Source organism: Nesoenas mayeri (assembly GCF_963082525.1).
Source record: "Nesoenas mayeri genome assembly, chromosome: 1".
Taxonomy (NCBI): domain Eukaryota; kingdom Metazoa; phylum Chordata; class Aves; order Columbiformes; family Columbidae; genus Nesoenas; species Nesoenas mayeri.
The window spans coordinates 46,468,304-46,580,024 of NC_137541.1; the positions used below are offsets into that span (position 1 = coordinate 46,468,304).

Sequence of the window (111,721 nt, forward strand, 5' to 3'; positions counted from 1 at the left end):
CATCAGAGAGGAGGTAAGGCTGTGTGGTCGGGAAGGAAGAGGGAGAAGGAAAGTGCAGGAGCAGAACCATTCCATCCTAAGGCAACCAGCTGTTAAATCTTCTCCGCTACACATCTAGCTATAGTCATAGCATCTCAGCACCTCTTTCTCTCTCTCTCCAGGCTTCCGTATGCCATATCCATGGACTAACAGTGGTATGCTAATGTCATTTTATGGGAGAAGGCACAGAGACAATCAGTGGATCTCCTGGTGCTATGCAGATCAGCTGAGGCATGGCAAGGAATTGGAGTCAGGTGTCACAAACCAGAGGTGAGGGTCTGAACTGCTGGCTGTTCCTCCTCACCAGAAGGTGCAACTCATCTTTCTTCCTCCCTCTCTGTTCTTGCTCTTATATGGTAACTGTACTTCTGCTGATGAGCATACAGGGGTATTTTAATACTGCATGGCAAAGGCAGAGGTTTGGTATCCTTCTTCTGTCCTTTTATCCATCAACTATTGCAAATAATCTGCTAGCTAGGGAGTAAAATGGAAGTTACCTTCCATCTGTTGCTGCCCTGCTGTAGCCTGACTAGTTAGCTGCCAGAATCTTCTAATTTCTAAGCTAAATGTGGTAGCACTTGGATTTCAAAGTGTTCAGCGTATTCATATGCAGGAGTGCTTCTAATTGGAGTTTTTATTACATTTTTCTTTGTAGTCAGGATTGGTAACATGAAAATGTATTATGCCTTTTGAAAGCCTCAAGCTAACATGCACCAAAGATCAGCTTGTTTCTACATAATAATCATGTGACACTTAAAAGTCACTGTGCAGACTGTACGTGACACTCAGGGACATGTTTAAAAGTGGTATAATCAGCTTTCAGTCTAGTCTTTCACTTTGCAAGCATTTAGAGTAAGTCAGAAATATTCTACTTGCAGATCTTGTTGAGACCTCTTTAACTACCCACTTGTAAAATCTTTCAGTAGCATGGTACAAAGGCAGAAACCAGCTCATATAACGTCTTGCAAGTAAAGTAGCACAGTGGAGCTGAAAGCTTCTGAATAATGACCTATTAATGGCATTTCATATTAGTCTCAAATAATTTTTTTTTGTTGGCTGCGTTTTGCTCAGTGAACATAAACCTCTTCTGTTTGTGGAGTTTGTGCAGACAGGCTGTGCCTTCCTTGTTCATATTCCATGAGTGTGTTTGCAGTATGGAATACTTGGTATCCACAATACAAGCAGCACTATTTAGCTGTGATTAGTTACTTAAGTCATTTGTTATTATTTCCATTACCTAATTGGGAGAGAAGAATTTATAATTAGCAAGGCGAGTTTGGCTTTCTGAATAAGGCAGTAATTTGCGGGATGGGATTTAGCAGGGAAGTAGAATTAGGACTTTTTCCCTTTTCTTAATTATACAGGTCATGTCCATAGAATCAATCCTAGAAAACTAAGTTACTCTTAATACTTTAGGAAGGGAACATATTAATTTTAAATACTGTATTCTCTTTAAGAAGGAACACAACTGTGCTTTTTTTATTAACTGTGAGAAATATTGTCAGTTCAGAGTTTGGTTTATGTCAGTCTGTATGCAACATGTGTATTGTGTCTGTTATGTACTTAGATGTCTTTGATCTGTGGGCTGTGGCTCTCTTTGTCACCTTTCAGCTTGAACCTGTAATCAGTGACAGAGCTGCAGGCAGAGGCTAAAGGTTTGCTACAGGGTTCCAGTTAAAGCCACTCCTTGCTGTTAAGGCAGCTTTTGTGTTCTACCGATGTGCTACATGTGCTGAAATGATTTAGGAATTTTGACAGTTACGAGCCAGGAGCTTATTCCTGCTTCCACATTTGGTAGGACTGGAAATGTTTATGGGGATACATTTAATGTTAAATTCAGGGTAACAAGGAGAGTCAGGACTATTTGGAGACCTCAGCTTCTACTCAGTCTGCATGGGAATATTATACTCTGGTTAGGCGTATTATCCTTAAATCTAGGCAAATCAGTGTCTATCAAGTAGTTTTAAAAATAAGCTCGAGCTTCAGTAGTGGGTTGATCTTAGTAAGCATAGTCTCTGGCAACTCAAGTTTTAGCTCAATCTGTATTTGGCTTTCAAATTGCATCTTGAACTCTGGCCAGAAGAAATGAGAGACTGAGATTGGACTCAAAAGTGACAGGGTAGCGCATCTATCCTCTCACTTGTCGATGATGAGCATGAGGGTTTGAGTAGTGCTTGCAGGGCAGTCTTGACCTCTGAAGGGCTTGTACAGAAATGGCAAGTTAGATGTCGGGATGAGTTATATTCAGGGAAAGCTTGCTACTCTTCATGGACTACAGAGAGAGCCTTGTGTGACCTGGCTTCTAACTAAGATGTTTGCATTAAGTACCTACTGCTAGATGGGATGAATCAGGTCTTTTTTGCATGTTGGCAGTAGCACTAATGAGGATCAATTGCCTGAATTTTCAGCACATCACTAGCAATTTAGTACTATTCTGGAATTTACTCATTATTTTGATCAGTGGTTACTGTCCTTGTCAGTTATTTTGAATAATGTTTTTAATCTGTTTGACAAATATGAAAATACTGTGAAAATGGGAAAGCTGGAGCCAAGGTAGGTGACTTCATTCCAGCTTTGTTCAGGCTTGATCTAATTTTGAAGAAAGTGCCTTTCCACAAGATGTTGGGTGGAGACACCACAGGTTCTGTAGCTCAGCCAGTCTGGCTATTTCAGTTGGAAAACTTTATTTCTTTTATACTTCTATTCAGGCCAACTTTATGCTTGCTTTTCATTTCTAACAAATGTACAGATTCACCTGGTTCTTATATATTTGGGTAGTTTTCCCAATAAGTTCAGTGGGTGTGAAAATAGTGAGTAAGCAATACCTATCATGCCTTTCATTTTTCATCTGCAAGTCTCTGAGACCAGCCACCTCCCCCTTGTACAGAAGAAGAAATTGTAGTTGTGAAGGGTCTTGAATAAGAATTGAATCTTGCTTCTCTGAGGGTTGGGCTTGGCAAAGAATTCATTAATCTGCAGCACTGGCTCAGACAGGCATTTTCCTCACTTCTTCCTCCTTCATTCCCTTCCTCCTTTTGGCTGCTTGTCCTTGTCTGGCTCTTCCTCCACCATGCTAGCACAGTTGTGAGTAGGACTGCAGAATCGGTTGGACTGGGGAACTGTTCCAGCTAAAAAAAACTACTATATTGGAGGTACAGATTACATTTCAGCTGAATCACTTCCCTCGGAGACTACATAAATGTTTGTGCTGGGAGAGCACTGCAAGAACTAGGATTGGAAGTGAAGTAGGAATAATTTCAGCTGCCAAAAGCATCATGACTGCCAAAGCCTCAGTCCCAGGAAACTCCTTTGACAGCAAGGGCAAACCTGATCAAGTGGCATGGTGGAGTGTTGGCAAGGGACCTGCTTTGAGCAGGGGATCAGACTAGGTGAGCTCCAGAAGTGCTTTTCAACCTCAATTATTCTGCAGTTCAGTGATTCAAACTTAAAATGAATTTCAGGCATCCTTTGACTCTGTCATGCTGCTCAACTCATCTCTTCAAGAGCATGAATACAAAGCTAAAATCAATACTGTCCAACAGAGATAAAGGCCCTCTGACCAACTGGTATAGTCAACATAGTAAACTATATTCCTTTCCAGCTGCCCGGCCTTATGTGCAAAATGCAGAGGGGGTGGAAGACCAGGTAGTGCCCACTCTGCCTGCAGGGATGCAGATGTTGAATAAAGTGCTATGGTCTGCAGTTCCCACCCATCTGAGGTCTGTCACCAGGTAATCCAGCTCTGTCAATCACTGCTACTTTCCAGTGAGGTAATATTTCAAAAGAATACAGCATATTGCATGAAGAGATCCAAAGCCAAAGAAGAACACTGTGTCTGGTGTAAGCCTGCACAATTTCAGTTTAAAAAAAAAAATTAAAAATTGTTTTCAGTATTCATGAAAGTATAGGTGGGAGATGCAATTCTAATTTTTTGCTATGTTTAAGTAAGAATCAACTCCAACTATGCAAATATAACTGGAATATATTAGTTCCAAGCTGATGTAAATGTATCCAAGTGGGTATTTGTAAGAAATGGTGCAAGCAAATATGGCTCCACTTGTTTGACATCTAGAATGGGATTCATTGATGGATTCAGTGGAGAGGAATAAATACTTCACAATACATGAGTCATCCCATTCTAAGGTAGATATATAAATTAATTCAGATGAGTTGTACTCCAGAAGTGCTTCTCCACTAGAGTAAAAAGGTTGTCTAGACAACTAGCTCGGTTTTGCATGCTGACATTAAAGACCTCAAAAGTTTTAATGAGGAGCTTGTGCTGAAGATGGAAACATGTATACCGACCTGTAGAACCATGGTCAGAGCCAGGCCATGGGGGACATCAGCCACACAGGGGCTTCACAAAGGGTGTCACAACTTGGAGAGCATACAGCCAGGCTGTACAGAGGGATCTGGACCAGCTGGATTGATGGGCTGAGGTCAGTTGTATGAGGTTCAACAAGGCCAAGTGTGGGGTCCTGCACTTGGGTCACAACAACCCCAGGCAGCGCTACAGGCTCGGGGAAGAGTGGCTGGAAAGCTGTTTGGCAGAAAGGAATCTGGAGGTGTTGATTGACAGCTGTCTAAAGATGAGCCAGCAGTGTGCCCAGGTCACCAAGAAAGCCAACAGCAGCCTGGCTTCTATCAGGAATAGTGTGGGCAGCAGAACTAGGGAAGTGATTGTCCCACTGTACTCAGCACTAGTGAGGCCCCACCTCAAATACTGTCTTCAGTTTTGGGCCCCTCACTACAAGAAAGACATTGAGGTACTGGAGCAAGTTCAGAGAAAGACAACAAAACTGATGAGGGGTCTGGAGCACAAGTCTTATGAGGAGCATCTGAGGGAAGTGGGGCTGTTTAGCCTGGAGAAAAGGAGGCTGAGGGGAGACCATATCGCTGTCTACAACTACCTGAAAGAAGGTTGTAGCATGGAGGGTGTTGGTCTCTTCTCCTGAGAAGCAACTGCTAGGACGAGAGAAAATGGCCTCAAGTTGTGCCAGGGGAGGTTTAGACTGGATATAAGGACAAATTTGTTCATGGAAAGGGTTGTCAGGCACTGGAACAGGCTGCCCAGGGAAGTGGTGGAGTCACCTTCCCTGGAGGTGTTTAAAAGATGCATAGATGAGGTTCTTAGGGACATGGGTTAGTACCAGAGTTAGGTTAGGTTATGGTTGGACTCAGTGATCTCAAGGGTTTCTTCCAACCAAAAATGCATGCCAGTAGCTGTTGCTGCCCAGACACAGGGCCTGCAGGTCTCTGGTGGCAACTATTAGGAGTGTGAAAAGCAAGATGAAGCACCACAGTGAATGGTCTACGAGAGGGATGCTCCCAAATCTTCTGGTGACAGCTCTGACTGCATTTGTTGCGTGACAGCAAGTATTGTGTAGGACACAGCGGGAGGCACACAAGTTGCATTCATGTTTGCCAACAGCAAATTATTATCTGCAGCGTGTAAGGGATATTTTAGAGAAACTTGACTTCAGAGAAGTATAGTGGAGGGTCAAGACTTCTTGGGCAGCTCAGGGATGTATTCTCGAGGAGAATTCCCTGGCGTCAGACCTGATCCCAACTCAAGACATGCCAACACAGCTGTTCCTATCACCATGTGAGAGACTGGACTGAGAAACGGATACCACTGAAATATAATGTGTTCTTTATTATTTTGTTGTGTGGCTTGCTGCCTTATGTGGCCCTGCTGCCAGATGTCCATGGAGAGGTTCACACAGCAAACCTTGCTCTGAGCTGCTTTTTGAAGCCTCAGTGTAGCCTATTGCATTGTCTCTTAGATTTCTGTTTACGTCCTGTCAAGCAGCTCTTGCTAGTGACATAAGTCCTTACACATGTCCCTGGCTACCCTTTGGCCAGTCCTCAGAGATGATGCTACGTAATGACCAGCCCCTGTCTCCTGTGAGTGTGGTGAGCCCAGCTGTAGTCATAGCACCTCTACTTGTTGTCAGTGACCTCACTGGTGAGACAAATCAATCCTGAAGGAGGACTTACTCTTGTAGGGCAAGTCAGTGAGCCTTTGCAAATGACAGATTGGTGTGATATGTATTGGCTATTTGAACTAGAGAGGGAAGAATCTCTTGGGCCTGTTGCTCAGGCTTTATGAGTTTATTTGGGGATAGCTGACAGCTTGCTATCCCCAGCTCTGTGCCTCACTCTGGACGTACAAGGTGCCTCTGAGTCAGCTGCTGCATCACCTCAGTTTACATCATGGTTACTGTCTGTGGTATAATAGGGCTGATTCACATTGATTCATCTGCAGCTCAAATGTCCATAGGGTCTGTGCTGGCCAGAAGGTTGGGTCACTACTTTTCTTCCGTTGTCCTATCTATCTAAAGCATTGCTACTCTTCACCACAGTCCTTGGCCAAACTTGAATATGGGGAGATTCGCTGTTGTGCAGAGCATTGCTAGAAGTTCTTCTTTCTCTCTCCAGCACCCTTCTTTCAAGAGGTTTTATTTAGTTTTCACTTCAGTTGCAGAAACATGGTGTCCGCGGGGTCCTTGCTGTGCCACCAACCTGTGCACGTTTGCAGGGTGCTGCCCCTTCAGTTCTTGATGGCCCCTTGAGGCAAATACTTGAGACTTTTCCTTCGCTTGCCTTTCTTTTCCCTTTGCTCAGTGGTGTTCTAACCTGTTCTTGTGGCTTTTTATCTACTCACACAGAACTGGAGAACGCTATGACACAACAACACTAAAAATATTGCAAAATGTTCCTGCATTTTCTACACTGCAGCTGCAGATAAAGCTCACAAAATTCCGTGTTATTATGTACCCCGGGGAAAAATACTGCCTATTGTAGGCGGTCTGCTTCCTTCCTACCAAGAAAGCTCCTTTCTGACACACTGGCCTTCTCCACTAGGTGCAGATACCTTAAGGGGTTTTCACCCTAAACCCACTGCTTTCCTTCTTCACCTTGTGCTCAGACTTTCATTCTCATCCCTGCTTCACCCCCCAGCTCTGTCTGCGTGCCAGGTAGCGGCTTGAACCCTATCACTGAAATGATCAAAGCTGAAAGGAACTTAATTTCTGAGGGTTGTTTTTACTCCTGATGGTTGCAGTGATATAGTCAGCAGCACAGCCCCATTGTGCAGTTAGCTTGGCAGAGAAAGTGGCTCTGGCTGGACAGCAATCTCTCTGGTGGCTTGGTCTCATGGAAGACAAAGTTTTGTGGAACTGCTCCTTCCTGACAGAGGTCTGTCAAAGGGGCTTCAGTGTAATGAGTGTGGGAGTCCAGGAGATCTGCTCAGTGAGGCCTTCAGGTGCTGGTGGGGCAGGGTGAGAAGAATGGGAAGAAAGGTGGAAATGAAGGGATGAAACTCAGTGGGTCCAGACGGAACTGTGAGTGCTGTCAGAATGGATATGGGGTTAGAGGAGGCTTTACTGGGGAGAAAGACATAGCTGAGCTTCAAGCGGAAGAGTATTGAAGAGTAGTTGTCCTATCTTTTACTGGACAAATATAGCTAGAAAAAGCTCAGACACACTTCGGAGCACGCTGGCTTTTCAGTGACAGGAAGATGGGCTTGTGTGCCTGACAATATGTCTGTTTTTATGCCCAAATACACAATTTAATAAAAATTAGGGCCTGTCTTTGAAAATATTGCGTTCGTTATGTCCTGAGACCATCACAACTCCAACAGCCACCCTGTTGCAATCAAAAGTAGAGACAGAATGAAATTTGGGCAACTGGCAGTTGAACTGGAGGAAAAATTCAAAGGCAGTTCTTCTTGCTGGCTTTCCCAAGGTCATGTTAAAAACGGGCCTCCGACTTCCTTACATAGTCTCTGCCCAGCAGTAGATTTTACATTCTCTAGGGTCCCTAGAGTTCAAACCCATTTAATGTCTAAGAATGCTCGCCTCTGTTACATGGCCAAGTTCTGCTTGGCTTGCTCCAAAATGAGCAGAACTACCCAAATAGTAGAGATGACCAGGATCAGTCTCTTCCTGAATATCTTTGTGCTCAATTTCTCCTGATCTTTACCAGATAAACTGCCTCAAGCTAAATATGTCCATCAACATACATCTCAGAGCTCTGTCCCTAAGCTTGCCGCGGTGCGGACACTGTGTGAAAGAGGTCCCCTAGCATGTGATAACATACTGCCTTCATGTTTCTAGTTTGGTGAAGGGTAAGTGACGGTATACGGTTTCAGGGAAGACTGCTGATCTGCAATTTCTTCAGGAAATTGTAATGTTCACTTAGACACTATGCTTAGTCTGCATACAATAAGCCCACTGGCGAAAAGATAGCCACAATTTAAGTTAATTGTACAGTTGCTGGAAACAATAAAAGAAGAGTTCTCTTTGTAGTTAGTCCTCCCACTCGTGGGATCAGCTAGTTTCATGTCCTTACTATCTCACACCACAAAACTGCGGGGAGAAAACAGTAATTCTTGGCTCTCTTTTTTTTTTTTTTCTTTTGAAGTAGAGGAAGCAAGGAAAGGACATTTTTCTATTCTGTACAGCTTTATTCAGCAGCAAGCTTACATTTAATGGCAACTTTCAAGTGTCTCACAAAAGATTACCACACCTATTCTGAGGAGTATTGACAGTGGAACTGACACTTTATTGTGAAGAAAGAAAACAAGACAAAAGGAAGTAAAATAGAGGGAAATAGTGTCAGGACTTTCTGGATCTAGATTTAGGTTTAGTTTATTAGAGTCTGTTCAAAGGGGAGGTGGGCTGTTTTCAAAAGATTTTTTGATAAAATGTGATCAAGTAGTAATGCTTCCGGACATTTTTTTTTCCAATTTACAGCATAAGGCTGTGGAACAGGTAAGCAGGCAGTGTTCTGTCTCATCAGTCTCCAAATCTGGAGAAAGCGAGAGAAGGGGAAATACGCTGTTTGCCTCTGAAGTACTTGCTGTTGACTCCAAAGGATCCCTGAGCTTCTCGTTGATAGGAGAAAGCTTTTCTTCAGGTGTAAGGACACTGTCTTGGATATTATGGACTTGGTCTCAAACCCAGGCAAGAGTTAGATATCACTGTGCAAAGAACTTTTCCCTGGGCATTCAGGAGGAACCTTCAGTAGCTCTGTGCCTGTTTATTCCCCAAAAGAACAGTTTCTAGGTGCTTTCTGAGGACAAATGCTAGTGGAAGCAAATGCCAAACCATGGCACCACATTAAGGCCAGCATAGCTGCTGAAAAAAGTAGACTGCTCCCCCTTCCTTCTCCCAGTCAGTCATTCTTGTTCTTATAGAAACCTCTTTACAATTGCAGTGTAAGCATTTGTATGACCTTGTGGGGAAGTATATTGGAAAAATTGCATATTTTTTTCTCCAGGGGCTCTTTTTCAGCTGGATCAGTTCCCCAGTCTGGTTCACCATGTAGCCACACAAATATTTATGATGGCACAGTACAACAGATGATCTGGGAGAAGATGTGGGAGTGGGAGAAAGCATGGATTGCTTTATTGGCAATCATGTTCACTTAAAAGAATACCAGACTGTAGCTTAAAGAAGAAAGGAATAGTAGTGGGATGACTTGTCTGAGAAGTGAGTTGAGGCTTTTGCATAAATGAAAACATAGCTTCGAATGTCAAATGGTGCAATTACAGGGGGTGAAGATCAGGTAACACAGCCATTTCCAAATGATGCAGTCGGCAGGCAAGGAGATTTTCAGTATTTCAGCCACTCTGAAACTTCACTTTGAGGGAGATGGGAAGCGAAAGATGCAAATGATGAATCAAAACAGCTCCAAAAAGCAGTGGATCTGCATGTGGGTGACCTTCTACTCCCATGGGATCTGCAGGCTCTGAAGTGAGATCCTATGTGAGATTGTTTTGGATGAATATGTTGCTCTCTGTTTGTGTGTGTGTGCATGTATACAGGTTGGGATTCTGTGGGATGTTTTTATGCGGTTTTCTTCTCTTGCAGGTGCTCATTGTGGGTTCCTTTTGCAAAGGGTTGTCACCAGAAGGAGAATATAACCCACAGATTTATTTACCACTATTTTCTTACTAAGCTGTGCTACTTCCAGCAGCATTCTGGGCCCTGCACACTGCAGTGGCACAACAGCCTGGCCAAGTCCTGACAGAAAGATGACGTGGGGTTCCACGTCCCGTGTTGCCAGTGCATTTGCTTTAATATGTCTGGGTTTTATGCCAAAACATCCTAGTTCCAATACATCCAGGTGGACAGGAGAGAAACTGAATAACTGTTGTTCCCTGCTTTATGAGGCTCTATTGCATTTTATAAAACCCTTCAGAGATAACTCCCAGTCCAGAAGGGAGCTCAGGACATGCTTCACCATTATTAAATTAATGAAGTTGCCAAGTCAATTCAGAGTCTTACAGCTACATGTGTGCTGAAACACTTTGCTGGACAGTGGTCCAAAAATGCTGGTCTATGTCTCTGCTGCAGACTCGAGCAACAGCTCATATCTTGTCTTTTTCTTCAGGCTTTAAGATATAACTTAGGCACATCAAGCTAATTTTGAACTTGTTAGCTCAGCTGCCTACAGCAGTCTAGCTAGAAGAGCAAGTTGTTCACCAAAAAAATTCCTGCCAGAAAATCAAGGTAAATTAGGCAGCACTCAGCTCTGTGGTTCTGCAGGTTGATGGCTGTCTCTGCCCCAAAACACCAAAGTTTGGGTCTTTTCACACTGGGCCTTGTTTTTGGGGTTGTCATACAGTTACGTTGTAATGGGCTGTGCTTCTTGCATTCTACTGAGATAAGGTTTCCTTGTTTACACCTGTATTTTAAAAGATTTTGTACCCTACTATTGTGTATAGTCTCATAGTTATACGTGAGGTGAGATAAGGGCATTTGTGCTCTGCAGTCAGTGTTGCGGGAGGATAGACTATGTGCAAGTACTTTGATTTTAGACTAAATGCCAAGTCTGATTGAGCGTGGCAGTTCTTGTATTAATGTTCCTGAGGACATATGAACCAGTTCCTTTGAGAAATGTTTTTTAATGAATGAAGGTCTGAATATCCAAGTGACTCTTCATTATTCACTGGTACTTTATTTCAGTAGATGCAATTTCAGTCAGTATCTCCCTAGCTTTTAAGTGAATGATGTTATTATACCTCCACTTCTTCAGAGGCTCTTAGGATCTGTGGTGAGATCAAAGATGTCAACCACTCTGTGATCTTCATTAAAAGCAAAATACAACAGGGAGCGGGCTGGCTCAGGCAGTGAAAAGATCTTTTAAAAATCTTTGTCTCTTCAGACTGTAATAACGAAGCAATGATTCTCACGTGGTTAAAGGATGCAGGGTAAGAAGCAGAACAGTGCCGGCATCAGACAGTTTGGTAGTTTCCCTCTTTTGCCTGTGGGGAAGGTCCTTTCCAGAGCATTACAAATTCTTTGTTGCCCCTGCATTTAACAATATTGTAGGAAACCTGAAGGGTAGGAATGACCTTGGGAATGAGTTTGCAGTTCCAGCTCCTGCAAATTTAAGGACAGGGCTTATAAAGCTATGAGTGAAAAGGAAGCAAAAACATTCTCTTCATCAATTCCAGGAGCAGAAAGAACAGCAACATTTTTCTTAGTAATTCTGCACCTCTGCATGTCAGTGTTGGTGCCATGTGGACACCCACAGCCCTGAGCCCCTGCCCAGCAGCCTCCCAGGACTCCCCCCACCCTGCCCACAGCCCAGAACCCCATTTCAGCCCCCCGGGGCTGTTGGTTGCTTCTCTGGTGATGCTGCAGCAGGGATGGTCTCCAGCTCTCCAAAACCCTGCCCAGCCATGGAACCGCAAGCTGGGCCTACCCAGGGGTCCCTGTCCCATCTCCAGAGAGGGGCTCAATGCCCAGGGCTGGGGCTGCCTCAGGTACCCTGGTGCCCCCCCTGGCAGCCCTGTTCTGGGCTCTGCCCTGCCACCCTGCATGGGGACCCCCCCACAGCCCAACCCCAGGAAGCCCCCAGCCCTCGCGGGGTGCCGACGTTTGGGTTGTTTTTGCTGGAATGCAGCCAGAACTTTTCTGAGGGCTCTTTCGTGGTGCTTTCACAGATGCATGAATACATCTGAGCTGACTAAAAATATTCTTATCTATTATTCAATAATCTCTTCATCTTTCACCTTGCTGCTGGGTTGCTTTGTAAAACTTTAACAACAAGCTCTTTTGATTGAAGTGGAGATAAGGAGTCAGCTCATGTGTGCAGATTTTTTTGCTGGAGAACAGTTGGGAACCCCATGCATATTTGGTCTGTCTGCTCGTTACAAGACCTATAGGCACTACTGTAAGAAGGTGCTTGTTTGTCTCCACAGACATTTTGAATATGTAACATAAGACAAACATGTTCTTTAACCTTTATTTAAAAATATCTATTGCAAAAGCACTGAGCTTGACTCTAATATCCAGAATAGCAAATGAGCTGGTCACTAATGTAAAGCAAGGTTCAAAATAGTGTTTTCACTACTGTATTTTTTTTCATTTCAATGATTCTTTTTAATCAGTGACAGAATGTTTGGTGAAAGTGTTTGACAATATTCCCTTAAAGAGTTTATGATGTGAGGCTGAAAGAGGAGGAGGAAGAGGGGAGGAGTTACCTAATGTGAGAAGAGTGAGCAGACCACAACAACCCCCCACCCCTCTTACCTTGTTCTGGGTATTATAACACAGTTCTGGTTTTAGAAATCTGTGATTTCTTTTTTTCCTCCCCCCAAAAAAAACCAAGGGAATGCGTTTTTCAACTAGATTGTGAAGAGGAATTGGCATCCTTCAGCCTGCTCAACCTGAGCATGCATTGTGCACAGGCAGTGTGAGAACGTCTGTCTCATGAAGATACCTGCTCAGGAGTGATAAGGGAAGCCTAAGTCTAATCCAGGGCATGGTATATGCATGCTCTGAAATGTGAGCCCTACCTATGTCAGGAAATTCACTATGAAGTATCTATCTGAGTGGTTGCCCTAGTATAGATAGGTGGATACCTGTCAGCTGCTGTGGCTTTTGCCACAGAGGTGGTAGGTGCAGTAGCAGTGACTTCTCCACACTACCCAAAGAATCTCTTTCTCTTGAGACATCCCTCCAGGTTTCCTATGTAAGCAGGACTGAAAAGTAGACCATCTGTTTTTTCAGTACTTCCCTGCATCACAATCCTGAAGGAAAGGAGGGTTAAAAGCATGAAAAAAAAAATCTTGTTAATTAACTATACTGAGAAAATATACTGATTTAGCACATAACTTGCACAAAACACAGTTGTGTTTAATAATGTGGTAGCTTGTCACAAATTTCTGCCCTTGCTCATTCCAAGGACAAATGAAGTTTAACATTTGGATAGTTAGGAGACATTTCACCTCATACATTTTAACACGGCATTTCCCCTGTATAGTGTCGAGCGTAGTTATTCTAATTTTATCTTCTGTAATGGTTTCCTAATTTTATTGTTGTGGCTGTTGTTCCCTCAGGGCATTTGGAAATGAGATTCAGCATTTAAAAAAACTTTAGCTGTAACAGACTTTCAATAATTAAATCAATGAAAAGAATATTTCTGACTATAAATACTTTAACATGGATATGTAAAGAGTTGCTACCATTTGTTCAGTGCTGAGTTTTCCAGCTGTGTTTCATCTGACTGTTTCTTTGTCCTGATGATATTCCTCACAGATCTGGAAACCTCCATTCAGAAGAACCAGCAGATGACATGTTTTCCACTAAAGCATTTGTCAGATGTGGTGGAGTCCACAGGAAGCCTTTCAAAACACAAGAGGACTGTGTAGCCAGTGCGGTGTTATGGCATTATGACCAAGAAGCTATTTTCACTTTGAAGCAACAGCAGACATTTCCTCTGAGATATAAATAGGTGCAATTTTTCTTTGACTTATATGAAAAAGTTGGCTACTCTACATCTGGAAGGAGATATGTATATGGTTAGGTAGGACTCTGGGGGTTTCCAGCAGAGATTCTTCTTCACCTGTGTAAAAAGGTGACCAGTGTCTTGCTATTTGTGCATTCCCAGGAGATGGGATTTTCTCTTGAGGAAACCCTTCTCTGGGTCTCGTCACGGGCTGCAGCTTGTCTGCTCTGCCTTGCACCCCTCCAGCATTTTTATCTGAATCATTCAGGGCATCTGCAGGTAAAAGGAAAGCCCCTGAGCAAGTGCTTTGTGATGATCAGGTGCTCACTTCCCCTGGTGGCCATAGCATCAGCAGAGAAGAATCAGCAAAGGTGTCAGTGAGGCCCACATTTGCAGACTTCCCGATTTACACGTCTGTAGATTACTCAAACAGGATAATGCGTTTAAAGAAAAGATTATCTTGCTGGGTCTTGTTTGACAAATATCAGCCTGGAGCAAGTTTTTATAGCCAAAATACAATGGCCTGATAGCAATGTTTGTGATAGAAATTCTGCCAGCTATTTGATGCCAGCAACAAACACACTGGCCACTTAGTCACTGGAAGACTTTTTGTTGTCAAAACGACTTGTTTCTTTTGCAGGTGGAAATATGTTTGGGAAATATTGTTTGGTCCTTCTAAGAGTAAAGGCTCCATGCTGGTTCGTGGTTAGCCAAGCCCACAGGCACTGCCTGCAAACCTCCCCAAGTGGTGCTGCCAGGAACAATAAGGGGTGGTGGGTCAGCAGAAGTTTCCATTGTCAGGCTGGTTGGCAGAGGAGGTGGGATCCGCTCCTCACACCCCGCTGTGGCCGCAGAGCTGCTGTGGCAGCTCTCCTGTGGCATGGAGAGGGAAGGGTCGTGCCCGTATGGGGGACATGTGCTGCATGTCAGTCACATGTGGCTTGGAGAAAAAGCAGCGTGTGCCCTAAGCCAGGACATGCAGCACATCCCAGCTTGGACACTCATCACTTACCAGGGCTACCACATCATGGCTGCCTGCAGATAGGACTCTTCTATCAGGTTAAATAGACAAAGATCTCTTTATTAGGGTATTTTTGATGGGAAACATTCCCATGAGGCACCAGGGCACTGTGGCTTCCTAAACTATTTCGACTACCCTGTGTGTCACTAGGGGGTGGATTTTGTTCAGCTCAAGGCAAATGCTTTTTGATCTGCATGTGATTTCCCAGACTTGGAGCACTCTTGAGTAAAGAACACCAAATACAGAATAATTTTGGTTGGAAGAGACCCTCAGGATCATCGAGTCCAACCATAACCTAACTCTAGCACTAAACCATGTCCCTAAGAACCTTGTCTAAATGGCTTTTAAACACCTTCAGGGATGGTGACTCCACCACTTCCCTGGGCAGCCTGTTCCAATGCCCTTTCCATGAAGAATTTTTTCCTACTATCCAATCTAAACCTCCCCTGACACAACTTGAGGCCATTTCCTCTTGTCCTATCACTTGCTACTTGGGAGAATAGACCAACACCAAAATCATATAGTATTTCTACAGTAGTGTTACTGAATAGCATTCAGTGCCCTTGTGCCAAAAAAGTTATTACTCAGCAAGCTTGTGACAGGGGACTTTGCCCTCGTGGAACTGCAGGATAACCTTTCTGCAGATACGCCCTTGGGAGATACTCAGAAACGATGGTCTCACGTGTTGGTATGGGCAAAAACTAACTAGAATTTGGATAAAAAGGAGAATGTATTTGCCGAGCCATTCTCGGTAGCACAATAGCTCATACAGTAATGCATTTGTTGTCATTGGCCTGGTTTCAGTAGCAGAGTATGTTCAGCTCATACTCAATCATATTAAAAAAAACATGAAAATGACCCTGTCATCCAAGACCACTGAGCTTCAGCTCACATGGTACATCACCTGCTTTCAGTTGGGATCAATTTGAAGAAAATTATTGCCAGTTGCATTTCGTTATTTCACCAAAAAGAGGGCTGCATTTTTGTTTTCCAGAAAGTTGCTGAATCACATCACTGTGCAGAATACATTCCTCAAATGGCCTCTCTCTAATGATGCAAGACAAAAAAATAAAAAGAAAAAGGCAAACTTGTATCAAAAGATGAAACACATTATATGGGTTAGCTGAGGAAAAGTAATATTATCTTTTTTTAATGCCTCATGCCGCAGTGCCTGGGAATTGAAGGGCATAGAGTGTTCCTTTCCTCTTTTACTGCTGCATGATCTGTACGTAACTATTTATGTTGCAATCCTAAGACCTGCTCTCGCTCCCCAGGAGACAAACACTGAAGTATTATTAGACCTTAGTGCGTGGGGGGAAGAGCTCTTAGTATAATTTTAATGTATAAATATTGTATGCTTTATGCCAGTCCTTAGATTTTCACAGGAATCTAAGTTAGCTGGTGCACACTCTGGTGGCCAGTCTTTCTACAAAGATAATTTGCAGGTACAACATGGTAAATAACGCTTGTGTATTTACCATGTATTGCACACCACTTTATCATTTGTAATTGTTATTTTTACGTTGAGAACACATATACTATTCAGTCAAGCATCTTACAAAGGTCATTGCTCCTAAACAGGTATTTTTCAGTTGCTAGTCTTTTGATCTCAATGGCTGAATCTGACTTTGTTTGATAAGATCCAGTTTTTGCTAAACATTTTTTGGTCACACCTGCCTATTTGTTTCAAAAAGTAAAAGAATAAGAAAAAAAAAATATTCTCTGTTTTGTTGGACTATAATAAACATGGTAAGGCAAAGTAGGGTCTTGGTACAGATTTGTGTCACGCTCAGCAAATGCAGTTCTGACTAGGCCGGGCTTCTGGGCTTTACAGTCATACAGATAACTGCCAGCTTTCTGGACCTACAATACAGGTATACATGAGTTACAGATTTTTAGAAATTTTTGTGTATGCATATGTAAATTACAGTAAACACAATGTTCAATTCAGGTATATAGCCTCTACTGACAATAACTAACTCTTTGATATTTCTGTATATTCTGTTTTTTGAAGGCAGTTTTAGTATTGGTTATGCTTAATACTGCTTCTCTTAATGTTGTCTGTGACATACAGTTATGCATTTTCTAGTTATTCTTTTTGTTCAACAGGAAACACCAGGCTTTTCTTGTTGCATTCTTCCCTTACTCATAGGCAGCACTCTATTCGCCTGTGGGTGTTGGAAGATGAAATTCAATTTCTAATCCAGCAAATCTCCATCCCGCAATGTGCTGCAGTGCCAGGACACCACAGTGACCGCAGGAGAGGGAAAACACTGAAAGATTCTTGACCGCTTGCGAGGCTCAGGTGTGAACCTGAAGAAGACAGAAAGAGGAGAAGATGGTGGATGTGGATCTGCAGCCCTCCTACCCATGCCCAGGCTGCTGCTGCTCCCCCTGCTTGCAGGGTAACTTGCTCTGGCCCTCGGGATGCTCCCTAAGACATTTTCATCCTCTGACTGTGTTTCTCCTTTCTCTCAGGGTCCTCACTTAAGGTTGGAAGTGCCTGTCACTCAGGAAAAGAAGGTGACCTGCTCCCTCTATAGGCTTTCGTGGTTGTTGCTTTTATGAACCAGCCATCCAGGGGATCAGAGCTGCAGTCAGGCTTTGAAGGCTGGTAAAAACTCCAAACTGAGACATATTTTGTATTTCTTTTAAATTTACAGATTTTTTTTTGTGTGTATCTGTGTGACTATGTATATGTGTGTGTATGCATGTATGTGTATATATGTACACATTCTCTAACACCTATGGATAGTTTTTTTTCCTGCCAAACCCACGTTGGAGCAATTTTTATTCTTTAGTCTTTTTTAAACCAACGCATGATCCTTTTGTGTGTGAGCTTCCTGTTTGTTAACAGTTTATGATAGTGCCTTTCTGACTGTTCTACCCTTATAAAGCAGAAGAGGCACCCTCTGAACAGACAGTTCCACGAACCCAAGCACAATTCCTCCCTAGTGCCTGCTGTCCCAATGTTTTTTCCCTACACGCTGTTCCATGACCCAGCCTCTCCCTTGCACCAGCACTGTGGTTTCTGGCATCATTGTTATGACAGGACAAGGGGTGATGGTTTTAAACTAAAAGAGGGGAGATTCAGGCTGGACATGAGGAAGAATTTTTTTACAATGAGGGTGGTGAAACACTGGCACAGGTTGCCCAGAGAGGTGGTAGATGCCCCATCCCTGGAAACATTCAGGGCCAGGCTGGATGGGGCTCTAAGCAATCTGGTCCAGTTGAAGATGTCCCTGCTTATTGCAGGGGAGTTGGACCAGATGACATTTAAAGGTCCCTTCCAACCCAAACCATTCTAAGATTCTAATGATTATGGTAAGAAAAGCAACCTGTATTAAGAACAACCCTGTGAATAAAAAAGGTGATTTGTAACTTGGATCAGCTCAGTGATTTGCTTTCCAGCACAGCCCCAACAACAGTTGCAGAGCAGCACCAGTGTGAAAAAGCAGCCGGAGGCGAGGTGTGGATGGGAGGCAGACGCTCCCAAGCTGCCTCACAGCTGAAGTCCCCTGTGGTGAAACTGCAGCTGCTAGCATACCTTTGCTCTGGCACAGGTATCAGAGGGAATTCCCCTGCAGTGCCTGAAATATCACTTAAAGGAAGAACTGTCACATCTGTGAGTTATATATTAACTGCTATACATGACCTTTCAGAGAGTGGCAGAGTAACAATCTCACTGATAAAGAAAAACGGCAGGTTTTCCATTATGCAGGGCCCGGTTATTAACTCCTAGGAAAAGACTTCCCAGCTCTTTACATTAAATTATACCATTTTCAGTTCTTCCATACTTTCTTAAATGTGAAAAAATTGTTAAGATGTCTTCAATACTAAATAAATGCCTCTGGCTGTTTCTTGTGGGGAGTGAGGGGGAGAAGGCAGGAAAAGTTTTAGCTAAAATGTTGAAGCCATTTCCAAGGAAGTATCAGAAGAACAAAACACAAGCTTGCTTGAGTTACAGAAAAAAATAATCTTAGCAGTCATTCAGCACTGTGCTCACTTTTCCTTCCCAAGGTCTGACCTTGCTTTGTGCTCAGCATTATCAGAGATCTGCTGCAATGAAGCTTGTGTCCATATGCCACTTAGGACACAAATGAAATGCTTTAACTTAAGCTTAAAAGCAAAACCTTGCCAGAGATGACAAAAATGAGTGCTAGATATGTCCAGTTAAATGACTAATGATTTATTTGTCTTTGAAGCCTCTGGTGAAAGTTGAGAAGCATAATGATGAAAGAAAAAAATAATGTAAGTTACATAACACTTCACATGTGGAATGGATAATGCTCTGTTTTTATGCAGAAAAAAAGATGTTCTTAAATGGTTATATACATAGAAATAATTAGGATGATTTCATTTGGTGTCCAATGTCTGCTGTGCATATATTCAGAAGATTGAAACTTTTTGACTGAAGATGAGATTTTCAGAAAAGATCCTTCTTTTAGTCAGTATATTCCACTATTTAATGAAAAGAAACCTTGGCCATGTTTCAATCCAGTTGTTTGTATTTAAAGAGAATTTAAAAACCACAAGAATTATCCTTGTTTTAGACCTAATTATAATATTTTTGAATTGCAAAAAAATACCCCTTTTTTTCTTTTTTCAAAGAACTTCTTACTTCAGTAGTAATATATTTGTTTCACATAGTATGTTTGGATTTTATTGTATGGATTTTATGTAGTCAGTGCTTTAAGCATCCTAACATAATTACTAATATAAACCAAAATCCCTATGGTCTTTCTATCAGGAGCCCAGCTAGACAAGCACCTACAGAGACTCTTTTCCACTCCCTTATTATGGGAAACATACTCTGCAAGGTGAAATAAGCAGGGGTTCAGGTACCAAAAGGCCAGTAATAATTACCAAACACCACAGGAGATTTGAGGGCAGGCTACGTTGAGGGTATGACATTACTCAAATACATTTTTTGGGGAGAGAAGGAGTGACCAGGGTTGCTTATCCAGCCCTTAGAGCTGCTACTGCTTCACGTGGGTCAGGGCTGTCCTGGGATGTGAAAGCCACGTCTCCTTTCATCCTACGCAGCCCTCTTCATGAAAAGAGAGGCATGAGCAAGGGAGAATATTAATCATTTTGATTAAATAGCTGGTGCTGTGGCAGTGAAGGAGACAACCTGTGACAGAGGAGAGGTAAAAGGCAAAAAGAAGTAGCCAGGATTAGGTCAAAAGAAAGACTAAGCAAAAGCAGAGAGAGAAATGCTGAGTCAAAGGCTTAGCCCAGAGATGAGTGATACAGAGTTTCTATGGAATTGGTAGAATCCAGGATTTAAGTGTGCTTAGGAATAGTGTGGTAGTTATGTTTGGATATAAGGGCATACTATGAACACTTGCATTGCAGATATTCAATGTCTTTAGGCTGATGCCAGAAGTCTGTCACATACGTCAATCCTGGAGCTGCTGCCAGTTTTCCAAGTACAGCGTGTCCAAATGATTATTACGTCAGACTGCAGTTAAAAGCATGGAAAATCAGTTGCACATAAGTAACACTTGTGTTTGATATTTGGACTCTGAGATACGGGAAGAGATATGTCTTATATGTAACAGTTTTGATCAGTCTTCAGAAAAAAAATATTTCTTTGTACTTTCCCAAAGTTAAACTTGTGTTGTGATGAAGAGGCAGCAACATAATTTTCACTTGTTGGAAATGTTTTGCATGCTGGCTTTCCATCATTTCTCCTCACAGGAAGGGGACTGTAAGAAATCCCAGCATTACCTTTCGGATGGTTATGCCATTGCACTGCTATATTGCAACACCACGGCATTGCAAAGAATGCCTTACAATGTGGAGCTACCCAAACCTAAAAAGGCTTGGGAGTGGCATATTCTCTACTGTATGCATAACCTCATCATAAAAAGGAAGATTATCCTTAAGCAAACTTAAGATGATGAAAACTTGGGAGAAGTTGTTAGAAATATAATTTCAGCAATAATATGGTTCAAATAAGAAAAAATACATTATTGTCATTGTCCTCTTTGCCAGTTCTACCTATTTTTTTTTTTTTTTAATTATTATTATTTATTTCAGAGAGGGCAATTGCCACAAAAATCAGGATGAACAAATTTCCTCCATGTGTGCCAGGGCAACACCAGAAAGTGGTGTGCAGAGCAGCTGGTGTTGCTACTTGGGCTGCCCAGCAGGGTCGTGAAGATCACGGTCTAGGCTGGATGCCAGCAGCCAGCTCTGGTGTCAGGGTTATGCAAAGTATGACTAAAACAATGTCACTGCTGCATACAAAATTCCCCCATTTCTTTCCGGCTGTACTGAAAAAAGCGCTGCAGATGTGGGGAGAGGGACAAAAGTAGCCAGTATATCCTCCTCTCCTCTCCTTCTCCTCTCCCTCTCCTCTCCCTCTCCTCTCCCTCTCCTCTCCTCTCCTCTCCTCTCCTCTCCTCTCCTCTCCTCTCCTCTCCTGCCCTCTCGAGAAAAAGAGATGCTCCTCTTCCAAGTGACTAATGAATCATCCCTTTTAGTACATAGTATGCATGACTGCATTGTTAAAAGCAGTCTTAATCACTCACTGAGAAAAATGGTATCGATCATTTCTCCCATTTAGTTGTTAACTGGAAGCCTCGGGAGTTGTGACTCACAGCCCGTGTGCTGCGGCAAGCCCAGAAAGACTACAGAAGATTTTTAGCTAGTTGAACAACTCCCCTGTGTCTTATTCCTTGCGTCTTTCTAGTATGGCTGTAATTTGGAAAAATGACAGATTTCTTGGTTTTGTACCTTTCTAGGAATCACTGTTCTACAGATAGATTTGGCCTGAACTTTACACCAAAGTTCAAAGAGAAGCATTTTTGATAGGCAACTGATTCCTGGCAAAGGACAGGGCAAAACCACTCCTGGGCTGGAGGAAACCCACCCTCTGTTTTGCCTTTAGCTCTGTAGCGGTGTTGAACAAGGCACCAATACAGCAGTTCACCCGGGTTTATGAGCATAGGACTGTGTGCTTACAGGACAGTGGAGTAAGGAAAAAGAAGTAATAAGAGTAAATCTGAAGGTTTTTGACAGCTTCCTGGAAAGAGGATGAATGGGTCTGAAGTGAGAAATGAATTCCGTTGTCGACTAGGAATTGCCAAAGGCAGAGCAAAGTGAATAGATAAGAAGTTTTCAATGTGACATAGGAAAAAATGTATCTGTAGTTGTTTCAAATGTAGACAGATTTACTGATAGACATACTTGTGTATTCATTGCATAAAACAACTAGACTGAAAGATTGTTACCAATACCGAATGGTCAAATATTCAACTAGTGGAGAATGCCAAAGACAGCCCATACCTAATTACATTGGTCCTTCTGTGTATGTATGTGTAATATAAGAGCATAACATGGCTGAATTTTGTTATTACATCCAACTTATTTAATTGGATCAGGCTCTCAACTTGTTAATTGCTCCACGAATGCAAAAGAAGCTATGGGGCCTCCATGGAGGAGGATGTGTGAGGAGGTCACTCATTGTTAGTGAGTGATTGAAGCATGTTTGTTGTTATCAATGCTTTCTGTTATTTGCTCTAAATAGCCCTTGTTCACTGTGTGGAGACCTTCCCTACGTGCTTTTCCAGTTCTGATACTACATGACAGGTCCTACCACAGCCTTGCTTAGCTGCTGGAAAATAGAGTTAGCTGCTGCTGTGAGCTTAGGAGACAGGGGAAAGAGGGGAAAAAAGGCACCCCATGAACTAGTGATTGCTTATGGAATGATTGTCTAATGATGTCGAAAACACACAAGACTTCATCTTGTTCAAATGTATCTGGGATCAAAGGTGATATGAAACAACACCGACATGCTGAGTGTTCAGGGTGGAGAGACTAAAACTGTTTGCCAGGAGATGCCTGGATGGTGAATGTGATGTGTCCTTGCCAACGCTAAATTGAGGTTGGTGACATGACATCTCAGTGATTTGTTGGGTGCTGCTCAACCATCACAGCTTTTTGTAACAGAAGGCATAATATCCTGAGTCACCTGAAGTCCGCAGCAAACAGGTCTGTTCAAATAGACCAAGTTCATCCACAGTGGATAATGACCTTTTCTTTCCTCAGCAGGCCCTTCTGGCAGCTCTGGCTCCATTCTCAGAGGGAAAGGACAGAGAACATTCCTTCCAAGACTGGTTCAACATAGGATTAGGATCCACTTGCATGCTGCTCAGATGCAGTTAAGTATTTTCTATTTGCTGCTGCGAAGCATCAGCCATAAACATATATGTAGTCTACTCATTAATAGAAAATTGGTAAAGACAATGGGAAAAAGACAAAAAAAGCATCTCCAGTTAAGTAGTATGCTAAAGTGTGCTTCAAAAAGGGACTAGTAATCATTATGTGATCTGCCCTTTGGGCTGTGCTGATAGAGGTGGAAAGGTGGGGTAGCTCAGAGATTCTCTGCTTTATCAGGGACTCCTGGGACACGTTTGCTCCATCTGTAGGCCAGATATCATAGTTTTCTTTCGGTATCTTTACTTGGCATTGGATGACTGGCTTTTTGTTTCTTGGGCTGCCATTGCTGTAAAAAGTATTGCCATCAGCTATAGGTCTTAGAAATATCCTTTGTTACACAGAAGGGAAATGGGATTCCATTTGTGTCAGAAACTTGCTTCCCTGGCGTGTCACCTGATGGAGGTAGTCACTTGATGGAGGCACACTGCCAGTGGGGGACAGCCCCTGGGATCTGCCCCTGTGCCAGCTCACCTCTCAGAGAAACACATCAACTGCTGTGGGGGAAGCAGATATGCCCAGTGGTATCACAAAGGACAGGAACACATTTGGGAAGAAGGGCATGCTAAAGGTCCTAGCAAATATGCTTTTGTTGGGTTCAAGGGGGGAATCGGTGAGAGCAGAGATGAAGAGGGAGCTTTGCTGGTGGATAGCTCTGGAGCAAAGCAGAGAAGCCCCAGAGGACCTTCCCAGCCACCTCAGGCTGCCAGGGTGGTTCAGGTTTTCTCTGAATGACCCTGTGGATGCACAGGAGTGTAACTCATAGACCCACAAATCCCAGCTGTGCTCTGCACTAAAGGGTCAGTGAGAAATACTGAATAGTAACTGTACAAAGTTCTAGCCTTTACATAGTTTTGTCTTGGTAGGAAATAACCTGGCCCTTGGCAACTAAAAATGGACAGACCTATTATAATAATCTGTAAATGTTTTTGTGATGCAGAGTTAGTTAGACTAGCCAGCACTTGTTCTCTGTAAGGAGGGTAGCAGACATCAGGAAACCAACATCTTTAATAACAAGCTGCAATTTGAATTCCTGACTGCAAATTGAGTTTAATATCTCTTTAATAATCTTAAAATATATTTCAGGTTAGTAACTTCATTCAGCATCAATTTCTGCTCTGATTTGAGAGTACTTAAACATGAGCAGTGGGTCCTTTATAGACACACTTGGATCACTTCAGTAAATTACTTATTACAGCTAATTGCTTGCCACTTCACAAAACCCCTTTCTGTTTCAGGGCCCTTCCTTGCAAACCCCCAGTGAGACTGAGGTAGCTCCATATCTACTATCCCAATATTTAAGATATAAACTTGTGATGCTCAATGGATCTTTTTTCTCCTAGATCCCATGTGTGTCTATAGGCAGGCATGGGCATCCATGTGAGACCTCAGAGTGGAGCCCTTGCATGTGCAGCCAGAGGATTCACCCTGGTTCTCACACTCAGCAGGACCCACTGCTGTGGCCTCACACACCTGTGTAACAGGTACGTGTACACATCATCTGCCTTTCCATGTCAGCTGAGTCCCAAGCTGTGCTTCTACCTAACAGTGGTCCCCAGTCCTTAATGGGAATCAAGTCAGGATGACCAGAAAAGCCTTGCGTAGTCATGAACCATGTGTAGCAGTTCTTCTCTTTCCTTAGGGTAGACTGGAATATTGATTTCAATGCCTCACTGAGGTCAGCAGTAAAATTCCCACTGTCTGCAAGGGAGCCAAGAGTCCAGCCTTCAGTCTTCAATATCTGACACCTATTGGGAGATTTCTTTGAATGCCTTGAAATGAAACACTGAATGCGTGCTCATTTCTTTTTCTGCCTTGGGCCAGGCTATAAAATGGGTGTCGTACACAAATTGGCTGTGGACATCATGTTGCTGGGCAGCTGAAAGATGATGTAGCAGCAGATGACTCTCATCTCCTTTGTAAAGACAAATGACATTTTTAACCTTTTATTTTTGCAATTATGATGTCAGGGTCTGTGATTACATTAACACAGGCTTAAAAAGGAAAGATTTCTATACAAATCAGAATTGTTCAATTGCCTATCAAAAAAGGCTATATTATTCACTATGGGAAATCTTCTATTGGATCAGGAATGTCTAATATGAATAAAACATGCCAACTTCAAACACTAAACCTGATTTTCCATTTCTTGCTCATCCAAATCACCTTGTAAACTCATCAAGTGATTTTGGTGCACTAAAGACATATTGTAGCCAAGCAGTTAAATCACTACTGAGACATTTTGCAGATTGCATGGTTTTAATTGGTTTTGTAACCTTTAATCTTAAAAAGCTTTTATTTATTTATTTTTATTATTATTATTATTTTTTAGAAGATGCTTTTTCTTGCTTATTTGGTTCAAAAAAAATTGACACAGAGATGGCCCATGCTATACACTTCTACAATATATGATATTCAGATTTGGAGGAGCCATTTCAGTATAATTATAATGTCAAGCTAGAAATAAGGAGTGAGCACTTATTTTCTGAGCATATGCATCACCAGCATTGCTCTTACCATCATAGCTAACAACTGTTTAAGAAAAGACAGATAGAGAGGCCAAGCTATGGTTACATGCCTTGGTAAATCTGGCTTCAGAGAACTTAATGGTTCAGAAAAGTTATCAGTACAAACAGCAAAATTGCAGGTCTGGTACAAACTTACCCTATCTAATAAAATCTGTTAGCATTGTTTTAAAGCAATAACTTTTTTTTGGTCAGCTTTATAATTGATTTTTTTTTTTGGCCTGGAATCAACTTACAGACAACAGAAAGTATAAAACTGCTTTAACACTATATCCAGCACTCCTGTTAGTTCAGAAGAAAGAGAAATACAGTGGTGCACATGTATTTGATCCAGATTAAAATTGTATTGTCAGTTGACCCAGTAATGCATGTCGCTGGCATTAATGAAAGGGAAGCCTTACCTGTTGAAGAGTTGATTCTTGAGAACCATGTAATCCTGTAGCATTTCATCATCCCACAGGAAATGCATTTGTTACTTTTGCCATCACTGATTCCCAGTGCCTGTTTGCCCTAGGCTTTTGTAAAAACACGTTATTTTTCATTTATAAATTGGCTTTTTTTTTTTGTTTGCAAATTTTATACAGTGTTTTATGAAATTACAAGTCTTACCTGCTCTATACCAGGAAAGGAACATAATGAATTAAAGGTCCCATTCATTCTTTTAGTGTGAACATTTTAACTTAAAAAAAAAAAAAAACAAACCTTAACCAAGAGAGATTTCTAATCCTTCTTTGATAATTCCCAAGATTCTTCCTCATGTCTAAGTCATTACTACAATTGCTACACAGACAGGTTTGGCTAGTACTGCAAGAAAATCAAGGGCTGGCCAGCAGGGCATTTAGCAGTGTAATACTCTACAGCTTAAAAATAGCATTTTGGATCCTAGATTCAGCAGATTTCTAACACAGAAATACAAGTCTGGAAGACTTCAAGAGGTTAAGTTTATACCATTAAGCATTGTGTGATTACTGTAAAGCTACAGGACTACTTTTTACTGTTTCAAGAAACCTTGTCAACCTCATTTTATAGTTAAAATTTGTCCTTTTTATTTAGAAGCCTCTATTTTGACCATTTAAATATATTTAAGTCAATTGCTGATGCAATGCAAGTATATGACTCCCAACAAAGCCAATATTTATTGCAGCTGCTTACATACAAAGCCATGAACTAAGAGGGCATTAGTTTTCAGAGAGAGAGGGCAGTGTTTGAATCAGTGCTGTACAGACATTCATTTATATATATATATATGTATGTATTTTTTTTAAGCTCGTTTTTACATTTGCTTAGATTTGTGTTTGAAAAAACTTACAGACCTCCAGTTTTCTTTTAATTTTTCAGAAGGCTGGTCAAAACAATGCTCATAACTTTATTATCACTAAATCTTCATGATATTGAAAATCCATCTTATGTTTCAGCTGTAACTGAGAGAGTCCTAATAAGATTAATTTAAATGATCAGTACTACTGGCATCCCCTACAACCTGCATAATTAGGAGCTCCCCTGCTTATTTCATTTGGCATTGTAATAGTTTTGCTGAAAAATCTTTGAAATAGCCTCACACGTGCTTAGACTGATGGAAGTGAAGACGTTTCTGTCTAAGACCCAAAGAAAGAGAAGCTACAGATGTGTATTAGCACATACCAAAGGGAGCAGATAAGTAACCCCAAAGAATGTGTTTTTTGAAATATTTGAATTTTACTCTGCAGTGGAATTCCACAAATACCCTGTCATCTTCCTATTTACCCATTTTCTGTGCCATTTACTGGAAAGTGTCCAGGCAGCTTGCCAGCAAGAGCTCATGTCTGTGAAGTTACGGGATCAGAATGGCCATGGTATCACCACAGCTTTTCGGGTGGAATTTGAAAATCTTTGTTTTGTGGCAGGCTTTCAACTTTGTGCCGAATAATTTCTTAGCTGAGGCATTTGGCAAAGAATGCTCTTTGCATGACTCAGTGGCAGATCTTCTCCATCTCAGATTTTGGTTATATTAATATCAGGTTTATTTTTTACATGAACTCATACATATTTATGACTTAAGCTCTCTTGCATGCTGCTGGGCTTTCTCTAGTTCCAGTGCCTGTCTCTCCAGCTACTCCAGCAAACCTACGTGGCATATTCCACACAGTGATTCAGTCTTGGGGTAGGTGAAAAAAAAAATCAGTCACTGGAGCAACTTTTTGTTGTTAATAGAGATAACGCTATTATTTCTGTCTTTAATTTGGGTTACCTGTGCAAATCCTGTAACGTTCAGGTTCTGTAACACTAGACAGAAGTCATGACTTCGCACTCTTATATTTGGTATTAATGCCAGCCATGCAACCTTGATTAGTACACAGGCTCATTACTCATGCAGCTAATTGCACTGACCTGAAAGAGGCTTTCTGTAGCACAGGAGCTGGCCTGCAGCTGTCAGCTCTTTGTTACAGACGTCATCACGGGGTGAGCCTGGTTCTAAAGGAGCTGAGCAAACACACTCACCCCAAAACATGCACTGGTAGCCTGGCCAACCTCTTCAGTACCACGAGCGAAGAGTTGAAGAGCTGTTATTTTTCTCTGTATTGAGAAGGCAATGGGTCAGGAAAGGTAGGTGAATAGTTCAAACAGAGACTAAACCACCCTACAAGTTGTGCCGAGCTCCTTAGGGAAGCAGAGGTGACCTCTTGTGTCTTTCAACATTCTTTCCTTCTGCCACACACCACCCCTGGGGCAGTTTAAGTCTAAACAGAAAGAGGCGTAGATGTCTCAAAGGTAGTTAAACTTCTTGTCTGTCTGACAAAATTGGTGACTGGGTAGAGGTAAAAGTTCCACATTTATGCTACTGGAAAGATCAGTGAGGCAAGCTGATGTACAGGAGCTTCTGTGCAGCTCTGGAGTGACCACAGCACACACTGTCTCCCACGCGGTGGGGCCCTGAGGGGCCTTGGAGAGACAGAAGATGAAGTTTCTGTAGAGGTGAAGAGGTGGGATATGTTCTTCACAGGGAACTAGACTTCATTTCTTTCACTGCTCATAAATCATGTAGTTATCACCACCTAACTGATTGCTAATATCTTTACATTAATAGTTGGATATTCTAGAAGGCTTTTCATCACTGGATTCTGATTTCTTTAACATATTTATTCTCACAGTACCCTGTAAGATAAAGAGGCATCAGTACTTCCCTTTTAGTAGATGGGGAGTGTCACTCAGAGAATTTGCTTTAGGCTGAATACAAAATTATATCCAGTCTTCCAAGTCTCAGACTAGTGCCCAAGCCACTGGATAATCTTGATTTCCTAACACCAGTTTAAAAACACCGTGAATATTTTTTCCAGGCTAAACACATTTGTTTCCCCTAATAGAGCTGAGAAGGACCAAATAGTAAATAATAATGAAATACTGAGTTCAGTCTGACTGAAGGCAATGCTGTCATTTTAATACTCAGCCATTGTCCAGTTTAAAATATATTCCTATACAAACAATAAGATCGGTAACAAATGAAAATTTTTGTATTTTGAGAACTCTGAGAAGCCTTTTAGCTGTTCTTAATTGGATATCTTAGTTCTCCCATGGTTATTATGGTGCAGATGTGCCCTGTACATACAGGTAGCAGGCAGGGAGGGACTGGGAGCTGCCTTCCTTGACCCTGTCTGACAGGGACCTCCAGGGTGCACATACATCCAATGTGGAATTTCTGTGGTTTCCAATCTTTTCCAACTTTTTGACTTTCCACCTTTATGTGTCACTTTGAAAATGATTTTTTCTTGATGTACTGTATCACTGATGTCTTATCCCAACCATCTTACACTTATTTCTCTGTATCACTAGTTTCACCAAGAACATAGAATAATAGAATCATAGAATCGTTTAAGTTGGAAAAGATCTTTAAGATGACCAAGTCAAACCATTCTCTTTTCTCAAGTGTTTTCTGCTGGTAAGCCTCTTCACACTCATTGGGGCTTCCGGCAATAGTGATGAGTTCCAATTGTAGTTTCTCAGCAAAATGAAGAAACATGAATTCAAACTGCACTCTGCTTATTTTAATTGGAAATATTTTTGAGATATAGTAGTATCTATAACCAAAACATTCTTATTCAGGGTAGTTTTTCCTTCCTACATTTTAATCTATCCAACCGTGTCCTTAAATGACAAAAGCAGGCATTTTGATGAAATGCTGCTTTGACTTAGGAATACTCAAATCCCTAATTTTAGATGGAATACATGCTCACAAGACACTTGGAGGAATTTGAAAATCCCAGATGCCTGTTTTCTCTTGGTTTCAGCAATGTTGTAACTTCTGCTGTACCACTTACTTATGAATTACAGTTTTGCACTTAGAATAGCTTGCTTATTTTTCTAGTCACAAATTTACTAACTTAATCTGTTTACGAAATGTTATATACTTTACCTTTATTTTGGCAAGCGACCTGTTAAGCATGGCAAACCACTCCATTATGATGATCCATCATGCTATAATCCAAACTCCCAGTGGCAGATTTTCTAAATCATGAAAGACTGAATGGGAGATGATGGCCATTATGTTTATCTCTGTATTGACTCATTGGCTGACATTTCATAAATATGCACAGTAGTTTTTGTGGGAATGTTTGAAAGAACTTCCAAGAGCTAACATATTTGCTATGTTTATCATGTGTGAAGTATTTTAAGATAAAAGACATTTTTTAATCAATACTTTCCATATGGTAAGTAGCATCATCTATCTATCTATCTATCTATCTATCTATCTATCTATCTATCTATCTATTTATTCATTTATTTATTTTAAAGTTCTCTTCATATTTAAATTGTGTATAGAAGTCAATTGTCTCCAATACCTCGAACATGGGTTTGTTGGAGGAGCTTAGCTGGGGAGATAAAGGGGAGTTTATGGAAAGTTTTAATCTGTGAAAACAGATGGCTGGCAAGTTTTTAATGCTCTTTAAGTATTGATCTGTAAGTTTTTAATAGTCTTTAATCTTATTATTTCTCTTTATCTGTTCATGGTTTGTGATGTGGATTTTTAACATATTACTTTTACCTGCTAGTTAATATAGTTTTTAACAGACAAATCCCTTAAACAAGCTGTTCAACTGAGATTCACAGAGTTTAACTTGAAAGCAGAGAGCCTCAGAAAGATGTGAGTAAATTTGAAAGCTACTTGCTGAAAATATATGAGCAGCATATAGTGATAGACAAAAATGTACAGTTAGAGAGCTAGGGAAAAAAACAAACCCAACCAAACAACCAGAGGCTTTCTGATGCCTTTCATAAATAGGATACTTAAAAGCAATATCTTGAAAAAATGGGATACTTTTCCAGTAGAGCACATCATGAACCCAAGGAGCTTGTGACTAAGAGATTTTGAAATCAGGAACAGCATGATTGAAAACAATAATCTGTATAAATGCTGATAAAATGTAGGAGATTAGCCCAGAATCTTTGGAAATTTATAGGCCACAAGTCCAAGCGAGTACGTGCTGTGCGACATTATTTTCCCTGCCATTTTGTACCAAGTGATGGTGGTTCCTGATGACCCCCAGTGATGGCAGAAGTCATGGCACTGATTCCTGTGAGCCATGGGCCAGGAATTACTGCTTTTATTTGGCTACAGGCATAACCAATTTTTTTTTTAAAAAAAAGGGGCATTTATCTGTTGGAAGGTCTGAGAGGTGCAGATGCATGTTGGCCCATCCTGAATACAGCTTGCAGTGTCAAAAGCTTGATTTCAGTTGTCTGCTGAAATAAAGGCATCCTGGTTTCCCCAGGTATGCAAGAGGTTGACGTAGTTCAGACTTTGAGCCTTTGGCTTCTGTTTAGAGGATGAAATACGCGCTTCCAGGTGAACATCTGGGTCTTTGCTGTCACTCTGGTCTGAGACTCTTTCTGCCACCAATGGACTCCACAGAAAGGCACCTTTTAACCCTCTTGTCACCGAACCCCTCACAGAGTTTGTGAGGTTGGATGAGATAAAAATTTACAACTCCCATGCCTGAGGACATAACCTACATGCTAATAGTATGAGATTTCAATATTAGTGTAGCACATGATATGAATCTATAAGCATTACCATACACACAATAATTAAAAAAAAGGGAATTCCATTGGAAGTGGGAGCAATAACTTTTTTTTTTTTTCCCCCTAAATCTCTGTCCCATGAGTGAATTTTTATGTGCATACTTCAGTTTTTAGTAAAAGCAGTCACACTGCTTTCTTTCCTTTACAGGCAGCAATCAATAGGGTCTCTCCTCCCTGGCTGCCTATTTAAATTTATAGGAACTTAGTATATTTGAGCCTTATCTGGCTCTGTCATTTTCGATTGAAATTGGCCAAGGAATTCATAAATTACTGAGGGAATGACAAGTGGACAGGGAGAGAGATGCATATGTTCACACAAACATCCACACTAATAAAGGATCATGCATTTCCTTGCAAGACTTTTCTAAGAAAATCCTGATCTGACGTAAGACTTTTAAGTAGTTTCCTCAACTGTGTATCATTTTCCTCTGAGCACTCAGGAATTGCTAACCTGGGAGAGTAAAAGATGTGTTGCAAAGATGGGCTGTTTAATTTACCTGGCTATAGCAAATTGAGCACTCCCGTAATTCATCATCAGCTGTCAATTGCTCTTGTTGAAATATCTGGTAAAGGGAGTGAGATATTAAAATCTGCAGTAATTTTCATTAGATTTAGAGTAAATGTCTGCAGTGTGGCTAGATATTTAAGAAACTGTACAGCCATATTAGAACAATTCTATTCCCATTGTTAATCTCATGTACAAAATTCAGAAACAAATGTAATTACTGCCATACAGTGTGCCAAATTTCAAAGCCATTTCATACAATGGGCACGTAAATGAAAATGATATAACGGATGTGACGAAAGATGTCACTGCTCATCAGCTGAAGCCATGACCAACTGCATGGCTGTTCTTAACCCACCCCAGTTGTGGACTAAATCACAGTACCATATACACACTGGTGCCTGTAGCTGGACTAAACTGAGTTCAAACATAGCATGCTGCTCTGCCTCAAGCTTTAAGCTACAGCAGCTGAATCCTTCTGCTCATGTGCTCGTAACTCAAGCTAAGTCAGAGGATTTTAGAGTGCTTAGAAATGTCAGCCTTTGAGTGGAAAAATGTTTTCAATCCTTGCAGCACAACTGGTGCTCTGCTACAATTTTTGCTTTACTCTCCACAATTAATCATTGAACAGGTTTATTATTTACTCATGACCCCTTGTCGTGCATCCAATATGTAAAAGTTGCAGCTTTAGAACAGAGAAGCGGAATATAGTGTGTTGAATTACATATTGTAGAGGCTACATGGATTTTTGCCTCAGCACCTACAGATACTTGCTGAGTGCACCTTCAGCAAGTTTGCCAACACCACCAAGCTGAGTGGTGTGGCTGACATGCTGGAGGGACAGGATGCCATCCAGATCGACCTTGACAGGCTTGAAAGGTGGGCCCATGTGAACCTCATGAAGTTCAACAAGACCAAGTGCAAGCTCCTGCACATGGGTCTGGGCAATCCCGAAGCACAAATACAGGTTGGGCAGAGAGTGGGTTGAGCGCACCCCTGATGAGAAGGACTTGGGGATATTGGTTGATGAGAAGCTCAACATGACCCAGCAATGTCCTTTTGTAGCCCAGAAAGCCAACCATATCTTGAGCTGCATCGAAAGAAGAGTGACCAGCAGGCTGAGGAAGGTGATTCTCTTGTCGATTCCGCTCTCTTGAGACCCCACCTGGAGTACTGCGTTCAGCTCTGGGACCCCCAACATAAGGACATGGACCTTTTGGAGGCCACAAAGATGGTCAGAGGGATGAACACCTCTCCTGTGAAGATAGGCTGAGAGCTGGGGTTGTTCAGCCTGGAGAAGGCTCCGATGAGACCTTATAACAGCCTAGCAGTACCTAAAATGGACCTACAAGAAAGCTGGAGAGGGACATTTTACAAGAGCATGTAGTGATAGGACAAGGGGCAATGGCTTTTAGCTGAAATAGGGTAGATTTAGATTAGGTATGATCAAAAATTCTTCACTATGAGGCTGGTGAGAGACAGTACAGGCTGCCCAGAGAAGCTGTGGATGCCCCATCCCTGGGACTGTTCAAGGCCAGGCTGGATGCACCTTTGAGCAGCCTGGTCAAATGGAAGGTGTCCCTGTCCATGGCAGATGGTTGGACTAGATGACCTTTAAGACCCTTTCCAACCCAAACCATTCTTTGATTCTATGATTCTATGATACAGATTCTTTCTCAGCTGAACTGATGTTTTTGGTTTGTACTTTTTTTTAAAGATAGGTGTGCACTTGTGTGAGCAAAATGTTATTTTTTGATATTTCAAAACCACCTCATGGGTCGTGCCACATGGTCACCTGTTCGCTTTAGAGCCTGAAGAAAGCAACTGCTCCTTCAGAATTAAGTTTCCAGTTAATTATGCAAAACAGAATGCCTTAACAACACCCCTTTAACGTGCATTCCTCAGTACTTTCAATACCGCACGACTAACAGAATAAATACGGAGCTGCGTTTGTGCATTGCCTCGCACAGCGAGCCCCCACCTGCGAGGTGAGACCACGCTTTCCTTCGCATGCCCAGCGCCCGATTCCAGAGGAGCGACAGTAGCAAAGGGGCCCTACAGCTGCCCGGCCTCTGTGGAGAAAACGGCCGGGGACACCCGGGCAGAGGACGAGGGGACATCCTGCGGCCCCCCTCCGCCCCTGCCCCAGCAGCCGGCACGTCTCCCGGGCGGCAGAGACACCAACGCGCAGGCGGCGCATCGAGAGCTGCGCTGCTGGGCCCCGCGCGCCGGGAAGGAGCGCGGCCCGGAGCCCGCGGAGGAGATCGGGGCGCAGACCCCGCGCAGCCACAACCGCCTCGACCCGCGGCAGCACCGCCGGCCTGCCGTCCTCCGCCCGGGGAACCCCCGCCCTCTCTCCCGCGGCCGGGCGCTGGTAGCCCCGTCCCCGCCGGGCCCGGCCCTCCCCGGGGCGGTGCGGTCCCGCCCCGGCGCGGCGGCTGCTCCGCCTCCCGGGCCGCGGCGGCTGTCACGGGGCGAGCGGGCCGCGCCGGGCTCCTGCGGGGCGGGGGCGGCGCTGCGCGGGGCCCCGCGGCTTCCCCCTCGGCCTGGCGGCGGCCGCCCGGCGGCATCCGGGCTCCGCCACCATGTTCAGGCGGATTCTGCAGCGGGTAAGGCAGCGAGACCTGCCCCGGCGGCGGCGAGGGCGGCGTGCGGTGCCATGCCTTGCCTTGCCTTGCCTTGCCGTGGCATGGCGGGAGGTGCCGCTTCCTGGTGCCGGCCGGGCTCGGGGCCGGGCTCGCCGCGGTGGGGCCGGAGCCGCCGGCTCGCCCCGGCCCGTTCTGCGGCGCAGGGGAGGGCTGAGGCCCGTGGCGGCCGCGGAGGCCGTGAGCTTGTTCGCCGGCACGACACACGGCCCGAGTCCCGGCGGGACAGGACGGGCCCGCGATCCCGCGTCCCGGCTGGGGGCGGTGGCTTCCCCCGGGCTGGGCGGGGGTGCCGGCGGCGGGCGGGCCCCCCGGCCCGGCCAGGGGCCTGTCAGCGGGGCGAGGGGCGGCCCTGCCCCGGCGTGGCTCTTTCCCGCAACGCCGCGGCGTCTCCGCCCGCCGCCTTCGCCCCTGGCGGGGCTGCCGGCTGCCCTCGCTTGGGGCAGGTTGAGGGGAGGCCCGGGCTGGGGTGAGCGGGGAGCTGGGGCCGTTTCCCGGCGGGCCAGCTGGCAAAGAGGCTCCTATCGCCACAAGCCCGCCTGGCGGCCACCAGCCACCTGTCTGCCTTATTTTAGGAACCGGCTTTTCCGGCAGCTCTGGCTGGTTTGAGAAGCCAAGTTGTGACACTGGTTTGTGAAACCCTTCTGGCTTTCCAAAATCCTCCGCGGCGGTGCTGGCTGCCTTGCAGTTCGCCTGTGGCTCGGGTGGAGGCTGTCAGGGAGCTGCTGGCGAAGGGCAGGTGTTGGCATGGCTCAGGGCTCTAGTCCTTCATCCCTGGCGCTTGGCTGGAGGATGCACCAAAAAGGGTTGAGTCACGGTGGTAGTGGGAAGGCAGCGCTCCAGATCCCGCACCGCAACACAGCGGGTCGGTGTCGTGCCAAAGGCGCTCATGAGTAGAGCAGAACCAGCTGCCCTTGGTGTTTTATCTGGTGTTTCTTCCGATGCATGCTGCGAGCCGTAACACCTCTGTGGAAGGGTGTTTTGTTGGAAACGCTGGCGTGCTTTTCTTAGCTGCCGTGCAAGGAGGTGTTGCTACAAGAATGAGAGTTAACAGAGGGGAAAAAGGTACATCGGTATGCGTACCGCCAGCTTTTTCAGTGTGAAGCACGTCTCACATTGTTTTTCGGTTATATACCTTGAGCAGGTGAGGATTGCTCTTGATCTGTTTGGAGCTTTGTGTTTACAGGGAAGAACTTCCTTCCTGAAGTTTGATGGGAAGCCCTGCTAACAAGCAGGGAAACTGAGTACGGCTCTAATTAAATATTGGCAGCATGTAACTGGGTGTTTGTTGATTCTGAGAAATAACAGACCATCAAGAAAAGCTTCTGTGATGGAGCAAAAAGCTTGATACAGTGCCAAAGGAAAACTGCCCCCACGTATGAGTTCAGCTAAACACTTCCTATAAAAATCTGAAGTCAGTGCAAAAGTTTTTGTATGTTAGAAACAGCATCTCCTCTGAAGAGTTTAAACAACTGTTCCCTAGTGGCTCTCAAAAATTACAGGATTACAGCAGAATTAATTGCAAACAAAGTTGAAACAGACTTCTTCCTGCCCCAAAAGTAGAGAAATGCCAAGATTTTTAAAGGTGTAAATCTTGTAACTGGTGCACATAACTATGCTTTTAAAAATCTACCTCTTACTAAAAGGGCTTTAGGCCTTTTATAAAAGTGGTGATTGCTTGCACAACCTCATACATACCTTTTTGACTTACAACCTCTGGCTGGAAAAGTATGAAAAAGACTTCTGACGTACTTTGGTGTTAAAAGTGAGCCTTAACTTGCTGTCAAACCTTGTCCATAAAGAGCTTAAGTATATCTTTCATGTTTCAGGCAGTAATTTGAAGGCCAAGGGATCTTCTCTTGACCTGTTCTTGTGCATCAGTAAAGTAGGTGGCAAAAACACGCTGCCTTCCAGTCACTGAAATGTAATATCTTGTCTATCTGTTGGGTTTGAATGAATTACAGATGATGCCATCCTTTCTATCCGGATGGCTGTTCGTTACTGGTGATATAACTTGAGTTATGAAAGTATGCTTAACAAAAAAGGAATCCTTTGTTACTTTTTTTAACTTTTTTGGTGACTCAGCTGGCCATCAAACTGCAAAGGAGGAAGACAAAAGCTACAAAGATACTGTTTTAGTCACTTAGTAGAAATTCTGATTACTGAAGTTTTAAAACATAAAATCTTTTTTCATACTTCCTCTGTTCTGTGGTCACCTTTTATTTCATCCACGGTTGTAATTTCTGTTTTTAAAAGCACATTTATAGTAACTTTGAATGGTATATTTTCAAAATAGAAAGCATTGTATACTCTTAGTAACGTGTATATAATGAACAACCAGTGTACACTGAACGTTGCTCATCTGCTTTTTGAAGTTAGTATCTCCATGCTGTCTTCACCTAGGTCCTCGTTTTAGGTCCTTTCCATGCAAGGTGTTTCTAAATTTTGTGTATGTTTTCAATGTGGCTTTTCAGGGATCTATCTGTTCTCTACCGTTGCACCGTAAAACCTCACAGTATCACAGTATCACAGTATGTTTGGGATTGGAAGGGACCTCAAAAGATCATCTAGTCCAATCCCCCTGCTGGAGCAGGAACGCCTAGGTGAGGTCGCACAGGAACATGTCCAGGTGGGTCTTGAATGTCTCCAGAGAAGGAGACTCCACAACCCCCCTGGGCAGCCTGTTCCAGTGCTCTGGCACCCTTACTGAGAAGAAGTTTTTTCTCAAATTTAAGTGGAACCTCTTGTGTTCCAGCTTGATCCCATTACCCCTTGTCCTATCATTGTTTGCCAACGAGAAGACCCTGGTTCCATCCTCGTGGCACTCACCCTTTATATATTTATAAACATTAATAAGGTCACCCCTCAGTCTCCTCTTCTCCAAACTAAAGAGCCCCAGCTCCCTCAGCCTTTCCTCATAAGGGAGGTGCTCCACTCCCTTAATCATCTTTGTTGTCCTACGCTGGACCCTCTCCAGCAGTTCCCTGTCCTTCTTGAACTGAGGGGCCCAGAACTGGACACCTCCTTTCATTCATTCTTGTCACTTTTTAGTTTAATGCATTGTTTGTCATGCCAGTCGCTATGCTGATCTAGAAAAAGGTTCTCTTTCCCAAAAGACATCTGTGTGGAACATCTGAGACACAACTTTCCTGGCCAGATATTTTGATTTTTGTAAGCTCTCTATATATGTGTTCTTCGGAGATCTCTATTTTCTTTACTGCATTCAACTCTGAACATCCTTTGTGGCCACTGTGTCCCCTCTCAGTTGTTTCTCTACTAGTGGGACAGTGGCTGTTGCCTCTGGTCTGTTAAAGCTTTTTATATTTACAAGATAGCAAAACTTGAAGGAAGAAGAAAAAAAACACTTATTGTAGGGAGGAGGCATTTATTTTCAGCTGGTGGAAAACTGGTTACTTTGACTTTCTTCTGAGCCTTCTTCCCATCTCTCATACTTCACAGTGAAGGACTCGTCTGCCTCACCAGTGTGACTACTGTTTACATTTGTTTTTGCCTTTTTCTTTGTGTTTAACTGGTTGTCTGTTAGCGGTTGTGTGTATTTGGGTGGTAAGATCTTATTGCTCTGTTTCTAGCAATGCTTGAGTTCTTGGTGCTGAGGTCTTGGGGTCTAGGTGGAGAACAGAGATTTGCAGGCATTTCTGTAGCTCAGGTAGCACCTTTTCTCATACTCCACGTTCAGGAGCAGAAATATTTACTTGCCTGGGATGTGTTGCATCCCGTGCTTTGCCTATAATTTTCTTTTTTACATGTATAATTGCAGGGTTTGCCAAATAGCGCATTTGCTCCGATGGGTGCTGCACTGCAGCTGTGCTCGCGCTGTCCCTGTGGGGCTCAAGGGAGCTCATGTGCCTCTGCCTGGGCACAGGGTCTGCTTGTGTGGAACTGAAGGTGTGATGGAAAAGAAGGGCTTTGTGCCCTGTGGAGTCAGGAGTAGTTTTACGAACTCATAAAGAAGCTGTGACACTTCTTTAGAAGTAAACAGTGTTACTGTTCCGTATGGTACTATACTCTGTTACTACCACTAAGAGTTGTTTGACTACAAGGGCTCTGGCCTTCTTCTCATTCTTGCATCTTATTTGTTGCTTCAGGACATTAGTATGTTTGGACAATAGTACCCTTCTGTAGTTTTTGAATCTGTGCTGGGAAAACTGTATAAATCCATATTTGTTCAGACTTTCTCAGTGCTTAACATATTTTTTCAAAGGTTTAATTGATTCTGAATTTAAAACTGCTGAAAAGAGTAACTTATCTGTCTATAGCTACACTCCATTCAGTTAAATGACTGTGCAAAAATGACATGGTAGTGATCCATATTTATACTCTGTCATTTTAATGCATTAGCTCAACTCATTCATTATATAATTTTCTATTCCTTTTCAGAAAACAAGCTGCAATCGTTGTCGTCCTTTTGTTGTTAATGATGTTTCTTTTTATTAGCTTGCAATTTTGAGAAAACACGGAGAACATTATGAAGTTTAGCATATTACTTCTGCAACTCTAGTGCTGGTTGTAGAAACAAGCGCTTCTCTGCAAAGTAAACAAATGTAACTGTGACAACTAGGAAAGAAATATGCTGGGTGAGAGACTAACTTTGCATCAGTCTTTCAACTCCAGATGTGCCTTTAAGGGTCACATATTTTATGCAAAAATATGTATACAGAAGTCTCTGTGAAAAATTACTATTCCTATGGGATTCATAGGTCATTCTTTGGTTCCCTGTGTACTCCAGCTGAAAACAATGAGCATCATTCTGAATCTTTCCTTAGTTCACAAAGTCTGAGTTGTTCAAGGTGGTGTGTTTTGTTTTGTTTTTTTTTTTAATGGAACATGATAATAATAGTGGTCTGGGAGCCTATCTTACATATGTGTGTGAACCTATTTCATTATGCATTGGTCAATTAAAAAAATACTATAAATTCCCCATTCTTTATTTGGCTGGACGTTTAAATTATATTACAGCTTCGAAAGAGAAGTTAATTGCATTTATGGTCTCAGTTTCCATAACATCCTTCCAAATTTGTGTTTATTTTTTCTTGTTAACCTGTGTTACTTTGCAAGTGGATGCTATGGAGTGTTTCTCCCCATCTTGAAAGTTACTTTATGACCTCTTTTCTTGCCGCTTTTCTTCCCTGTGCATGCCACTCACCAGCAAATGCCACCTATTTGTACCGAGCTTTCTAAATCTAGCTTGGAATTATGCTTTCTCTTTCAAAGATGGCACGTTGTTTTTTGGAAAGTTAAAAGGATTTTACCAGGTACTGTTTAATAATTTCTGTTTTATGTATTGCACATAATAAGGCGTGTCATGCAGCGTGTTTCAGTGTGATTATAGCATGTCTGAAGTGTTTCATAAAGCAAATACTTTAATCAACCATGTAGTAATAACATGATACTTTTAATAGAAGAGCTTTCATCCTGGAGGTTGTAATAATCTCCAATTTGTAGTGCTGGAACTTGCAGAACTTAATATGCAAATTTAACTGTGAAATGCAGCCAACTTTGGGGTGAAATGTGATGAACGATTAAGAATGCACAGTAGCATTGTATAAGAAGTTATGATACCAGGTGAAGAAAATATTTTGTTAATTGTCACAGAAAGCTATTGGTTTTGTGACAAAACGATTCAGGTGTGGTAGAACTGGAGGTATATGCTGCCTGTCTAAAGAGATGGTGAGACCATCTCTTACTGTCATTGCTCAGGCCATGTTGTGTTCAGGTTCTCCTTCCGCTCTCATGTCTTTCTGTCCAAGGCTACATGAAGGCACATTCTTCAGTTTTTGGAGCCAAACAGTAGAACAAAAGGCTTCCATTTCTTGTAAAGGCTCAGTAAAGAAGTGCATATCCCTTAATAATGACACTTTTTTCATTTCAAAACATCCTATTTCTACTTGTGGATGTAGATGTTGGGACAGATAGGGGTCCAAATTCTCAGGCTTTTTAGAACAGAACAGCTGCCATAGCTAACTGCCATACAAAAGCCTTTTTATCATGTTTGAATTTCTAAAGCCTTTTCAAAAATTTCTTTCAGTAAGAAATTTATCATTATTGCTTCATGAAAGTTCAACTCCTTTATGGAAGAAAGCTTTGACACATGACCTCATCATGTTTCCTTATGTAGACGTATGTGTGTATACATCTTCTTTGGGTTGTTTTCACACAAAAAGGATTCACAAGTGAGCCTTACCTCTGGATTCCATGATTGTGGTCTGTGGATTGCATGGAGAGGAACTTCTGAACTATATAAAGCAAAGAAAACTGTTTATAACATTAGATGCAATATTACAATTTATCTGTCATACTGAGAAACTTGGCCACACCTTACCAATTGCTTTAGATATTATTCCTCAGACCGTCAATGCACACAATCTACTTCTCTATTAGTGGAATTACTAAGCTTGTGTTTTGGAGCTTTCCTGCCAGATGAGTGTTTCCACAGGACAGCGCTCTAGAGGTCACAGAACAATTTGGGTGGGAAGGGAGCTCAGGAGCTCTCTAGTCCGAGTTCCTGCCATGAGCGGGACCAGCTCAGAGATGACGAGCAGGCTGCTCCTTGGCCTCACGCTGGAGGAGCTTTTCCGTACGTCGAGTGAGAACCTCTCGTGTCAGTTTTTGTGTCTGTGTGCTGCTGGGAGCAGCCTGGCTTCCTTTTCTGATGACCTCCTCATAGGTGGTGGTGGGGCTGCTCCCAAAGCTGTCCCTGCTTCAGGCTGAGTCAGCCCTGTTCCCTCAGCCTCTCCCCACAGGTGGCCTTTTGCTGAACTCACTCGCATTTATCAATGTTCTCCTGGGACTGGGAGAGCCAAAACTAGATGCAGTATCTCGATGTGGTCCAAGGGGTGCTGGCCAGTGAGGGGGTGATCGCTTCCCTTGGTCATTGGCTGGGCTCTTGCTAATGCATCCCAGGATGCTGGTGGCCCTCTCTGCTGCCAGGGCATGCTTCTGGCTCCTGTTTGGCTTGCTGTCTGATACAAGCCCCAGGTACTTCTCAGCAGAGCAGCCAGGGGTTTGCCTTCCTAGGTGCAGGACTCCACATTTGTCCCTGTTGAATTGCACAAGGTTCATGTTGGCCTGTTCCTCCAGCCCATTTAGGTCCTTTTCAATGGCCACCCTGCCCTTGAGTGTGTCAGCTGGTCTTCCCAGTTTGATGTTATATGAAAACTTGATGAGTGTGCACCCGTGGTCCCTGCTGGTGCCTTGTTTACTGTCTGTATCAGTGACCTGGAGAAGCGTTAGTGCCTTCACTTTGATGTGCTTTGCATGTTCATCATGTTCTTTGCTTACACCCTTTTTTGCCTCTCCTATTATTAACTTGAAGAGTTTGCATCACTCTGCCTATTGCTTTTGTACGCTGTGCTAGAAAGAAACTGTATTGTGTTTCTATGTTCTTTAGAAACATAAAAAAGCAAAACTTACACAGCTAAAATGAAAAAGAAATGGGAGTAGGAAAACCAGCGTATGTTGGTCACTTAACTGATGACCTCAGAGAAGGCTGGAATGAAGACAGATTGTCTTCTCCTACACTTATTCTTACCATCCCCAATAACTCGCTGCCTCAGCCCTCCTCACTCCCCTTTGGCCAGACTTCAGAGCCTTTCTGAAATTGAACTCTGTCACTGGGAATTAAGTTTTTAATCAGTAAACTTGACCTTTTTATTACATTTTTTAATTTGATTAGTAATAAAAGGCTGTAATCTCTATGAAGGTTGGAAATAGAACAGTCTTTATGAAGCAAAGTAGGGAAATATACTTAATTTTCAAAGTATGGAAAAGCCTATGTGCTGCAAATACCTTATAAAAACTAATTTGTCTGAAAAAAAGGATATATTTGAGCAAAAAAAAATTCTAAAACAAAATTTTGGAGACACCAAGATCTAGAAAGTAAAACTATTTATCTACTTCTGTCCGTCCCTCTGTAGATTTCAATCTATATATTTACAATTCTGTATTTTTAATCTCCCCATATTAAATTAGAATATATTACAAGTATTTCCAAATAAGGTAAAATATTAGAGTAGCATCAATTCATCCCATTTGCAATTGTCATAATGGAATTGGATAATGAACTTCTATTCTTTGTTGAAACTAGGGTTGCGTATCAGTATGAAGGTAACTTCTTCACTGATGTTTGCTTTGAGAATGTTAACTCTTCTGCCATCTGCCAAGCAGTGGCATTCTGGAGAACAGTAAGAGAAGTTAAATCAAATCTAAATCAAAGTTAAAGAAGGATCTGAAGTTGTGATCCATCCATTCAGATTTTGAATCAAGTAGTATTTCAAATTTATTTGCATATTTTCTTTAAATCTGTACTTTCAAATCTGTACTGTTATTTTGATTTCTAACATATTCATAGAAGTTTATTTTTATAGGTTGTCTGTCTTACTGATTAACATAGTTTAACCTTACCACATCCTTGACACTTGCTTTTATTTTTCCCAACTCGAGCCAGTGTATCTGCTTGTGTGCTTATTCTGTCAACAGGGTTCTCGCTCTGTAGTTTTCCATCTTTAAAATATTTAAAGGCTTGTTCGGATTGAAGACAGGTTATCAAGAAAGTGGTATAATACTAGTTCACTACTTCTGAAGGTGTTTAGATTGTAGTTTTTAGAGTTTTCTGATTTGATATAGAGACCTAATTTACCATCGGGGTGAGTGATATAAGGGCAGAGTCTGAGTTTAGCCTAATGCTTTGTTTTGTGTTGGGTGCTCATGAGGGGAAGTGGTTTAAAATCCTGGCCTTTTCTTCTGGTGTCTGCTTGTTCTTTGATGCATGGTGAGTCTTGAATAAAAGCTTTTGTTGAAGTGTTGCACTGAAAATTATATAATTACTTGTCAGCTTGTTCACTTCATTACTCTTGTGGAAGGAAAGTGCTTCTGTATTCCAGCAAGTAGAAGAGAGGCCGTTGCATAGGATACGTGCCATGCAGTCTGTAGACACTCATTTTTCTCTCCCTCCTCGCTTTCAGACTCCAGGTAGAGGTGGGTCTCAGAGCTCGGATTCAGATTCATCTGCCACACCAGGAAATGCCGTGGACGTGAACAACGAGGGCTCCTCAGAGGTACTGTAAACCCTATGTGGGACAGGAGTCTTAAACCTTGGGTGCTGTTTCTCTGATCTGTGAAGCTGTTGAGAGTAACTTTTGATTCCCTAGCTAAAAACCAGTTGTACTAAACAAATACTCAGAAGCAGCATCTTCTAAGAATTGGTTGTTATTTAAATCAGAAAGGAAGGCGAGGCCATATTTATATGTAACTGTTAATTAGGCTTATCTGTCTAAATGATCACAAGCAATCCTTCCTGTAATCCTAGAAAGGAATTATTAAAATTAAAAGCAATGAGAAATAAGCTTACGACTCCTCGTTAATAAATCTTCTATGAGAGTTATGAAAAATGAGGCATAACGTTTTATCACACTTGCACTTCCTTTTCACCTTACTTCTGCTAAGTTATAATGTATACTGGAAACCACTTCTTCCTTGTGACATATCAAACATGTCTGATGTTGGTGCATAAACCTACTACTTGTAAACGCTATCTGTTTTTTATGTGCTGTATGCCATACTTAACCAGCAGAATAAGTTGTTATTCTTGCTTTGGTCCCGTATTACAATGTCTTTCGATTTACAGTGTTGTCAAATATTAACTCTGAAAAATGCAAACTGACTTCACTGGCTGTTGAAGCTAGTTTGTGCTAATGTAGCCTGATTACCTAGCTTGAAAATGTTTCAAGCTTAGCATACAAATGCAGTTCAAGGTTAATTACTCCTATTACAGAATTAAAGGGAGCAAAGTGCCCTTTCTTACACTGAATAAAGTATGATGATTCAAATACTCTCATGTCTGCTATGATAAGAGAAATTTTCACTGTGCTGTTTAAAATCGTAATTGTCTTCCATCTGTGCATCTTTTTCTTTCTTATTTTTCGAAGCCTTATTTCAGCCAGGATAATTAGACATTCCTTAATATTTTGCTGCATGTGATACATGTCACGCATTTGTGAGTCCAAATCTGGTTTGCATGCATATTTACACCGTCCCTGAAACAAACAAATATTCTTAATTGCAGACTAAAATCTCATTACTTTTGTAGTAATTAAGGCATAAAAATATGCCATGAGATTGTTGCTTCCTTCCAAAGTTTGGCTAAAATTGCACAATTCTGTTAATATGGGTGCAGTATCACTGACTGTACAGCTGGTGGGTGTCACAAGGTACCTCAATACTATTATATTAGTAATTTCTTGACATAGGATGAGCTTTCAAAGTGGTGTTGTGCCTGCACTATTGCACCGTTGACTTTTCTTGCTACTGAGTCAAAACTAGGTCAGTCCAAAGGTCACTTTTGTTTAATACAGTATAACATGAAAAAGTTTATTTTACTAGTCAATATTCCACCATCTGTTGCATAAGTTACAAGTGGGCTGTTCTCCTTAGCATATAACTTCAAAATCTGTTTGACACTGTGCTCTGAAGCTGGTGATGGGTTCTCACTCTCCAGAGATTCATGCTGATCTTTCTGTTGGTCTTCCTGTGCAGCCGGCCTAAGGTGGTATCTCTCTGAGAACTTCTCTTCAGGAGTACCATAGCCAGACATTGCAGAATGTTTGCTCTCCATTTGTTACGTTCCCACCTGGTTCTCCAGTATTACATCAAGTCAGAAATCCAGTTGACTTGTTTCACTCCAGTGTCTTGGCTAGATCTTCTAATTTGTATTGCTGCAAGATTCAAATGGAGAATAATTGTTAAATCTGTGCAGATTCTCATGTTTCCTACCTCCTCAATCCTGGTTGAAGTCAATCCTGATTTTTGAGAATTGTATGAAACAAAAGGAGTGGAGACATCTGAATTCAAACTGCTCCTTGCTCAAGGGGCGGTGACAGTCTGTTTTAGTCCCCTCTGTGGTCACGTCAGTGCTTCAGATCACACATGGACGTGTAATCAAGTCTATATACGTATTTTATTCACTGTGCAATCTGCCCAAGGAGGAAACGTTTGAGTCTGCCCTATCTTTGTAGCTGAGGTCCCAGCGCAATCTCTGCAGTACAGGTTTGCTAAATATTCCATGCTTGCAGTGAATCCACTAGGTGCTTTAATGAGTGCAACACGGCTGGGTTAGCTAGACGGATGTGCCTCAAACATCCTTTTTTGACAGGGCCGTAGCCTTTCCACGTGTGCATGGAGGGCTGTGCTCAGCCTGTCCTTTCTGCCGCTGTCGTGCTCTGCCCTGCGGCTCAGGCATCCTCCATCCCCCAGCACAGGCAGATGCCTGAGCATTTCACTCCTCCTTGCATTTTCTGGGTGTTCAAGCATGTAGCGTGTGTCTGGAAGATGTAAAGCTGTTCTTCAGAAATCAGTTTAACTTTTGGCTTTGGTAGATCTCTGGTGAACATGATTGAGGTCTTTTTTTAATTCTTCCGAGGAAGGTGCATGTTTTCTCCTGAACGAGCATGCCTGCCCGGCAAGCGGCTGTGCTGGCACCGGGGCTTCTCCTGCTGCTGCAAACTTGCTTATTGATTTACAGGGATATTTCTGCCATCTCACTGCATCACCCTTGTCTCTCTCGGTGAAACATCTGAACACCCTTATGGGAAACTGCATGATGGGTCTGACGTGATGCCTCGTAATGGTCCATTCACAATTTGTTATGCAGCTTATTGCTCTGTCACATGAAGGGAGTACCATGGGTGTCTGGAGAACACTTAGTAGTATGAAGCATGGTGCTAGCTTTTAAAGTATGTTTCATGTCCTTAATAACCCTTCCCTTCTTGCCTTCTCCATGGTATTGATATGTGGTTTGCAAAAACTATCTTTCTAAAAGGAAAACAGACTTTGCTTTTGGTAATTGTAGAGAACTTTCAATGTAAGGATTTGAACAGTGTTTGATTCCAGATCTGCTTTTTTGTTGTTATTACTTTCTTAAAAACAAATATACATTTCACAGGGCTTCATCTGTCCGCTGTGTATGAAAGTGTGTGTAACTCCCACTGATCTGTCTGAACATTACCAGCATGAGCACACTGGGACAGAAGGAAGACAGGAGCTTCGTGACCTCCCAGCTGTTACTGTGGGTCTTGTTTATTTTGTTTCAATAGCCTTGGTAATGGGCTGCTTTAAATGAACATACATCTTTTCTCATGGCTTGAGTGTCAACCTTTTAAATTGTTTCTTTTGATTCCTTAATGAAACGTGATTTGATCTCTTATGCATGATTCCAAAGTATACATTTGGCAGAAGAATTACTCTATGTCTAACTTTCTGTTTTGCAGTTGTCTCTCACATAGAACTTTTGTGGTATCGTGAAACTTGTGGTCATGGATATATTATTTTTGAACAGCTTTTTCTTGATTTTCTTGTAAATAGGACTATTACATTATTTGATTTACTTCAGACTCAATGTAGTGATATATACAGTATCGCATCTTGTACATGCTTTGTGAAATGTTTCGCGCTCTCATTAGCTGTGTTTAAAGCAGATTTATTGTGAGATAGGTACATTGGGTAAAAGATAGAACAGAGAACAGGAATATAAAAAATTTAGAAGCTTCTCTTCTTGAACGTGTTTGAGCCTCACGTGTTGCAGCGACGTTATAAAACTAATTATAAAAGCAATTTTTTAATATAGAGTTTTGTGGAGTCTTCTTATGCCCTCTAGAAAATGCAAAGGCTGTTTCAGTTAATAACCACTACAAATAGTAGTGCATTTCTAATTTCTTCCAATTGTTGAGTGTAAAACCACACAATTAATCTATGTGTGCAGTTTTATACTCTTCAATTGGAAGAATTTAGATTCTGTAAGGTAACAACTTCCAGCTGCACAAGGCTACCTGAATTTTTTTCTGCTGTGAACTGGAAGAGAGTAGATTTGACTTCTGCATTAAATGGGTTTGTATGGAGATGAAGTTTTATGTTCTTTCTGCTGATGTTACTTTTGTTGAGTTTTGGAATAGAAGTGTCTATTCTAGGCCGTGCGAGTGATGTGATTTTATTGTGTTTGTTGCTGTATGCGTTTGCTAAGTAGTGGGGTTTTTTTTCCTTCCCTACATTCAATGTGTATTTACACTTTATTTTTGAAGAGAAAACTTTGAATTGTGGGATGTTATTCCTAAAGAAGATGAAAGCCATCAATACGCTGATTATCCTAGAGTCACTTAAGATCTGTTTTCAAGGGTGAAGTGTCATCTGTTAAAGTGAGCAGGATCTGTGGTAAAACTGGCCCAGGCTGCTCTCCTGGGGTGCTGGGAGAACCTCCTCAGAGCCAGGACAACTGGAAACTGGCTTTTGATTGACTCCTCACTGCCTCCTGTTGAAGCAGGGACCATCTGTTTGTGCTCTGTTTGTGGTCAGGTCAGCTTTTTATTTTCTTTATTATCTGGTCACAGTGCAAGTGCCTTACTTGCATAAGCCATGGCTGACCAGTGACAGATTGTGGCATTCCTGATGCGATGATATCAGTAGATTGTGGGATGTGAACCATCAGAGGTGGTTTGGTTACCCGAAGAACTTAGTCTTTATTTAGGCTGTGTTGTGTTTAACATAGTTTCACGGAATTGACTACAGGTTCTTGCCCAATTTGAGTTTTTGTTTTTCCACCATCAGTTACTTGTCAGTACTTTTTACTTGTCAATAGCTGATTGCAACTTTTTAACTTGATAAAACTTGTGCAGTGACTGTAGCACATGAAATGCAAATTCATTTTTTTCTAGCTGTTGCTGTTTCCTCTTGCTAAAGCCGCGTTTCTTGGTACAGTGATTCCGTAAAATATCTGGAAGAGATGAGAATCAAAGAATGCAAATATATATTGATATTTTTTTTTCCCCAGTATTGTCTTTTATTATATCAGTATGCATAGAAGCATTGAAAAAGTGGGGAAATCTGCATTATCATAAATACTAATATATAAAGTTTAAAGTACTTGACTACTGAAAAGCTGATGGTTTGTATTTGTTGATGGAAGATGATAGTTTGCATCTTCAACAAGCACACTGTGATCCTGAAGCAGCAACACAACCAGGTTGGCACCTTTTGTTCCATCTTTGCCATTCCTTAGTCAGCATTATGAGAAGAACATCATCTGTTATCAGTGGCCTCTGATGTGGCAGACATGAAACATTGCTGAGCTTGGCTTACTTAGACTGGTGTTTGGTACTTAGTCTGGTGTCTGGCTTTCTGTTGCTTGTGGATACTACTGTGAAAAGTTCAAGTATGTTTTTTTGGAAACAATGCTGAAGAAGCTCGCGAGTTCAGTTTTCTTGCCAACATTCTACTCAAACACATAAACAGGACATGTTGCAAGGAAAGTGTTTGGTCACACTTTGTGAGACCTGAAAAATTGCCGCTTGGTTGACAAAAGCATTGGTACCTTCCTTTTAATTTTGCCTGAAGCTTTCTTCACTGACCTGTCTTCCACTAATACACCCTCCCTACTGATGAAAACTTCAGTAAGTTGGGTCATTTGTCCCTCCGTTCTCCTTACCCTTCCCTCTTCTCCATCTTCCGTGCAGTGAGAGTGGGCCTCGTTCTTCAGTCACCGCATCCAGTCCTGCAGGTCCCAAAGGTGTCTGATGTCCTGTTGTGGGAAAGGGTCCTCACCGCTCACCTACAGCCTTGTTTGTGGTCTGCCTTTTAAACACCTCTCTGTGTAGCCTTCAGTTTTCAAACTAGGGATTGCACCATATGATAACTGGTAAAGATGACAGTGAAGTACTTTCCCCTGCCCCCCAAGCACTGATGAAGCCTTACTTTAAAAGGCAAAGGCTTATTCAGCTGCAGGAGCAACCATCAAAACCTTGGCAAATGTCTGTCTGTATATAGCCAACTCAACCTAATAAGTGCCATATGGAAGTCACACGCATCGCCATGTTCCCAAACGGGGACATTGTTCCCCAACTTTGATGTATGAAGTGGTGTCACTAACAAAAGCTGTGTGACTTCTTCCGTTTTATTTTCTTTTTCCTAAAGGAATGATACATTTCCAAACTGCGTCCAGCATTTCCTGGCTGTCTCTGTTGGACGCTCAGGACATCTAGACAGTGAGTCAGAGAGGCTCAGTTTCAGACTTCCCTTCCTGATTTCTCCTGAGGCATCAAAAAATATGACTGTATAGTACTCCTGCAATGTTTAGAATATAGTGGCTGTTAAAATCTATTGTCCTATCTACAACTAGGCTAAATCTAAGGCAATTTTTAAACCGTTCCTTTGGGTAGTCTTTGTAACTTTCCAGATGTTTAGTAAATATGTATTTCTTAGCTAATACAAGCAAGATATGACCCTGATATTTTCTGAGCAGACTTCTCATAGCAGGATTGCCTAAAGTGTAAATCAGCATAATAGCTGGGCAAAAATGTGGGGTTTTTTTGTCTTTCTTTGAAAATACCTCATTCTTTATGTGTGTACAAGTGTGCTGTTTTTTTCCTACTTGTTTCTTATTGTAGATGCAGTTGATTGCATCTTCTGTTCTTATGGATGCCCTTGGAACTTTGCAGACTGGTTTTGCACAGAACATCATGTTACCGCTTCAGTGCTGATATTTTGTTCTCTTTGGCTGCTCTTCCCGTTGCTTCTCAAATTAGGTTGTGGTGGCTGTTTTCACCTCAGCAGTACTTGCCTGCTTTGCACAGGAAGATAAATCATTGGTTGAGCTACATTAGTACATTAATTTGCTTCAACATCTGAACAATACTAAGAAAATGAAGAATTAGAGATACTGGTTTGATTTGACTTGCCCATGTGATGCAACTTTTCTTAAAAAAATAGACAAACCACTGGAACAGAATTTTCAGTTTGTGACAAAATTGTAGTCTTGTACGTTGTGACAGAATTGTAGGCTTACTCATCAATAGCAATAAAACCAGGATCTATTCTTCTCAGGAAGAATCCAGCTTCATTTCTGGGAAGACATTGAGTCTGCAGTCTGGTATAAAATAATTTGTAGTGAGACACCTTTTTCTTTTTGTCCAGAAAGATAAACACTTGTAAAATTTAAATAGACCACAGGTCTTAATTATATAAAACATGACCTTTTAACTTAACTTTTCTTATAATAAAATAGAGGTGTTATCTGAGGAAGCCACTGTTGTCTTACTGTTTATGTAAACACAGCAGAAAGGGCTTTTTCTGGTGCAAGGCATGGGAAAAAATGTCAACTATATTTTCCTATTAACAATATGTAAAGGGAGCAGCCTGATTTATTTATTCTTTAACTTAAAATATCTCATGATTTTTTTTTGTCAGTATGTAAGACTCCTGAAATAAATTATGAAATGTGGTCTTGCTGTTGCTATCTAGTCAGACAGTCTAATCTACCTCTCAGAACTTCCTGAGAATTTGGTTAATTGCTTCAATATGTATTTGGGTAATAAAACCTAGAAACTCCTTGAAACATCTTTTGGCTCTGAAACATCAGTATGTTTTTGTCCTCTGACCCTAAGTATATACAGTTCCTAACCTACTGTCCTGTAAAATATTTCAGCCTTTAAATCACTGTGTAGCTGGAGAATATCTGATTTTAAGCTTAGACTGTTCAAAGCTGATGAAGATGTGCATCTCCTATCAGGCAAGGTTTATCTGGACTGAAAAAATGTGGATGGGAAATTTAGAATTTTTCCAAGTGTTCTTGACACACAAAAACTAAAATTAAGTCTAGAAGAAGTGCTTGCCTGTGAGCATGTGAACATGCCATACAGCTCTTGAACTTAGTTTCAGTTTTTAAACATGCTGGACTCTGTTCACAGCACACAACTTATCATACCATGCAGTTGTGAAGGGGTTGTTAATGTAACTCCGGATTATGAGATGTGGGCAAACACAGATCCTGGCTGGAACGTGTTACAGCTCTGGGCTTCAATCACAGCTATTGCTTTTTGTTCATGAGGCTCACTGGAAACAGGCTGGAGGTTTGGGTGCTGGCTCAGTATTCCTGGAAGGTCAAAGATGAAGCCCAGAAACTCAGATTTATTTAAACTTAAAGCCTGGTTAGGTGAATGTCAAGCACGTTAAAGTGCATACTGGATTGGGCTAAGCTGTATAGTAGTATAGTCACTCATCTTTTCCATATGGTAAAAGTATCAATTATACTGAAATTCTTTGAGGTTTGGTGTGGTGGGTTTTTTTTTTTTCCTTCACCACAGTACTTAAATATTTTCCAAGAAGAGTGTTTGTGGAATAAAACTGACTTATCAGTGGAAAACGGCCAAGTTATAATTCCTGAGATAAAAATTCAAGATGTTGCAGAAGCTCTCTTTGTGTTGGCCATAGAGCTCTGTGCTCACTATCCTGCTATGTGACTCTCTACCACATATAGCTGTGGATCAGCAGCAATCATATCAGCCTAAGTGGGACCACCTGTTCAGTTTTATGCAGTTTTAAAGTGGGATGGGAGAACAGACTAGGCAGGAGTGTCAAACTGATTTTCACCGGGGACCACATCAGCCTCGGGAGGCTGGTGTGGCCCCCGGTGAAAATCAGTTTGGCACTCCTGGACTAGGCAGTCATTAGATATTTTAAGAAAAGGTAACAAGGCTGAGTAGCTGTGGCTGTGACTTTCAAACTTAAATAAGGTTCCTTTTTTCTTGCATTCCAAACATACAAGCAAATCTGAACTCCATCCTGTCAAACTGTTTTGCCTATGGGACTCTCCTTCAAGAAGTGTCATCTTCCTTCTACCAGATAACTCCAGTTTTAATTTGCGGAAAATGAGCTTTGAATAAAGCAAGCTGTGCTTTCACTCATTAATTACTTAAGATGTCATATTAGCTCTACAGGACCATTTCATTAAAGCTCTGGGGTAAAAAGAACAGTTGGCAGATAGAGACAGATTTCATGGATGTATGTGTAGGTGTCTCAAGCTCCAGTTATTGATGATGGAGCCCAGGGAACCCTATATATGGTATACGTGTTTGTTAGGTCTGATGACTAGTTTCTTCCTCCATTAGTGGTGTTGAACATCTCTTCATTGGTAGTGACTGGGGACTAGACAGCTACATGTAAATATCTGGTTATTTTTTAAACCTCAGGCTGGAGCCTTCAGGCTCTTGAGGGATTATCTTGGAAAATTTTCAGTTTTCTTTGCTAGTGAGTGAGGAAAACATTGCATTTCAAAATGTCTTGTCACACTATGCAACTTCATTAGATCAGTTTTGTGCAGAATGGTGAAGAAAAAATATTACAAACAAGTAAACCAATGTTCTGAGAAGGCTGGAATTTTCAGAAATGCATTTTTACACCACCACCTTTCCCTGCTCCCTAGTCGTACAGAGAAATATAAGAAGACGACAGAGAAACAGAGAATCCACTAAGTCCTATACATTAATTTTTCTGTTATGTAAACTATTTCTGAATCAGTTTTAAAATAGTCTGAGGATTAGGAGGGGTCTGTGGTAGCCTATATTCAGCCTGATTGTGTTCCTATGGGTCCGTGCCCCTGCTCTCACTGGGCATTGTTTCTGTATGAGAGGCCAACGTTCTTCCAACAGTTAATAGCCTTATAAATTGGCACAATAAAAACAAATACGATAGTTCTTGTGGTGAGAGTTTCCTTGCAATGCCACTTTTAGGATCCTGGCGTACTTCCCAAAGAATGCTGTATTAACAATTCGAATGAATATTAATGTTACCCGAAAGGAATCATTTACCTCAAATGCCTTTTAGGAGAGGAAGTGCTGAGAAGCTTAACTTTATCAGGCCTGAAACTAAATTTTTACTATTAGAGGGGAAAAGTAGCTACAAATGTCCTTCTACAGGCTTATCACACAGAATAGTTGGTGTTGGAAGAGACCTCTAGAGATGATCTAGTCCAACCCACCTGCTGAAGCAGATGCACCTTATTGTTAAGTCTTTCTTGAGAAAGGCACATAAACAAGCTTCTGGTGCTTCCACGGAGTCTGAGATCTTTGGTGAAATTTGGCATTACAGCTCAAGCTGAGGCAAGACACTTTCCTCCAAAACTTGTGCGTAGCAATTGCTGTTCTGCTCTGAGTGAAACCAGTATGTTTTGGAGTGTTCGCACCGAGTGAGGCCTGTCCCACCACGAAGAGCGTGGTGCTGTGGAGGTGCTTGGTGCTGGGCTTGGCTCACAGACGGCCACCCGAAAGAGAAACATTTCCCTTGGGATCAGAAAATTGGAATTTGAAGATTAGCACCTCTCTCGTTCTCATTGGAATGCCTTGACCACCGGGCCAGGGGCTATTTTGAGCTGTAAATTGTGTGGTGGCTCCTAGTGGCTTGTTTGTGCATGTATATGGGGTTTGGGTTTGGACTAGTTTTCTTTTTTACTGTTCTTGCTTTGACTTGCTTCAGCTATTCTGTGGTGATGATAAGAACTCTTTGCTGATTAAAAACTTGCGCATGTGGTGGCTGTGGTTTTATTTTTATTTTCCATTAACTGACAGGCGTCTGCAAAAAGCTTTGGATTCAATAAATTGTCATTTCCTGGTGGAAAGATTCTGTATTTATAAAAACAAGCCCCAACTAATCATCCGTTAACTTCTTTTGGGCTCTTTTCTCCCTGTGTAAAGCAAAAGATAAAGCACAATTAGAAACATCAGTTAGGGAGTTATGACTTAGGGTGCAGCACCGCAGGGGCTGTAAGTGATGTCTTTGCTTTTATTAAATTAAGAATATGAATCGCCTTTCAGTTCTCTGTGGCTGTGTTTTATGCAGAGTAATTCCTAAATGCATTTTAGAATGAAACCTACCAAGTGTCTCTTGGCAAAGACAGCATTATGGAAAGTATAAGTGTGCATGTTTTATAGGGTAGCTTCCTTTATCAAGTACAAGCAGATAGCTCTCATACTTGCTGCTTCTGTGAAGGAATCTGTTGGTTAAAGGAGCCAAGTGCAGACTTAGTGGAAAGGACACCTCAGCTCCCCCAGGTTGCAGTGACCAGTGTTACATCTCATGGTTGTAACTGCGCAATCTCCTCTTTATCCAGGGCAGGTATGGTCCCGATACAGGAATACCTTACACTTGGTATAAATTCCTGCAAACCAACACAAATGCTTACCAGATTTAAACATCTGAGACCATCAGTTTCTTTCCCAATTCCTTGTTCTCACACATTTGTCTTTACATTAGTAAAACACACTTGTGCTTGTATTTTCAAAATTCATCTCAAGATGAGGCAGACGGAGAGATATTTTTATGGCTGTATTTGACTTTTTTTTTTTTTTTTTTTTTTTTTAAAGAGATAAGCCCAAACCAGATTGTCACCTGGGGCTAATAGTTTCAGGCCTGGGAAACCTTTACACTCAGACACATGGTGAGAACTATGGAGTTGTCCCATGCAGGAACAGGAGTTGGACTCAATGATCTTTGTGGGTCCCTTCCAACTCAGGACATTTTGGGATTCTGGGATTCTCTGACTTCTGTCAGTTACTCTCTGGTGCCCAGGAAGATCCCAGTGATGCTACTTTCCTTTCTCTAAAGAGAATTGAACTAATGCTTCTGGCATCAGAGTCAGCATCTGAGAGACGCAGTCGTGTACCGAGTTCGTGCAGCTGATGGCTCCGTTGTGCGAGCGGTGGTGCCTGCAGCTGTGGGAGCTGGTGTCCTGCCCAGCTCTGCACGGGAAGGATGACGTTGTCCCTGGCAATGATGCCCCATTTCAGGAGGGTGACATCCTACTCTGTTAGACCTTGTTGTGTCAGACCTCTAAGAAGCGTTGTGTTAGATTGAGGGTATATGTGAGAGCTGTAACGCAGCACAAGGTCCCCCAAAAGCAAGGCCGGCTATGGTCATGGCAGTCCCGCTGGAGAGGCTGGGGCTGGTGGGTGATGCTCTTTTTATCCCTGCCTGTGTGAGAGGCAGTTTCTCCCATAAAGAGAAGGTTTTGTCTCTGCTTCCCCACCCTGTGCTGCTTACAGCATGGCTGCCTCCCCTGAGCTCCCGTCCCCCACAGGCTCCCAGCCACAGCACGTTCCCTTGGCTTAGCAGCTCTGCTCTGCCCCTGCCCCTTCGTCCTTGGAGCCACTGCCTTCGGATCTGTCTGCCTGGGAAATCTGGGGCTGGCTTTGCCTAATAATTGAGACAAATGATTGATTGCTCTCTCCTTGGGCTAATTGCACATGTAATCTATTCTTTCCTTTTCTCCAGGACTCCTATTTCCACAGAATAAAACCCAACCACAAAAAACCCACAAAAAAACAAGCAAAGAAACAGACACTGCTGTTTAAATGGAAGAAATAAAGGGCGAAAAGAATGAGAGGCCTGAGCAATTTTCTACACTCATTCTTTCTAGATGCAGTTACTGGTGCTAGGAGGAACATTTGCTTTTCTCTTTGAACAGCAGACCTTCCCATCACTGGGAAACTAAACTAAACATGGAGAACCTCTGAGTAGCATTTCATCCCAAAAGGATGCTGTTGCAGCATCACCATATGAGACTGACCGCTGTCACCTACTAGAAAAAAGAAATCCCTTACTTTTTGATGCTTCCTATAGTTCATTGCCATTGCTATTTGCCAGGAATCTCTCTCTGATTCTTTTACTTAGGGTGACTGTCACTGCCATCGTATAATAATGCGCTAATTGTATCACATAAACGTTACTGGGAACCTAGTAGTTTAACCATTTTGGCATATACACTTAAATACGAGTTAACTTGATTTAGCTGGTTTGAAATTGTACTGATCAATTATGGAAATAAATAAATGGTTGCTAAAAGTAAATGACTGTTGTCTACTTAGGAAGGAGAGTACTATTTTGTTTGGTCTAGTTGTGCCAAAATTAGTCTTCAATATGACGTGTGGTGGGTTTGACAAGCCACTGTATTTAGTTACTTGTTTCTGAAACACTAAACAAGTAATAGCAGTTACAAAGTCCCTGTTCAGTGCTCTGGAGCTCTGTCCATGTTTGAGTAGCTGGACGTTATCTCTTTATCAATGATCTGGATAAGGAGATTGAGTGCACCCTTAGTAAGTTTGCAGATGACACCAAACTGGGTGGGAGTGTTGGTCTGCTGGAGGGTAGGATGGCCATACAGAGGGATCTGGATCGGCTAGATCATTGGGCTGAGGCCAATTGTATGAGGCTTAACAAGGCCAAGTGCCAGGTCCTACACTTGGGTCACAACAACCCCAGGTAGCGCTACAGGCTCGGGGAAGAGTGGCTGGAAACTGCCTGGCAGAGAGGGACCTGGGGGTGTTGACTGACAGCAGCTGAACATGAGCCAGCAGTGAGTCCAGGGGGCCAAAAGGCCAACAGCATCCTGGCTTGTATCAGGAATAGTGTGACCAGCAGGACTAGAAAAGTGATTGCGCCACTATACTTGGCGCTGGTGAGGCCCCACCTTGAATATTGTGTTCAGTTTTGGGTCCCTCGTGATAAAAGAGACACTGAGGTATGAGAGAGAGTACAGAGGATGGTGACGAAGCTGGTGAGGGGCCTGGAGCACAAGTCTGATGAGAAGCGGCTGAGGGAACTGGAGCTGTTTAGCCTGGAGAAAAGGAGGCTGAAGGGAGACCTTATCGCTGTCTACAACTACCTGAAAGGAGGTTGTAGCATGGAGGGTGTTGGTCTTTTTTCCTGAGTAGCAACTGATAGGGTGAGAGGAAATGGCTGCAAGTTGTGCCAGGGGAGGTTTAGATTGGATACTAGGAAAAAATTCTTCATGGAAAGGGTTGCTAGGCATTGGAACAGGCTGCCCAGAGAAGTGGTTGAATCACCATCACTGGAGGTGTTTAAAAGGTGTTTAGATGAGGTTCTTAGGGACATGATTTAGTGCTAGAGTTAAGTTATGGTTGGACTCAATGATTCTGAAGGTCTCTTCCAACCAAAATGGTTCTATGATTCTATGAACATGATGGCTCTCCTGGGTTAAATCCATGTAAGTGTTTGCTTGTTGAATTCTTGGTGATTAGAGAAACAAAATACTATAAATGGCAAGTTAGAAAATGAGTGCTAATGTGGTTATCAGCATACGCATTCAGTATGTTCATTTGGGGCTAATATGTAAAGTCTTATGGCTTGTCTCATACAAACACAAAGTTGAGAGAAGAAAAGGAGTGTCTGAACTTGTCGTATGTCCTTCAGAAATTGTACGGGAACATACGCTATGTGAAGTGTGATAATCCCACAGGAATATCGTCATCTTGGATACTGGAGAACCTTGGTTTAGTATTGGCATGTCCTACAATTTTTACTGGCATAAGGGATCTAAGGGTAACATACAGATGTGGAAAAGCTTTTTCGAAATTAAGAATTTTGTATTTAAGAAAGAGCAGGCCCTTACTTATCTCACTTACAGAGGTTCTCTCTGCACAGCTTGGAATTACAGGGAGCATTTAACATGAGACTAAATTGTTTCCTCTCAATCTGGAATGTCTGTTTTGCCACTGTGGTGCACATGGGCTGTAGCATAAATGAGATTTGTGCTCAGAGTGGGCATGATAACCAAATACGTAAAGAACCAATATGAAGTCCAGCACTTAAAAGCAGGTGTAATAGGCAGCTAGGTGAAATGAGGTGGATGGTACTTCTGATAAATGGCAGCTTGGACACTCCACAAATGTTTAGAGGTACATAATATTTACTGGTTTTGTTTGTCTGTGGGCTAATGGGTGAATAAGGACATTGCTCTGCTAAATTTTCACTCTGTTAAGCTCGCAGTAAATATGCTGCAGTGAAAAAGGGTGATTTCTGATTCTTTAAGCTGTAGAGTTCTTGTTTTCTTGAGGTAGTATTTATCTGAATCGCATTTACTAATTCTGTGCAAGGTAAAAAGTGGTTCTTAATCTTATGGACCATATTAAAATCAGTAGCCTAAATATGGTGCTAATTGGTGTATGAATAGCTATGCTTTAGCGTGGGGTTTTGTATCTCCTTTTTTTAAAGACCATTCTCCAAACCCTGCCTCCTTTTTGGAAGAAGAATCAGATTTCATGAAAAGTTGTATGGAAAATTATTTTATTTAGGGGGAAGAAATTGCAGAGCAGTCCTTCTGAAATAGCTTCTTATTTTTCTAAATAAAGGTTTTGTTGCTAGTTTGTAATGCTGTTGGGAAAATACACACTGAAAAATGGGATTTTAATTTTGTAGGCACTTTCTAACTTTTTAATTGCCAAAACTGTTATCAGAGCATGAAATAGTTGGTATGAATCTTAACAACTGTATTTGCTGCCTTTTAGATGTGCAGCTAGAAATTACAATTCTGTGTAAAAACAAGATGGAAAAAAATAAGATTTTACTTCTCACCTCTTTCTTGTTTGCTTGTTTTTCTTTTCCTTTTTACAATAGGGCTTTATTTGTCCTCTCTGCATGAAGTCTCATGGATCAGCTGAGGAGCTGTTCAAGCACTATGAAGCAGTTCATAATTCTGGCATCGATTCAACCCATGGAGGGGAAGGTCATCTGTCACCGGAAAGGTGCAACAGTACTCATTTGTGCATGTGCTTTTGTGTCAGTGTTGAGCTGCCTCTAATTACACTGAAGGCTGTATTAACTTGGATGCTTCATTATGTAGTCAAGTATTTAAATGTTCATGCCCCATTTCCAACTATAATTAAAAAAGCAGTTTGGAAATCACAGTGGGTGCTATTGATCTGACAATAAGTGAAAATCAGATACACATGTTTATATTGTTAGTTAAACCACCTGTTTCTCATGCAGCTGGTAATGCAATATTATGCACTGGAATGATTTTTAGGAGTGTGGCAGAAAAATGCAGGTTTCTTCTAATTTCCAGCAGAGAGCTGAAATTTCAACTTTTGTGGGTTGCGGGGGACAACCCTGAAGATAGAGAAGGAACCTGATTTTGTCCCTGGGTAGTTAGGGTACTTGCTGGGTAGTTATAACATCAGTATTTGCCTAATTAGGTTCCTATATTACCTAGTTGTTTTCAAATCTGAGAAGTTTCTGTCTGTCACTAATTCTCCTTCATCCATAAACTCCACGCTGATCTTCAGAAATCTTCTCTAATTTATTTTATTTATCTGTTTAGTCAAAATTGTATTGTTAAACATATTCCTAAGAAACATGTCAAGTTGTTTTATTTTTGAGACAGCGGTATGTTGCAGGAACTGATAATGTGAAACCTTCTCAGGAGAAGTTTAACTGAGTCCTCTGCTTGTGTTGGTTTGGGGAGCTTTTTCTTTAGGGCTAAAGTTCACATAGGTTTCCTTTTGCTTCCTGTTAGTTCTTTTTCTCTTCAGTGTTTATTTTGGGGTGTTGTAGATGACTGCCCATGCTGCTGTTTTGTCACACTCCCCCAGACTCCCTTGTTTTGTACACCAAGTGTCAGAGTGAGCAGCTGCCTGTGGCCTCATTTAGCAAACAGGGGTACACACCGCACAGCCTGCTAACGCACTGATGCCTGCCTGTGCTGGGAAGTAAATGGTTCAAATGTTTTGCCACTAGTAGAATTGCACCCCCAAGTGATAAATAATTACATTGAAAGAAATACATGTATTTATGTAACTAACTTGAGAGGATGGTTCTCTGGTGAGGAAAGTGTGTGGAAGGTAACATACTTCGGTTGTTATCCGAATGCAGATCTGTGTCTCCCCAGTATTGAGCAGTGCTGGCAAACCAATTAAGAACCAGCATTAGCACAGGTCATGTCTTCATGCAAGGACAGGCTCTCCCTTGTGGTAGCTGCTTTGTCTCCCATCTGCTGCAAAAAAATAAATGAAAATTAGGGCTTTATATAGGAGAAAGTGGTAGGGTACCAGTGGAGTTATGTTGGGTTTCCTTTGTGCACGTGTTCGAGTTTGAGTATTTCTTCTCTGTCTGATTTAAGCCTTTTTGGGGTGATACAATTTAGACCTGAAATGATCCTGTTAGTAGCCTAATAGCATTCACATCAGGGAATATTGGTCATAACTATATTGTTTATATCGTTTATGAAAGATTTATTTTTATGCCTGCAAGTTTCCCATGTCAACCAGATGCTGGCTGGTGAAATTTATTTATTTTTTTCCTGGCTCTTGATAGTTTAAAGGACAACTGGTTTTGTTTTCTTTCGTATAATTGAAAAAGCGGACAAGGTCAGGGAGTTTGGGTGGAGTGAAGGGAGTCTGGTGAGAGCTGTTGTGTAACACATGAGCTATTTCTTCCTAGTAGTGTGGCATTCTTTAATGTTTCTCAGTTGCATGCTCGCTTGAGAAAACTCTTATTCAACATAAACATGTTTTTCCAAGAGCTGGAGTTGCACATTAAAGAAATATCGCAGCCTTCAGCTGGGGGACACTCTGTTAGTGGCCTAGGAGTGAAGCTTACATGTAGTTTGTAGGGCCAAGATTGGGAGGTGGAATTCCTTATTTAGTCAATAGGGAAAGCTAGGTACTGTCAATTACATTTGTGTCCTCTTCCCCTCATCCCCCCAAAAACCTACCATGATCAAGTGCCAAGAGTAAATCATGTAACTCTCCCCAGTGTGATTCGTATTTAGTTCTAGGATGGAGGCATTGGTGTTACAGGTGGGGAGCAGAGTGGAACAGGAGGAGAAAGCGGGAAAGATTTATCAGATGGTGATTCCCAGATGTGCTGAGAGGAGGAAGGGATTGTAACAGCCTGAGCAAAAAGTGAGAAATGATGAGGATTTGGATTGCAGTAAGAAATACGAAGTTAGAGTGTCTACAATGATCCCTGACACTTTTTTTTTCCCCCATTCAATTTCCTCTGGTCAGTTAAACTGAATTTGGGTTTGTTTCATCTTAAAACTGTCAAGCAAAACTGTGTTAGGAATACAGAGGCAATTACTGTAGAAGCATCCTTACGTTACAAACTCTCTCTTGCCCTTCTCTCTTCCTTCTTCCCCTCTGCTACAAACTATTTTTATATCGATCAAAACCTTTTATCTGCTGTGAAGACCAGAGCATCTTAAATGCTTTAGTATTGCAGATCTAGTGTATAGAATCGGGCCCCACCTCAATATAGTTAACTGCTTCACTTGCCTGAGATTTTGTTTATACACTTAGATGTAAATATTAGCTGATTTACTTATACCTACTTACACTAGTGAGAAAGCTGCTCCCTCTTCTTTGCCCACAACCAACAAACTGGTGTTGGATTGCATCTACACCTGTCTCAGCATAGTTGTTTTTGAGAACCTCCAGTGAATCTCACACAGGTGGAATAATGTGTAAATAGCAGAAAATATTCCTCTGAAAAAAATTAACTTCCTAATGTCCTGTGTTTTGTTTTACTATTAAAATTGGTCCACCTTGGAGCTCTTGCTTCACTGGTTCAAATGTGTGTTTCAGTTGCTTCTTGATGACTGACCTGATGCTAATATGTCAATGCAGGTTGAATCTATTCCTTCTCAGTTTAGCTAAGGAATAGCTTGCTTTGATGTGGTGGTTTTTATTTATTTTTCATTCTGAGATAATTTAAAAGAACATCTGTGGAGAAAGTGATAATGCAGCACAGCAGCAATAAAATTGTATGGTATAAAAATTAGAGAATTTGTTGGCATTCACGCCCCCACACATATATTCTCTGTACTCGTTGGTGTTACCACTGTACAAACAACACGAAAGGATATGTTGAATTATTGTAGTGACCTGTGTGTTGCAAACTTGGAGTGGCTGTATCTCAGTAATGCAACATTATCCTTGCGTGGAAGGTTGCAGTCTAAATCAATGAGTAACAATTTCAGCCTTGGATTTTGTGTTCTCACATGGCTGGGGGCTCGAGCATGAAATTTGAGAATTTAAAATCCCAAGGCTTTAAACATTCAGACCATTAAGGGAATGTGTCTGTGGGACAGGCCAAGCTGCTGTGTGGATGAAAAATTATGTTACTGCATATTTTATAAGGAGAAAGATCTGCTGTCTCTTGGCCATGTTCCTTTACATGATACAGAATGTGAAGCAGAATAGACCTGTCCTTGTCATAAAAAGGTGTGCAAAACATTTAAATATCCCAATGCACAGCTTTGCCATTCTGAACTCATGTGGCTGAGCTGATGCACTGATTTAGATTTGCATTCTGTTTTCACAATATTTTTTGCAGACCTCTTTCTTTGCTTATCCAGTTAATATGTTTAGTATTTTTCAAGTAATGTGCAAAGTGAACTAATAAGTATCTATTGATCTGTTTTGTTCCAAGTTTCAAAAAAATCTACGAATAACTGTTTATAGTTACGTAACTTATATAGTACACAGCTACCACTCCAGTTATTTAATACGCGTTATAACCTGTATGTAATTGACAAAATATAACCACTGCATATTCATTTTCTCTACTCCATGGACATATTTGTTCAGAGATGAAGTATCACTGCTCCGACAAGAAGTCCAAGACTTACAAGCTTCACTGAAGGTTGGAAATGTATTTTACTTGCACTTCGTTCTTTGTATCAAATTGCAAAGTGTTCCACTGTCTTAAGCAACCAAGTTTACAGCTCTCTCCCCCATCTCCTTTTTTTGTTTGTTTTTTTTTCGACCTAGGAGGAGAGGTGGTATTCAGAAGAGCTGAAGAAAGAACTAGAGAAATTGCAGGGGCAGCGGCAGCAAGTAATTGCTTTAAAATACTTGAAGCAGGTTTATCATCAGCATTGACATTGAAGATTAATACCTTTTTTGTAAGGCACGTGGCCTGATTTAGTTAGTTCCATAATTTAAATATTGACGTATTCTTGAAAACAAAGCTAGTTATCTCTCCATAATATAATTGTGTATGTGAATCTGAAGAACGAATTCAGAGTAGATAATGATTCTTCCATACTACTCATTACAAGTTCAGTCCAGACTTTGCTTTCTGTTTGGCTTATTCGGAACTCGGTTTCTTAAAGAAGATAAATCGATTGTGGTGTTTGATCTGTTATGAAAAAGGGTGATGGGGTCTTTCTTGTAAGAACTTTTGGAGAACAGTACTGTGATTTCACAGATGTCCGGATGAACTGAACAAACAAGCCAAGGCAAATTGTGTGTTGTGCCCTAAGGAAGCTCTCACTTGTTTTATTACTATGAGATACTTAGATACTGTCTTGGTACAAACCTCAGAAATTGCTTTCTGACAGAATGCCTTGTCAGAATGTATTTAATGATGTCTGTAACCTCTGTTTTTAGGGCAGATTTCTATATTGAGGAAAGGGAGGGTGGTTTATTATTGGAGTCTTGCAAGTCCGGAAGCCTGATAGTGTAGTGATACATGAAATGGAAAATCATCTGGGCCCTTTCCAGCCTTCCAGATAGAACTGTTTGAAATGAGGTATTTTTATACTGCTGTGCAGTAGTTGAGCACAGAAGTCTTTATTTCCCTGTCTTTTCAAAAATGGAATGAACTTCACATGTAGTAGTTTTTACTCCTACTGTCTAATGATGCGTTTATTCTGTTTTCTTAAGGATTCTAAGTCTGATGGGTTGACAACGGCTACATCTACAGGTGGCTAACATTTTATTATATTAATTTCTGTTTTGTATTGGAGTTTCTGAAATGTTTTTTAGTGTGGCTTTTAGGTTTGTGGAAAAGCATTTTTGTTAAACTAAAGGGCTAGAAAGCTGGAATGGTACAATTACTGGAAAAAAGGTTCATTGTAAGTGCTTAAGATAGGGAGCTCTTGATAGCTATAGTCTGGGGAAATATTTCAGAGGCTTGGGGTTTATAATTTCCAGAAGCAAGAAAAGAGTTCTCCTGACCCTAAAAGCAGTTCTCAGAAGTAGTTTTAAACATGTTTTTAATAATTTCAAATATTCAGGCGTTCGGTAGGAGTCTTTTGCTGAGAAAGACAGGGTTTGTTGATATTTATGCTATAGCATTTGTCAGTGCTGGTTTTATTTAGTGTTTTTCTGTACACATCACTAGCAAAGAAAACTTGTTTTGTTTTTGTTTTTGTTTTTTGTTTTGCAGACCAATAATTTTTGCTCTGTTTTTCTCCATGAGGCAGTCATGGAATAAAATTTTCCTTATGTGTGCATACAGTGTCTGACTGATCATGATTAAGGAGTTTTTAATCGCAGTTCAGCAGTGTGTTGCAGTGATCTGAAGCGATATTTGTGATCAGTGAAAACTAATAATCCTGCAGAGGACTTATCTGGTGACAGGTTGCAGCTTCATGCTTGTAGATTAACTTCAATACAGTTATTCACTTTGCTAAGCTAACTGGATGTTAGGTGAATTTGGATTGCTGATTTATCTCCTGTGGTTCATTGTGTGTGTGAGTAACTGTATTTATTGTCCTAGCTCTTCCAGAAAATAATGCTGTTCTTTTTTTGTGAAAATAGAATCATTAGAACGGCAGCTAGAAGAGATCCAAGTAGAAAATTTTAATATTAAGCAAATGAAAGACTTATTTGAGCAAAAAGCAGCACAACTGGCCACTGAAATTGTGGGTAAGTATATTAACTTGAGGTCTGATTCTGTCCTCTACTTGTGCAACTTATGCAAGTGATCATTTATTCAACTTCCTTCTTATTAGATCTTAAATCAAAGTACGATGAAGAAATCAGCCTTCGGGAAGGTGCGGAACAGAAAGTGACAAACCTGACACAGGACCTGCAGAAGGAGAGAAGTACAGTGGAAGACTTAAAGACAGAGCTGGTATTCATGTCACACTCACGTTTTTGTTCTATTCATGTCAAGGGAGAGATCTACTTAAATGCTTGCAAATGCAGTTTTAAAGCAGTCAAACTGTTGAACTTGCAGATGTCTGCTTGTGGGCTGAAAAAGTTCAGAACGCCATCGTTTCTGATCTGTTTCACTGATCTAGGTTTCCAGTGTTTTGCCAGTGAGGAAATATATGTTGCTTGCTGACCTCTCCAGCTGTCTTTAGATTGCCCTTTTTCTATGAGGTGTTACACTGACTGTCCCTGGACAGCTGCATTCAGCAGAAGTGCTCAGAGGGGTGTTCTGTGACATGGTGGCTGAAAGGCTGGCAGCTGTCATCACCATGCTTACGTTCATGTTGTCCCTCTTGTGCTTGGCTGATAATACCTGTGTGTGTGTATTCCAGGATTTTGGTTCCTGATGACATTTATATCCAGCCACAACTCTGGGGAGCAATCCCAGTGACTTGGCTGTCGTGCCGCTTCTAGAGCAGCAGTGAAATGGACTTCCTAGTTTTTCCCACTTGAGCACTACTTAGACTCTGGAGGAAAGTAGGACTTGTTTATCTCCCTTCTTCCCTGTAGTTGGCTGCCCCACAGGGCTTATGAATCCCTCTTGGCCCTGTGTAGCCACTGGACCTATCAGTGTCTCTTTATCCGTTTAGTTATTTATTGTCTTCCTTTCTCCTTCTGCATTTTTACCCTTTTCACCCTTTTCCTGTATGTTTTCTCTCCTACATGCCAGCACTTCCTTTTCTCTGCTTTCTTCAGTGCCCAGTATTGCCTTTCCCCTCCCTTTTTCCTGCCTAGCTTTTCACTTTGAGGGTATATAGATATGTTATGGTACTTTTTAGATATAATTACCAGTAGATTTTACCTATGGGTCTGGTATGAGGCATGCCTGACAATTCCTTCAAGAAGTTTCCTTCAGCTGCCCTTTCTTTGTCTGTTCTTGTGATTTTCTGAAGTATTTCTTGAAGGCAGAGGCAGTATCATTACACAAGTCTGTGTAGTACTGGATTATTACATGTCTCAGTCCCGAGAGGGGCTTGTGAGCATTGCAGCACTACAGTATATACAGTTATCCCTTCTGTAGAGTAGTGAAGTCAATACTGCCTGCTTCTCAGAGACTTGTGACTTCAGATAAATTTCTTGCACATATTTCCTGTCACTTCAGTGTTTTCTCAGGGAGGGTCTCCCTCCTGTACCTAGCCATCTATCTACATGAAAATTACAGAAATTTAATCTTTGAGTCCTTATCCCATTTGTCAGATTCGATTGAAATCAATCAAGAAGTTCGAAGTTTAATATTCAAGAACTGACAACCAGTTGTTATATCCTGTTTCCTTTGGGAATGACACATACTTTTCTGTGATGAGGTTTGTTTTTTGTTTGGTTAGTGTATTTGGGAGGGAGGGGGTGTTTTTTATTTTATTTTCCCCTTATTTTTTTTCCCCCACAGCCATAATACAGCATCTGTGACCTTGTCTATAAATGAATGAATTCAAAGATTTTCAGAGATGACTGCCACTGGAAGCATGTCTGCCAACAGCATGTTGCTCACTGCTGCTCTTTTACTTTTCAGCTACAAAGGCCCGGTGTGGAAGATGTGGCCGTTCTGAAAAAGGAGCTGGTCCAAGTTCAGACGCTGATGGACAAAATGACACTGGAACGTGAGAGAGAATCTGAAAAGCTGAAAGACGAGTGCAAGCACTTGCAGGCAGAGCAGGCTAACTCAGAGGTAATAGTCATACCTAAAGATGTGTGTGTTAGCTTTGCCATGATTTGCATATGAAAGTGGAAAATTATTAATTCATCATAATGAAAAAGCCTCTTTCTTACACCAAATCTTCTAATTTGTCCAATAGACATGTTTTTTGGTTACAGTAAATTGCATAATTCTGTCAGTATCTACACTCCAAAAGTCTCCATGCTTTTCTTTGCAAAGCCTTTCCTTGTAATAAAAAGTTGTTACAAGAACCCAATAGCAGAGGAAAAAGCCACCTGACAGATTTACTCTTTCTATTGGGAGACAGAACAATATGTGAGTGATTCGAAGACTTGTTTCCCTTATTGAGCTACATGTGGGTAAAAATATTTGTTGCTGAAAATGATGATTTTGGTTAATATTTGAGTTGATGTGTCTGAAAAGGGATGCTAGACTATTAAAATATATAAAAAAGAAATTAGTACAATCCATTAGTACAAAATGGATAATAATTTGAGTCTTCTTATGGGACATACGATTCTTGAACTTACACAAGATTTAAAAATCTCAGTGGATTTTTTGATTTTTTTTTTCTTTTTTCATCCTTTTCTTGGATTTTAACCTTTTAAATTCAACCCATTTAAAAGAGACTCTGCTCTCTACTATAACTGCAGAATATGTGGTTACTTCAGAAGTGCTTTGTGAAGGCTTGCCTCTGCTTTGGCTGAGTCAGTGGGAGACGCTTTAAATTGCTGATGGGAGATTTGAAAACATACAGAATTGATGATATCTCTGTGTTTAAGGAAGCAAAACTAACTGCCTCTCCCACAGCAAATATTTGTTTTTCTTGGTTTTGATTCTTCTGCTTTCCTGCCAGTGAGCATTTCCACTTTCATGCAAGATGGCGGAAATGAGATGTAACACTTCTGACTTGGATCTTTAAGAGGGAACCTTCCTCCTCAAATGTTTGATGTCGTTTACCATAACAATGAAGGAAATCTCTGACAGAGAGAATAGCAAGAAATCCTAATAAAAATCCAGTATCACTGAAAAGGCTTTTGTCTAATATATGATGGATTCTACTGAGGAGTTGGTGAATCCATACCTGCAGAAAATTCTCGCTTGTGGGTTGGTTGGTATAGTTTAACTAATGGATGATTTGACAGTGTAACAGTCTTCACTGAAGACTGTCAGCTGTGTTTGAGACCTTTTAATTTTGCCCTCCCCAATTCCTCTTGTCCCTCACCAATGTGGCAATGCCAGCAAAACTTGTCACCGCAGGGCTGTGGTCCCCAGTGAAATGGGGTCCTCACATAATTCCCCAGCTTACGTAAGGAAACACGTAAAGCTTCTGTAGGACTCCTAGTATCCCCTGTCTTATTCAGATTTGTGGATGTGAAAGATTCCTGACATCTTGTTTTTCTGGGGTTTCATGTACCGTGGATCTCAGAACTGCAGTTTTAACTTTCTTCGCTTGCACTGCAGAGCTTTAGAAAAGCGCTGCCTGGCATTATTCTAAACTCCTTAGGGCTTTCCCTCCCATCTCCCCCTGCAACAGATATGTTGAGCTCCAGGAATTGTGAAAGGGTACAATGTTGTGCTACACATGAATCTACCATTGTTTTCTAGTTAAAATTATGTATGCCAAGAGCTTCATCAGATGTGAAAAAAGTAATATCACAGTTGGAGTTATGAATATAATGTGGTTATGTGGCCATGTAAGTTGCTGCATAATTGTAATTTGGTTTTAACTGTGAGATCCCACAACTATGCTGCAGAATTTGAATTTCATTTCAAAGTACTGTCTCTGTAGTCTTTTGTGGTTTTGGATATTTAGATTTCATGTGAAGATAAAATGACATAGTGACATGGGTGTAACAAAAATCTTTCATCTTAAAACATTCTCACAGAAGCATGAATTGCTCCAGTTCCCCCAAATTAGGTATGTTCAAGTTTTGACATAACTAGCCATTTTAAAATGTAGTTTTAAAGTGTAGCCTTTAACAGGAAAAAAGGCAAGTGAAGGTTTTTTCAGTCCTTCTGGAAGTAACAGCAGATTGGGGAGAAGGCTGCATGATTCCCTGAGCTGTCACAATGTGTTCATATAAGAAGTTTTAGCTATATGGAAGGATGATAAACAACACTGCAGCAATTGTAATAATATCAGATGTCTGCATAGTATCATCAGTATGTGGGCTGAAGCAGAGAAGATCGAGCTGCTGTGTGGCAGAACATGGTAAGCAGTAGCAGTCTGATTCTTCTCAGAAGTGTGACCGTCTTCTTTGCTTAGTTCCAGCATATGAGAACAATGGCCCAAGACGCCTTCGAAATAAAATCTTTTCTGTTGATCTAAAGTGACAAATCAGACTTCTTAAAAAAATAAGAATTACTCAGCCGTAGTGGTGAAAATTTTTCTGCTCTTCCTAAAAAAACCCCACAATTGTGAAAAGTGATAGCCATAAGAAAACAATAAATGTTAAGTCCTTCATTGGCAGGATGGGGACAGTTCTGGCCATTAAAGTTTGGCCATGTTTCAGCTTTTCTCTTTAAGACCACCTCAAGGGCTGAAAGTGTGAAGTGGTTCTTACGCCATCCTTTGCTATTTTGCCAAGCTGGCTAAGGATACTTAATTTAAGATTGATTTCTAATGTGAGATGTCTATAAAATAAGTTAAATTTTATGGTGTTTATGGTGTAGGTGAAGAGAATAACAAAGATCGTCTTAAACTTATATGAGCATCTTCAATTGCTGCAGGAGAGGGATGTGAACAGTAGTATAGCTCTGTAGTTGTCTAGTTGTCACCTAAATGTATTCATTGCTGTCCTTCCTTTTTTTTTTTCCTTTTTTTTTTAATCTGTGTGTGTGTTGGGGTTTTTTTGTGTGTGTTTATGTGCCTTATTTCAGAGTTGCACCTGAAACTCTGGTGTGTTCTCAGACGAATGTTCATTCTGTGCTACTCCTTCCACGTTTAGTTTTTCACTATAGTGATTCCTACATAGTAAACACATGGTAAAAACAGCTGTGTTGCTGTGGAACTGAGCTTTTCTATGAATCCCTGCATATTGGGATTTGTTTTAGCATCTGATAAATCTTCATAAAATACAGGGCCTAGGCCTGATTGTTAATTTGAGTGCCTACAGAATTAAACAAGATTACTAGATTAAATTATGGGCAGATTTAATAAAGACAGGACTGGTTTTTTTTCCATTAAGCAAAGGCATTAAAAACACTGGAATATTTGAAAACAAATTTGACAAAGTGTGTCTACTAAAAGCTTTTGTGACTGCTTATTTCCATCTTTCATCCATCCGTTTTATTTTTTCTGCTATCTCATGGAGACACTTAAATTTGAGGTAAATTTTTTGAAAGCTTTTTATTCTTACAGTAGATTTCTTTTGAATAAAGATAATTTCAAGAGCTTTTTGTAGAGATGCCTTCCTGTTTGCTTATTAGTTCATTAATCATACAGACACATCAGCCAGACAATATCAGGAATGAATATTCACCCGTGATGTATTGCCATGTTAAGAATGAAGTGTGGGATGGGCTTTCTCTATTATGAATGAGAGAAATGTATCTTTATGCATATAAATTATGATTCTAGTTTGAAAGGCTGCAGTGGTGTCCTTAGCAAGCTTTTGCACATTTTCTGCATTATATCCTCTCAGTAGTGAAATACCCATAGTCTGTTTTCTGAGAACATTCTGGAATGTTTATCTGCCAAAGACAGATACCAGGATGTGCTTTAGTTAACAGCTCTGTAATGAAACAGCCTTTTAAAGCAGAGCATTACAGAAAGTCAGAATTAATATCTATATATAGTCATATAATGTGTCTGTATGTTCTCTTTGGTCTCCCTTTTTCTTAGGAAGTTTGTATATAGTATGTTTATCTACTGCTTCTGCTTTAGTTCATTCTTGAATTCAGTATTTATACCTTTGTGCTGAAATCTGTGGTTATGAGAACAACAGGAAAGAAAACTTCTTTGAAAAGGTCACTATTATATAGTGTATTCAAAGTGAGTGCATTCATACACAGCATGCTTCAGGGCACCCATTGTTACCCATCTAAAGTGCTTTTCTTATTTTCTTCCATTACTGTGTTCAAATACTGTACAGTCATTGATATATTCTGTTTTGTACTAATCCTGTTTAATGGAGCAGTATTGTTCTCCTGATTATGCTGACCTGCAGGGTTGACATGTCCAGCAGTCACATACCAAGTTTGCATCAGATGCCAGACTTGCTTCTAGAGCCTCCTCCAGTACATTTTCCTAACCAGGAAGACAAAGATTTTGGGCATGTAACTGCAATGACTTGGGAGAGTTTTACTTTGAGCTAGAGCTGTGATAAGCCTTAATGGATAATCTATTGTGATTTTCATTGGTTGTGGGCCCAACCTGGCATTTGCTGTTGGACTGCAACCAATTTTTGTGCTCCCTGATAGGACATGAATGAATCTTATCTGAGGAGTTATGCTCAGTGACACTTCTGTAGCTGATGGTGCTCTGAGATGAGTTTGCAGGTAATTTTTTTCTATAGCTGTTTATTTGTATAGAAGATGCTTGTTAGTTTGCTGCCAGACATCTTACTTCTGTTGGGTTATACCTGCAAAGCTTTGTTTTAAATGTGGATTTTTCTGTTTGTCTGTTCAGGCTACCATTAACCAGTTAAGAGCTGAACTTGCCAAAGGACCTCAGGAGGTAGCTGTGTATGTTCAGGAGCTGCAAAAACTTCAAAGTTCAGTCAAAGAGCTAGAACAGAAAAACCAGGTGAGAATGCTGTTATTTCCTTTGCTTGTCGGTTCACATTAAAATGGAAAGAGTTCACACATTGCCTTGGGAAGTGCTGAAGACTGTAACAAAACACGTTTTGGTGTTGCAGAACTTGAGAATTCTTTTACCATTTTGCTTAACACGAGGCATATCATTATGTACAAGCAAACACTCTATTTTAACAATCATCAGTATGTTACAACTGAAATCCTCAGGGTTGTCATGATTGCAGGTTTCAAGTTGCTGCAGTTTATGCTTACCTATCACTAAGCAGTATTGCTATCTCACACTATAAAAGAAAAAGCAGTAGTCTTTGAAATATTACACTATTTGCTTTAAAATCATAATTCAGAAGACATTTTGAGCTCTCTTCATTGTTCTTCCTCAGCTTTTAGATTGTAGCCCTGACATATTTTTTGGCCTTTTTGTCAGTCATGAGTGGTAGAAAATTGAAATAAACTCCAGAAGCTTCTCAGCTTATAAGTATTCCCTGAGAGCTTTTATCAAAGCCTTTTGAGCTTGCTGCATTTTGTATTTGCGTTAAGAAAGTGTGTGTTGTGGGTTAATACATAGAGGTAAGAGAGGAAAGGTGACAAGGCGAAAGATGAATGCTGCTTTTTTGTGTGTGTATACATAACACTGTATGTGGACTATACATATTACATAGGTGTGTTTACCAGCAACATTTTCAGTCTTGGAAAATAGGAAAGGACAGGAACTAAACGGTGTGAGCTTAATGTAATCTAATATTAAAGCAGCATTTGCAAAGAACATAAGAAGGTGTGATTAAAATTTGGTAAATTAAGCTTGCCTTTGGTAGGATGACTCTTCGTTTGACTCATTAAATCAGGTGGAGAACTGAGATGGTGAGAATTGTCATGCTGAATTTCTTCACAGACCAGCTACACTGAATCAAGCTTTTGGTGAAATTATTGCTGTACAGCATAAAGCCCTTGACTGAATATAACACTAACAGCGTGGAGTGAAACAGATTGATGCATAAGATAATCATACTTCGAGAGGGAATCCTCTGCTATGTCGGGGTAATGCCAAGCACCACTTGAGGAATAGGAAGGAGAGAAGTAGCAGCAAGCTACTTTTCCTCTTTCAGTTTCAGTGACCTAAAGCAGTTTACAGCCACCTCTTTATGCAGCTTTTTGAAAGGCAATATCTATGAGATGGTGTGCTAGCCAAGGGGTCTTGGCCCTGGAGGTCTTGGACCTACAATTGGAAAAAGTGAGACTAGCTTCCCAAATAACAGAAATTGCTCCCCTTTGAGCAGTTTTCACTCCCTGAAGAAGCTGTCAGGGAGCAGGGAGGAGCCAAGATAGAATATATTGTACCTTTTGCTCTGTGTATCCGTTTATAATTCCATTGCAATGCAGGAAGATATTTCTGTGCATTGATGCAGAGCTTTTCAAGCTCATGTACAAACTCCAGCTAGCAAGCTGTTTCTTATATTTTCAGGAGCTATAATGAGAAGAGCAGATGACAAGTAGATAAGATCAGTTCTCTGAGATCAGCAGGAACTGCCTTTCCTTCATTTATAAAGCACTGTAATTATGGAGCTTGGCTTGCCTTGCGGGGGCCCGTAATGGCCTGTAGCCCAGAAGAGACCTAATGTGTGAAAATCCAGTGTATTCCCTGAAGTGTAGAACTTGTAATTCCACACCCATTGCACGTGGGGTTTTTCATTTGTTTTCTTTCAGAAAAATTGTGACGCATTATCTACAGGGATGAATGCTTTGTTTCCAACCTTCTGCTCATGTAGCTATTCTGAAATTTGGTCAGTGACCACAGAGTTTGTTCTTTAATATTTAGCAACTGTCACTACTGACAGGTATTACATGTTTTTTTTCCATGGAGGAGTTATAATGAAGAGGTCAGTGTGGTGTTCCCCCTTGTATAATATCTTGTGAGCTTTGAAGTCTCAGGGCTTTTAACTGAGTTCTGGAACATACTGTCATTCCCTCTTACTTTTCTATGGATATGAAGGCTTGAGGAAGAGAGGTGACTGGTGTGTGTATACATATCCCTTTATATATCTGGGATGCAACTGGCATGTGCATCCAGATAGAAAACACTGCTAGGTCCACTGGTGTGACATGAATGACCATAGCTTGGCAGCTCCATGGCCTCGAGCCTGCTCGTAGGCTTCAGTCACACACAGGCCCCAGGCTGGGGACAAGCACAGCAGCAGGTCTTTGTGGCTTTGTCTGGCCATTGGTGACTGCAGGTGTTCAGCTGTGAGGGGCTGTGGCTTTCAACGCTGGTATTCCTGATTGTGTTACTCTTTAGACCAGGGAGGAAGAAAGCAGCACAGAATGGGGAGCAGCATCTCCAGCCATGTGTAGCCGCTACTCTTGGCCGTCCTTTGGACAGGTTGGAAGGTGATGGCGAAGAACCTCTGCTGCTCTTGGCTGTCTTGTGGATAGCTTGTGAGGTGATGGTGAAGAGGCTTTGCATCTTTTTTGGTTTTGTAGCATTCCTGAAAACTTTCCAGAATCTCAGTCTGCTTCAGGACAATGTTAAATGTCTCTCTTTCTTTTTTCTGTCTCCCCAGCCCCAACTTTACTTGAAAAATTAAGTTAGTGCCCTGCACTGACTCTTCACAAAGTTCTACATGTGACATGTGGATCTAGTTACGAAGTAGTACTAATAAAAACCTTAGTTCTTGCTTGCCCAGCTATGATGAGAAAGGTGCTTTAGTTTGTTGGTGTTTCAGGACCGCGATTCAGCCTAAATGTTAATGATCCTGCCTGGCCATTTCTCTTCAATGAAAAGGGAATTGCAACTGTATTTTACGTTCTGAGTGTGAAATCTTTTCTAAAGCAATGGGAGCCTTGTCACTGGCTTCAGGAGGATAAAGATGACACCTGACCTCAGTATGCTCTTTACGTACTCTATTCCTGCATTTTATATATGCATGTATAAGAATGTATGCTTACCTGTAGCAGCTAAGTTTTGTGCTTTAGAAAATGTATAATTTTTTAAATGGACACATAGGGCATTAATTATATTTGTTCTCATGTGGCTTGCTGAACTGCTAGAGTTGTCATTTGCAAGATGATTGCTTCTTTTGTATCCTGTTGTTTTTTTTTTTAACAGATTTTTCTGTTTATTTTATTATGATTGTAAAATGGAAGTGTCTTATGGTTTACAAGGGCCAATATAGTAATTGTTTGTTAAAATCTGTAAAGAACAAAACTGTTCATCTTATTTGAATAATTTTACAGCTTTTTCTTCTGGCAAAACAGGTTTCACCCCTGGATACTGTTTAGAAGTGCACTTTCAAGATGCCCAGCATAGCTAGAATTGCAGCACTATCTGTCTTATTTTTGGAACAGTGTTATTCCAAAGTTGCAGAACTGTCTGAAGTTTTGATACGTAAAGCTGACCTCAGCAGTGGTATTTTTTCAGGCTGACATGCTAGAAGTGATCTTTATTTTTCTGTATTTTAGTTGAAAGGGTCACTAGAGAATACAGTAGTCCCTGTAACTGCAGAAAGAATGCAAGGATTTAAAAGGTGTGCATAGTAATGCTCCACTGAGATATCACTAAGGTGCTGCAATAAATGGAACCTGATGATACATTTCAAGAAGATGGAATGACTTACTTGGGTTGCACGGTGACCAGGGTGACCTGTGCTGCAAGAAATGCCACGGGAAAATGAAAATGATTCTTGTGACTTCTTTCTTCTGCTTGGAGATCTCTGAAATTCTAGTTAGTGCCTCAGCTAAGCTTGGGGGAAAACCTGAACTTTCTGGAATTATATCTTGTCCATTAAGATATTTAATTTCTCTCTGAATATAGTTTTGATTAGTTCGTGATAGTTGATAAAAAGCAACGTGTAATAGCTGAAAATTATCTGTAAATATTTTTTTTTCCCCAGTATTTGTCTTGGCGTGTAAATTTGATAGTAAGACCTTAGACCGTGCAATGTTTACTGTTGTTAATGTGGTAAGAAAAATCGACAGTGATGTTCATGTCTTTCCTTTAGGGTATCCCAGTTTTTAGTGTTTTCAAACTCAAAGCAACCATCCTCTTTGATCTGATTTGTGTGGAAGGAAATTAGATGGTTTGAATTAAAATTTAAAAACATCATCTTCTAAAATGAAGGTTAAATCATGAGTGTTTCATTCTTTGATTTATCAATATCACAGTTTTAATTAGTTTTCACGGGTTCTCTTCCATAGTTTGGATACCAGGACATGCTGTAGGTATAGTAACAAGGCAAAATTAGGATGCTTCTAAAAATGACCAGCATGATGACTGTGCAGGATTAGACAGGAATTAATCCACAAACATTGTTGCTGAGGGAATTGTGTGAAGTACAGTGATACTTGAAAACTTCTTCTGTATACTAATAGCTCGAAATACTATTTTAACTTTTCCCCAAGCGAATGCAGTTGTAATGACCTAGAATCTGAACGTTCTGGGAAAGCAAATTAGTCTTCAGGATACAGAAATAGAGTCTGTGATCAGTAAGAGGAAGTGTATTTATGTGAGAATATGAAAACCAGTCTTTCCAGTTGAAACTGTATGCTGTCTATGGGTTCCAGAATTAACTTGTGTAATGCAAAATGCAGGGCAGTATTTCCTTTAATAATGTTTTTGAGCAAGTTCTTTGCCATTCAGCATGAACACTTGAGAAGAAATTTGAACAATGCATTGAACAGCTCTAAGCAATTGAATTGCTGTGTAACTCTTTTCATAGAGTCTGATGGAGAAGCTGCTGAAGAAAGAACAGGACTACACCCAGCTGGAAGAAAAACACAATGAGGTGTCTGTGAGTAAGAAGAACGTGCAGGCAAGCTTTCACCAGAAAGACCTGGACTGCCAGCAGCTTCAGGCAAAGCTGTCTGCATCTGAAGCCTCCATACAGAGATTACAGACAGAGCTGGGTGAGAAGGGGGAAGCAAACCAGAAACTTAAAGAAGAGTTGTCTGAAGTAGAGACAAAGTACCAGCATCTCAAGGCGGAATGTAAACAGCTCCAGCAGCAGAGGGAGGAAAAGGAGCAGCATGGCCTGCAGCTCCAAAGTGAGCTCAGTCAGGTAAGGTTCCTGAAGCCTCCTAGACTTCCTTCCTTTATACCATCCCATTAACGTTTTTTAAACTGTGCATGCATATGTTGTGTGCATATGGATTTGCATTTCCTTATTAAAGAGGAGTAGCTAACCAGTGCTTGTATTTGAATAAATATAAAGCTGGCTGGTATTTGAATAAATACAAAGCATTCTTCCTAGCGCTGCAGAGAATGAAATACAATCACCTCTTCACCTGAGAGAAGTGAAAAAAAGAAAGAAAAAGAACAGGCAAAAAGAAGAGGCTGTGGTAAAAGTGCAGAAACTCTCTGGTATTTGTATGTCATTATGTCTGAATCTTCTTGGTAGGTCCAAACTCTTTGCAGTGGGAAATGACCATAGGTGTAGCCCCAGTGTCACAGTCAAAGTCAGCAAGATCGACAGTTATAACCACCTTTCCACATATTTCTTTCTGGGAAGGCTCACATAATATCTATCTGTAGTATAATTCCCCTTTTTCTGAAACGGAAATTTCTTACTAATTCTTTTCTATCTGGACCTCTTCATAAAGCTATCTTTATACTTTCAGTTTTGAAGATTAAGGTTGAATGAGCATAAACTTTGCAGTTCTTTCTCATGTTCTGACTTGACTTTTTTTTGTATGTCAATAAAAAGGGCTTGAGCTGATCTACGACAAGTTTTTTTGTCCACTCTTTTTCTCTTACAGTGTTAAATGACCTCTACTTTCATCCCACAGTTTTTTCCTTCTCCTTTTTTTTTGTTGATGCATTCCCTGAAATAAGGAGAGTATTGTCAAATGAGAGGGCTACCCAGAATATTGTATTTCCATGACAAATATGATAAAAGATAAATCCTAAGAAGTCAGCAAGGTTATTTTTTCTGGTTATTTCAGTAAGGTGGTTGAAGCTATAATGAATTCAGGTTATAAAAAACCCCATATTCAAATAGAGTATCAGAAGTAGTTTCACTTCTAGTAATTTTACTATTCTGTAGGAAGTTTGAGAAAAGTGAATCTTTGTTTTACATTAGAACTGAACAATTCTTGATTTGCTTTTAAATTGAGTAGTGAATACAGGAGGGAATGCTTAGTGTCAAAAGCATGGGTAATATGAAGTCTTGATAGTGCTCCCTTTGTGTCTCTCCACAAACACCATCTCTTTATGTTTCTGAAAGCTAGGAGAACACCTAGAACATACACCCACCGCATCATTTCCATATTGTTCTGCTGAGTCCAGTGAGTTATGGAAGCAGGACTTCCATATAACATCGAGCATGCTGACATTTGAGGGTGGTTGAACTCTGCTTTATCTGCTGTCTTGGGGACTAATGTATTAGACTGGAGAAATATTTGTGTATCAGGAATCATGTCCAGTCCTAAGATGGAAAAAATAATCTGTCTCTTTGTTAGTATGACGTACTTCATTTTAATTTCTCGCTAAAGCTTCATCTTTTTGAAGTGTTTCTCAATTTTCAACCCTTTGTCAAGGGTGAAATAGATTAAGTTGCAAGCTGTGCGTTTGGAAGAACAGTGGCTTGCCAAAACTTCATTTATGTATGTATTACATCCCCAGAATGACTTTCCTTCTCCCATCAGTCTTCTGTCAGGAGGAGGGGAGATAAGTGTTCTAGTTATCTGCTTCGGAATCCTCACTTGATAAAACTGCCCCAGTCTGATTAGGCAACATTTATTGAAGCTTCAGGGGCACAGCCAAGAGTTTGAGCTGAAATCTGGCTTCAGCCTGAGAGGGCATTTTCGGGAAGGATTTTTTGGGGTGGGAAAATGAAGGATGAAGAAGGTGAATAATGCATTTCTTAATTAACTCCTGTGAAGGGAAAGAGAGGTGTTACACATTCTCTGGTGAGACCATTTGGAAGGAAGACTGTCAAAGCGAGAAAACCTGAACAAGCTGCTGGATCTCAGGATTTGTTTTAGAACTGTATGGTAAAAGAATAGTGGAGGAAAAAAAGCCCTTCATACATGGTATAAAATAAAGCCAAACAAACACTTCTCTTCCTCTCTCTCGCCCCAAACTAAAGTTCGGTCATGAAAATACTAAATTACTTATATTTGTTCACTTAGTATTTTAATGGAATTATCTTTTTGTGCCTGTTTACTTAAAGTCAGTCTTAAAGTCCTTAAAAATCTTGTTGCACCCTTTCTTCGTTAGATTTTTCCTCCAAGTCCTGCTCATTTTTTTAGTGAGAAGTATTAATAATTTGATTCTGTGGAAAAATACAAATGTTTTTGATTTCTGGAAGAAAGATTATGGTTTCTTTCTTCACCCTGTCGTCCTTCTTCTTCTACCTCTCTCTTAACCGTGCAGTCACACTTGGCAGTCAGCATCTTGGCCACAAGCCGAACAGCTTATCGTGCACAGCTTTTGTGGTTGTGGGCATAAAAACAAATAATTTAGCTTGGTTTCCTAACAAAATAAGGCATACACACATTTGTTTTCCTGTCTTCATCCCCTATAACTTTTGCATTCTTTGATGACCACAGCCAAATTTTGAGAGATGGCCCAAATGTCTTCAGTGTTTGGTTCTTCAATATTAAATTCTTGTGGAAACAGGCGTCTGGGTAAAGGAGAGAGACTTATGTTCCTGTCTCAGCCCTTCGGTGCCTGGGGGAAGATTTAATGTTGGAAACCCACGATTCCTTTTTCTGTCCTGCCAGGCAGCCAACTGGTCAACAAGTGGTGGCTGGCAGTAAGCAACAGGGTTGTGCTGCCTTTTGCCTGGATATCAGTAGGGATTTGAGGAAAGCGTGAAGAAGGTTTAGGGATATTGAAGGGAGGACCTGGAGTTAAAGTGTGAGTGGTTCAAGGGTTTTTGGACATAAATTCATAGAGAAGCAGGCTTCATTCATCCTGATACCTGCAGAAAGTTCTTGCTGTGCTGCAAGGCCTGATCCCTTCTCTGGTTTTGCATTGAGTTGAAAGTTCATTTATGTATCTGTGAATATGTTCACGTGGCAGTAGGCAGGAGGTAACCCAGGGCCTGCAGTGACAGTTTCAAATAAAAGAAAAGCTGATTTTATGGAGAGAGCTTTTATAACAGTGAATTGTAAAAGGCCATCCTCACACTTTGAAGATGCTACAGAACTGCTTTTGATGACTAAAAAAATTATATGCCAGGCTTATGTCCAGCTGAAAGAGCACACCCCCCCTAGCGGCTCTCTGCTGCTTGGATGTCCTGGGGTACAAGCCACCAAAATTACTGTGTTCCTTATGTTGGAGGTTCATGTATCTCTTCTCTGCAGAGAATGAATGTCATTGATGTAGCCAGATCAAGCTAAAAATCATACTCTTAATGAGTCTAGCAATACAGAACAGTATATGGTGGGAGCCAGCGGAGCAGGTAAAGACATGGTGCTGGATCTGCAGGAGCGAGGGTGTGCACTGTGTAAGATGAAATTGCTCTAAGCATCACTATTTTACATGATAATACTTATGTGTCTGAAGGATTGACCTCTTTGTGTTTCTGTTAAATCTCTGTAACTCATATTGAAGGGCTTCTGTAGGTAAATGAGGATGTTTCTGAGCCCCTCCAACCTACTTTTTTGAATATTTGTTCATGCTTGTACCATTGATGCTGTCCTTTAACATGATTTGTGTTTCTGAGGTGTATGATGCGAATACCACACTTCAGGAGCTCACGTAGTTGTTTTATGCTTGAGTTATGGATACTTAGGGTAAACATTGCACAAATACAGTGCTAAAGAATGGCTGAAAAAACTGATGACTTTTTTTGTTCGTTTTGTTTTTCAGTTGCACAGTAAACTTCTAGAAACAGAGCGCCAGCTTGGGGAAGCCCATGGGCGGCTAAAGGAGCAGAGGCAGCTGTCGAGTGAGAAACTGATGGACAAAGAGCAGCAGGTGGCTGAGCTGCAATTAAAACTTTCACGTGCTGAAGAGCAGGTAGGGGCTTTTCTGCAGACTCTGGTTTCCTCTGGTTCTGATGGCAGCCTGCAGACACTTGTGATGTTGCAGTTTTTAAAGTTTGTCCTTACAGGAATTTTGTTTGACTGCTGTTTTTCAAATCTCCCAGTGAACTTGTCAAAATCTGCCAAAATGCCACTTACATGACAGATTTTGTAAGGCTAAATGCCCACTGGATGCATGCGTGTTCATGGTGCTTTACAGATGAATAAAGGATGTGCTTTTTGCACTTATGAGCTTTGTCTAAAGATCTTAGGAAAAAAATACCTAGGTGTACCTAAGCCTAAAGTTTTGTGTGTGGCTACTTTTGTGAGATAAAAACGCTACATGAATAAAAAAGTGAACATAACAGAGCAGGTCTTGGAGAGTTAACAGCCTGTGTGGGGTGGATGGGCAGAAAACACTTGCTTTATTAATTTTTGTTTGTTTTAATGAGTATCTTGTATATATTGCTGATTTTCTGCTGCCTCTATGGGGATTGGCCAAATAACTGAGTGGTATGTTGTCAAAACTTTAATGCTTTTCTGTAGCTAATTTTCGAAGCCTTGACCAGTATAGAGGTGGAGAGGCTGCTAAACTGAAGTTGCTACTAAAAATGCTAATAATAGTAATAATAATGTTGCTTTACAGGTGTCTATATTATCAAGCATGTTACAGCTTAACAACTATTGGAAAAAATGTACTAAAATCTCTTATGATTTTTGAGAGCAAAATTACATATGTCTGAAAGTTGGTTTGTAGTTCTCACTTGTGGTATAGAATCTCACCTATTAATGGTAATGAATGCTTTGGTTAGATTTTGATTCTTTAACTAGCATTACACACTATACCAGTTTTCATAGACTAAAATATTTTATCATTAGAATGAACATGGAACACTATTGGCATACGGAATGTTTCTTGTCTTATTTGGTTGTTTATTTGGTTTTTGGTTTTGTTTCAGCTAAAGGAAAAAGCAGCAAATTCCACAGAATTGCAGCATCAATTAGATAAGGCAAAACAGCAGCACCAGGAACAGCAGACACTTCAACAAAATACTACAGCAAAACTACGAGAAGCCCAGGTAACATAGTTATGTATCCTCATGTGAAACTGTATTTCAGGATTTCATTATTTTAAATATGTTTTCTCTGTAAAAGTGACTTGCATGACTTGTTCTAGTTTCAATAAATTAACTTGCAAATCTAGAACAGAATATACGGAAAGTGTTTAATTAATTTATTCAACATTTTATGCATTAGGAATAACTTCTAAGGTCCTTATAATTAAGGAAGCTATTATGCGATTTTCTAGAATGATTTGGAGCAAGTTCTACGACAAATTGGAGATAAGGACCAAAAAATTCAAAATCTTGAGGCTTTGCTTCAGAAAAGCAAGGAAAACATCTCTCTGCTAGAAAAGGAAAGAGAGGATTTATATGCAAAAATTCAAGCTGGCGAAGGAGAAACTGCAGTACTTAACCAGCTACAAGAGAAAAACCATGCATTGCAAATACAGGTAAGAACTTGGAGAATTGTTTCGTTTCTTTCATTGTCATTATTGAATCTTGTTTCCTTTTCTTCTGTCTCATAGATTTGACACCAAACTTTTCTATATTTTGCTGTTTCTTTGATACTTTAAAGATCTTACTGTAAATTATTTCACAGGACTTGTGTTTTGGTGACTTCTTTGCTATCAGCATTAGGGAAAGAATTCCTAGATATTTCCTATGTACAAATGCTAGTAATATGTGCTTACAAATAATTTTTGGATACATATACATTTTAGTTTCTCTTCTTTTAAAAACAAGTTTCATTCCTGCTTTCAACACCAAATGCAGTTTAGCATGCTTCTGTTGTCTCCTTAATAGTTTGTGTTTGTTGCAGTAAGGCCAAATTGATGATTCTGTTTCGCTTCCATTTTCATGTGGTAACCTGCATAAACTCTGGTAGTGTGTGCAATATAGCTTTACTGTAATAGCTTAGAAAAAGAAATGTGATAGTTTTGTGTCTCCAAAGCCATGATAAGACATGCTAGAAGTCAAAAGATTAATTACTTCCTCAAACATGCTTTTCCAGCCTTTTCTTCTGCTTACCTCCTTGATTTTTTTTTTGCCCTGCAGGTAACTCAGCTGACAGAAAAGCTGAAGAATCAATCAGAAAGTCATAAACAAGCCCAAGAGAATCTACATGAGCAAGTGCAGGAGCAAAAGGCACATCTAAGAGCTGCTCAAGACCGTGTGCTTTCCCTGGAAACAAACATCACTGAACTAACCAGCCAGCTAAATGAAAGTAAAGAGAAAGTTTCACAACTGGATGTACAGGTAATGGAACTCTATACTATCTGGTAATGATAAATGCTGCTTGTGATTTCCGTATTCTCTCCAGAGGATGTACAAAGCAATTTGGGAAAAATTGCATGTTCCTACTGACAGACGAATGAATTAAAATAAGGCAGTTAAAACTGAGGAAAAAGTGGATTTGGAATAGCAATAGATGGCAAATTTTGCCTTTTGGTGTTGTTATGGTCTGTATTGTTTTGAGACCTTTTTTTTTTATTAAAAAAAATCCCCAACATTCATAATTGAGTTGGGAAAACCTGTGCTCAAGCATGCCAGGTTGTATTTGTAAGATTAGTCATCCAAAACCCTGTTCTTATCAGTCCTGGATTCTGTGTACGAGAGTTAAAGTCTTTCAGGTCACTAATATCTTCTTGTTGCCTAGAAATTTCCTCTGCTGTCGTCTTGTCGAAAAACAAAAAAGCTGCGGGCCACCTTGATGTCAATTTAATCCAATAAACAAGGCAATTCCTCAGTGTGGACTCAGTGTGGACTCTGCTACTATTAACTGCTGCTTAAGCTAAAAGCTGCTAATTATGCTCAGCTCTCCCAAAGAATAAATAACATCTGATAGAAGTTCTTGCTTCGGTACACTTGGAGCAGCTGGTGCTGTTGTTGGATTAGCGCACTGGGGTGTCTTTTGAATTAGTGTTACTCGGTTTCCGAACAGGTCTAGGAACTCCTTCCTACATGGAGCTTTGTGATGTTTTCATTGGGCTTCGCTACACTATCTGGGCTGTTTTTTCACCAAGGTATTAGAACTAGAACTGAATGATCTATGGGGTGTTGTAACTGCTTTTTAAGGCAGTGTGAGCTTTGCTTACATACAGTCTTCAGTGAAACAGCGTTTCTACTAGGGAGAAAAACAGTAAACTGCAATAGCAAGTGACCCTGAACGTTGCCTCTGTGCGCCAACACCATTACACCCACCTTTTACATTATCTTTTGCTGGGTGTTTTGAAAGGAAAGCAGGTTGCTCCCTAACAGGCATATAGGAGCAGAGAAAGATGGTATGCATGCAGAAGCATATTTCGGTTGTTTCTTTTTCTTTTTGCTTTCAAAAATGTGGAGGCCCTTAAATGTGCATGTAGTCTGAGGACATCAGGGTGTGCAGGGGTGTGAATGCAGTAAGTCTATCCCATTATTCCTTGTTAGTAAGTGAAAATGTTTTCCTAGAATAGAAGATGAGTGGGACTGGTTTTTGTGTGTGTGTGTGTTTTGTTTTGTTTGTTTGTCTGGTTTTTTTTAGCTCGAAGTAAGAACTGTGGCTTAATATCCTGATATTTGTCTAAACCTTGAAAATATTTCTTCCTTTTTCTTTTTTTAAATAGCACATGAAAACTACTGATTTTACTATTAAACTTACTGCTGAATATAAAAAAAATGAGCTACAGTAAAATAGAAATCGTAGTGAAATGCAACTTGTCTTTCAGGTAAAAGCAAAGACTGAATTGCTGCTTTCAGCAGAAGCATCAAAAGCTGCTCAAAGAGCGGATCTTCAGAATCATCTCGACACTGCCCAACATGCACTGCAGGATAAGCAACAGGTTATGAGCAACATATAAGCAGAAAGTTTCTATCTTACCTGATAAACTAGTTAAAAACATAAGGATAATCTGTTTACAAACTACGCATGTGAATATGCATTTGGAAGTCATCATTTATGATATTTTAACCACATGCTATGTATTCAGTTCTTTTTGCTGTGGTCTGGACCAGATTGATATATTTTGCAGTGTAAAGAATTTACTTAGGAGTCCACTCCTTGCTGTAGGATTATGGTTCAGAATCTAAGCTGTCCTGTTCAGGTATAATTCAGTTCTCACCTGTATGTTATGAGAAGATTGTAGAATGCCCTGGATACAAGTGAAAACTCATAACTCTTATTGCAGGTTCAGATAAATTCAGAATCAGATGCCTGTATTCAGAAATAGTTATCTGTGCGCCAACTGACACAAAAAACAAAAGACTGTTGTTAAAATGGCATTTTTAAATGTTTGTTAATGCCAATGAAGCATTCCATTGACTGCTGAATCAAATATTTGCATTGTTAGAATTATTGCTGCTGTAGTCTTTGTGGAAACATCCAGCAGATGCTAATATAGCAGCCTGTTTTTTAGGATGGGAATGTAATTAATTGCTATAAACAGAAGACCTCTTTTTGCAGCTATTAAATAGTTAATTAATAAATAAATCAGCTTGGTTGGAGATCGACGAGCTTCAATGTAGCTGTCACCTTGGTGATGTCTCTTGCAGAAATTATGTTGTTTTGTGTTAAACCAAATGGTTTGAAATCATCTCTGGTATGTGAAGAACTGACTGTTTCCATGGTATTGGCTTTCCTCTTTGGTGGTGCTTGGATTCATGAAGACAGCAAAAATTTCCTCTGAGGTTTTGTGGCGTTACTTTCTAGTTACTATTGTGCTAACTTCGGCATCTAGTACATTTATTACCTACAGTTCCTCTTCCATTTATAACTTAAAACACCTTTGCTAAGATTTAGCCCGCAGGCTGTGAAGTTTGAGAGAAATATTGAGGCTTTAAAAGAAATTTAATCAGTTTAACAAAGAGAATTTGTGCACGTGTTTGTGTTTCTTCTCAATTTCCTGCCCCTCAAAATTAAAAAGAAACATTATTTTCCTTTTAAATTTGAACAAGTTAGATCATTTGAAGCACATGTGACATTAGTCGTTTCTGGATGTTATTTAAAGACTAACAACCCTCATATTTTTATTTTACCTCAGGAGTTAAATAAGGTCAGCGTTCAGTTGGATCAGGTTACAGCTAAGCTGAATGACAAGCAGGAATACTGTGCTCAGCTGGAAGCCAATCTTAAAGAGTACAAAGAGAAACATCTTTATTTAGAACAGAAAACTGAAGAGCTTGAGGGGCAGCTTAAGGTTTGTATTAAAAACAGTCTCTGAGCTTACAGAAACTGGTGTTCTTTCCTGTTTGATAGTACGTCATAAAAGCTGTGCTCAAATTGTGGGGGAAGGATTATAACAGTACCACTTTCATAGGTTTTCTTTTTCACTGGTGTATCCTGATCCACCTTTAATCCTTTTTGTTTTTATTCTTCCACGCTAGCATATCATACTCAGAAGGGAGGTTTAGGACATTGCCATTATACTGTAATTTTCCTGTACATGTGCTTCCACCAACCTCTGCTCTACCTGTAAAGTGTTATGAGAGAGAACATGAATACTCACCAAAATGAGAGTCTTTGAGTTCAACCTTATAGACTTGTGGTAGCAAGGAATATGTGTTACATAGCCCAGGTTTACACTACCTGGTTTAATGTATTTCTAAAGCCTTTCAGTAGGCTTCTACAGAGGGTTTTTATCAAGACTTCTTTTTATTAGTGTTTTTCTGCTAACTTGATCTTGAATTTGGCATTCCATTTCTGGAATCAGGTTTTTTTTTTTTTAAAGTACACATAATTCTGGCAAAAGGTTTGCAGAACCTTTTGGTGTTTTGAAATGCTAATATTTTCAGTTAAGGAGATGAATTCGTCCTAATGTTTGGGAGCTTTTAAATTTGGGCTTCAACCTTTGTTCAATATTAGTTGAGCGTTCTTGGTGGTCAGAATTCATGGGTCATAGGAGCAATGCAGAATTCATTTTGCAGTGGTGTCTGTCTGTTTTGAGGGAGATTAGCAGTCTTTATGCTCAAGACTGAGTGGGGTGTTTTTCTTAGCTTATGTGCTCTATAGAAGAGAAGGAAGGTTGTTTTCCCCACATGAAATTTTTAATTCAGTGCTATTAAAAAATAAAGCAGTCAGACATTTATTTGCGTTATTAGCATAATTATTTTGTGCTTTTATCTCTCTCTTCTTTCATACACTTTTTTTTTCCCTGCCTGCTTTCATTTGTGTTTTTATTTGCCATCCTTTTGCTAAAATTTCACAAGTAGCCAACAGACACAAATGCTTGGGAGGAATATAGTGCATTCTTGCACAAGATTTTATGAGGTTCCTGGTAGCTGAAGTGTGAAACTGAGCAGGCTTGTTGATGCTGTCAACAGGAATGCAATTCTGTGTAGAATCTTGGTGTCATCACCATTCTTTGGGATCATTCCAGTTGAATGCATGGTATTAAAAAAAAAAAAAAAAAATAGAAACCGAAGAGCCCTTAGGAATTTTCTCGGATAAACTTGGACATTTTGGTTTATGACCACTGCATGAAAGCAGAAGTGACTGTATAATAACCAGTGTGTCGAAGGGTCTGAGCAGTGCCCATCTGCTCAATACTCCTGTGTTCTTTATATTCCATGTAAATGAACAAGTACCTTCTAAAAGCAAAACAAGAAAAACCTCTTCCAGGTGAGCGTAGGATTTCTTTACAGCTCTAGTTTGTGTCTTTGTTTCTGTTGTAAAGAATGTCAGAGTTCCTGGGATATGTAAATCATCAGCCATTTGAAACTGCTGAAATGCCTTGGTGGTGGCTGAGATCCCAGCCCCAAAGCTGAGCGCTGTGTATGGCCTTTTTTTGTATAGGTGTTTTGGATAGGCTCTTTGAAGATTTCTGCATTTTATCTGTTACTTTGCAGTAAAATGTCTGCTTGGGATTTAATTTTAAAATCTTTTACCAAAACAGATCACTTCTGGCGGAGCAAGAGATTTGCAGCAACTAACTAATGAAACATAAACAGCGAACTAATGAAAAATATAGATGGTGTGTGAGAATTGTGACCCCTTTCTACACTAAATGCTGCTCACAGGCTAGATGACTTCTGCTTTTTGTTGCTATTTTTATTTTGTTGGTTGTGTTCTGATGTCTCTATGCTTTTTATTTTTCTATCTCAGAAATTTGAAGCTGATGTTCTTGATGCTAAAGCAAGCAAAGAGCAAACTCTTCAGGAGTTACAGCAGCAGCGCCAGCAATATACAGAATTAGACCTCCGAACAGCAGAACTGAGTAAACAACTTGAAGCAGCAAAAGAAGCGTATGCATTTCCTGTGTTACAGGACTTAAAACTAGAGTGGTTTGGACTAGAGTTGAAATTTTATTCTTCTCTCCTGTGATTTCTCAAAATCATAGATAAAAGCAGTATATTCTCTCTGCTACAAGAGCCCATTTACATCCCACCTGTTTTCTTTCACTCTGTATTCCATGCAGATTCCATCTGCCATGTTGTCTCATGTGAATCACTGCTGTGATTCAGTACACTTCTTCAGTTTATTCTTTGTGATTGTTTTCAGCTTAATAGCTGAACAGTCTGAAGTACTGAGGCCCATCTTTAAATATCCACAGCTCTGTAACTTTCAATGACTAATTTGTAATATATGCATAAGGGCTAGTTTCTGTTCGTAACATTTGAGGAAGAAAAATCCATCTCAAAGTAGAATTTAGAGATGCTGGGATGTCTTCACTGGAGAGACAAAATGCCCATGTTCTAGATGAAAAAGGCATACTTTAAAGTAGTTCTACAGTTAATATATTAAATAATAGAAACATTTAATGATACAAAGAAACCTGTGAAGAAGAATTTTAAAAAAGCAAACTTCATTTTTCTCTTTTTATTTGCAGGTTGTCTAGTGCTAAATCGGATTTACAGAAGAAATCTGAGGCCCTTGAACAAGCGAAGCAGCAAATTTCAAAGCAGGAGGAGGAAAAGACCAGCCTCAAACAAAACCTTGAGAAATCAAATCAAGATACAAGTAAACAACTCAAGGAATTAGACTGTAAAATGCAAGCAGCGACATCAGAGCTGCAACAAGTGAAATTAGAGAAGGATACTCTGTTAAAGGACCTTACAGCTACCAAAGACAAGCTCTCAAAAAGTTCTGAATCCTTCAAAAAAAGAAAGGAGGAATTAGAAAAAGAAATACAAAAAGGAAAAGCAGCTGTGGCAGAAATGGTTAGTAGTTTCTTTCATTAGACATTGTTTGTTGCAATTACAGTCTGATGGAATGACTGTTGTCTCTCTGAAAACAGTGTACATACAATGACAATGCATGGAAATTGATTGCCTTAAGGAAAAAGAAATGGTGATTTTTAGTTGTTTGTACATGTAGCCTACCTTAAAATTTTTTTGTCTGGATATTTGCCCTGCTAAATGTCAGTCATATCATACAACAGGATCCGTTTTTCTTTGCTGCGTGCCTTTAATATAGTGAAGAAAACCAAGTGAAGACGAGTGGAGAAACAATTTGATGGGAAATGTCCCCTTCTTTAAAAATACATCAGCCTTATTATTACAAAACACAGTTTTAAATCCTTTGCTGAAGTACCACCATATTGAAGATGTTTTTGTGAGACCATTTTCATTTCCTTTGTAGAGTCTTTTATATACATCCTTGCTGTGCACTTGCCTGGACACACTGGAAAGCTGAGTTCTGCAGACAGAGTCACATCGTCTGTCATTTGGGGAAGTGTTATCTGAGGGTGTTATCAGAGTAGTAGAACTATTTGAATTTCAGAGAGGTCTCAGGGTGATACAGGAACAAGTGCTTGACCACCAGAGCAACCTACTATGGTAATGAGGGTGAACACTCAGTAGCCTTGACATACATTTTTTTCTGCCCTCTTTTGCTTTATTGGTGGTGTGAATCAACACTGTATCAGTACATTTTATAGATTTTCTTACACAGTTGGTGCCACCCCTGCCTCAGACATAGCAGAGGTATTTTTCTGATTCCCTTCTCATCTTACATGTCAGCATTTCCCAGACCGCAGCTTCAAACAGGGGCACTGTCCCTGGTCAGAAAAACTCTTTGGCACATGGCTGCATTTGTTAAGTATGGGGTATCAGCTGTGTTCAGCTTAGTTTTACCACTTTTAAAGTTTTGAGAAGTTTTTAGCTGAAAATATGTCTGCAGCTGAGAAGGGAAGCTTTTCGCTGAAAAGGAAAGCATCATTTTTCAAGGCTTTGTAGATCCTGCAGAAATACTTGGTACCTGGTCCTAGAAGCTCACAGGAATATTTGCTTGTCTTCTATTTCTTAGGAAAAGTCTTACCAGGAAGTAAAACACCAGCTCCAGGCACAAACAGAGTCTGTAGCTAAAGAGAGGAATGAATTGAAGAACTCGCTGGAAAAGAAGGAGGGGGTAAGCTGTCCACTTAGTTTCAAAAATCTAGAAAACAGTCACAATACACATTTAAAAGATTAATTTTCAGTTTTACGTGCTGGGAAGGATGAGAGATAAAGAGGTTGCAGTTCTCAAATTGGAACCTACCTGAGGCACTGAAAGAAGGTGATATTAAAATTTCCAAGATATTAATATGAAGTTTTAAAATACAGGTTTTACTCATACCTTTCTGCGTCCCACATAGCTTAGCAGGTGATTCTAGCCCTTCAGGTTTTTTCATTAGTGAAACAGTTACTTTGTAGGACCATGCCCTCTTTTTTTTGATAGTTATGGTCTGTGAACAATAAAAGGTGTTCTTTTGCATCCTCAGATCTGTTTTAGTCTCAGGCCTAATCAGTCTGTTCTCCATGTGGTTGACAGGACTTTTTCAGATATCCTTGAAGGATCTAGCTACTTTTGCAAACTGGTGTAATTGGCTATGAGTGCATAAGGACCAAATATACTTCTTTTTTAAAGATGAGCATTCAGACTGCAAAATCAGGTAGTCCAGCTGGCAGCCTGAAGCCGAAATCCACTTTCAAGGATTTCTTTACGCAAGCTGTCACCTGTTCCCTAAAGGAATCAGAAAAGAGGTGATCAGTGGACACAGTTTGACAGGCTGCAATGGACTCTTACTCTGTAAAAGAGTGTTTGTGGATGGACAGGTGTGATTGTAATTGCTCTGTGACGACTCCTGCTGCTCCCCTGGCTCCTCTCTCGTTTGGCAGAAGTACCATGGTGCTGTGTGGCAAGGGCAGAAGGATGAGGTTGGTATTTGCTACAGTTGGCAGCAGGAGAGCCCAGACCACCACTGGCTGGAGAAAAGTTGCCTGCTCTTAATTTTGAATGGTGAACAATCACTGAAGTTGCTCTAAGGGTAGGAAGCTAGGAATAACAGATGATTTTAATGTGTTTTAGTAGCTCTTTAAACCTATGTGCCAGTGTTGCACCACCTAGCTCTGAAGCAGAAAGTAGCTGCAGTGGTACTGTGGGATGATCTGGTTCTCTGTGCAAGAAATAACAGCAGCATGCTTGGAAGCTACTGCAAATAATCCGCAGCTCTTTATAAAAACTTAAGAGTGCGCATACTGGACCACAAGAAAGGTGTAGCTTGGTATCTGGTTTCTAGCAGAGGGAAATAGCAGGTGCCTAGAGAAAAGCAGAATAGGGCAAGCCTTTCAAATTCCTACAATCAAGGGATTCTCTCCAACTTGTAGCAGTCTTTTGGGAGGTAATTTTCTGAGGCTGTATCTTCAGCTTTAACAGCTTTGACTAGTTTTTCATCTGTGAAACTGTTTGTTTTTTGAACCCTGTAATTGGTCATCCATGTGGTTCAATAAGCAGTTGTACAAATAGTGATTTAAATTAAAATTATATACAGTTATTTACTATTTTTGAATGCAGATTTCTAAGCAGTTGTCGATAGAACTCGATTCAACACGAGCGCAAGTACTGGAAATACAGGGTCTTCTGAAAGAGAAAGAGAAAAGCGAGCAACATCTGCAGGGAAAGCTGAGAGAACTGAAGGAGTCTTTTGAGCAGAAGAAAAAACATAGTGAGACACTGCAAGCTGAATTAAAAACGGCCCTTCTAGAAAAGGTAAGACTAACTTCTCTTTCTCCTTTAAGAAAACTAATGTGAATTTCCCTGATAAATGCTGCGGCTTTTATGTCAATGTATTTGTTATAAACAGCTCTTTGCTGTAGTCTTGTTGGAAATTATAAGGTCAGGATGTGGAAATAAGGTCTGCAGATGCTGTTGGAAATTTAAACAACAACAACATCAAAAATAATAAAACCAAATTAAAAAGAACCAGTGCTGAAATATGGATTCTGTAGGAAATGAGTTTCAGTAAACCAATAAAAATGGCTAGTTTGTTTTTTTTGCTTCAGGAGTGTGCTATGAGGCAAGAGCTGCCCTTTTCTCGTAAAGCAGTAGTTTTCTGAAGGTAGTTTAGACAAACTCTACAGTGTTTTGGAACATCCATGGCAGCTTTAAACCAAGTCTTCTCTTACTATACCAGAAGAATTTCTCTTGAGTGACAGTTTGAAACTCATAAACCATAATGGAAAGAGTTCAAGTGTCTTACAACATTAGGGAATGTTGTGTTGTGTGCCATGCACTGTTAAATGTTGCTTCAGCTTTGGCTGCTCTGTGCTACGTGATCATATTTGTGCTTTAGTCAGACTGTGGAAACTTCAGGACTTGGAAACATACTTTAGATTTTTAATGTTTAGTCTTAATGTGTTAGACTTAGTCTTCTGACATGAATTATTTTTTTTGTTGAAGTATTTACAAAATATTACTGTAAAATCATAAGCATTAGATTACTGAACTGCTCTTTTGTAAGTGGAAAAAAAATTCTCATCTTACGGTTGAAATGCAGTTTGGTGAAATTATTAAACTTACTTTACTGTCTGCAACTTTAATTGAAACTTCCTATGCTTATGTTTCAGGCAGAACTGGAGAACAAACTGCAACAACAGTCGATTTTGTCAGCACAGGAGCTTAAAGCAGAGAAAGCCAAACTTGCAGACTTACAGAAGACCTATGAAAAACATAAAGAAAACATGGAGAAGTTGCAGCTGGACCTTTATGGGAAAGAGTCTGAGCTGCTGGCAACCAGGCAAGACCTTAAGGTACTTACAGTAATTTTAGTGTCATATGTGACTTAGTACATCTTTTTATATCCATTTTGAAGACCAAGGAACAGTGCAAAAAGTTATATAACAGGGAAAAAAGTTATATAGAGAATTTAGTGTTCAATCCCTTGCTCTGGGACAGAGGACATCCTGAAACTAATTTAAAGCCAAGGGTATTTGCCAGTTTACCTGAACTACCCTTGCATTTGTACAGCAGCAAAGTAAAAGATTTGGTTTTGTATTCTTTTAAGAGTTATTTTTTCATGTTGCCTTTTCTTGTTATATATTGTAACTTTCAACTAATTTAAACAGTGTACCTAATTAGGGCAAAGTCTCTGCCACCAGGTGAGTAGGTGCTGTCTCCTAGGTGATTTGACTGGAATTTTAGTTAGCAAATCTTTTACCACATCCTTGCCCCTTCCTCTTCTTCCTGGCTGATTTTCCACATTTAAGAGGCGTTGAGCTAATAGGAACAGTAGATGTAGGGACCTGCCTGGAATACAGGTATCTGAACTTAGTCCTTGAAGTTTTTACTGTTCCTAAGCTGAGTTTATTTGATTTGGTGTTAGGGTGTAGTGCCTTCGAAGAGGTGTTGCTGGGAGCTCAGTCAGTCAGAAAATGTGGGGTTTGTCCTTTTTTTTCCTGCCCCTCTCCATGCCAGTGCTAAGCCAATGCTCCAGTTAGTCCCAGGACATTCTGTGCTGCAGAGACAGACTGTCTGCTGGCAAAATGTGGAGCTTTGGCACTTTTCACTTGAGATGAATCCCACTACAGCCTTGTCTGTGTCTGTCTGACGCTGTTGTTCGAGGCTCTTCTGAAGTTTATGGAGAGAAAAAGGCACTTTGGGAGGACAGATCATCTGATCTCTTTTAGATGTCAGCTTCTGTTCGCTTCGTTATGTATAAAGGGAGCCTTTGGTGACTGCTTAGATTTCAAAGGCCCAGTGGAGGCCTTTCAGTCCCACCACTGAAATCATTGTAGGTTTTGTGGCCGTCATGTGAGCTGTGGAGCCCTAGCCAAACTCCAGGTTCAGGGTTATTTTAAGAAAAACAGAAATAGCTCCTTTACATATAGGCCCTTGAGTTTTATTAATCATACTACTCCTCTATAGCATTGGGTTACCTGCCATGTTTTCCTGCATGTTACAGCAGCTTTACTTATCAGCTAATTATACTTATTTACTTGGTTGAAGCGCTATATCAAAGTGTGAAGCATGACTTACGGTTAGTTACTACAGCACATGTATCTCTGTGAGATGATTTCCTGCAATGCATTTAAATCAGCACTTGGTAATGCAGTGACCCATAAAAGCATCAAATATGCTCAACTGGGTTTTTGGGCATAGTTTTAAGTATCGCTTGTTGCAAAAATAGCTCTGAAAAAGTATTATTAAACCATTTCGATGACTTCTGGCAAGTATAAAGTAGGACAGTAAGCATCCCACATGCTTTCAAAACCTGAATGGGGATGGTAGCAAGGGAGAGAGAGACCATGCATGTAAAAAAGATGTAATAAAATGATGGCAATGGGTAAACAAGATTTTCAAGATGAGCAGTCAGGTAACTTGATTTATTATCTAAGTCTCTGTGGAGCCTAGAGAGCCTGAGGAAGATTAGGGTCCTCAGTACTAAAATGATGTACCAACTTGGAGGCTGTTTGCTGATTATTATTTTTTTTAAACTTATATTAGTTGCTATTAGTGAAGTCTGCTTGCCACCACTTTTTTTCTTTAAAATGTAGAAGAGGGAACAGGTGAGGAACAGATCTTTAATTGTGGAGGTGCTGCCTTGTTGCAATGTTAACCTAAAGAAGCAGTGATAACTTGTCTTAGAAGACTGCAAAGGAAAAAGGAAGTTCAGAAAGCCTCAGCATGATACTGTTAAGTCTGGAGACCTGAATATCAAAATGCCACGCAAGTCAGAAGAACTTTATGGTAGAGTTTCACAGTCCAATTCAAAGTCAGTCATCTGGAGTGTTTTGTTACTTTGGAGTTACTTAATAAAAGTAGATAATTGGAGCTAGAGCTGTGGATTTTGGTTAAAGTTTGGAACTGAAGCTGGTGGGTGGGCGGAGGTTCAGACTGGTCTTAATCATATTAGTAGGCAGTAGTAGAACTTTTTAAACCCTGTATGTAAGAGGAGCTTTGGTGTCTTTCAGTGTAGGATTTTTAGCAGAGAAATGAGCTCCCTGCAGAGCTGTGTGGAGTCAGCACAGTTTGAAGCCCAGCGTTGCCCAGGCCGGGCTGCATCACAAGATCCGAGCAGTGCTCCGTTTTCTTTAGTTAAAAAGAGAAAGCTTAAATATTCTCACATGGTGTAGCACCACACTACTGCTGAGGCACAGGTTTCAGGTGTGGAGATAGATCATAAAAGGCTGTACAGGGTGTGGGTGAGTAGGGTGGTAGGTCTGGTTCCTGGGAGGGGATGGCAGGAGCTGGGCCGAGCACTGAGCACCATCTGCTGGCACCTGTTTGGAATATCGCTGCTGGGATGGCCGGCTCATCTCAGGCTGGGAGGCTGCGGGCAGATTGGAAAGTGAGCGAATGCTTTCGTGTTTTGCACTTGGAGATATGGGGTTGCATGAGAGAGAGACGTAGAGTGAGCAGTTGCTCACTGGAGCACTGTCAGCATCACTGTCAGCATCACTGTCAGCATGACTGAAGAACAAAACACTCCCTTAAAATCCCGGTTTCTGGTTCAGTAAGAGAAGATCCTAGCGATGTAGCTGTAACCAGGTGCAAATTAGTTAAACATTCACAGAGGAAAATTGAGAAGTGTTGTAATAAATTCGGAGGTGAGAATGTAGATATAATGTTGTCTATACTCTTTGCTGCAGATTTACTTTGTTTTAAAAAATGTACCGTCTGTAACAGTAATTGAACTCACACATTTTTGTCTCTGTGACAAGAAAAAGAAACTGGGCAAGATTTGAGTGCTTGTAAAAGCTACAGTTTTTGTTAAAAAAAAGAATATATATAACAAAAAAAGAATACTGTTAAATATGTGTGTGTATATGTAGACACAAATATATATATATACAAATATATATGTGTATATATAACATATCAACATTTTTATATATATATGCACATGCAATTGTTTTTTATGTTGAAAAGGCAGTTTTTATATAGAAGATCTAATAAAAATGCAGAACTGTTATTTTTGCCTTGATTTTGAGTTAGTGCAAACATACTTTTTGTGAATTCTGTCCTCCTGAGCTTTGCCAGATATCCTTCATTCTTGGAATTTGTGCTTTTTGTAGTCAGTCCTGGTTTCCCCTGTGTTCTCAAAAGAATGTTTCTTTGCCTCCAATGTTGGCATCACTGTCAGTGTATCTCCAGTGGACGTTCTTGGACAATATTCATGCTGCCAAACCTCAAGTCTGTAAGTCAAGAGCCTAAATTGGCTACAGTCAGTCTAACCCTTTTTCTTAGGAAGTGAGGAGAGATCAGGTGTCTCTGAATAATTTTTTGTTGCTCCTTGTGGGCTGGAGTCAGGGAGGCGGGAAGATGGGACACAAAGACTTCAAATGCTCATTTGTGCACCTCGCTTAGGTGGAAGGAATCCAGGTCCTAACACCCAGCTAATTCTGCTATTGGCACTGTTATTTGCACTAGAACAGCCGAAGTTGTACTAAATCAGACTGTGATATTTTGTTATTTATTTGCTTAAACTCTATACTAGTCATCCTGAGATCTGATTTTATTTACAAAAATTAACTACAGATTACCTTCTTTTCTTCTGAGTGTGCCTTTTCCATGCGCTCAGTTTTGTCTGCCATCTCAAAGAGCAATCTGATGATTGTGGGTATCTTGTTGGGAGAACACCTATTGTATTCTGGAAGCAATTGTAAAACTGTGTGATAACTAAATAAGGTAGATGGCACCAGATGTTATTGAGAGGTGGTTTTATGTTAAAGATGCAAGCGCCTCAGCATTCCAAAAGAATCAGGCTGAATTACAGTCTCATTGGAGACTGAGCTGGGAGCAAGGATAATAAACGGAACATTTAACGTGTGCCCAAAGATTCCTGCTCATTTTGAAAGGTTCTGGGGGGGACTTCTGAAAGAAAGGCATAAATAGATAGAAGGTGCATTTACTGTTAAAGTTATATTGAATAGTTTCCCAATTAGCGTAGATAGCATCATTATTAATCACAGCACAATTAAGAGGCACATATGTAAGTTATTGTATGCTAAATTGTATGCAGAGTTCCAAGTCTCTTATATGAGAAACTACTGAATTATAAAAATCTTTGTGCATAATGCAGTGCAGAGTGTGCTGAATACTGGCTCCCCAGTGTAGCCACTTTGGGGGGTGGCATTGAGAGAGGAATATACCCCAGGTGGGGCTTTTAATATGGGTATCACAATCTACTTCATAGCCAGATTTCATCATCTTGTGCTAACAAATCAGATGTAACCACTTTTATTCTAGTGGAACTGAATTTGAATAAAAGCTGTGTCTTCATTATGCTTCTTCCTAAAACCACGGAGACTGTTGGTTTTCCTGTGAAGATGTTCTGTGAGAATGCTCTACTTCCCAGCCTTTCTCATTGCCAGGAAAACATGTTCCTACAGTGCCCATAGTGGAGCAGAGGGATAGTTTTGCTTTCTGAAAGACCCAGCTTGCTGGATGCTTGAAATTGCAAATGCATCTCCTATTTTGCTTAAAACATTTTCTGAGTTAACACCTTGCAAAGTGTTAAGTAGTAAACTCCAATAACTGAGAAAGCAAATCAAATAATTTGTCTGCAAATTAATTTTAAAAGCCAATCTGAGCTTTTAGAGAGCCACAGGAGTTGTTGAAAATGCTATTGAACCAGCAGTGTTCCATCATTGGTGTTTCAAACTAAGGCTGACTCTACAGGCAAAACACTTTAGACATGACAAGGAACAGTTAGGAAGCATCAGTGATCAATTTATTTTTAAATCAACACAAGAGCTGCTGAAACAAATGCATAATTAGGTGAAGTCAAAGTTGTGTGTTTATTATTCCTTTTAAAATCACTAACCTTCAACAAGAGGTTTGATTAGGATTTAAGTAAGAACTTCAAAAAGAGAAAGAATTTAAATCTTTACTGGTGCACTGAAGCTAATAAATTTGTCACTAGTAGTAAATCTCCTCCCCTCACATTCTTTGTCTTGACATCAACATTTTTCATAAAATGCCAATATTATGTTGGAGTGGAGGATGAGTTTGGTGTTTTTCTTTCTCGTTGGTTCTTTGTGAAAGAACATGCTTCTAAGTAGAACTATTCTTTGCCTAAGCTGAAGGCTTTAAAAATAAACCTCCAGAATACTAACTCAACAAGAAACCCGAAGATTGACTTTGCTGTGAGCAAATAGAATGAACCTTGGGTGCAAGTTTTATGTAGTTTCTTGGGTTTTTGTGACCTGTTGTGGAGCGATAAATCCAAGTTCTTTTTTTAGATAATGGTGAGAGTTGAGAACTGGAGGCAAATTAAAATGTAATCTGTAGTAGAGTTTGAATGGATGTTCAAATTTTGTGTTTAAATGCTGATGCAGCTGAGACTGTGCCATGCTTTATCCTGACATTAGCATTTTTAGGTTGTACATTTCATTTTAGGATTTGCAAAAATTTCATTATTGTCCTAGAACTGGTTTCATTGAGTCATTGCTATAAAATAGCATTGAATGACTTTCAATATCTTCAGTGCAGCTTCACTGCCTCTTCAGTAACAGCTGTTTAGAGTTATAGAACAGTCGATTTGCCCAGAGAATAAAATAAATTTGTGTGAGCAAATTCAAGTTAATTCTCTTTTTATTAGTCACTTTTCATTCTCTGCCCTTTTGCAAGTTTTCACCTTTTCGCCATTTAAGAGTGCAAGTGGTAATATGTACAGTAAGATATTGCTGCTGGAAATGGTTCTGGGGTAGTTTCTTTTATTTAGGGTAAGCTCGTAACCTAAAAGTTTCTGTACCTGTGCTTTGTCAACATTTGAAGCTGAATGTTACACACTAGATAATGATTTTTCCATGTGGAAAATGTTTAAGTGCCTGTTGAGTATCTGAAGCTCTTAAACTGACAGATGATTTGCAGAGTTCTCTTTGTAATTAGTCCACAGAAGAAAAGCTTGCTCTAGCTCAAGAAGAATTAGTTTCCAGCAGAAATCGAATCGCTAGCAACAATCAGCAGATTCAGGAACTGAAGAAAGCAAAGTCGACGCTGGAGCAGGATGCGTCAAAGAAGGACCAGCAGCTGGGTGAGAAGAGCAAAATGTTACAGGATCTTCAGAATGACAGGGTAAGTGCCTCTGCCTTTTGAAGTCTTCACACAGAGGCATCCACCCCACACTGGCACCCTTTATGAATTTCTGTTACATCTTGAAAGCGGAGGTATTTTGGGAGCAGAGCGATGTTGTAGTGCATAGCAGTAGCAATTTTACTGAACCTCTGGTGCAGGACTTTTAATAGACAGTTGAAGTGAATTTGATTTAATTAGCTGTTAATTTGTTCTAGGTGGCTAGATGTGTGGGAAAATGTTATTAGTTTTAAATCTGAAACTGCAAACATGCTGCTAATTGTTTGCACTATGAACTGTGGGTAGAGATATGTGGTGATTGTTCCCTCTTAATTACACAGCCCCCAAGTGGGTTTTGGACCATGGATGTTTTTTGTTTGGTTGTTTGGTTTCGGTGGTTTTTTGGTTTTTTATTTTGTGAACTTGGAAGAAGTAACTTTTCTAGCACTTTTTATTTCTCTTCAAGATTTTGAAAGAAAAAGACTTGGCTAATGAAAAATGTAAAACAACGGAGCTTCAGGAAATAAGGAGTAGACTTGAAAAAGAAAGTGCCAAGCTGGGTGAAGAGCTTAGAGCCTGCAAGCAAGAATTTGAGAAGGTATACTGAGACAAACTGGTCTTCATGTGTTTTGTAACCTGTTAAGAAATATGTGCCTACTCAGTAGATGTTATCTGGAATGGCTTTGCAAAGATGGTTGCTGTAAGTGTCAGTGTTACAGGTAAGGGAACCCAAGCACAGATTTTGATGAGGTTCTTGAGTAATGCTGACTGGGTTAGTGATAAACCTGGAGCACTGGTGCCCGGTGTTCTTGGCCAGGTGGACCACATATCTCAGCTTCAAGAGGGGTTGTACATCCTGACTTTTGTTCTATTTCTCTGTAGATCGACTGTGCATACCCTTGCTTAACTAGTGTGGAGTGCAGAAAGATGTCCAAAAGTGTCATGAATGTGAACTTTCCCAAATATTCTAGGCACATCTGGTACTTCGCAAAGATGCATAGTAGAGTTGAAACTCCCTCCATGTGCTGTGGTTTCTAAAATGTCTTAAAAAGTCACACTTGCGGAGGAAACAATGTCAGGAGCCTCATAAAAAACTGACTCTCTTCCAAAATCATAACAATCAAATGAGGTCTCTAAAGGATAAATGTTTGGAGGCTTTAATTAAATAATTTTTGTTTCTTGCCACATTTTACATATTTCGTTTTTGAGTCTCTGTAGAAGCAAACACTCCTCAAAGGCTGTAGTTCGCATTTTCCTTATTATTCTGAGTTACATTTACATCTTTTAAAAACACACAGAGTTCAAGTTGCTGCACAAGTATAAATAAAGGTACAGTCCCTGTGTGCTAATACAAAGAAAGTAACATGATCTCTTATGAATTTCAGATGTTCTTTTGTTCTCCACTGTTTAGAAAATGGTCTCTTATTTTTGGAGAGAAGTCTGTACTTTGTTTCTGTCAAGCCATCTATGCCCAGTACTTCCCTGGATTTTGGGGAAGGGTTGTTGTAATTCTCGTCATTCTTGAAATCTCTATTCTAAAGAAGAAAATTTATAAATTTGTATATAGAATGTGTGCACACCAATGGCAGCTTAATATTAATCTCTTGATCTCCGTACAAGCAATCAGACTAAACTAGAAGCTGTCTCCTAAAGCCGTACATGCTGTTACCCGTCTCTTGCCAGGGTATGGATGGATGTGCATCAATAGGCCAGGCCCCTGTCCTCAGGATATGTTATCTAGCTGCCTTTGTTTTGATTTTAACTCATGATGGAAATTTTGATTTTGGTTTTAGTCTGTTAGTACCTGTATACTTGGCTGTGCAATTTTAAGGAAGAGGATTCCTATAAATTTAACAAACTGTTCTGCTTCAGGATTTTTATGTTTTATTGCAGAAGAACAAGTAAAACTAATATTTAAAACTAAATGTACCATCCTAGTTGCGTAAAACATAGGGTAATTCTTTATACGTTTAAGACTAACAGAAATTAGTTTCCTTCCATCAGTGTGTGGATTTTACATTGTCATTACAATGCCTTGAACCTCAGTATTGCAACTAGAGAACAATGTGAAGTACATTTTAGAGCAGAGTAAAAAATTACGATGGACATATCTTTTCAAAGAACTGTAGAAAATAATCCAACAGAGCTTCCACTACTTTAGTAGAAACATATTTTAAACTTATTTTAAAATTTGAATGTTGTTCATAATATGGGTACTAGTTTAAAATCTTTGATCATGAAAGTCACTGATAGTTTGTGCTGTAAATCATCCTTTCTTTCAGTGGTAAAACTAAAAATTATTGTTGTCCTCTTGTTGGAAAGAATTATAGTCGTTTTGAATTTAAATAGTTTACTCTTTCAATATTGCTACTTTAACTTTGAGCTCTGTATCCTAACAGGAGGTGGCAAATCTCAAGGATGCAAAGCAGCTATTGATTCAACAGAAATTAGAGCTGCAGGGCAAAATAGATAATATGAATTCAGCTCTGGAACAGGAGAAAAAAACCCATCAAGCTGTCAAAGATCAGCTGAAAAAGAGAGAAGAGGAGCTGAAGAAAGAATGTGCTGAAATTGAAGCTAAACTGGTTAGTATGTTAGAGAGTATAAGACTGTTGTTTTGTGAGCCCACCTGTGGATTCTTTCAGGGAAGCAAAGGGTTGGCAATTAGTTTCACATTACAGTGGTTTTTAAATGACAAGGTCAGAAACTTTTGAGGCGTTTAATGTTGTAGGAAAGTTCAGTGGGATGACAGTCTTGTCTAATGGGGTTTGTTGATTAAAAATAGTGATTCTAGTACAGTAAGATTCTTTGCCTCAATTAGATGCAGGGAATAGGGAAAGAATAATTGGAAGGTTGTTCTTCATTGCTCCATTGTTTTCTTAGCACACAGAGAAAAAAGAGAAAGAAGAAGAAAGCCGGAGACATGAGGAAAAGGAGACTAAGCTCACGATGCAGGTCACAGCTCTAAATGAAAACCTGGCTACTATGAAGAAAGAGTGGCAAAGCAGTCAGAGGCGAGTGAGCGAGCTGGAGAAACAGACGGATGATTTACGTGGGGACATCGCTGTCTTGGAAGCAACGGTGCAGAACAATCAGGATGAGAGAAGAGCGTTGCTGGAGAGGTGAGCTGTGGTCTTGACAATGTGGAAGTGTAGTCTGGGCAATGGATACCCCCACGCTGAATACTTGTTGATTTGGGATTCTCTGTGCATGCTTTATTTAAATCCATGTTTGTTCCTAATACCTGGGCTGGGAGTGTGGTTTCCAGAGTGCAACCTTCTGTCTTCCCTGCCAAAGCACAGCAAGGGGTGTTGGGAGCAAACTGTGCTCTTTGTGGGATTTGACAGGGTGACTGTTTTATAGAAAATCAGGCAGGCTTATCAGGACCTTACTTGTCACCAAAGCCAGAGCTCTGTGTTTGGACTTGAAGATTTATGGCTGTCCATTAAGAGCCTTCTAGATCCCTTGGGCTCCTCTGAGCTTGAAGATGTGTAGGTTGTGGCTTCTCATCTCATCTCATCTCATCTGTTGTATGAGTGTTGCAAGGCCTGACAGAGGGAGCTTCTCGTACCTGAGTTAACTACCCTTCTCCACCACTCTGAGGCTTCCCTGCCTTGACTCTCTTGGAGTAGAGGAGTCATGCAGAAGCCTGGAACAGCATCCTTAGTGCCTGCACTAGTATCCAGTTTGCTTAGGGACTTCCAGGTGCTCCCACTGCTCAGTGTTAGGCGAATGAACATATAATTGGATTAGATAGGCTAAGGTTCACACAAGAGGCATTTTCTTCCTCTTCAAAACCTACAGTCATCTTTTCTCCAGGTCTGCTGTTGTCTGTACAATATATGTAAGACTTAGGTGAGCAGGGCACCTTGCCTTCAGGCAGCAGGAGGCATGCAAGGCAGCAGGAGTTACCTGAAAGCAGCCATTACAAGGGTAGAAGAAACACCTGTGAGACAGGAAATTTTTTTTGTCCTTATTTCCTGTCATGTTTGGTGAAGGCAAAGTGGAAAACTTTTTTTGATACTGTCAAGCTTGCTGATTTGGTTTTTGAGCAGCAGACCTTGGGAAAGGATGGGATCAGTTCAAGTGAGATCCTCTTTCTTTGGCAGTCCCTTGCCATACTGTGCTTAACTCACCCAGCAGCTGTTTACAGCTTGGCAGAAAAACACCCTTTGAAATTTGGCTTTCAACAGTTAACTGAATTTCAGCTGATGGGAGGTGGCTTTGCTAAAAGAAAAAGGTTTCCTTTCTGCTCTGGTGTTTGACCTGATCTGCTGCAGCTGGTTTGTGAGAGTGTCCTGTTGCACAGGGGTGCTCATCAGGGTTTGCTGCTGGACTGCATTCAGTACTGTCCCTGGCTTTGGGAGTTACTCCAGGTAATAATAAGCCACAGATATTGGGGAGAAATGCCAGATGATTTTAAACTGATTGTTACAACAGAACATTTTTCCAGTCAAGTCATCCAAGAACTTTTCACAGCAAGAATGTTTTTGGCTGGATTTTATGAGTAACTCCTCAGTCGCGACAACCTGCCCAAAGGAGGCAGTGTACGTTGCCTCATATGCTTTGAGCTGATGGTTTACTGTTTTTCCTCAGGTGTATAAAAAGTGAGGGAGAAATTGAAAAGCTTCAAGCCAAACTTGTAGAAATGAAGAAAAAGCTGGACAACACTACTGCCGCAATGCAGGAACTTGGCCGCGAAAACCAGTCATTACAGGTATAGTTTGATTTGAAGCAGTTAAAGCTGTTGATTCTCTATGTGGGAACTTAGGAGAATTTCAAGTTTGTGTCAGATGAGTGGTGGGTTACCTTTCCAGAGTGATTAAGATGTTGTGATTGTGGTGTACATGGGTGATATTGCTGTCTGTGGGTTCTTAAATCTGCTCATAGTTTGGAAACTTGGAAGATTTTCTCTCTGAACAAATATAAGCTCTCAGTATCATGACAGAATTGGTGCTTTTATACTGCACTGAGTAGTGTGTGCAGCAAAAATAGAGGAAATTAGTAGGAATCAGATAAGAATTTTTTTTAAATTGCCTTTTTTTTTTTTTTTAATATGTCCTATGTAGATCAAACACACCCAAGCTCTCAACAGGAAGTGGGCAGAAGACAATGAGGTACAGAACTGTATGGCCTGTGGAAAAGGCTTTTCAGTGACAGTGAGAAGGGTAGGTGTGTTTTACTGTGTCTGGGGGGATTTGCTTGTTCTATTGTTTTCAAACTCTCAGATAGGATACAAACTTCCAAAAACAGCCTTAATAGTGCTGTGATACTCAGGGCATCTCAGAATACAGTTATTGCATGCAATGCCTTGAACGTTAAAGTTTGCAGAGCTTACTTTATTAATTATTCTTTTGCCATTTTAACAGCGTCAGTTTATAAACAGTGTTAAAATAGTTCAGTCATCTAAGCGAGCAACACTGTTGTAAGGGTGTTTACCGTAAACTTATGTGTAAGCGGACAATTTACAAGTATTAAGGGAATGTAAATTTGTTGAAATTAGATATGTGAAAATATGAAGCATCAGCATGATCTGGTGCTTTGTGACTATTACTTTATAAACAGTGACAGAAGAAGCAACTGGATGTGGTTTAGGTCTGTACTCAGACCTTCTTTGTAAAATCAGCTGTGGTCAGCCAAGGTGTCAGCATCCCTCTATTGGCAGGGTCTGCCCTTCATCTGGAGATTACCAACCCTTCAACAAGTGACTTGGCAATGAAGGGGATGAGGGATATTCATGAAGTTAATTTTACAGCGCTTCCTGGCTTGCTTTTAGGTAGCTCTCCCTGTCTTGCAGTGTCCGTAGTGATGTCCTTTGGGTAGGCTTTGAACAAAGGCTACTGGATCCTTTGATTCAAGGGTACTTCCCATGTGAAAGCAGGTAGTTACAAGTAAGGAGAACATGTTTTATGTGACCAAAACAAGTTCAAGAGGAGAAATTCCAGAGGAGAACTCGCTTCCGAAACTGTTATACCCTCCTGGCTCAGTGGAGTGCTTCTGAATATTTTACTCCTATACCTTTTATAAAGGATTTACTCCTGTGCCCTTCTGTGCGCTGTGTAACTACTATTTAAAGATTCAAACCAACTTCTGAAGCACGAGAGTTGGCTTGATATGATAGTCATCTCTACTAGTGATCGATTCCCTGTCATTGCTGTTCAGACTGTGTGTTTCTTTTCTTCCACAGCACCACTGTAGACAGTGTGGAAATATCTTTTGTGCCGAGTGCTCAGCAAAGAATGCCTTAACTCCTTCTTCTAAGAAGCCTGTCCGGGTCTGTGATACTTGCTTTAATGACTTGCAAGGATAACTGGCGATCTTGAGTGAAAAAGGAAATGTTACACTAAAATCTATAATTTCTGTTGATGCACTTCATTCAGCACTCAGACTACTATTCAGTTTGGACAATGATTGTGACACTTGGCAAAATTTAGTATATTTTAAAATGTTTATTGATACCAAGTAAAACTATTGTATTTTTTGTGAGACATGGGCTCAGATCATCCATAGCTTATTGCCATTTATCCTGGAAAGAGCTTCTATGTCTAGATTAGAAATACCCAGTTATTTGTAAATAAAGTTTAAACAGAGGAGTAACAATGTATTTTTTTATCTTTTATTTTTTTGTTCAAGAGAAACAGCGTTTACGTGATATTGCAGTTTATTCTTGTTTCCTTCAAAGACAAAGGAAGATGCAAAAACTTGTGAGGAATTTATGTATCAAATGTTGCTGTAAAAGCAGAACTAATTGTTGCATTTGATTGCATATCTGATGTTCTTTATAACCCCTTGTGATTTTGATTTCTTTCTGTCTCTCTGACTTTTCTCTCTAAATTTCAAACTCCACAGTGAGCGTAATGGCTGGACTTGACTCCAACTCAGTTTTGTTTGTCCACTTAGAACTTCTTGTAGTATCAGCACCTGAATCCAACTACAGCACTTGGATACTGGAGCATCTTTACACACACTGTATTGTATAGTTTGTGTGTGTGAGTGTGTGTGTGTCTGGGAGTCTGTGTGAACGAACGATGAGACAAAGTTTAGCTGGCATTGTAAGAATGTTACATGGCACATCACAATGTTGCATCTCATATTGATTGCTTTCGCTTTTTCATATTCGGTGGCTGGATTTTAATATTCCAGAAACCCTTACATGTGGGTTTTAAAAAGCAAACAGACAATACTGGTAGTAGCCTCTAGCATACTTCCCCCCCTACCCATACCCTGGAAGTCCTGAGAGGTTCTTGGGGTTTTAAGGGACATCCAGACCTTCAATGCTAGTTATACAAATAATAAAAAGTCTTTTTTTGAGACTGCTGCAGTTTATCTGGTCTTTTCTTCTGCCCCTTTTCTCAGCTTTTGGTGGAAGAAGCTGAACTTCTGCTGCGCCTGACAAACCTCAGTTCTTTGTCCCTCCATTGGATGCCCGTTCCCAGAAGGGTCTTAAATGTTAGGTTGGTTATGGGATTTAGTTTGCTCAGATCAGTGGTGTGAATCTCCTACTACTGGCTTAGTTATAAGCCAAACAGCTCTAAATAGGAGGCCAATATATATGTCTTTAGATATTTATTTGTGTGTTCTTTTCTGTACTTGCAACAGGGCTTTCTTGTAGAGTTTGTGTAGGTTCCAAACTTCTCTTTTGTTGTGATTTTATTTACACCTGTTCATTCTTGCCTGCCTGTGTCTAACTTTTCTTCCTCTGGTATCTGGTATTTCAAAACCATTAAGGTTATTTCTTTGGGCGGGGGTTATACATTCCAATATTTAGGTTCTCTGTCTTAAATACCCTAATAAATTCCCCACACCCCAAGCCCTTTAGTGTCTTACAAAATCGTGCCAGCTTTTCAGGGAAAGGACTGTGTCCTGAATTATTCTGCTTCTTTCCCGAGATGAGGAACCAAATTCTGTCACAATGATGAAAGCTTTGCCGTCATTAGGCAGGTTCCTGTGCTTTTATCTATTGACTGCTCTAGATGTGAACAAGGAAGAGTCTTTCTCATGAAAAGTTTCTAGTCCTGATTAACCCTCAAGTGAAAAAACTTCTTAATCCCTCTTCTCCAGAAGTAGTGATCTATGTATTTCATATCCCTTCTTAGCTTACCTGTCTAGTCCTACCTTTGCAACTGCAAGAAGTCTTCCTCAAGGAGTTTCCTTACAATTAAATTATTTCCCAAAAGCCAGCTGAGTTGTGTAAACTAAGTTACGTTGCTGTAAAAGGGTTTGGGATGGAATTGTGGTTCATGTGAAATACTGGTCTGATGTTCTGGTTTGAACTTGCTTGCCCAAAAGAAACAATTGCTGCAGCGGTTCCATATGAACAGAGCCTCTGGACTTGCTGTTTCTCCTTGTCAGCGTAACAGTTTGGCATAAGAATCTTTTGAATAGAAAACATGAAGAGAATCTCTGCCTCTGGCAATTTTTTAATCTACTTATTTATTGAGAAAATCCAAAGAGTTTGCTTTCGAGCCTTTCTTTGTCCGACACAAGACTTCAGAAATGTGGGAAAGGTAAAGATGTGACAGTCGTGCTCCAACCCAGATCCACTCTGTCCTGTTGGGTGACACACGGAGCCTCATGGTGCTGTTGGGGTGAAGGACGACCTTGTGGAGCAGAAGGGATTTTCGGGGGAAGAGAGAAGCTTCCCACAACTGTACAAGGACAAAACACCCGAGGCAGAGGAAGACAGATATTTCTCAGGGGGGTAGGGAAATGCTTGAAAAGACTCACTTATGTTCAGACTTTCTGCTTTTGAACAGGAATGTGTGAAATCTGAGGAGAGCGCGCTGCAGTGAAGGGGAAGTGGTAGAAGCTCTGGTAGGGTTGTTCTTAATTCAGCCTTTTGGGATAACTTGGTGTGAAGTCAAGCAGAGTCACCTCACCCGCTGGCTGCTGAAGCAGGGTGGTTGGTTAACTGCAGATCAGAACACACTCTGGAGCTCCTCAGCTTCAGGAGCAAAACCAGCTCAATTTCTGCAGGTTGCTTTTGCTGACCAAAGTATATGACCAACTTTTTGCCGGGGTGGACATGCTTTTTAAATACACATTTTTAGAAAGAGGGATTGTTAAAACCTGGAGGAACAGTGCTGTGCTAGAAACTTTTATGCTTGAGCTTTGAGTCTGCAGCAATAGGCTAGGATTTCTACAGCTTTTCACTGGAGTAAATTTACGACTTCATTGCTGAATCTTACGCTCCTTCTTTTGTGCTTGTGATTCTTGGTGCTGGTCTGCATTTGTTGATAAGCTGATGTTATAATAGACCCTATAATGCTTAAGGTCTCACTGCTCGGTTGGAAGTGGTGCTCAAGCTTAGTGAAGTGACCTATGAGATACGTAACAAGGGAAACTGGAAGGCAAAAAGCTTTGTATTTAAAAATCTACCTGCAGAGTCTGAATGTTTTGATGGGCGTGTTGTCAGTAGGAGTGTGGGGTTTTTATTGCACTGCTTTAAAACATAAATCATAGGAAAACCTAGTAAAAATCCTGGTAACTTTTCCCACACTGAGCTAAAGGATTCCAGACCAGATAGTTTAACGCACTGATTTTTCAGACTGCAAACACAGGAACGGAGGGAAACACTAATAAAATGGCAGAAGAGACTCAAACAGCCTCTACAAAGAACCAGATTGCTCAGGTACCCTGAGGAGAGAGAGACCATTATAAAGCAAGAGGTGGAAATAGTGGTAAAAGCAGTGCTTGAAGCAGTAGGTGTGTGAGATCCTCACGCTGCCTCTGATTTCTAGCCATTACCATGGCATCAGGAATGGGACAGTGAACTCTGGGGTTTGTTCCTGAAACTGTCCCCCCTGCAGGACACTCCATCCACATTCAGAATCACTGAAGGAGCGGAATAGGAGAGACCAGCTGCGACGTGGGCTGAGACAAGCTATGGAAAAGTGCAAAGGAGAGTCTTTTTAAAGGTGGGGAGTGGTTCTTTAACTTTCTGGAGACATCATCTCTCTTCCCAGTCAAAGAGCCACAATCCCGTGGGCTGTTGCCTCTCAAATGCCAAATCCTACTGTTCTTCTCCAAAATCATGTCAGCAATACAAACTTCATACTTCCATCCTGCGAGGCCTCTGGAGGAAGGTTGCATTGTGGAGGTCAGTGACAAGCTTTTGATCTTAGCTGGCTGCGCTTCACTGTTATTTATTTCTTCTCCCCATGTGTTCCTCCCCTCCAGTAATCTTCTCCTTTCTGCAAAGGTTGAACAAAGAGGATAAAATTAATGAGTCGCAGTAGGAAAAGCTGCTGTCTGCAGATGAAGAGACAAAAGGAATTTTGTGCTGCAGCTTCCAGCAGAGGGAAGAGGTTTAGAGGGATCTTAGTTTTCAGCTGGCTTCACTTTCTGGCACAAGAGTCCGAGGCTTTAGGGTACAGTGTGGGTTTTTTCCTCTGTTTTTGGAAGGTGTCAAGTAACCAAGTTGCCATGGAGTGTGGAGCTCTAGGTACACAAGAACAATGAATAGCTATTTTTGTTGGTTTTGGGACGATGAGGATTATTTGTGAATCCTGACTGGAAAAACTTTCTGAGTGAAGCAAGAGGGGATTTGGGAGCAGAAGCACGAAGTAACCTTGCTGTGTTTGTATTACATTAGCAAGAACAATTGAGTCTCTCATCCTAGATGTAAGAGAAGTGACATTCCTAAAGAAGGGACCTGGAAAACTCAAGTACTTTTCTGGATTGCTAAATGCAAAGTGGAAACAAATGCTTTTTTTGCAAAACTTAAAAAAATGATGACCAGTACTCAGTGGCAGACAGAAAACTGCTGGAGCTTAAGTTCCAACAGAATATACGCTATGCCAAAAAGAATGATACCATGGTTTGAGTATGCTGAAACTGATAAGTTACTCCTCCGTATTCCACCCCTCCCACTCTCATATTCTTGGGGGATGAGGAAACAACACTGTCATTTGCACTATGCACTTTTTGCTGTCTAACTGAATATAATCTGCAGTAAGTGGGATGGTGTCGCTGGCATTGCATGTGTGAGCTGTGATCGGTGGACAGGAGGTTTATCTTCGGCTGGACTTTTCACAGAATCACAGAATGTTACGGATTGGAAGGGATCTCAAAAGATCATCTAGTCCAATCCCCCTGCTGGAGCAGGAACACCTAGATGAAGTTACACAGGAAGGCGTCCACTGTATTTCATTTGGCCCCTTGCTAAGTAGGGAGAGTTGCACTCATTCTTTCGTACCAAAAATGCGATCATCATCTAAGAGCACATTTAAAAACAAAACCCACATAGTCATGCACACATTATCTTTGTAGAGCTTCATTTGAAGATTATAAAATGAGAAAACATGAATTTTATGTCTTTTCAAGAGTCTTGCCAGTTCTCCAGTTCTTAATTTTTGAAGTCTTGACCTCAGCACCCCTTCTAGGATAAATTTAAAATTATTGTCCAGCCACAGCCTCTCCAAAAGCACCATGTGGTGCACTTTTCAGAAACAGCAATAATTGGATAGTCAAGTCCCTTGGCAGAAACTCAGGTTTTTGTGTTTCTTTTTTTAATTCTTTTTATTTTTTAACTTTTATTTCAAGGGACACTGAATAAAGAGGTTTGCATATTTGCAGAGAACATTAGATGCCACTTAAAATAATGAAGAGAATAGGTATTAGTTAATGCAATAAACTCTGCCTTTTGTCTTCAGCTCACCACACACTATGCACTCACTGCAGCAGATGAGGAGTATCTGCTCATTTGAAGATTCCTGAAGCCCTACTAACCCTTTTGGATCAGTGTTACTATGAAAGCAGAAGCCTGGTAGGAGTGTTTTCCAATTTTTCCTCCCACTATGACCCAAACTAAACCCAAATTCATCTGTATTTCCAGCCTTTTTTTGGGTGAAGAGGGCTGGTAAAGAGCGTTCATCGTTACATGTCAACAGGCCAGTGCTGGCAGGTCCAGGCTCCTGGTGTTGGCTTTATGGCAAAATACTTCGTTGTATCACACTAAAGCTTGATTGCTGGCACGAAAGGGATGTTTGAAAGGATGTCTCACTGGGTTAGCAAATACCAGAACTTTTTGTAGTAGAGTGTCCAAAATGCTGCTTGTATAGGATTTGTCACTATTTTTAAGAAAAAATAAAGATCACACACACAAAAAAATCAACCCCCACCATTTGATGTTGTTACGTAAGATTTCATTTAAACTACCTCTCAATGTAATATTCAAACATCATTAGGTAAGTTTAATAAGGTTTGCTCACTGTCACGTTATGTAAAAATTATAGTTAATGCCAAAATTGCAAAAGTCTATCACCAAAACCAAACCAAGTTAAGGATTTTCTTTGTAATGTGTGTGAAAGTATCCAATAGCTTCGAGTCATCATAAACTTCTGTAGTTTCATTCTTGCAAACTGTAGCTGCTGGACAGGAAATAAATCATAACCACAAGCTTTCATAATCACGGTCTGCTGGGTAAAAACAATTTTGTATGCAGCTTTGTCATTTGGCTATAGATAGCCTCATTCACTAAATGTACCATTAATTTTCTCTTTTGGTTTTTTGAGACATGAACTTGATGAATGGTGTTCTGTAATGGATGCGTGCTGCGAATTACATTGTCTTGTTTGCCTCTTTTCTGAATTTGAATGACCAGTTTACTATTGCAGATGTGAATATTGCTCATACAGCTTAATTTCTGTATAATTGTATAAAATATAAATGGAAATTTTTAAAGTTCTTACCCAGTAGTTAGAGGTAA

The 111,721-nt window shown here is 40.6% G+C and overlaps 1 protein-coding gene across 1 annotated transcript; it reads left to right on the top strand.

Moving 5' to 3' along the window:
* Window positions 1–34,601: 34,601 nt before the first annotated feature.
* EEA1 (early endosome antigen 1) lies at window positions 34,602–105,916 on the top strand. Its single transcript, XM_080363581.1, has 30 exons — window positions 34,602–34,725; window positions 43,743–43,835; window positions 46,718–46,840; window positions 59,005–59,132; window positions 62,976–63,030; window positions 63,159–63,224; window positions 64,056–64,095; window positions 64,935–65,042; window positions 65,129–65,250; window positions 66,841–66,996; window positions 71,618–71,734; window positions 76,455–76,793; window positions 80,552–80,701; window positions 81,666–81,785; window positions 82,016–82,219; window positions 82,824–83,024; window positions 84,473–84,586; window positions 85,784–85,939; window positions 87,844–87,983; window positions 88,568–88,898; window positions 89,986–90,087; window positions 91,513–91,707; window positions 92,565–92,747; window positions 98,830–99,015; window positions 99,479–99,610; window positions 101,412–101,597; window positions 101,896–102,134; window positions 103,609–103,729; window positions 104,082–104,180; window positions 105,200–105,916. The coding sequence occupies exons 1-30, from the start codon at window positions 34,702–34,704 to the stop codon at window positions 105,320–105,322; spliced, it is 4,353 nt and encodes a 1,450-aa protein (XP_080219707.1). The 5' UTR covers window positions 34,602–34,701; the 3' UTR covers window positions 105,323–105,916.
* Window positions 105,917–111,721: the final 5,805 nt, after the last annotated feature.

Coding starts and splice junctions, on each gene's coding strand:
- EEA1 (XM_080363581.1), top strand. CDS start 34,702: ATGTTCAGGCGGATTCTGCAGCGG. Junction 34,726..43,742: donor TCAGGCGGATTCTGCAGCGG/GTAAGGCAGCGA, acceptor CCTCGCTTTCAG/ACTCCAGGTAGAGGTGGGTC. Junction 101,598..101,895: donor CTGAAATTGAAGCTAAACTG/GTTAGTATGTTA, acceptor TTGTTTTCTTAG/CACACAGAGAAAAAAGAGAA.